Source organism: Quercus lobata, chromosome 3, assembly GCF_001633185.2.
Source record: "Quercus lobata isolate SW786 chromosome 3, ValleyOak3.0 Primary Assembly, whole genome shotgun sequence".
In the NCBI taxonomy this organism is placed as follows: Eukaryota; Viridiplantae; Streptophyta; class Magnoliopsida; order Fagales; family Fagaceae; genus Quercus; species Quercus lobata.
The window spans coordinates 61267268-61382440 of NC_044906.1; the positions used below are offsets into that span (position 1 = coordinate 61267268).

General features: G+C 33.2%; 5 protein-coding genes and 2 long non-coding RNA genes across 14 annotated transcripts; 6 read left to right on the plus strand and 1 right to left on the minus strand.

Moving 5' to 3' along the window:
- The first annotated feature begins 16300 nt into the window (after positions 1 to 16300).
- On the plus strand, positions 16301 to 63325 carry LOC115982642 (deoxynucleoside triphosphate triphosphohydrolase SAMHD1 homolog). 4 transcript variants are annotated; one of them, XM_031105295.1, is made up of 19 exons: positions 16310 to 16606; positions 17704 to 17741; positions 17817 to 17839; positions 18768 to 18874; positions 18958 to 19009; positions 19151 to 19235; positions 20320 to 20410; positions 20828 to 20866; positions 21026 to 21093; positions 21182 to 21244; positions 21415 to 21470; positions 21554 to 21627; positions 21747 to 21839; positions 21916 to 22017; positions 22151 to 22231; positions 22317 to 22408; positions 22528 to 22543; positions 23199 to 23309; positions 23405 to 23803. In XM_031105295.1, exons 1-19 carry the CDS (start codon positions 16514 to 16516, stop codon positions 23507 to 23509), a joined length of 1389 nt encoding a protein of 462 aa, XP_030961155.1. In that variant the 5' UTR covers positions 16310 to 16513; the 3' UTR covers positions 23510 to 23803. The 4 variants fall into 4 exon arrangements, 3 of the variants coding, with proteins under 3 accessions (XP_030961156.1, XP_030961155.1, XP_030961157.1); XR_004089695.1 differs by lacking the exons at positions 22151 to 22231; positions 22317 to 22408; positions 22528 to 22543; positions 23199 to 23309; positions 23405 to 23803 and adding exons at positions 61790 to 61877; positions 61963 to 62054; positions 62175 to 62190; positions 62821 to 62866 and having other exon boundaries at positions 16301 to 16606; XM_031105296.1 differs by lacking the exons at positions 22528 to 22543; positions 23199 to 23309; positions 23405 to 23803 and adding exons at positions 62821 to 62928; positions 63021 to 63325 and having other exon boundaries at positions 16306 to 16606.
- LOC115982644 lies at positions 26250 to 32991 on the plus strand. Its single transcript, XR_004089696.1, has 3 exons — positions 26250 to 26448; positions 30265 to 30516; positions 31699 to 32991. It is a non-coding gene; the product is annotated as an uncharacterized LOC115982644 (long non-coding RNA).
- Positions 49377 to 61629, plus strand: LOC115982641 (TMV resistance protein N). Of its 4 annotated transcripts, XR_004089694.1 has the most exons (6): positions 51621 to 53269; positions 53481 to 53753; positions 53853 to 54605; positions 54717 to 55759; positions 59511 to 59846; positions 61401 to 61629. XR_004089694.1 is itself a non-coding variant. In XM_031105293.1 (3 exons), exons 2-3 carry the CDS (start codon positions 51050 to 51052, stop codon positions 53503 to 53505), a joined length of 519 nt encoding a protein of 172 aa, XP_030961153.1. In that variant the 5' UTR covers positions 49377 to 49773; positions 51020 to 51049; the 3' UTR covers positions 53506 to 53600. The 4 variants fall into 4 exon arrangements, 2 of the variants coding, with proteins under 2 accessions (XP_030961153.1, XP_030961152.1); XR_004089693.1 differs by lacking the exon at positions 61401 to 61629 and having other exon boundaries at positions 59511 to 59966; XM_031105293.1 differs by lacking the exons at positions 51621 to 53269; positions 53853 to 54605; positions 54717 to 55759; positions 59511 to 59846; positions 61401 to 61629 and adding exons at positions 49377 to 49773; positions 51020 to 51543 and having other exon boundaries at positions 53481 to 53600.
- A 1323-nt stretch (positions 63326 to 64648) lies between the features above and the next one.
- On the plus strand, positions 64649 to 67429 carry LOC115982645. Its single transcript, XR_004089697.1, has 2 exons — positions 64649 to 64885; positions 66086 to 67429. It is a non-coding gene; the product is annotated as an uncharacterized LOC115982645 (long non-coding RNA).
- A 3223-nt stretch (positions 67430 to 70652) lies between these two features.
- LOC115982639 (TMV resistance protein N-like) lies at positions 70653 to 81454 on the plus strand. 2 transcript variants are annotated; one of them, XM_031105291.1, is made up of 10 exons: positions 70653 to 71444; positions 72119 to 73229; positions 73426 to 73698; positions 73800 to 74579; positions 74687 to 75711; positions 76681 to 76736; positions 79256 to 79590; positions 80967 to 81059; positions 81136 to 81231; positions 81379 to 81454. In XM_031105291.1, the coding sequence occupies exons 1-5, from the start codon at positions 70951 to 70953 to the stop codon at positions 75425 to 75427; spliced, it is 3399 nt and encodes a 1132-aa protein (XP_030961151.1). In that variant the 5' UTR covers positions 70653 to 70950; the 3' UTR covers positions 75428 to 75711; positions 76681 to 76736; positions 79256 to 79590; positions 80967 to 81059; positions 81136 to 81231; positions 81379 to 81454. The 2 variants fall into 2 exon arrangements, with proteins under 2 accessions (XP_030961151.1, XP_030961150.1); XM_031105290.1 differs by having other exon boundaries at positions 79256 to 81059.
- A 13569-nt stretch (positions 81455 to 95023) lies between these two features.
- Positions 95024 to 96087, minus strand: LOC115981208. The gene is made up of 2 exons (XM_031103375.1): positions 95463 to 96087; positions 95024 to 95130 (listed from the first exon to the last, which is right to left on the minus strand). The coding sequence occupies exons 1-2, from the start codon at positions 96085 to 96087 to the stop codon at positions 95024 to 95026; spliced, it is 732 nt and encodes a 243-aa protein (XP_030959235.1).
- An 11155-nt stretch (positions 96088 to 107242) lies between these two features.
- Positions 107243 to 110730, plus strand: LOC115981209 (TMV resistance protein N-like). The gene is made up of 4 exons (XM_031103376.1): positions 107243 to 108289; positions 108494 to 108766; positions 109037 to 109618; positions 109726 to 110730. The coding sequence occupies exons 1-4, from the start codon at positions 107243 to 107245 to the stop codon at positions 110482 to 110484; spliced, it is 2661 nt and encodes an 886-aa protein (XP_030959236.1). The 3' UTR covers positions 110485 to 110730.
- The last annotated feature ends 4443 nt before the right edge of the window (positions 110731 to 115173 follow it).

A 115173-nucleotide genomic window follows, 5' to 3' on the forward strand; every position in this document is an offset into this window, starting at 1 on the left:
AAAATTTTTTAAATGGCCAAATTGTTTGTTCGGGGTAAAATAGATTGATTGGACTTAATTTTTTTAGTTTTATTATCAGTAATTTTTGTTGTTTGGCTAATTTTTTTGGGCTTGTATATTTTGTTTTAGATTTAATCTATTAATTTTTTATGCCCTTTAAAAGGGGAAAAATGCTAAACTTCAAAAAATTTTACAAATTACTAATATGGTGAGTAGTTATTGATAAGTAAAAAGTGATGTAAGTGTACAAACCAATAAGAATTTGCTACCTCAATAGTTTGTATAAACATTGTAAAAATGTTTGTAGTTATAACATTACTCTCAAAATAATTGATGGCATTATTAAGGGGGGCAAAGTGTAATTTTATTGAACAAAATTGCTCAAATTAGTACCAATTAATATAGTAATATTAAAAAAAAAAAAATAAGGGGGGCATTGCCCCCCCTAGTCCAATTACAGTTCCGTCCCTGCTTTTGCTAAAGAGCCATTGATGGACTATATGAAAGTTATTCACTTTGTAATCCTGTTGGCTGTTGTCCTCAAATATCATGTTATCATATGCTGCCACTTTGTCACTGTCCATCCCTTTTTAATGGCCTGAAATTTTTCCAAAACTAATCAAGAGTCTTGTTTTTGTACATACCTCTTTTACTCTCAAAAGAAAAAAGAGACGCTAGACATATTTATGTTAAAACTCTAGACATATTTATGCTAGTTTCTCATACATTGGATCTGTATGTGTAGCGGCTTCACATGGAGGTAAGCTTGATACGGTTGACCTCTTTGTAGTTTATGTTTTCCTTTTGGTAGTTACAGATTTTTCTTAATTTAAGATCTAGATTTGCACATGCATACACCACATTAATGCCTTGAGAGGGTTGTCACTACCATTAACTCCCCAAATAGAGTTTAGAAGATTCAATTGAAAGAAGTCAGTGGATTGCAATAAAGATTGGATGCTACGTCATTTTACTGTAACTTTGTCACTTGGACCTGCACTGTGGAGTTTGTGTTCATTATTCCTTGATGTCGTAAAAACCATTACTATTTCCACGTTTATTAATTTGGTTTTAAGCTTTTATCTTAAGGTATGGGCCTAGTGTGGACTTGTGCCTTATTTATATCACACGCATCTCATTTCGTCTCAAGCAGTGGGTTTTGATAATTAAGTTCAGTATTCCTTGATCGTAAACCATTACTATTAACCTGTAAGTTTATTTGATATTTGTACTAGAATGGGTAACCTTCTAGTAAGTTCTATGTTGTACCGTTTTTTTTTTTTTTTTTTTAGAGTTTCTTTTTACTGGATGAGGATTAAAATGTATTAGCAGAAAGGTGATTTTTGAAGTATTGTGAGTAGGGGGTTTGCAGCGAATCTGCCAAAATCGACCTAATCCAACTCAATCTGTTGGGTTTGGTCGGTTTTTAGGGGTTGGTGGATTGGGTTGGATGGTGAATTTTTTTTTACAATGGGTTGGGTTGGGTTAGGGTTAAAATATTCACAAATCCTCCTAACCCGACCTAACCCACATATATTAAATATATATATATATATATATATTTAAAAATATATTATACATTTTTGTTATTTATTTTTTTGCCCCTCTTCCTAAATACAATCCAAATCCTAAGTTCTCCTAATATAGTTTGTGTTAGTTTGGTATTATGCTTATAATTATTTGATTATAAATTTACTATTATCTATGATGGTGTTGTTCTAATGTTTAATTTGATAATAATAATAGTAATTTTTTTTAAAAAAAAATTGTCCAACCATGAGTCCAACCCAATTTTCGTGAGTTGGGTTGAACTCCTATGATAAATTAGATTGGGTAGGATTTTTTTAATCCACCATGGTAGGTTTGGTTGAATAAACCCCTTATCCCTAACCCAAGCTGAGTCATTCACACCCATAATTGGAGTGAAATGCTTAAAGCATATCAGCACAAGTGCACATTTATGATGCTCTGAACATGTGCGTTGGGTATTCAAAAAGTGTGTGGATTATCTTAGAATTTTTACGACAATGGTTGAATATATTTTTTCAAGACTTTTGGCCACAAGAAGAAAAGCAATATTTTGTTGATACGTGGGATGAGTTTTCCCTGATAAACTTTTGGATGCTAGTATTAAGTCCTGTCCTTTTTTAATGTTATTTCACGTAGGCCAAGTGGATGAAGATTGTAGCTGTTTGAGGCAGCACTATATATATTTATATTTATTTAAAAATGGAGAGTAAAGATCAAACGTGGAAGCTATGTGTTTCGTAAGCAACTTAAATTGTGCTTTCAGCACAGAATATTCGGTACATATGTTTATTAGCTGTGAACATTCGATATAAGAGGCCATAATTATCCATACTCACTGCCTCACTGCGTGAAACGAAAGAGCATAGACAATTAGACATGAACAGAGATCTTATTTGTTTGAGAAGAAAAATATTGAAGCTGAAACAATTGCGACTTGCAATCATTTGAATCATCTTTCCAAAGTGTTCTCAGTTCGGGTAAAATTGGGTTTGGGCCATTTTGCTCCTATCTTTCACCAAAAAAAAGTAATGTCCATTAATTTGGACTGATCATTCGGATGCCAAAACCAACCAAATAGTCTCATACTTGTTCCGGTGACAATGAGTGACAGGAATTTGAATATGTATTTGTTAAAAGAGATAGGAAGTGTTAATTGAGTTATAACTTTAAGAATATAACTTTATTATGATAATTTTTAAATAACAACTAGTAATTGAAATAATATTATTTTTATGTATTCAAGAGCCTCATAAATTTGTGGCATTGCTCGATCTACTTTATGAAAAGAATCATAGTTTGAATCCCCCTCCCCATTTATTTTAACAACTGAATTATAAAAAACATTATTTTTACATGAACTTACCACTAAATACAATGTAACAGCATAATATATCATGAAAAAAAAAATCTGAAAACTATTGTGTAACTTAATTAATTTATTGAATAACAATTGAGAAGATATTCTAATATTTTAATCGACCAAAAAAAGGAAAAAAAAGAGAAAGAAAACACCTTTGTTAGGCAAGTCATGGTTGACCTTGCATGAGATTACCAGCTAAACTAAGCATCAACAAAGCAACCAACTACTTTTCACGATAAAAGATGTCTACTTTGTTTTTATTTATTTCCACTTTCTATTTTACGACAGGACCCATGGTCTTGCTGCGGATGCCAAACATCAAAACAAAGACAAAGTTTCTTTTTTGTGTCTCGTGTTTATGATTCAAATGATAACTCTTTCTTCCCTATTATTTACTTAATTTAAAAATAAAAATAAAAGAAGTATAGGGCGAATTACTAAAAATTTCAAAAAAGTAAAAAAAAGAAGGTGATTCGAGAACCTAGTTTCCTTTATTATTGTGTATAATAAGCAAAAACAAAGTTTCTTTTTTGGTGTTTGGTGTTTATGATTCGAATCATACCTCCTTCTTCTCTTTTATCTACTTACTCTAAAATAATTTTTTTTTTTTTTTAAAGTAAAAACATCCAACTCTCTCATAAAGGTGATTCGAGAACCTATTTTCCTTATTATATTGTATAATAAGCAATTATTGTGGAATGTTGATGAAATCACATCCCAATTGTTGTGACAACTGACAAGCAGTACGTGTTCTTTCCTCCTCCTCTTAAAAATTGGATTGAGATCTAGATATTTACATCTGATGCAATAGCATTGGATGGTTGAGATTGAGAGTTGAAAAAAGCAATTTTTAATCTCAACCATTGAATAAAACAAGTTAAAGAAAAGTTGAAAAAACTTTAAAAGTTAAAAATATGGGAGTGGTAAAAATTAATGTGAGAGGAAGTGGGGGTAATTGCACTGGATCAAAATTTTAGAAAACCTAACATTGCATAATATTAAAGGGAGAAGTAAAACCTTTTATCAAATGTTATAATACAATTACCATTAGCCTATATCACTTGTTTGGAATTGATACCAATAAATAAATAAATAAAATAAAATAAAAAACTGGATGAAATTGAAGATGGTGAAGACAAGAAAACTCGATCTTTCTTATAGAATCTTGTTTTTAGAAACAAACACACACAATGGAGGAAAATTTTGGTTTTAACACAAAGTCACACTATAAACATTTTATTTAGATACAATGAAATTTCAACCTATAACGTCAATTTTATGATGATTACTCTTTAACATCAAGCCAAGATACCAATTGTTTTTGGTATAAGTGGGGTTCAAATTCCATATCTCTTATTCGACAACAAGAGACTTTATCAATTGAGCTAACTAAAACTCACTTTTTATATATAGCATTTAATGCATAATTTGTTCATATGTAACATTACATATATGATATATCTCCATGCATACATTATAAATTTTTTATAATAGCTTTGCAATGGCATGCCAAAACTTCAAATGAAAAGAAGTATGTTCCTTTCACTTTTCAAAGCAAAAGAAGTCCTACAACAAAAGAAGTGGCCTACAGTAAAAGAAGTTACTTGTGGTGGAAGAATAGGTACTGTATTAAAAGCAAAGGTAAGTCGTTCATATGAGGTAGAAAGGGAAATGTTATGAGTGTATTTCACGCTCTTCTTTATAAAGAGAACTAAAGTTCAAATCTTCTCACCTTCATATATTTATCCAATGTTACCAAGATTTGTAAAATTCTATCTACACAAAATTTAAATGTGGAATTTTCACTCCAAATTTTCAATTTCCTCTTATAAGCCCACCAAACAAAGGAGTATAAATGTATAATACAATTACCATTAGCCTAGATCACTTGCTTGGAATTGATACCCATAAAAAACTAGATGAAATTGAAGATGGTGAAGTTAGGAAAAATCGATCTTTCTTATAGCATTTTGTTTATTATTTTTGGTAAAAAACACAATTGGTTTTTGGTATAGATGAGATTCAAACTCTAGATTTCTTATTTGACAATAAGAGATTTTACTAATTGAGATTTTCTCTCTCCTTTATCTCTCTCTCCTCTAACTCTCTCTTTCCTCTCTCACTTCTTTCTTCTCTCTTCTTTCTTTGTGCTTCGCCAATGTGGTTTTTCGATTAGTGTGTTCCGCCAATGATTATGCTCCGACAATTGTGGGCTGCCGATGGCTGTGATCCGATGGTGACGATGGAGGTTTCTTCTTCTTTTTTTTTCCTTTTTTTCTTTTTTTCTACGTGGTTCTTTTTGGGTCCAATGGCTGTGGTTCATCTTTTTCTACGTGGGTCCGATGGTTGTGGTTCTTCTTTTTCTTTTTTTTCCTGCGTGGTTCTTTTTGGGTTTGATGGCTGTAGTTCATCTTTTTCTGCGTGGGTCCGAAGGTTGTGGTTCTTCTTTTTCTTTGGGTCTTGATTTGGTTTTGGGATTTTGGGTCTTGATTTGATTTACAGTGCGAAGGAGGACGTCAAGCCGAGCCATGGAAGAAGATGACGACGGGGAAGGAAATGGTGTCTGCGTCTTGTGGATTTTTGTTTCGGCGTGATGGGTCTGCTAGTGGCGGCGATGGTGGAGATTTTTTTCTTTTTTTTCTTTTTTTCTGCTGTGGTTTGTGGTGGTGAGTGGATGTGGAGGTTTCTTTTTGCTATGATTTTTCTTTTTCTTTTTTTGTTAGTAGTGGTTGTGGTATGGGTGGTTGGTTTTTAGTGGATGGTTGGGTGATGGGTTTTGTGGTGACTGTTGATAGCGTGGTGTTGGCAGTGCTGAGAATAGTTGGGTTGAAAAAAAGAGAGACAGTGAGAGAGGAAAAATAAAAAATTATTGAAAAATAATAAAGAAACAATATTTAAATGAAGTAGTAAAAAAAAAAAATAGAAGTTTTCATATAGGTAGTATTGTAAAGTAATGTGTTAAATGTTATAAAATTGGTTTTTGAGATCCTAAATGCTAAATGTGGGGACCGTTCGATCAATAGGCCCATAGGGTTTAGAATTGATTCAGGATTGTTGGGCCCGTGGCCCATCCGAGGATGTGTATCCGTCCGAGGACACCATACTCCTCGGCAGTATGCGTCCAAGGATGATCGCGTCCGAGGACGATCGGGACGTGGTCTTATTGCGACCAGATCTCAGAATTAGGTCACCGTAAAGGGTAGAGTAACCGACTAAGGATGAAAGAGATAAGGCAAACAAATATCTGTAACTACAGCTGCCTCCGCATTAATGACCTCTCAACCAACTCTCTGGCCGCATTAATGTGGAGGTGATACCTGAACAGTAAGGAAGCAGCCTTACAGCTGCCCATAGGAAGTTCCAGGAGTGCCAGATGGGACAGAAAGAAATCCTCCGGACCCAACCTACACGTGTGCGGTAAGGATGGAGCGCAAAGAGGAGTATATAAACTAAAAGAAGAACATGAAGAAGGGGGATCGAAAGAGAAAAAGATAGGAGAAAAAGAGATAAACAAAAAAAGAAGAAAGTAAGAGTAGAGAAAAAGCATTGTACTGGTTACTAGAGAAAACGTTCGTTGTACCAACTTTAAACCTGGAACGTGTTTGAAAGTGAATCTTTTTATGAGAGATTACAGTTAACCTAGTTCTCTACACCCACGCTCTACAAATCATATTGTTTGGGCCTTTTTACGTGCGAACCCAATACTGTTTAGGTTCGTTACAAAATCGTGTCCTTACACTAAATTTTTTAGAACTTTTGATGGGAATGCTCTCAAAGATTTTTTTTATATATAGCATTTAATACATAATTTGTTCATATGTAACATTACATATATGATATATCTCCATGCATACATTATAAATTTTTTTATAATAGCTTTGCAATGGCATGCCAAAACTTCAAATGAAAAGAAGTACGTTCCTTTCACTTTTCAAAGCAAAAGAAGTCCTACAACAAAAGAAGTGGCCTATAGCAAAAGAAGTTACTTGTGGTGGAAGAATAGGTACTAGATTAAAAGCAAAGGTAAGTCGTTCATATGAGGTAGAAAGGGAAATGTTATGAGTGAATTTCACGCTCTTCTTTATAAAGAGAACTAAAGTTCAAATCTTCTCACCTTCATATATTTATCCAATGTTACCAAGATTTGTAAAATTCTATCTACACAAAATTTAAATGTGGAATTTTCACTCCAAATTTTCAATTTCCTCTTATAAGCTCACCAAACAAAGGAGTATAAATGTATAACACAATTACCATTAGCCTAGATCACTTGCTTGGAATTGATACCCATAAAAAACTAGATGAAATTGAAGATGGTGAAGTTAGGAAAAATCGATCTTTCTTATAGCATTTTGTTTATTATTTTTGGTAAAAAACACAATTGGTTTTTGGTATAGGCGAGATTCAAACTCTAGATTTCTTATTTGATAATAAGAGATTTTACTAATTGAGCTAATTAGAACCCACTTCTTATGGCATTTAGGGTATATATTTATCCAATCTATCAATCATGAGGAAGGAAAATAAAAGATAGAGCTTAGGTGTTTTCTCTCCGAGCCTATCAAAAAGTTTTTTTTCCAAAATAAAGAAAAAATTAAAAAGAGAAAACTCATGAAATGAGCTTCTAAAAATACCTTTGAAATTTACCTCAAGTCTCCAACATGTTGACTTCTTTTTCTTTTTTTTTTTTTTCTTTGATTTTTTCTTTCTGTTACTAACGTGTGTTGGTTTCCTTCTTTCTTTCTTTTTTTTTTTTTTTTCTTTTTTTTTTCCTTTTTTTTTTGGGTTAATTTCTTATGCTTTTTTTTTTTTTTTATTAACTAAAGTATCCATTTATATACAATTTTTTTTTTAAAGTATAATGTGTTACTTTTTGTTTTATTTAATAGGGACATTATGGTAAATTTATAGAAACTTTATTTTCAACCAAACAAAAAAGTTTTCCATCTCTTCATTTTTTCACCATTTCAACCAACCACAAATAAGGAAAACTAAAATCTTTTATATCTTTTCACTTTTTTATTTTCTCTCCATTTTCTTTTCTCCTATTTTTCTATCCTCCCAACCAAACGGACCCTTAGTGTCGATTTCTAACCGTTAAAAGGGAAACAAAATGTAAATTTATAAAATAAAATTATTAAAATTAGTATATATATATATATATATATATATATATAATAACGTACTAGCATGAAGGTGATTTATGAAGTATCGTGACTTTGTGATCGAAAAGCTTAAAGCATATATATGCAGAAATGCACATTTATGATACTCTGAAGAGTCTGAACATGTGCTTTGGGTATTCAAAAAGTGTGGATTATCTTAGAATTTCACGACAATGGTTGAATATATTTTTTCAAGACTTTTTGCCACAGCAAGAAAAGCGATATTTTGTTGATACGTGGGTTGAGTTTTCCCTTATAAACTTTTGGATGTTATTAATAGTATTAAAAGTTCTGTTCTTTTTTTAATGTTATTTCAGAGAGTCCAGATTGTAGGTGTCCGAGGCAGCACTATATATTTATTTAAAATGGAGAGTAAGATCAAACGTGGAAGCTATGTGTTTCGTAACTAACTTAAATTGTGCTTTCAGCACAGAATATTCGGTACCTGTTTATTAGCTGCGAATATCCGGTATAAGAGGCCATCATTATCCGTACTCACTGTCCCACTGCATGAAACGAAAGACCATAGACAATTAGACATGAACAAATCTTGTTTGTTTGAAAAGAAAAATATTAAGGCCGTTTGGTAGAAAAGCTTAAATAGTATTGTGGGTGAAAAAGTATATGAAAATATATGTAATATTGTTTAAAAATTGAAACAATTACAACTTACAATTAGTTTTTATTTATTTATAGAGTTGTGTCCACTTTTAATGATTATGTCATTTGTAATCAGATTAAGATACTAATTGATTTTTGGTATAAGCAAAGATTGAAACTAGATCTTTTATTCAATTATAAAAAACGTTACCATTTAAATAGAACTCATAACTTGCAATCATTTGAAACATCTTTCCTTAAGGTATGTTTGGTTAGAATGATTTTAGGAAGGATGAAAAAAAAGTGAAAAATAAGAAGAAAAAAAAAAGGATAATTTTTGGATTTTTGGTAAAGAAGAAAAAGGGAATGAATTTTGGTAGGATCTAGATGTTTTCTCCTCAGTCCACCAAAAACCAATCCTCCTAAATCCGAGAGAAAATGAGGAAGAAGAAATCTGGAGGTGTAAAATGACACAATATCCCATTTGTTATTAGGATTTTACTAATATGTGGCTTTAGGGCACACATTAATTTCCATTTATAAAAAAAAATTTCTTGAAAATTGAAAAAATAATGACAGCTTTTTCAATTCCCGAGAAAATATTTCTAAAAATAAAAAACTTAATGTATACCCTAAGGAGACACATTAACCCTTGTTATTAATGCTATTTGGTGCTTACTTGTTTGTCTTAATTTTTTATTCTCATTGTTTGTCCTTTTTAGTTGTTGTTGCTGCCACTTGCTAGAATGTACACAGTTACTCTTTTTTTTTTTTTTTTTTAAATTCAGGCTAAACTTTTTTTTTTTCTTTTTTGGTTCCTTTTAGTTGCTAATTGTTTTTAAAAGAAGGCTGAAAATACTTTTCTGCTTCTATATATATATATATATATATATATTAAATTGATAACATTTTTTTTTCTTATATAATAATAATGAAAAGGAATTATTCATATTCTATTAAAAAAATTGTTTAATGTAATAGGGACATAATTGTAGATTTATACCAATTTCATTTTTCATCATCTTATTTTTCTTCTTAACCATATAAATGAATATTCTATCTCTCCACTTTTTCATCATCTTAACCAAACACAAATAATAATAAAAACTAATTTTTTTTCTATTCTTCAACCGAACGGACCATATAAGTATTCTCAATTCAGGTACACTTGGGTTTGGGCCATTTTGCTCCTATCTTTCACCAAAAATAGTAGTGTCCATTAGTTTGGACTGATCATTTTGGATGCCAAAACCAGCCAAATAGTCTCGTAGAGTGACAAAGATTTGAATATGTATCTGTTACAGCAATAGAAAGTATCAATTGAGATACAAAATCATTGCCAACATCTAAAATATTAGTACTTTTTAGATAGAAATAAATCAATTAATAGTAAAATCTACTACGATATGTTAATGGTCTTCATTTGATACTGACATGACAAAAATTTAGAGATAAACAAAAATTATAGCTCCATTATTTTAGAGTAGAAGAGAGAGGTTAAGAACAAAGTCCTTACCATCATTGGTCAAGGTTCTCATGGACTAAACCGTGCTCTAGAGAAGCAATCAATGAGATTCCTCAAAACAAGCACAATTCAGAGCCAAACTCCAAACAAGAAAAATAAAATTAGAAAAAGGGTAGTGTTAAGAATATAACTTTGTTATTATATTTTTTCATAAAATAACTTGTAATTGAAGTAACATTATTTTTACATATTCAAGAGTTTCGTAACTTTGTGACATTGTCTGATCTTCTTTATTAGAAGAATCATGGTTTGATCCCTCACACCATTGATTTTAACAATTGGATTAAAAAAAAAAAAAACATTTTTTTACATGAACCTACCACTAATATCACAATATAATATATCGTGTAAAAAAAACTTCTAAAAACTATAGTGTAACTTAATTTACTGAATAACAATTAAGAAGATGATATTCTAATATTTTAATCGACCCAAACAAAAAAAAAAAAAAAATCTTTGTTAGGCGAGCGAGTCATGGTTGACCTTGCATGAGATTTCCAACTAAGCAAAGCATCAGATTCTCAAAAAAAAAAAAAAAAAAAAAAAAACTAAGCAAAGCATCAACAAAGCAACCGACTACTATTCAGGATAAAAGATATGCCTATTTTGTTTGTTTTTTTTTGTTTTTTTTTTTTTTTGTTTTTACTTTCCACTTTTTATTTTACGACAGGACACATGGTCTTGCTGCCGATGCCAAATATCAAAGCAAAAACAAAGTTTTTTTTTTGGTCACGTCACTCTCGTGTTTATAATTTTGAATCATACCTCTTTCTTTTCTATTATCTAAAAAAAAAAAATAAGAGAAAAAATTTAGAACGAATTATTAAAAATTTCAAAAAAAGTAAAAAGATCCAGCTCTCTCATAAGAATAATGTTAGAGATACAAATTATTTTACAAAAAATTTTATAAACTGCCGATATAGTGAGTGATTATTAGTAAATGAAAAGTGATATTAACAGTTGGCCTAAATAAAAATCAATGAGAAATTGACCACATCAACATTTTGTAAAAATGTTATAAAATAGTTTGTGGCTGTAACATTACCCATCTCATAAAGTGATTTGAGAACCTTGTTTCCTTTATTATCATGTATAATAAGCAAAACAAAGTTCTTTTTTTGTGTCTCATGTTTATGATTCAAATCATATCTCTTTCTTAATTTCTTATTATCGATTTAATTAAAAAAAATAGGGCTAAATATTAAAATTTTCAAAAAAAGTAAAAAGTTACACCTCTCTCATAAAGATGATTCTAGAACCTAGTTTCCTTTATTATCGTGTATAATAAGTGGTTATTGTGGAATATTGATGGAATCATATCCCAATTGTTGTGACAAGCAGTACATGTCCTTTCCTCTTCCTCTTAGAAAACCTAACATTGTAGAAAAAAGGGAGAAAAAGAACCTTTTATCAAATGTTATAATACAATTACCATTAGCCTATATCACTTGCTTGGAATTGATACCAATAAATGAAACTTGATGAAATTGAAGATGGTGAAGAAAGGAAAACTCAATTTTCTTATGAAATTTTGTTTTTAGAAACAAACACATACAAGAGAGAGAAAATTTGGTTTTAACACAACACAACAAACTTTTTTTCTAGATACAATAAAATTTCAACCTATAATGTCAATTTTATGATGATTGCTCTTTAATATCAAGCTAAGACATCAATCAGTTTTTGGTATAAGCGGAGTTCGAACTCTAGATCTCTTATTTGACAACAAGAAAATTTACCAATTGAGCTAACTTAAACTCACTTCTTATGGCATTTAATGTATAATTTATTCGTATGTAACATTACATATATGATATATCTCCATGCATGCATGATAATTTTTTTATGATAGCTTTACCATGGCATACCAAAACTTCAAATGAAATGAAGTAGGTTCCTTTCACTTTTCAATGCAAAAGAAGTCCTACAACAAAAGAAGTGGCCTATAGCAAAAGAAGTTACTTGTGGTGGAAGAATAGGTACTGTATTAAAAGCAAAGGCAAGTCGTTCATATGAGATAGAAAGGGAAATGTTATGAGTGTATTTCACGCTCTTCTTTATAAAGAGAACTAAAGTTCAAATCTTCTCACCTTCATATATTTATCCAATGTTATCAAAATTTGTAAAATTCTATCTACACAGAATTTAAATGTAGAATTTTCACTCCAAATTTTCAATTTCCTCTTATAAGCCCACCAAACAAAGGAGTATAAATGTATAATACAATTACCATTAGCCTAGATCACTTGCTTGGAATTGATACCCATAAAAAACTAGATGAAATTGAAAATGGTGAAGTTAGGAAAAATCGATCTTTCTTATAGCATTTTGTTTTTTTATTTTTGGTAAAAAACATAATTGGTTTTTGGTATAGGCGACGTTCAAACTCTAGATTTCTTATTCGATAATAAGAAACTTTACTAATTGAGCTAATTAGAACTCACTTCTTATGGCATTTAGGGTATATTTGGTTGAGATGATTTTGCAGGGTAAGAAAAAAGATGAGTGAAAAATAGGAGAGAAAATTGATGGAAGAGGTGTTTGATTGAGAGGGGAGGATGGAGGGGGGGAGAGAAAAATGGTAGGACCCAACCATTTTTTGATCGATCCCATCAAAATTCAATCCTCCCAAAATGGAGGAAAAATAAGATAGAGTAAAGGGGTTGATGGTGTTTATCATTTTGTCCCCTCTCCCTCCCCACTTTTCTCGATCACGTTGTTTATTTTATTTATTTTTTCTACTTTTACATTAATATTTGGCCACACATCAACACTTTTTTCTGTTCTTTTAAATATTTCATTATCTAAACATTTTTTTTTCAACTAACCTAATTTCTTTTTCATAATAATAAATTTAGTTAATCACATTATTTTTGACTAATTTTACCCAATAACTTTTTATATACTATGTAATAGGGTTATAATAGTAAATTTGTATCAATGATATTTTCCATCCCTCCAACCAAACACATATGATGTAAAACTAAATTTTTTCTATCCTCCGACTATTTTCATCTCCCCAACCAAACAGACCCTTAATGTATAATTTGTTCATATGTAACATTATATTTATGATATATCTTCATGCATAACAAATAATAATTTTTTTTTTTTAATTTTTATAATAACTTTACTATGGCATACCAAAACTTCAAAAGAAATGAAGTAGGTTCCTTCAAAAACAAATGTTTCCTTTCACTTTTCAAAGCAAAAGAAAGAATAAGAAGTCCTCCCTTGCCCAATTTTCTCCCATCAAAAAGGAAAATAAAAGAAAGTCCTACAACAAAAGAGCTTACTTGTGCTAGAAGAGTAGGCACATGTGTATTAAAAGCAGAGGCAAGTCGTTCATATGAGGTAGATAGGGTAGTGTTCTGCATGTGTTTCACACTTTTCTTTATAAAGCGAACTAAGGCTCAGATTTTCTCTACTCTATATCTTTATCCGGTGCTACCAAAATTTGGAAAATTCCATTGAAAATTTGCAATTTCCCCTTTTAAGGCCACCAAGCAAATTATAAAAGGGATTAGTGAATTTACAAAGGAATTAGTAAATTATTTCTTCAAATTATGGCTTTTCCGTGAATCAGTGTATGTTTTGAATTAAGGGATTTTGGGGTGTTTTTTTAATTAATTAATTTATTTTGGGTGTAAGAGTGTTATGAAGATTGAGAGATTTCTCCTACAAGTTCGTTTGACCTGATTGCATGTTTGATTTATCCCAATAGTTCTAAACATTGTGTGAGTATGTGTAATGTTAATAATGTTTTTTTTTTTTTTTTTGATTGAGTAATGTTATAATGTTGACTAAGACTAAGACAAATTGGGTAATTATTACATGATAGAAATTTGGTTTAAATTCTAAACTATGTGACAGCCTTACATCACGAATCATTCATTGGCATGGGCTATGGTCCACATCGAGGAAAAAATAACAAAAAACCGCAGTGTACTTCCTACAATAGGGGAATTGGTCACGTCATATTATGGCTAATGCCTCCACTTTTTAGTGCTCTTGTCGTTTTCGAAGATAAATGATCAAACTTTATTAAATTTTCTATTTATTGTGTTTGCTTTGACAAACTTTATTAAAAGTTCTGGTGTTTTATTATAATTTTTTTTTTTCAATTATATTAAATAATTGGCTCACTGTCTCAACTGTTAAGCATAAATCTGATTGCAAACATTTCTAAATTTAGTAATTGGACCTCGCTTAACCCAATTTTGTTAAGTGGCAAATTGGCAATTGGACTGGCAGGGCCTAAAATAGCAAGGGTGATTATACTCCAATAGACATTACAAAGCATCAAACAGTTTGCATCTTTGACACTGTTTCATAATAAAATAGGATATTATATTACTAGTAGTGTTTATTATATAGTTTATTATACAGTTTTACATTCACTCAAAAAAAAAAAAAAAATCTAAAATCATGAAAATATATTTTCAGTTGCCTTTAGGTGCGTGTGTAAAACTATGTTAAACAATTTGTGTGCAACAAATTTAGCCCTCGTATTTATAAAGAAATGTTAATGGATGCTCTTAGTGTATTGGTTTAAAATTTTTTTAGACAAAGTGTAGATACAAAATTGGTTGTAGCTTTAGGCTACAACCTTATTTAATAAAATTAACATTACTACATATTTTAAAAATTTAACTGTTAATTTATATGTTTTTACGCTCTTAATACATATGTCAAATTTTGTGTCAATCAAATATTATTTATTATATGATTTATAAGCTTATATTTTATGCATAATTTTAAACTACTAAAATTTGCAATTTTTTACAATTTATTTATTATTTTCTAGAAATTTTGCAAGTATGGATGATATAAGAAGAAAATGTAATTTAATGGTGAATTTGTCAAAATCTACCTCTAATAAAAAGATATTAAGATGTAATCTAAATTACAACCAATTTTGTAACTAAATTTTGTTTTAAATTTTTTTAGAAATTTTTTATGAAATAAAATTTTGATTTTTTTAACAGTTTTTTTTTTATTTATTTTTATTTTTTTATATTTTTCATTAGTTTACATCATAACTGAGGTAATAGTTGCACACTTGCATCAGAGCATGATCCTTTTCCACTTGCATAGTTGCATATCTTCCATACAATCTTCCCATATTCTTCACCGCATGGATTCATTATCTTCCTATTTAGATAACGTAACTAATTCGATAAATCATAAAAAGAAAAGAAAAAAATAATGAACGTAACGAATTAGAACACCTACGTTACGTTACATGGAGTTGGAAGCAATAGAATTCGTAAGGGTCACACCACACCACTCTTCTTTATTTTCGTAAACGCATACTAGTCTTTTTCATTCCATTCTCGTACGCTTCGATCTACAGCTCAGATTTATTTATTTCCACTCAGATTTTATGGTTCAAAATGAGTAATAGTAGGCCCACACCCCTTGCTATATCCTTTATAAAATAAAACTGATGGTGACTAACTGCTTGTATCACAACCTGCCTTGTTAGAGTCATGATATAAAGTCACAAAATGAAAATAGTGGCTAAAAATAGTGTGATCTATATGTTTTGGGGAGAAAATATTGTGGTGGACTAGTAGTTCCTATAGTTTACTTAGGAAAGTATTATTAGTCCTTAATTTTTTTTTTAAATAGCCTCTTTAATTTAGGAAGTTTCGAAGTTTCAAATGTGCGTTATTGGTCTCTAAAATTTAAAAAAAAGAAAAGAAAAACTACTATTAGTTTAATTTAGGAAGTTTCAAATAAACGTTATTGGTTTCAAATTAATTGCGCCTATTTATGAAGATCAACTATGCTCCGACCATAATATAATCAATATCTTTGCCACAATTTGTCCACGTGACGAATTGTGAGTTGTAGAGTTATAAACCCACATGGTCATATGGATACATCATTTTTTTACTTCACTAATCATAATTTGCCACGTGATCAAGTTGCAGTAAAAATTGATGATTTTGTTGTGAACCAATGGGGCTCAAATGGAAATTTATAGACCCAAAAGTGCATCAAGAGTGTATTTTGACCGACCCAACTGGATAGTGCATGACACGCGCTAGGCCCTCAAGTAGACAAACAGAGAGTACCATTTGGCGGCATTATTTCACCACCACCACCACTCCAAAATTCCTATTCACTCTGCATATATAAACACACACCCACACGCTTCCCTTTCAGTTACCTTTCTCATTCTGCATAGCATTGCTCTCTCTCTCTCTGTGTTCGAGTTCAAAACCCTAGCATCCTCGAGTTTCGTTTTTTCCTTTAGCAAACAGAGCTCCATTTTCTTCGATACTTTCTTTCTCTGAAGTTTCACAGAGTTGTACTGAGAGAACAATGGGACTTTCCACCAACTTTGAAGATTCGACGGACCGGCGTTTGTTGAAGCAAGTCCACGACAACGTTCACGGCAACATCTATCTCGAGCCGGTATAAGCTTCTTCTTCTTCTTCTTCTTGAATCATTGCCTTTGCCTTTGGTTTCTGTGTTTTTGTCATTGTTTTCCGCTTTGAATTGGTTTATGGCTTTGAGAAATGTAGAATTGGTGAATGAATTTCGGATTCGTATCCTTTGGAGCTTTAGTGTAGCGATGGAGTCGATTGAAGTGAAACTAGATTAATTTTTTTATATGTGATTTGTTTTTGTTGCTTTTGCTTTCGTGTTTTCTGCTTTAGAGAAATGCATAGTTCTTGTTTTTGTTTGTGCTTTCTGCTTTGACTTTGTTCATAGCCTAGAGAAATGTGTAATTCTCCAATTATTTTTGCGTAACTAAATTTAAGAGCTATGAAATTGTGTTTTCAGTAATTTTATGCAATATTTTGCTTCTCAAATCCTCATATGTGTTTGAGTTTTCTGTTTTAACTTGGCTTATTTGCGGAACACAGATTTACTTATATGAAATATGCATTGATAACTTTTGGAGCTTCAGAATTGCAATTTACTCACTTGAATTGTTCTGATTTGAGTTGATTCAACCAGAATATGATAGTGAAATTACGAAATAGCTCAGGATTTGGAATTTGATTTTCATGAATGAAAATTTTCTATGAGATTTTGAGCAACTGTTAGATTATTTATTTGAAAATGTAAATTTTTATTTTGAAAATTTGAATATATAAAGAAAGAAATTAAATTCAATCTTATTCAGAACAGAGTAAAACTATTGAATGTTCAATAGGTAAAATGAGTGAATAGTTTATTCCTAATTTGTCTCTGTAATCATGATGATTCTGCTCAACAAAACTATAATCCTTGCACAAAAATACGCTGATTTGAAATATATAAAACAAAATCATTAGAAATTCAGGGTTTTAAATCATACCAAAGTATATGAGAAGTAAGTAAATAAAATAGGTAAGGATGTAGATTTGAGATCATCAACCTAATGGTTTGATGAGGCGTCTTTATTTAGGAAAGTATCTATAATTGGTTTCCTTTTTAATATGCATTACATTATGAATAATTCTGTTGTCATTAACCATTCTTAGTATTGATGGTTGAGTTACCTTTCTCATGTTTTCTTGCAGGTCGCTCTGAAGTTCATAGATACTGAGGAGTTTCAGAGGCAAGTTTGTTGAATGTAATGGTTGTTTTTCTTATTTCATGAACTATTCTTTGACAATTTTGCTACTTATTGCAGGCTTCGTGAGCTAAAGCAGCTTGGTGAGCCAGCCTTTACTAGAATTTTTTTTTTTGGGAACAATTAAGATTGACCTGAATTAACTATCAGGAAATTTAGATTTATAAATAATTAAGTGTACATCTACCGAATATTTATTATTTATTTCACTGGAAAAATATAATAATCTATTTTACCGGGTTCTTGAAGAAATTTAATGTCAAGTATCTTTTTATTGGAATTTAAATGTTAGTTAAATTTTTTGAATTTTAATTCTTACATTTCTTGTCACTTTCTACAGTTTCTATTGTGGTTTTCACACAAAAATTAATCAATGAACCAATCTATGCCACTGATTAAAGATTTCTGATGCAGTTATTGTAGCAATTGAAAGACAAATTTTAAAATATTAATTATTATTAATTTTTTTGTCATAATCGTACGTTTGATTTACTATAATATCATTTTTATGGTTCAGATTGTAGTTAAATCAATGTTAAAGGTAATATCCTTTAATGAGGTGTATTATGAACCATGGGAGGCACTTCACATTATTGGCTGTATATCTTATAATAATTTGAAAGTAAGTCTCATATTAAATCAGTTTTCATAACTTTATTTCCAAAAATTAAAAAGATAAATATATATTTTAATATTGAGCTCAATTTTGGAATTCGGTATCTATGACAACATATTAATAGCGTTTGTGCATCTCTACTTTCAGCTGACTTTGCAGGTTCTAGCTTATGCAAACTTCTTAAGTGCTTAGCATTTTGTCTATTTTTATCATAATTTTTGTTGTGCGGTTTATGTCAAAAAATAAGTCTTATTGACTTCACTCTTAGCATGTTAAATCAAATGCACTTATCAGGCATAAAAATTATGTTGAGTGCAATGCATTTTTTATATTATCTTCAAATGATACTAGTGGGCTTAAACTAGTTACTAATTAAAAATTTCCTTGTATCACAGGTTTATCGAACATGGTCTACCCAGGGGCAGTTCATTCTCGGTTTGAGCATTCACTAGGAGTTTATTGGTTGGCTGGCAAAGCTGTTGATACTATTAAAACTTGTCAAGTGAGAACATGTCCTTATGCTGTAATTTCATTTTGGATGCTCTTAATGAGATTATTATCTTTATCCAAACCTTATCCTTGCAGGGCTTAGAGCTTGGAATTGAGCGTTCAGATATTAAATTAGTAAAACTTGCTGGTGACTAATTTTTACCTATCATAACAAATTCTTTGTTTATATCACTTGATTTAACCTATGTATTCTTCTTGTAGTTTTTCTTTTTCTTTTTTTTTTTTTGTTAATAGACCCTATACATTCTTCTCTTGATTGTCTTTATAGGACTACTGCATGATGTTGGCCATGGGCCATTCAGCCACATGTTTGAGAAGGAGTTTCTTCCTCGGGTTTTTAATGGCTTCCCATGGTGACTTTTACATTCATCCTAAGAAAACAATGACATCAATTTTGAATAGAGAAGATTGTATTGTTCACCATCTATAACCTTTCTATTGGAATCACCATCTTTAGACCAACATACTAAAGAGACATAATAATTTTTTTTTTTTTTTTCTTTTCATAATTTTGGCTTAATCAATTATACATGTTCTGTCATACATGAAATTAATTACAAAAAAAATTTAATTCAAGTCAAGAATTATCAAAAGAATAGGTTTGTCCCCTGTGTGCTCATTTCTACTCTCATCAGTTTCTTTGAGATGAACTTGATGTCTTTTGAATGTCATATCAGCATAGTTCTACCAAAGATTATAAGTGACAAATTATTTTAGTGCCATAACTTCACATGTCAGTTGTAGTTTTAGTTCGCTTATTCAATTTGCTGAAGCACTTTATTAGCATGTCTTTATTAAGGTAAACTGTTAAGTTTGTCATGACATTGTCCACAGTTTTTAAATCTTGAGCTTGTTTAAGGTATTGAATAGTGGATATGCATATGCCAGCACAAAGGAACCAACCTCAAGTTCTCTTACAGTGCCCTATATCTCATCCATCCTCATAATTGCTCTTTCAGGCAGATACTAATTTATATTTTAAAAAGAAGTAAAATTGTTTAGATTGAATAAGAATTCTAATAATTCATTGTATAGGTCAAAGATCTATCAGTGAATTAAGATTGTCAAAGAGGCTTGTAGTTTGATTTTCTTTTTATTGTGATTCACAATTGGTTTTGCTACCTGACCTTAAGACAAGTGCCACCTTGTATCCCTTTTGCATTTGTTCACTATTTACACTCTTAAAGGATGAGTTTATGTAAGAATTAAAGATAATAGACCTTCTGTGCACTGTCTGTTTAGTAGCATATGCTCTTTACCATTTTTTTCAATCTTACTAAATTGTTATCAGATAAGAGTCAAATAATATTTTATTTTCTGTAACAAAGGCTTGTGTAATTTATTACTCCTTAATTTTTATTTGAACTGTAACTGTTAATTACTTTTTCATTCAAGAATTTAATCCTTTTTTTGTGGTTATTACTTGAACATTGTCAGGTCTCATGAGGATATGTCTGTGAAGATGGTAGATCACATTGTTGATGAGCACAATATTGACATTGATTCTGAATCCCTTACGAAAGTGAAGGTTATATGTTATGCATAGATGTGTGTTTCCTTTCTTGTTAACAATCCTTATTCCCAGAATATCACTATTACAGCTAGTGAACTCCCATCATGATTCATGAAGCACGAATTTCAATCTTCTGAGTTGTCATCAACATGTTGGGATATGAAATAGTTGGAGTTGCTACTTTTTCCATTGGCTTTGTTTTGGTTGAATTTCTTTCTGCTGAGACTGTGTCATTGCATACTTCCATTTTTCTTACTATCAATGTCTTTTCTTGTTCACATCTTTTAATTACTGAGATTATTTTGACTCCTGAGACTTTAACTTGGTACTTCTATGTACATGAAGAATGAGGGATACAGGTAGATTAGTAAAATCTAGCAATTACAGACTTGAAATTGTTGGGGGTTTAATGTATGTATGTCCTCCTGGCAGCAAATGATCACTGCAAGCTCTGAACATGATTCAACAGAAGTACGTTATTATAGCCCAAGTTTTTTTTTTTTTTTTTTGGCATTTTCTTTATCTCATAATACCTTTCAGGACTTATTTTGTTATGCCTGTCTCTTTATATTCAACTTTCATAGCATCTTCTATCGTCATTTCTCCTTCTAATGATTCTCTTGAATGTAGAATATGAAGGAAAAGAAGTTCTTGTATGATATTGTTGCAAATGGTCGAAATGGAATAGATGTTGACAAGTAAGTTGAATTCATTTTTTCTTTTCCTAATTTTTCATTTTGGATTCTTTCTGAAATTAAAAAATTTATAACTGTCATTCTTCTGCAGGTTTGACTACATAGTTCGGGACTCTCGGGCTTGTGGTCTTGGCTGCAATTTTCATTTTGAGAGGTATGTATTGGTGAACTCTGTTCAAGTTAAATCAAAGTTTGTGACATTTGCAAATGTACAGCTGTTTGAACTTGGCTTACTTTAAATTGTGCACATACTTTAGGTTATTACCCTATTCTTTTGTCAAGCAATGGCTTTTAAGGGAACCATGTTTTCAATCAAATTTGCAGGTTGATGGAATCTATGCGAGTTATGGGTGACGAGATATGTTACCGTGCTAAGGATTGTTAGTATTTGTTGAAACTTATTTCATCACTTTTAGATTAGAGGTTGTCATATTCTTCATGCGGTATTTGATTTCTTTGTCAGATCTGACAATCCACAAGTTATTTGCCACTCGTGCTGATTTGCATCGAACAGTCTATACACATGCTAAAGTGAAGGTGCCAAATCCCAACTCCATTTGTTAATGTGGAACTTCAAAATAGTAGTTCCAGCATAGATGTCTTTTATCTATATTTGAACACTTAATGCATTAAATTTGACAGTGATCCTTTGTCAGGCAATAGAACTCATGGTTGTTGATGCTCTGTTAAAAGCAAATGATTTTCTTCAAATTGCATCCTCAATTCGTCAACCGGCCGAATTTTGGAAGGTTTGAACTTTACACATTGTCATGAAACTTCTAGGTTTTACTTTACAGCACTGACATAGTCTCTCTAAAAGTGCAGTTAGATGACTCAATCTTAAAAATCATTGAATTTTCTAATGCACAAGAGCTCAAGGAAGCAAGAGACATTATTCAACGCATTCGAAGAAGGGAGCTATATCAGGTATCTTATTACAATTGCAAGATGGGGAAGAGGTAGTAATGTTTGAAATTCTTCATGTCTCAAAATCTTTAACATCTCCTATAATATCAACCATAAAGGCAATATAATTTTATCGAGTTGATATGTTTCTCAGTTTTGCAATGAGTTCTCTGTCCCAAAGGACAAGATGGAGCACTTCAAAAAGATCACTCCCCAAGATATCATTTGCTCCCAGGTCCAAAAAAGATATATGATTTTACCATGGTCTTTGTTTCTCAAAAGTGGACAAATAGTATCCTAAAGTGTAATTTTTCAACCAGAAAACGGGTGGTGTGACGCTAGAAGAAGAAGATATTGTTGTGAGCAATGTTAAGATCGATTTGACACGAGGAAGAAACAACCCTCTTCAAAGGTAAAAACAATGATTATGATGAAGGCAATGTTCATCTTTGCATACTGTTTGATGAATTTCTACTTCTAATCTAATTTGACAAATAATCTTTTTCCTCATGCATGTTTCTCCTCATCCAGCATCAAATTCTTCAAGGTACAGAGATCAATTCTCTACCAGGATTTATTTATTTATTTATTTATTTTTAAAATGTTTTTGCTTATCATTGATCTCTGTAAGCTTCACTAAAGGACTAACAGATGTTATTTTCAATTTATGAAATATTTCAACCATAATGCTGCAGGTTAGCATATGTTGAATTCAAACTCAGTGATATAGAGGGTGGCCCTCAACTTTAGCATAAGATTGAATATCCGGAATCAGGACTATTTATGCTTAGAAAATTCTTTACTTAAACCTGAGTACTTGGTGAATTTAGTGATGTTGTTTGCAAAATCCTTGATGAATTAGGTTACAACCTAAAAACCCTTAATTGAAAAAATTGGTATCATGTTAACTACATGGTCAACTATATTTCCAAGGTAGAAGGTGATAAACCTTATACAAAAAGTGGTTACAATGCAGGTTAACTAAGACTTATAGCTTATGCTTTAGAAATCAACAGTAATTCTGCTAAATGCCACCTGCTTGATGTACTGATAATGAATGCCAACTTAATTAAAGGCACTGCTTTTAAAATTTAATCCTTCTTGAAGCTGAATTGGTTTGACTAATAATTCATGAACAGTTTTTTTTAGAGGACATAATATTACTTGCACATTGTGAGAATTAACTGCTTGACTTTTGTCAGGATTATGACAGTGATGAGGTATTCCCAATCCAAGATGATCGCATCAGCCACTTGCTGCCTGCATTTTACCAAGATATGATAGTGAGGGTGTACTCTAAGAAGCCTGAACTGGTTTGTGGAAAATAAAGACATTGATTTTGCTATGTCATTTATATGGTTAGGATATTTCTTTATGACCATGAATTATATGCAAATGTTACATACAGGTGGAAGCAGTGTCTGAGGCCTTTGAAAACTTTCAGCTGGAGACTTATGGAAAGAAAGCACAGGTTCATTCAACTCCTGACTCAAAAAAGCAGCGCCGGAGATAATTGCTTGCTAGAAGATGTGTATGACCTTTATATTTTTCTTAATTGGAACAGGTTCATAGTCATTGATAAAGAAACATAGTAATGCCATGAGCAAATGTGCAATGTCCATATATAATGAATAATATGAGCAAATGCGTTATCCAAATATCTCAATTCCAGGTATAAATGTATAAAATGAATCTCACTCAATTTGCTTGGATACCCAAGCTTAAAATTTCCATATTGCTCTCATATATACCAGCTATTGGGGCTGTACTATAGTGTTTTGATTGCGATTCTAGTTTGTGTATTCAACAAATGGGATATGCAGAATGTAGGGTAAGAAAATAAGCAGGTGCTGTTTTAGTGGAATTACTTGAAAACTTGTCTCTAGAAAATATTAAATTAATTGGAATTGTAGACATTAATTATATTCAAAATTCATAATTCACAATTTCCTAAGATTAGTTGTGGATACTTTTAATGTTTCTAAGTCAGATCCTTTTGATGGAAATAAGGGCTATTTCCTAAGATGCACACAGACATGACATGGAACACAGTGATACAACAATTCTTCTTGCTCCACTAATGGTAGTTGTTGCTCAAGCCCTTTGCATGACAAATTAACAATGCCTAGCTCAAGTATGAGCGAAGCTCAAAAACCTTCCACTAAGCACTTCTTATCAAGTTTGGGACCAATGAATCCTGTTACCTCACACCTAGACACATTTGAACTTCATGAATTATTATTATTATTATTTTTAATTTTTTGATTTAGAAACTTTATCACCTTACATTGAACTTCAAAAGTCCCGTTTGGATGCATTGAAAAAAAAAAATTAACTAGAAAATTATTTTTGAAATTAGAAAAAAAAATTATAAGTTTTATTGTTAAAAAAAATTTTGGTGCCTTAAATCAAACCAATCTAATATAGGATATAAGGGGTCATTGGTTTTGCTTAATTGGGCATGTAGAAATTTATTTTATTGATATTTAGGTAAGGGAATACCTAGGAAGTACGGACATTTCATTTAGGGTGTCATACTCATATTGTACTCATGTCATATCGATGTCATATTGGTCGTATAATGTTATAACTTTTCAAAAATTTCTCGTGTTACCATGTTGTACTTGTGTCCGTGCTTCCTGGGAGAATACTCAATTTTTGTTGAATGGGAGATTGTTTTTGGAAAAAGAATACCAAACATGCTCTTAGGCTTTTTAAGGTTTTTTTTTTAATTTTTATTTATTTATATATAAACTAATGGCTTATTGTCTTATTGGTGACTATTATAGCATTTTTTTTTTTAAATGCTCCAGAGAATAACGAACAAATTCGATTATTATGTTATTTCATTTTAGGGAAATCTTTTTAGTAATTTTGACGGTCCCAAAATTAATCTTTACTATAACTAAATTGCTGAAGAGAACAAGGAACAAAATCTCACCAAACATGATTTCTAAAATATAGAACTCATTAAGTTAGAAAGATAAAAAAGTAATTAGTAGGTATTCTTAAAATACGATAACATGGTGTTTCTTCTTCTCACATTCATAGTGGGTCCCACCATAAGTGTGAAAGGGACACCACTGTAGGAGTATTTAATAATTTTCTTTAGGTTTGTAAGTTAATTTAACAAAACATGATATTCTTTTCCCAAATATATATATATATATATATATATATATACACACACACTCCAAGAGAAATATGTATCAAAGGAAATTAAGCCATCTAGGCAGGGTGAAGTCTCCTCCAATAACAGAGACTCTGCCATCATTTTACAGCAAATGCTACCAACCATTTTGCAACACTATTACACAACTATAATTGTTTCAGCCAAACATTACATTCCAATTTCCAATCAGAAAAAGAGTGCAGTAAAATCAAAACATCCCTTCCAAATATGACACCTGAGTGAAATAGAATCAAATATTTGATATATACATCAATTTTTTCTTAATAATTTGATAGTTGTAACAGAGATGAAATTTAAATCTTGAATGGTGGGAGGATGGAAAAGTGGGAGGATAGAAAAAATTTTAATTTTCCTCATTTTTGTTTGGTTGAGAGTGAAAAAGTGGAGGATAGAAAAAATGAGTTTGTATAAATTTACTCATATATCCTATGCCCAATTAAAACAAAAAGTGACAAACAACCAAAAAAAATACAATCACCCAAATTTATTAAAAAAAAAAATCATGTCCAAAAAAAAAAATCACGTCTAAAAAAAAAAAAAAAAAAAAAAAAAAAAGAGAAAAGAAAAGAAAAAGAAGAAGGAAGAGGCAACATCCAGTGGAAAGCAAAAGGAAAAAAGAAGAAAAAAAAAAAAAAAAACAATGAGAACAAAAGGCAAACATTTAGAATTGAAAAAAAATTAAAAAAAGAGCAAATACAAGCCCATGTGCAACTTGCTCCTAGGCATTTTTGTCATTAGCCATCAGATTTTTCCCTTTAAGTTTCCCCCCATTTTGGAGAGAAAAATTTTTGGTAGACCCAAGGAAAAAATATTTGAATCCCATCATTATTTTTCCCTCCTCATTTTCTCTCTCTCTCTCTTTTTGTTTTGTTTTTTTGTTTTTTTTTTTTTTTTTTTCATATTCCCTAAAATCTACTCTGCCAAACACACCATAAATGACATGAAAATATAAGATAATATTAATCTATTGAGTTATAAGGCTCATGGCATATTCATAATGTAGTTTTTATTTTTGTTTTTTTTTTTTTAATGTTGAAATATTGTTAAATTGTATGTTTGTATAAATATTTTAGATAGTAAAATACAGTACATGACGTGGTAAATATGTTAGTATATATAAATTGTTGTTTTAAATATAACGGTACACGTCAAACGGCACTCTTCATTCGTTAATCTCTCTGTAACCTGTAGACTCTGTAATTCTCAAGGAGAAGTTGAGTTCGAAGGCGCTTCTTTTCGAATCTTTTTGTGTCTCTCAGGTTTGTTATTTATTTGATATTAGATTTTTGATTTCTTTAGCTGCCCTAATTAGAAATCAATCCTTATCTCTCTCATCCACAACAATCTGTGATCTAAAATTTTTTTTGGTATAAAAAAGGGAATTGAATATGAAATTGATGAGTCCAAACAAGAATTAAAATTATCAGAATAGTTTGAAATTTTGATTTTTCACTCTATTTGGTTAAATGAATTGGATTGGATTGGATTGGATTTTAATTGGTGGGTAGTGTTCAAAATACCAAGTTTCGGCTTAGATTGCTTAGTGTTGAGAAAACTAGACAGGGAAGTGTGAAACTAGAGCTTTGTTTTGGGGGGACAAGTTCTTGACTTATATTGCTGTAATATCTTGAAAATTTATGGTTTTTTAAGCCTTCCATGAGCTTGTTGAAGCCAAAGTCCATAGTTTGACATACATTTTAGCTGTGGCTCTTGGTTGAGATATGAATAACAATGTTGGGAGGCCTAAGGATCCCTTTGATAGTGTTTACTGGTGTCATTATAATCCTTTTAAAGGTGGCCAACAGTGCTCAAAATGGGTTTCTAAGATATTGAAAAATTGGCGGGCCATGATGAAAGCTTGGGAATTTAAAAGAAACTATCTAGTGACTGATTTGTGGAGTATAAAAATGATGTTTAGCGAAAGTCTGGTAATTTTAAGATTATATTTATTGGAGTTCCTAAATATTGGGCTTTAGGCTTAAAAAGGTCTTGTGTTAAGGGCGATATTGGTAAAACAATTCTGTAAATCAAAAGAAGCCATAGAAACCGTATTTGAACTCCTGAAACACACTCTAAGACTTTATTTTGGTGGTCTTTAGGACTGGGGTTAGTGGGGTATGATGGGAGTTTATTTTGGAGACTTAAGGATTGTTTAACTTAATTTGTAAAAGTATGGTTTTGGTGTCATTCAGGGCAACATGTGGTTAAGACATAGATGTTTTTGGTGGACCAAAACTGGAGTTTGTGTACTGCTTTAGATCTCTTTGGGGGTTGTCTTATATGGGTTTGAAGGGTTAAGCACATGTAAGTAAGCATTTATACCTTATACGTATTAGTAGATGCCTTTCTATTTCTAATTGATTTAATTTACTATCAGTAGAGTGAGTTCTAGTCTTGCATCTATTTGATAGGGTTGCACTATTCTTCATTAGATTCAAGTTGACATCGCTTTGAACCTTTTTTTTTCCCCCCCGAATAGACATCGCTTCAAACTTGGTTGGCCTTGCAAGGGTAAGTAGAATTTGCTAAATTGGGATTTCCTAAAGATGTATTAGTTTCTTTTTTTCAAACTTATTGTTTTCTAAGGAAATAAGAGAGCTACTTGTATTATAAAAATTTGTTAATTATCTTGTTATGAGGTTGTAGAATATTTTAATAGACATTTTACCAAGAATGCTTGTGGGACGAGCTAAATTTTAACATGTATGTGAATGTCTTCAATGAGGCATTTCAAGTGTGTAGTTGTTTCTAGAATCTAATTGTTCAAATTGCATTTGATTTTCTATGAGGAATTCATTGCTCATTTTAGTCATGATGTTTTGAGAAATTATCAAAGTTAGTGATTATGAATACTTTGCTCATGATGTTTTGTTTTTGCAGTTTTTTTTTTGGTTCTAACTAATTGAGAAAATAAATATAGATAGTCAATGAGCTCTAGCTCAAATGATACATAAGAAAGGGTGGAGTATAACCCATTGGTGTATGTGTAAACTTACTGAAAAAGAAAAAATGGGGTGAAAAAAAAATTATTCTGTTGGTGATAATGGAAAATTCCAGCTATGATGCAATAAGAGGCTGTCTGGAAGAGGACCTTAAACAATACAATGTCTTCAAGTAAGAGTGATTTGCATGGGCTTGATGATAATGGAGTTGGAAACTAAGCACTGATTTTGTAGACAGGTACTACTTTAATTTAGGTGTGTTCAAAAAGAAGTGTTTCATGCAAATATTCATACACTTGTTTCAGATGGAGACAACCTTACCTATCAATTGGGAAGAATCTAGATGACAATGGAGTGGGGTGAGGCTGGGTTAGGTCTAAGGTTTGGTTATCAATGATGCTGAATCCAGCCTTATTAATTTTGGTTGGGCTGGTTGGGGCTTAGTCCATGAATACTAGCTACTTTTTTTTTTTTTTGGGGTGGGGGGGGGGGGGGGGGGGGGGGGGGGGAAGAGGAGGTTGGTTTGTGCCTCTTGCTCTCAACTGTGTGTGTGGCAAATATGCTTTGAGGCAAGATTAAAAGGTAATTGCTCCTTTCTTTCTTTTTTGATTTGGTGGAATTCTTAAATACTAGCCAAACTAGTTGATACCGTATTGTACCGGCCGGTACTTATCGTACTAGTCAATGAATAGGTATAGAAACACCATTTAAATGTAATGCTTTAAATACTGGCCAATAATGGGTTATACTGGACTTAGCGTAGGAAAACGAACATTTTGGCCAGTAATCAAAACTGGGCTGGTACAAAAAATAAAAAAGCAATCACGTAGCCCTGTCACTGCTACTCACCATCATGTCAGCAGTCATTGCCATGTTGTCAATCGCCTAATCCTCAGCTTCTCACCACCCCCCCCCCTGCCCCCCTGTTTTGTCTGCCCTACATGAGAATATCTTATGCAAAAGTGAAATCTGATGGAAAGTGGAGGCTTTTTTCTTTATCTCCACCCACCCACCCACTGGCCCTTGTGGCCAAGTTTTAATGTTTTGCTATTTTTTTTCTTCTTTATCTAGGTACAATGGTGTGTATATATATATAGATCATTCTTGGTCAGGCTTTGATAGGTGAGACATACCTTTATTATTTTTGTGACTCTTAGCTAATCATATAGGCTTTGACTGATATATATATATATATATATATCATTCCCCTAACCAAACCGGAACGACCTCTAGTACAGTATTGACAACTTGGATATCTCCTTTGAAAAATAAAAAAGGATTGGAAGTTCCTTGAAAAAGTTCATACTTTGACAAATAAAAAACTTTGTGATAATTAAATAAAACTCAAACTAAACTCAGCTGAAATGGGAGTTTACAGAAATCCATTTTCAGCTACCAACTATGAAACTAGACAACCAAACACATATAAAATTACCAAATTATTCTTGGCATTGATATTCAAATAAAGTCCAATGATTAAAAGCTAGTAGCATATTATTGCAAAGGGAATAAGAGTTGTAGACTCGATAATATAAATAAATTTGTGATGAACCCTAAGTGGGTGGTTGCATGGCAAATTTAGTTCATATTTCTAGATATCTTTTGTCTCTAAGGAACTTAGAAATGCATGTTTTTATTTTGGGTTATTGTCTTGGGCAGAATTAGGAAAGTCTTGGCATATCTAGCTTAGAAGAGAAGAGAGCCAAAGGCAAACATGTTAAGTTGGTTGGCATAATATAATTAAAACATTGTGTTAGGCAAAGCTGATATATTGAAGAGAGAGAGAGAGAGAGAGAGCGCAGATATGAATCAAATTTGCTGGGGTGGTTGGTGGTTCACATTTTTTTGTTTGAATAATAGTTTTGTAAACACCCGCCGAGGGGGGGGGGGGGTGGGGGGTTACTGAAACTTTTCAGTATCTTGAATCTTTCCCTCATTTTGCTATTTGAAGATTTTTTCTATCAAAAGGACACTTATAGTCTGCATTAAATTAAAGGAACGTATATATCTGATGGTGATGACATTTAACTTTGTTTTGTATTGGATAAATTTAACCCCCACCAATTGATTAGAAAACAAGTGCATAGTAAATTTCTTCCAGTGCAAATAAATGGCAAAAGGTCTTATATACAGGCAACAGCAGAGGATTTGGCAAGGAATAGAGGACAAGTTCTCTCTATTTATCGCTAGATATTGCGGAGCATCAACTCCCCAAAGCTGCCACTCGCTTTTGAAGCAAGATTGGCTAAGAAAGCAGAGGTTCGTGCTATCTTCATGTTGGCTTCTGAAGAGACATCCCTACATAACATTGATGACCTAATTGACACTACTGAGTACTCTCTTTCCCTTCTAAGAAAAGGTGAAATTCTCAAATACATACAATGAGTAAGTCCTCTCCCTCTCTCTTTGTTCAGTGATTAAAACTTTCTTTATCTCTACAAGATACAAATGGAACAATCTCATTTTGATGAACTAGTTTGATGTGACATCTTGTTTAATAAAATCAAAATATTAGTCCTTTGTGATGCGTGACTGTATGTTTGTCATGTGCCCATCTATGACCATAAGTTAGCCAAATTTTTCTCAAAAGCAGTTCCATTTTTATTAGAGTGAAAAAGTGGATTCATCATACATCTTTGGGAAACAATTGTTGTGTAGTTCTCTTTTCATTTTGTGTGAGGAACATAGCTTATATCATATGGTTTATATTGATTTTCTGATCAACAATAATTGCTCACTGTGAGAAAGTCACTTACTATATGCTATTGATTATCCATTTAAGACAATGACTTACGAATACGAAGAATGAACTAATGCAGTTCAATATGACCCTTGCACTTATGGTAAAGTCAATATATGTCCTCTTGATGCACAATGAAGCTTGTGAGCAAGAATTTCAACCAGAACTTCATTTAATATAAAAATAAGTTACATGATCAGAAGAATTATCATCTCCTTTCAGGTTTTCATATTATTATGTGAAAGATAAGAAAAAATTGCGAGAGATGTGATTGAGAATAATAATATATGACTCTAGGTCAACTAAATAACTTGTGATGATGAGATTGCAACATGAATGTTACCTTAATTTTTCAAGAAAAAAAAAAAAATTTTTTATTATCAAGAAATGGACTTTATTATTCATAATTGTAACATGCAGATATTTGGAGGCAAAATTTAAATATCTTAAAATATCTTTTGGTCAATATATTTCTTTTGTATGCAGAAATTTGTTTTAGATCGTTTTAATTCTTATAAAACATTGATTAAATATTGTTATATATTGCTCTTCACTATTTATGGTCATCACTTTAGGTAAATTCAGTAAATCATTTATACCTCATTTAGGCATTGGGATGCTAGTCACTTTAAATTCATTATAAATATTTTGTGCGAGATCTTTGTTTGGCTATATTTTTTGTCATTTGGAATACTTAATCAAATTGGAAGGGTTAGCTTTTAATTCTTTAGTTTTCAAACCACACCCCCCCTTCCTCTTTTCTCTCTATCCTGATGATTCAGTATTTTCATTGACTTGTTGCTGAGTGCTTGCTCTTTGGGGACCAGGGTAAACTGGTTTGTTGGAGTAAATCATATCTTGAGGGGTCAAGGTATGGTAGAGCAAGACTTGCATCTTATGGTGTGAAGACAATACTGGGGGGCTGATTTGTATTCAATGTCAAAGACTGCGTTTTCTTCATAAGATGCGCTGCAAAGAATTTGTATCTATGAAAAAAATTGGGATATTGTTATTAATAAACCTGATTATGGAAAGGTTTCTGAAAGTTGCGCTTGAACTCTTGAAGCAATTTTTGATCGTGATAATGAAGTTGGAATCAAGTTTTATCAAATTTCTGTTAAATCAGGCTACCATTTGACGCAACAAATTTCCAGAGTTAGTGACAGGACGGAATGATCTACCGGGGTGTTTGGGAGCCGCATCTGGTCAAAGATTTGGAGGCTCCATTTACCCAAAAAAAAAAGGTCAAAGTCTTTATGTGGTGGGCATGTAAGAATATTTTGCCAACCCATGTGAATTCAATAACGCAAAGAGTAATTTCAGAGGACACCTGTGAAGCATGTAAACAATTCCTTAGAAAACTCTTCATCTTCTTTGGGAATGCGGTGTTGCATGGAGTGTATGGGCTGGCTGCTCTGTTCAGCTGCAGAAATGTGTTCAAGGTCAGGAGGATATGATTCACCTTATGGGTGAGATGTTGGATCGACTAGCAGTGGATGAATTTGAGCTTTTTCTGGTGCAAGTATGGTTATTTGGCGTCAAAGAAATGTGGTGGTTTATGGTGGGCAGCTCCAAGAGCTCAGTGCTTTGAATCACTTTGCTAGGGACATCTTAGAGGAGTATCGACAGACCAAATGCAAATGTTGATTGCAAATCCTACAGTATCTGTTGAGGTACGGTGTCCACCTCCATCCTCTTGGTTCAAGCTCAATTTTGATGCTGCATTGTTTGCCGATCTTGATGAGATTGGGATGAGAGCAATAGTTCGGAATGAAAAAGGGGAGGTGATGGCAGTTATATCCAATAGAGGCCCTTCTGTAGTTGATAGCGAGGAAGCGGAAATCATGGGTTGAGAGAGAGCTTTGGAATTTGCAATTGATGCAGGTTTCACAGAGCTGTCCATTGGGTCATATTCTGCACTATATACAATGCTTGTTTTAGGGACTTGGATGGTACATGGTTGGCTTTGTTAGGCCTAGTGCAAACTCAGTGGCCAATTCAGTGGACTTGGATGAATTGACTTGGTTAGAGGATTCTCCTCCACCAGCCATGGAAGCTTTAGTAATTTGATTGTACTCATATTCAGCAATAAATGACAAATGAGTTTGGCTTCAAAAAAAGAGACTTGGATAAAATCAATATGCAAGTGCAAGACTTCACCAATCAAAAGTAATAGAAAACACATTAGATGTTGTAGAGAGAATTCTATTAGGTAGATAAAGGTTTCTATCGAAATTAATCAAGATTCTTATCTCCACAATAATATCTTGGTATTATCTATTGAACATGATCAAGATAATATATAGCCATATTATCTTGAAATTGGAAAAAGAGGGGAATTGATTTGTTTTGCTGGGAGGTCCTGCACATGTTGATAGTTGATTGCGTTGTGTGTTGATGAACTACATTCTCAATCCATATTTGTCCCAAAACAAAAATTGATTTAATGCATATATGACAGTTGTATAAAATAAAAATTGATTGAAGCTTTAGCATTGAGGTTGTGTTTGGCATTGGCTTAAAAAGCCAACTTTTTACAATTTAGCTTATTTTTGGTACTATTCATGGTTTCCATTGCACTTTTTGGTATTATTTATGGATTCTACTGTACTATTTTAACTACTTTTTAACTTTATTTATAGTACTTTTAGCATAAAAAATTTTAGTTTCAGCTAATTAAACTGTTCTCAACACATTTATATCTTTTAATGCATATATGATAGTAAATGGACTTATTTGTGTCCATGTTAGGGTATACAATTTTATCTACAGGTGAAAATAATTCCTTAAAAGGATTAGACTCATATTCACCACCTCTATCGGTTCTAAGTCTTTTAATCCTTTTATTCTTTTGGTTCTCAACTTCACTTTTATACTTTATAAACATCTCCAAAGCTTCATCTTTGGTTCTTAGTAGGTAAAGTTTAGTGAATTTAGAGTGGTCATCAACAAAGATTACATAAAATCTTTTACCACCTCTAGTCATGGTGTGTTTTAAATCACCTAAGTTATTATGTACCAATCTAAGAAGCTCGGTTTCTCTTGTTATGGACTTACAAGGTTTCTTGGTGATTTTAGTTTTGGCACAAATTTCACACTTATCCATATTAGCTTCACTTAGTGAATTAATAATTCCACATTTTTTCATTTTCTTTATATAGCCAAGATTAACATGTCCAAGTTTACCATGCCAAACATCAATGGAATCAACTAAGTACAAGAAGATGAACTATTTTCGTTAATAACTTGATCAACATTAAGTAAAAAAAGACCTTCATCATCATAACCCTTACCAACAAAAACTTCATTCTTAGTTAAAGTAACTATGCCACTATCAAATAAAACTTTAATACCGGCCTTACCAAGCAAATGTTCCGAAATGAGATTGTGTTGAAAGTAAGGTACATGAAGGACATTATTAAGTGAAAAAGTTTTACTGGAAGTTAGCTTCAAGAGTACCTTCCCTTTACCACTCACCGGCACGGACCTATTGTCCCAACATAGACACATTTAGTGTCTTTCGCCATAGGAGTGTAGGAACTAAACTCCTCTTTGAATGCACCAATATGTCTTGTGCAAGTCGAGTCAACTACCTAACCCTTCACTTTTGTCACCAAGTGTGCCTCGCACACCACTGTCGCAATGATTTCTTCAGTTTGCACCACATTTGCCTTATTTGATGTAGAGCCTTTGTTATTGTTCTTATTGTTGTAGAAGTTGCCTCTTGCCCTACATGTTATTGTATAATGACCTATTTTGCCACAAATAAAACAATTAACATTTTTTCTTTTGGATTTGAGGATTTGGGCCATTTTTGTTATGAAATTTTCTTTTTCCCTTGGAATCATGTTTCTTGTTATGTTGTGGAGGTCTAGAGGGTCCTCCTTCTACAACATTAGTCTTGGAAGTAAATTCTTTAGCTCTAGAAACTTTTTCCGACATTCTATTTGTTTCTTCAATTTGAATATCAACGATAGTTTGTTGAAGATTCAAATAGGTTCTATGGTGGTTATACAGGTGTTTGTACTCTTTCCAAGAGTCCGGCAACTTAAACACAAGGCCATGAGTCACAAACCTCTCAGGTAAAACATCACCCTCTTTAGCTAGGTTGATACTAATTTTTGAAAATCTTCAATTTGGCTAGAAACACTTTTTTCCTCAACCATTTAAAAAAACATAAATTTAGCTGTGGCAAACTTTTTAGTAACCTCATCCTCAAACCCATAACGACCATTAAGTTCATCCCATAAATCTTTAGCACAAGTAAAATGACAATAATTATCAAACAACTTGTTAGACAAACCATACTTAATAGTATGAACACATAATTTATTTGTTTTTTCACACTTTTCTATATTTTTAGGGTCATCTTCAGGTTTAGCCTCATCAAGAACCCAATCAATTTTAGTAAATTCCAAGATGGGCAAAACTCTTTCTTTCCAACATTTAAAATTATTTCCATCAAAAGCCTCAAGCTTTGTAATTTCTGAAATGATCTTAAGAGAATCAACAACTTGTTTCTTCATTTTTAAAACACACTAATCAACTTTTAAGATTGTTGGAAAATATGGCTAAATAAACAAGTTTTGATTCAACAATACAAACCCTAAAAAATTAGCAATGACAAAAAATAAATAGATAGAGTTAAAAGGATCTCACAAACTATAGAATCACGCAAAATGCGTTGTCCTTAAAGGTTGATTTGTGCCATCCGGAGTAGAACTCGGTGTGAATGGCTCTCTTGGCTGAACAATCCCCCAACATTAGACTACAGTGATTTTTTCAAGTTGATCACACACTTAAGCAAGAAGAACTAACAACAACCTTAATAGCCTTTCCTTAAACTAAAAATAAAAAGCTGAAATTTTGTGGAGATGAGCAGAAAATTTAGAGCTGAACTGAGGGAGAGTGGCAGCAGAAAGAGGCTAAAAAAAAAAAACTGAAGAGAAAGAAGTGAGAACAAGGGTTTTATATGCCAACTAAGGGCTCATTTGGGAGGAGGGAATGGAATGGAATGAAAATGAATAAAAAGAATAATTTTAGAATATTCTTCCATTTCCTTGTTCGGGAGTTTTATTGGAGAGAATGGAAAGTTCATTCCCTTGTTTGGGAGTTTAAGTGGGAGGTAATGGAATAGGTAGGAGGAAACACTCATTTTTCTCTATTCCCTTAAAACCTCAAATTTTCATGCTCCTCAAAATTGGGAGGAATGGAAGGGAATGAAATTAGATTTAATGATTTTTTTACTGAAACTCCCAAAATACACCTATATATTCAACCCTTTTATTTTAAAATAGAGGTCTAATAGTAATCTATATATATAAATAAAACCGAAACTTTTGAAACTCCCACAATTTTCCACGTCAGCATAATTAAAAAAAAAAAGAAAAAAGAAAAAAAAGAAAAGGTAATTGAATTTTTTAAAACCCGACTCTGCCTTTCACGCTTTCCCTTTCACGATACTATGCCTTCTCTTCCAGCTCCTCCCAACTCCTCCTCAATCAAACCCACGGCAAGCCAATCAGACCCACAGCAGGCCAACAGCAAAGCATCATCGCATCGCATCTGAAAACCCACCATACCCACCAACAGACATCTTCTTTCTCAAAATCGTCTCCTTCCTCAAAACACCCACTATGAACACTATAAAAGCAATACAAATCTCAATATTTTAACATTTGAATTATTCTTTTGACATTCTCACGCTACAATCTCCTTCCCCAAAACCCAAAACTCATATCATTTAAATAATATCCACACGAAAAAAAAAAAAAAACCCATAGAGAAAAACGGAAGTCGATACCAGATAGCTGCTGTCACCTCCATCTTCTTCGCCAAGACTCCTTTCTTTCTTTTTTGCTCAAGCTCCTTTCTTTTTGCTTTGTTTCTTTTTCCTTTCGTTCTTTTGTCTTCTCAACCTTATTTTGTTTTGTGTGCCTTTGCCTGACCAAGCCTGTGAAGCTTTCAAATTCAACTTTATATGCCTCTGCCACACGTCCATCAAGTGTTAACTTTTTGCACTTGCATTATTTATTTTATCATTTATATTATTTTATATTTAATATTGATTGTTTATTTTATTATTTATATTATTTTATATTAAGTATTGATTGTTTATTTTATTAATAGTGCTATCTCTTTTAACTGTTCTTTTGATAGTAGTGATTTTATTTGTAAATAGCTGTGTATATGTTTTGTGGTTTACAACGACCACTATTAATGTTTTATAATTTTATTTTACATTTAGCCTTTTGTTTTGTTTCTCTCTTTGTATTAATATGAGACTTTTTGTTTGTTTGTTTGTTTGTGTTTGGATATAATATAAGCTTATGAGTTGTAGTTTTGTTGTTGGATGGGTTAACATATTTGCTATTGTTGTGGTTCATCATGATTAATTGGAAATATTGAATAATTTGTTCTTTATATTTGTCTTTCATACATTTATTAAATAACTCAGAATGTTAAACCTTCATACCCAATAACTTTCTCGTGCATCGCACGGGTTAGCGACTAGTATTGTTATAAAATGATTCTATTCCATTCCCTCCATGTTACTCCCAAACAAGATTACTTACATTCCATTCATTTTCATTCCTTTCTATTCCTTTATTTAAAACATCCAATCAAGGTTTACTTAATTCTATTCCATTCTATTCTTTTCCATTCATTTCCATTCCCTTATGATCATTTCATTTCATTCTATTCCATTTCCTTATGAACTCCCAAACGAAGCCTAAAGGAAGACTAGTGGCCTAACTAATGGACTAGACCTCTAATGGTAACTGTGCAGATTTGATGCCCAACAAGTTGTTCATTAAATGCCCAACAAGTTGCTCATTAAATGCCCAACAAGTTGCTCTGATACTCATCAACGGACAAATCAAATCAAATTTGGGCCAAAAGAATGAGGAATAAGAAAGATATAACAAACCCAAGTCCAAGCCAACACCCAACCCATTGTATTCCAACTTACCACTTAAGATATGCAAAAACTTATAAACTTATAACAAGGTTTATACCTAACCAATGTGGGACACAAAGCAAAGGTTAAGTGTTTGAAACACACATACTACAACATCCTCTCTCCTCATTTGCTCAAAACTTCACACATCATAAAATGATGATAAAATTTCCTATCCACAATATTGGGTTGATTGTAAAATATGAGCCAGAATGAATTTTACTTTCTTCACTTTTTCATTTTTCTCCTCTCCTAATCAAACAAAGAAAAGCTAATATAGTAATATTTGATATTTGGATTCCGATCCTCTAGATTTCCTAGGTACTCTACTGATAGATTTCCTTAAATTCTAACTACTCTTTTATAATTTAAGGGTCTAGATTTTGTCATGTCAGCATTTTATTAACAATACTCTTAAAATAATAAAATAATGTTGCAAACAAGACAATTATGGGGAACCTGATACAGCAAGAAGACATGAAGCTTGGGCCAAATTAAGAGCTCTAAACTCACAACCTGAGAAGCCTTGGCTTTGTCTTGGAGATTTTAATGAGATTATAAAACAAGAGGAGAAACTAGGAGGAGCTAGAAGACCTTATTATCTGATGCAGCAGTTTAGGGAGGTGATTGATGAATGTGGCTTCATGGATTTGGGTTTTGAGGGACCTAAATTTACATGGAGCAAACACTTTGAAAGCGGGATTTCAATTTGGGAGAGGCTTGATAGGTGTTTGGTTAATAATAGTTGGTTCATGATGTTTGGAGGGTCAAGGGTGTATCACTTGTCTTGCTCTTCATCGGATCATATCCCATTATTCATCTCCCCATCGGGTTTGATTCCTCCAAGCCGGAAAAAAAATTTTAGGTTCGAACAAATGTGGCTTTCAAATTCGGGATGTGAGGAAGTGGTGGTTTCGGCTTGGGGTAGTGGAAGTAATGGAAGTGTAGAGAGTAATATTTTGAATAAAATTGAGAAGTGTGGAAAAGAGTTGGGGATATGGGAGAAAAATGTTTTTGGTAATGTTAGGATGGAGTTGAACCGATTGAAAAAATCCCTAGCCAAAGAAGAAAGGATAGCAATGGTGAGGGGAAATAATTTTAGGGTCAGGCGGATTAAAAAAGAGATTGAGGTGATGCAAGATAGGGACGCCACGATGTGGGCTCAAAGGTCTAGAATCCTATGGGCTAATGAAGGGGACAAAAACTCTAAATATTTCCATTGTTGTGCTTCTAGGAGATTCAGGAAAAATTCATTGCAGGGTATTAGAGATGAGGCCGGAGTATGGAGAACCAGACATGAAGAAATGGGTGAAGTGATGGTCAACTATTTTAAGTCTCTATTTACTGCTTAAGAGGGGATTGTATCCACTGGGATGTTGGATTGTGTGCAACCACTGATTGATGAAGAGATGAATGGTGATTTGTGTCGTGAGTTTGAGGCAAGTGAAGTTGCCATTGCCCTAAAACAAATGGCGCCCCTTAAAGCTCCTGGCCCGGATGGTATGCCCCCGCTCTTCTACCAACATTTTTGGAGCACAGTGAACCAGGATGTTACCTCTTCCATTCTATCTTGGTTAAATTCAGGTACAATACCAACCAATTTGAACCATACTTTTATTACTCTTGTGCCGAAATTACACTCCCCTGAATTTCCCCACCAGTTCCGCCCCATTAGTCTTTGTAATGTCTTGTACAAAATTTACTCTAAAGTTCTTGCAAACCGCCTTAAAAAAATACTTCCATCCATTATCACTGAACACCAATCAGCTTTCACTAAAGGGCGTTTGATTTCTGACAATATTCTAGTGGCCTTTGAAACACTACACAGCTTACAAAACTTTAGGGGAGGTAATTATGGGTATATGGCATTAAAATTGGATATGAGTAAAGCATATGATAGGGTGGAGTGGTCGTATTTGGAGGGGATTATGAGAAAGATGGGTTTTAGGGAGAGGTGGATAAATCTTGTCATGGGTTGTGTGAAAACTGTATCATACTCGGTGTTGGTGAATAGTGATCCATGTGGGACAATTTTTCCTACAAGGGGCATTAGGCAAGGAGACCCACTATCTCCTTTCCTATTTCTTCTTTGTACGGAAGGATTGAATAGCTTAATTAAAAAGGCTGATTTACAAGGTGAAATCCATGGATACTTCCTTTGTAGGAGGGGTCCAAAACTAACGCATCTGCTCTTTGCAGATGATAGTTTGATTTTTTGCAGGGCAACAATGGAGGAATGTGGGAAAGTTTTGAATATCCTTAAGGAGTATGAGGAAGCTTCGGGACAAAAAATGAATAGAAGTAAAACCTCACTGTTCTTTAGTAAGTCTGTACCAGAGGAGGAGAAGCATGGAATCAAAGTGGCCATTGGAGTCCCTGAAATCTTGCACTATGAAAAATACCTTGGGCTGCCCTCCTTGGTTGGCAAAGGTAAAAAGGCAAGTTTTAATTACATAAAAGAGAAAGTACGGCGGAAGCTTCAAGGGTGGGAAGCTAAATTGCTTTCACAAGCTAAGAGAGAGGTACTCCTTAAGGCAGTCATACAAGCCATCCCTACCTACACGATGGGGTGTTTCAAATTGCCAGTGGGTTTGTGTAATGAGATTGAGTCTTTAATCAAGAAATTTTGGTGGGGCCAAAGAGGTGATCGAAGAAAAATCCATTGGATTAAATGGGAGGAAATGACAAAATCGAAAACTATTGGAGGAATGGGCTTCCGAGACCTTGCTATGTTTAACGACTCACTCTTGGCAAAACAAGCTTGGAGGCTATTGAATGATACATCATCACTTTTTTACAAAGTATTTAAGGCTCGTTTCTTCCCAAATTCAACGATTATGGAGGCTACCGACTCTAGGATGGGGTCATATGCTTGGAAAAGTATCCTTAGAGGTAGAGACATCATTCAAAGAGGGGCTCTATGGAGAATAGGTAATGGTGAGAAAATAAACATTTGGCAGCAACGTTGGCTGCCAAGAAAACACCCAACGCAGCTGCCAATCTGTCCCTTGGAGAGCTTTGAGGAGCATACCGTAGCTACTCTCTTTGATCCAATCACAAGAAGGTGGAATGAAGAGTTGGTAGATGGGCTATTTGTGACTGAAGATGCAGACTTGATTAAGCAAATCCCACTCAGCCGTAATGCAGCAGAGGATTCTCTTTATTGGCCGTATTCTCCAACGGGAAATTATACTTGTAAGTCGGGGTATAGATTTCTAAAACAGGAGGAGGAGATGGAATCAAATCTGCCAACACCACCAGCAGATGAGAAGCGGCTGTGGAAAAAAATTTGGGAGATGCGAGCCCCTCCAAAGGTGAAAAATTTTCTGTGGAGAGCTTGCCGCTTTGCTTTGCCAACCAAACAAGCTTTGATGAGAAGAAAAATCCTTGAAGACCCAACATGTGAGAGGTGTAAGAATGCTGTGGAGGACCCGCTTCACGCACTATGGTTATGTCCGGAACTGGATGTAGTGTGGTCAGATCAAAGTATGTGGAGATTCAGGTATGAGGTTGGCTTTGTCACTGTCAAGGAGCTGCTGCTATGGATGGTTGATGAAGGGAAATCACTGGAACTTCTAGCATTTACGGCATGGGGAGTATGGAATCAGAGGAACAAGACTCGCTTAATGCTGCAGTCCAGCCCGCTCCATCAGGTTGCTGCACTTGCACGGACCAGTTTGGTGCAATACCGAACTAACTTGCAGGTTTCAGAGGTTCAAGTGGAGTGCAGCGGCAGGGGAGAAAATAGATGGACGGCACCGCCGAACGGTTTTGTTAAGATTAACTTTGATGGAGCAAATGCTGAATCCTCAAGGATGTCTGGTGTGGGAGTGGTGATTCGAGACTCGGAGGGGGCTGTTTTGGCATCCTGTGCAGAGAAACTAAGCCAACAGTTCAAGGCAGAGGACTTGGAAGCTTTGGCTGCATTGAAGGCTCTATCCTTTGCTCATGAGCTGGGCTTCCAGAATATTATCCTTGAAGGTGATGCGTTGAACTTAATTCAAGCATTGAAGGCACAAGAACAAACCTTACTGCCGTGGGGTCTGCTGGTTGAAGATGTGAAAGAGTATGGAAAAAAATTTAGAAGAGTATTGTATTCTCATGTTATGAGAAATGGCAATAGTGTAGCTCATAATTTGGCCAAATATACTTTACGCATACCAGATTTCCAAGTTTGGATGGAGGATGTTCCATCCCATATTGTTTAGTTTTTACAGTTGGATGTAGCTCATTTACGTTAATGAAATTCATAAGTTCTTTCTCAAAAAAAAAAAAAAAAAGATTAAATTATTGTTAGTAGAATGCTGACATGGCAAAATCTAGACCATTAAATCATTAAAAAATGGTTAAGATTTAGGAAAATCTATTTGATAGAGTACCCTAAGAAATCTAGAGGATCTGAACCATTGATATTTCCCTTCCCTTCCCTCCTCTTTCCACCATCAATGTCATGGAAAAAGAAGGAAAAAGAGGGGAAATCTATAGGAAAAAGAGACTTCACTTTCAAAAACGAGTGCTAGACTAAAGAGCTATACTTTTCCACAAAGTAAAAAATGCGTGCTAGACAATTTTTTGAACTTTGTATGATTGCATGGAAGAGGGATATCTACTTTTATTAGTTATTACCATTCGTTTATGGGTCTATGTTGGGCCTTTGGTTTTTTAATTAAAAATAACATTATCACAATTGTCTGTATGCAGGAGGATTTTTTTTTTCTCTCCAATTTATTCATTTTTTAAAACTTATTTATAATTTTATGGGTGGGTAGAAAAGTAATTTGAGTTATGAATTTAAATTAAAACCAATAACAATTTTTGTGAAAATATTGTGGACACAGCATTCCTCTAATTAATAGATATGTAAATGCTCATTGTGTTCAAAATTTCAAATAAGGGTTTTTTTTTTTTTTTTTTAAGCGAAACTACATTATTAGTCTCTAAAGTTTACTTACTGAGCACTATTGGTCCTTGAAGTTTAAAATGGGCAATATTTGTCCCTAACGTTTTAAAAAAAGCTTTGCTGGTCCCTTCATTAACTTCCGCTAGTTTCTTTGCTTATGTATCTGTTGAAAAAATAAGGTAGCATTTTTTTAAATGACGTGACACATTATTTTGTATTAAAAACTTATACATCAGTAAACTTTTACTTGAACCCATTTTAACTTTTAAGTGATGGGCCAACCTAACATATCCAAATAAAAAACACACCAAACCTGATATTGGAGAGGTAGAACACAATCTGTTAAGGTATGGTGTCCACCTCCATCCTCTTGGTTCAAGCTCAATTTTGATGTTGCATTGTTTGCCGATCTTGATGAGACTGGGATGAGAGCAATAGTTTGAAATGAAAAAGGGGGAGGTGATGGCATTGGATTGGGATCCGATACAATTGTTAATTGCATTGTGCAATTTACCCAAGTCCCTCACAACTTTTTTTTTTTTTTTAAAACTTTTTTACCTTTACTTTTTTGCTATTCCTCATTTTGCAACTTTAAATGTCAACCATCCATATCAATTGCATCAGGTTCAATACCCTAGGTATTGCACTTAATCTCAATCAGATGACATTTACATCAGCGAGAGGCCTTTCTATAGTTGATAGCGAGGAAATGGAAATTATGGCTTGTAGGAAAAGCTTTGGAATTTGCAATTGATGCAGGTTTCACAGAGTTGTCCATTGGGTCACATTCTGCACAATATACAATGCTTGCTTCAGGGACTTGGATGGTACACGGTAGTGCAAATTTTGTGGCCCATTCATTGGCCAAGTACGCTAGATATGTAGATGATGAACTAATTTGGTTAGAGGATTCTCCTCCACCAGCGATGGAAGCTTTGTAATTTGATTGTACTCATACTCAGTAATAAATGACAAATGAGTTTGGCTTCCAAAAAAAAAAAAAGACTTGGATAAAATCGATATGCAAGTGCAAGACTTCACCATTCAAAAGTACTAGAAAACACATAAGCTGTTATAGAGAGAATTTTGTGAGGTAGATAAAGGTTTCTATCGAAATTAATCAATATTCGTATTTCCACAATAATATCTTGGTACTATTTATTGAACATGATCAAGATAATATGGCCATACTATCTTGAAATTGGAAAAAGAGAAGAAGGGGAAATTGAATTTGTTTTTGCTGGGAGGTCTTGCAAATGGTGATGGTTGATTGCGTTGTGTGTTGATGAAATACATTCTCAATCGATATTTGTCCCAAAAAAAAAAATTCATTGAAGTTTTAACATTGAATCTCATGTATTGCACGTTTTTATCTTATAATGCATATATGACAGTAAAGGGACTTATTTGTGTCCATGTTAGGGCATACAATTTATCTACAAGTGAAAAGGATTAATGGTTAATTTTTTTTCTCTTTAGATGACACATTGGTATAAAATAAAGCTATATGCTCTAAATCTTTTAATGGACTTTTCATTTCACACATCCCCTTTTCCCTTTTTAATTGACTTTTTGTAAAAAAATTATTGTGTGGCAAGTGGAATTGATTTTGTGGAATCTCAAGAAAAAAGAGGGGTATTTTGTAGGAAAAAGAAAAACTTAAACTTTACTTGGTATCCAAGAGCAAGTGGTGATAGACTAACTTTTGAAGAATTGTAAAAAATGCAAGCCCACTATTTGTGTTGATTTGCTAGCTAACTCCAGTTACTCTAACCATGTTGTCTCTTCCTTGTAGATGATTGCAGGATATTGGTTTCCTTGCTTCCCTAGGTTCGAATCAACCACTATTTTGTGAAGCCAACAAATGTGCTAACAAATTAGCAAGGACAAGCACTATCCAAACTAGTGATTTTGTGATGTATGATAGTTTGATATTTAAATGGTCTATATGTCAATAAAACTTGTCCTGAAACTCGATTAGCTCTTTAGTTTTAATAAATTTCCATCTTCTACCAAAAAATAAATAAATATAGACAGTGAAGTTTCAAGTTTGGGCAAAAGAGAAAAATTGAAACAGAATTTTAGTTATTCAATTACTGAATCATGTGTTCTATCTTCTACTTTTACAATTCCCTCCTATTTTTACTCTCAATTCAGCAATCCCATTATCAAATTATTTGTCAATTTGACACCCTCATTATTGAAGAACTCCTCTCTCCTCATTCGCCCAAAACTTCACACATCATAAAATGATGATAAACTTTCCCATCCACAATATTGGGCAGATTGTAAAAAATAGACCTGATTGGATTCTATTTTCTTTACTTTTTCCTTTTTCTTCTCTCTTAACCAAATAAAGGAAAGCTAATATAGTAATATTTCCCTTCCCTTCTCTCTTCTTTCCACCATCAGTGTCAAGGAAAAAGAAGGAACCTTCTCTCCTTTCCACCATCAGTGTCAAGGAAAAAGAAAAACTTCACCTAAAGTTGTTTTTGCTGAATTCCATACTTGTGGGTCCCGTGAATAGTGCATGGGACCCACAAAAAAGGCCAAACACAGAGGAAATTCAGTTTTCAGTGCAATCCAAACATACACTAAAGATGATACTTTTCTAGAAAGTCAAACACGTGTGCTAGACTTCTCTTTGAACTTTGTTTATGGGTCTATGTTGGGCCTTTGGTTTTTTAATTTAAAACAACATTATCACAATTGTTGGGAGGGTTTTTTCTTTTTCTCCAATTTATTTGTTTTTCTAAACTTATTTATAATTTGTTTTGAAACTTGGCCGTTCATAGGTATTGTTGTACTCTTGCCTAATTTATTTTTAAAGTAAAATAAGCCCATAAAAATAAACTCTTTCAAGTACATATTAATTAATAGAGAAATGCTATGTTTATAACATTTCCCCAACACTTTCACAACAAATCCTAACTGACAGGTTATAATTGGTTGTAATAGATAGGCAAAAAAATAATTTAAGTTATAGATTTAAATTAGAACCAATAACTATTTACCATCTATGATTTGTTGTGAATTTTTTTTTTTTTTTTTTTTTTTGAGAAACAAATCAATACATATTATTAAGGAAGGCTATTTAAATCAACCTGAGTTAGAGATAAAAGGTTTGGTGGAACATTTTCCATCCAGAAGGCCAATGGGGAGGAGGAGATTGCTCTTCTAGCTAGCGAATGAGCAAACTTATTACATTGTCTTTGGACATGTGTAACACTAAAACAAGTGAAGTGCGAAGCAAGAAAAATAATATCATTCATGATGTGTCCAAAGGGCGCCAATGACTTGCTGCAATTGTTCAAGAGCTTGATTAAGACTTTGGAGTCACCTTCGAGGACAATGTTATCAAATCCCAATTCTAACGCGAACTCCAATGCTCGGCACGCTGCCAAAGTTTCCACTTCGATGACTGTGGGTGGTAGTGGAACGACTTCAAACAATGAAGCCATCACCAATCCATCATGGTTTCGTATGACTACTCCCAAACTAGCTCTGTTTTCTCATTCAAAAAGTGCTCTGTCGAAGTTAACCTTGTAACCATGCAAGGGTGGAGGTTTCCACGCTGCTACTGTCTGCTTCGGTGCTGCTATTGCTAATGTGGGATCGGGTTAAGCAACCCAGTGTGAGGTCACGAGCTTTGTCCAGCACCTGCTCCAACGAGATAGAGGGTTTCCCAAGTTTGATATTGTTTCTTCTACTCCACAACGTCCACGCCATTGATGAGAACAGCTCCGAGTCACTGTTATCTGCGCAAATAACAAACATTATATCCAAAAAACTATTGCATTGTCTGATGGTGCCGTGACTCCATAGAGGTGTGCTTTGCCAGAAATTCTCCAATTTTGGGCAGCGATATAAAGCATGAGCTGAGTCTTCTGTGTGTAGGTTACACAGCTCACACACATCACTAGTAACCATTTGGCGTTTAAGCAAATTCATCTTGGTGGACAGTGAATTCTTACAAGAGTGCCAGACCAGATTTCTTACTTTTCTAGGAACTTTTAAACCCCAAATCTTCTTCCATAAAGGCTGCAATGTGGTAACATCAGAGGAACCAGGTTCACTAGCCATGCACTGATTCTGCAGAAATTTATATCCGGTCTAAACTTTATACTCTCCATCAGGGCTAAAAGGCTAGATCAAAACATCCTCTTGTATAGATCACAAAGAGGTATATTCTTGATGATATCGGCTTCCCATCATGGTTTTAAAAACCAGACCGGACCGACCGTTCCAACCGGGAACTGACTTTCAATCCAATCCGGTTATGGGCAAAAACCGAAAATAGCTTAAAAACTGGGAAAATTTGAAAACCGGCCGGTTCAATTGGACCGGTTGTGATTTTTTGTCTTTTTCCCAACCTAAAACTACGTCGTTTTGGCTAAAAACTAACCCTAGGTCCATTTGTTGGGAGGATGGAAAAGTAGGAGGATAGAAAATACAGAGAGAATAGAAAAGTGGAAGGCTAGAAAAGATTTTAGTTTCTCTCATTTTGTTTAGTTGAGAGGGTGAAAAAGTGGATGAATGAAAAACTTTTTTGTTTTGTTGAAATTAAAGTTTGTATAAATGGACCATCATGTCCCTATTAAATAAAATAAAAGGCGTAAATGTATTTTTAGCCCCTACATTTTCATTTTACTACTTTTAGTCTCTAAACCAAATAACGCGTGACATTTAAGTCTTTACCATCACCCAACTAATAGAAAAAGCTTACGTGGCAAACAGAGTGCACTATTGACACAGTAAATGCTGACGTGACAAATAAAATAATAATTTTATTTATTATTTAATAAATGCCAAGTCAGCATAAAATAATAATAAAAAAGACATTTTCATGTTTTTTTTTTTCTAAATTCTTTTAAAATAAAATAAGATAATTAAATTAAAAAAAATTATTTCTTTCATTATTTTTTTCTGAAGAACATGTTCATGTTCCTTGGGTTCATCTCCATAAATTTTGTTGAGAAACAAACACACAAAAAAACCCAAAAAATTCAGCTCAAAAACGAAATCATAAATCTCAAAGCCCTCATTTTCAACACCAGGAAAATCATCAAATCCCCAAGCCATAAGCCTAGAAAGTTCAAAACTAGAAAATCATCAAATCCCAGAAGCCACAACCCACACTTCTTCAATCACCAAACTCACATTGAAACCCAGAACCCGACCACCACACTTCTTAAATGGTAGACAATGCATCGGGTGCGGCATGAACATCACCGCAACGGCCTAAAGCACCACATCCACACCGCTCATCTGCCCTACCCTCCTTTGATTCGCCGCACTATTTTGCAGCAAAATCCCTCACCTTTATCTTCCCTAGCAACCACTTCAACAACTTCATCCTCTCGCACACCATCTCCACCACCACAGGCTTCACCTCCGCTAGATTCTCAGCCATCGTGAGCGTGCTATACATTGCAGCCATTTCATTGGGATCAGAATCGTTCAACTGTTGCAAATTTTGAACAAGGAGCTCAAGCACATTGTTCTCCACCAGCGTGTCAACCAAAACCCTAGTCGGCTCATCACTCTCCTCATTGTCCTCAAACACATCAAGATCCATCAGATCCTGAAGCAACTGAACCACATCGACTACAATATCGATGTTATTGTGAGCAAGGAGATTCAAAATCGAAGGAATCGCATTAAGATTGACGAGATCCAGATATAGCTTGGGAGCACCTGCGAGGATGCTAAGCTTGTGGAGGTTGATTTCGGAGTCGGCGAATCGGTCGGGTTGGTCAGGGCTCTTTGATTTGGTGACGTTCATTTTTTTTTTTTTTTTTTTTTTTTCTATAGGTTTGATGTTCATGTTCTTTTATTCTGGGTTTGCTCTTTGATTTTGGATTTGATGTCATTGCTGAGTTTATTTCTAGGTTTGATGTTCTTGTTTTTAATTTTTTAATTTAATTAAAATTAATAAATTAATTTTTTAATTTAAATGCTGATGTGGTATTTTTTAATTATTATTTTAATGTGTCATCGGCCATGTCAGCTTTTTCTATTAGTTGAATGACGGTAAGGACTTAAATGTCACGCGTTAATTGGTTTAGGGACTAAAAGTGGTAAAATGAAAATGTATGAACCAAAATAGAAATGACCCTAAAATGTAGGGACTAAAAGTGTATTTATGCCTAAAATAAAAGGTAACATATTATACATTTTTAAAAAAATGATGTATAAATAGACACTAATTAAAGTATAAAAGAAAGCATAACAAAATGTTTAGGAAAAAAAAAAAAAAGAGAGAAAAAAAAACCAACCAAAATTAATGAGAAAATAAACATGTGAGCACAAAAAAGAAAAAGAAAAAAAAAAAAGGAATGCTACACATCCAGAAAAAGTTAAAGAAAATAAAAAGAAGAAAAGAAAAGAAGCTACGTTCAGACAAAAGAAAAGAAAAGAAGAAAAAATGAAAACCATCACGTCAGTAACGAAGAAAACACGTCATAACAAAGGAAGAAAAAAAATCAAGGAAAAAAAAAAACCCAGTCAACACGTCATAACAAAGGAAGAAAAAAAATCAAGGAAAAAAAAAAAACCCAGTCAACACGTCATAACAAAGGAAGAAAAAAAATCAAGGAAAAAAAAAAGTCAACACATTGGAGACTTAAGAGTAAACCAGAATAGAAAGCACCTAGACTCTCATCTCACGGTCTCAAGCTCTCTCAAGCTCTCTGCCTCACTAAACTCAAGCTCATTCTCCCTGAAATCATGAATATCCCTCACTCTCTCTGACTCACTCTCACGGTCTCACCTCACGCACGCCTCTGATTTTTTTCTTTTTCCTTCTCATCCTCTCGGCGTCTGAACTGTGAAGTGTTCTGGGTTTTTTTTTTTTTTCCTTCTCGGTCTCGCCCTCGCCCTCTGAGCTCTGCTCTCTGCTTCTCGGCTTCATCAGGTAATATTCTTTTCTTTTGATTTTGATTACTTGATTTTGATTTTGATCATTTTCTTTTCTCGGTTCTGTTTTTTTTTTTTCCTCTCTCGGCTTCATCTCAGGTTCTCCATTCCGTGACTTCACTGGTAAGTGGTAACTTCTATCGTTAATTCTCCTTATGTTGTGGATTTTGTGTATGTTGTGGATTTGATTTGCAGAGCATTATTGTTTGTGAAATATAGTTTACAGAGTATTATACTATTGTTTGTGTATGTTGTGTTGATGAATTTATTTGTTGATAAAATGGTTGCTGCTAGTCTGAAATTGTTGAGTGAAATGGAGTCCGCCTCTGTACCATCTAATGAACATGCTTTTACAACCGGGTGATGAATTTGATGCTAGTGGTAAAGCATTTGGTTCACATGATGGTATTGATTTCAATTTTCTTCATAACAAATGAGGCTTGGGTCTTAAAACTTAGTAGTTGTTTGTTTGAAACTTTAAAACTTATTTGCAATTTGGATGTAATGTACTTATTTGTTATTTTCCAACCATAAAACTGGTAATTAGCTCCCTTTCCGGTTCTTTCACTGTACCGGTTTTTAAAACCATGCTTCCCACTCAAAGAAATATGACTCAATAAGCTCCCCCTTACACACACGGTTGGTCTGATCAATTAAGGAACTAACCATTGCAGTGTTATCACTAGCAATAGAAGGGGAGATGATTTTATTATTGAACTTCCCTGGCAGCCACCTATCACCCCATATATGAACTGAATTTCCACTCCCAATCCGCCAAACAGCCCTTCTTTTAATGCCATGAATTGAACTTCCACCTCATATATCCATGGTAGCCTTCTTCTTTTTTTTAGTAATATAGTATGCTATCCTTAATTAGGAAAGCCAGGTTCCTATCAATCAGCAAATTATTATTATTTTTTTTAAAGTTTCAAAATGCTAAAATAGAAAATGGTTTTTTTTTCCTCAACTCCAGCAAATGAACTATTATGGAAAGTGGGAAGTGTTTGCTAGATATTACACATCTCACTTTCGATTGACTAATAAGATATGAAATTTCCATTCCGTTTGATCACAAAGAAAGTTCAAAGATTTATTTTAGGTTTCACACAAAAACTTGCATGATATTGCAATGAAAATGAAAAAGGCATCAGTATGGTTTTTGGAAAGTTCAAAGAGTTAATAGTCATACCAAAATCAATGTAAAAAGCATCAATATGGCACTTAAAAGTTCAAAGAGTTGCTGGTCACACCCAAAGCAAGCCACCTTTAAAGGATCCTCTTGCTTGCATTCACCCTCTTCCTAATTTGTCATTCACTTTCTTGAATTATATTGAGAATCCCTTAACAATTTTCTTTCTCCTCCTTTCAGATATTTACAATTGTCTGTTCATAAATCTTGATGGCTCTTGTCACTAGCGAAGGGGCCTCATCTTCTTCTTTCACCCACCAACCCAAGAAGTTTGATGTCTTCTTGAGTTTCAGAGGTGAAGATACTCGTCTTGGTTTTACAGGCCATTTGTATAATGCTTTGTGTCAACAAGGTATTAACACCTTTATTGATGATAACCTTCAAAAAGGGGAAGAAATTTCTGCAAGTCTTCTCAAAATCATTGAAAGCTCAAGGATTTCAATAATTGTATTTTCTGAAAACTATGCATCCTCCACATGGTGCTTGGATGAACTTGCTAAAATTGTCGAGTGTAAGAAGAATGACCAATTAGTGCGACCGGTTTTTTACAACGTGAATCCATCAGAAGTTCGCAACCAAAAAGGAAAGTTTGGAAAAACATTATCTAAACATGAAAAAAAATTAAAGGATAACAAGAAGTTGCAAGGTTGGAGGAAAGCTTTATATGAAGTTGCAAATATATCTGGTTGGCATTACAAGCATGAGTATGTTCCTATATTTAATGACTACTTTTATGCTCTTACAAGTTCTAATGGTTTTCTCATAAAAGAAAAGTTTTAATGGTTTCATAATCGCCAATACATTTTATTGTTAAACAACTTCTACTATTTGATGATTGTCCTTTTCCTTTTTTAAGTTTTTCCAAATTATGATATTTTTTGGTAATACCTTCTACTAAGGCAGTTAAGTATGGGTCAATAGAAAAAATAAAATAACATAATATTATACTATCTTACCAAATAATAAGGAGGTTATCTAATATGTGGTTTAGAATTTTTTTAGAAGAAACTCTTAATAATTTTGTTCAAGTATTAAAAGTGGGATTTCAATAAGTTTGTGCCCCTTGTCTAACTGGATTTTCCATGCGATTTCTTGCCAAAAACCTAAAGCTGATTTCCTAGAAAAACAATAATTAGAAAAAATCCTAATAAAGTTATAGCTCCTAGATCTATAAATTACATTAGGCTTACTTAAAAAAAAAAAAAATCTGCAGTGGTAAATTGTAATGCTCAAATTGAACATGTTGAATTTAGTTTAGGTTCATATTTCAATTTTATAATTTAACTATTTACATGTCCTGTATGCTTTGTGAATGACAGCTGTGCTGAATTTGAATTTATCCAAGAGATTGTTGAAGCGATCTCAAATTTTAAATTAAATCGGATGCCATTATTTGTTGCTCAATACCCTATTGGAATAAATTCTTGTGTAGAGGCCATAATATTGAAATTAGAAATTGGGTCAGATGATGTTCGTATGTTAGGTATGTATGGCCTTGGTGGAGTGGGTAAAACAACCATTGCAAAAGCAGTTTATAACAAAATATTAGATCATTTCGAAGGAAGCATGTTTTTGGAAAATGTTAGAGACAAGTCAGGGACATTTGATGGCATTATTCAACTACAAGAGATACTTTTTCATGAGACCCTAGGGATAAATGGACAACTGAAGATGGGCAGTGAATCGAAAGGAACCACTGCGATAGAGAACATACTTTGCAATAAAAGAATTCTTCTAATTCTTGATGATGTGGATAAATTATACCAAATAGAAAGATTGATTGGAGGATGTGATTGGCTTGCTTCTGGAAGTAGAATAATTATAACAACAAGAAATAAACATTTCTTACAAACTTTAAGAATACATCATTTGACTTACGAGGTTAAGGAATTAGAGGATCATGAAGCTCTTGAACTATTTAGTATGCATGCCTTTCATAAAAACAAACCCGATGAAGATTATTCAAAACTTACTGATCAGGTTATATGTTATGCCAAGGGCCTTCCATTAGCTCTATCAATAATTGGTGCCAATTTGCATGGAAGAAGTGAAATGGAATGGAAAAGTGCATTAGATAAGTACAAAATGATTCCTGACAAAGATATTCAAAAAGTACTCCAAGTAAGTTATCAAGGATTGGATGAAACGGAGCAAGATATTTTTCTCGATCTTGCATGTTTCTTCAAGGGTCTTTACAAGGATTATGTTGTAGATATACTAAATTCTTGCAATCTATACCCAATTATTGGTATTAAAAATCTTATAGATAAGTGTCTCATAATTGTTGATCAATTTAACAAATTATGGATGCATGACTTGCTACAACAAATTGGTAGAGAAATTGTTCGACAAGAATCACCACAAATACCTGGATTACGTAGCAGACTATGGTGTTATAAGGATGCTTTTGAAGTACTAACAGAAAATAAGGTATAATTTTGTTTCATTCACCTTTTTACTTTTTTTTTCATAGGAAAAATTTAATGACTTTGTTTTTTGTTTTTTCCTTGATATAAATTTTTTTTCTTTATTTATGAAAGAAAATTCAAGTTTGTCAACATGGTTAAAATTTAATAGTTATTATATTTTTAGTGAATTCTTTTGTATGATGTGATTCACTAAATTTTTTTTTTCCAATTAGGGATCTGATAATATTCGAGGCATAACGATAATCTCGCCTGAACCAACAAAGTTGCAACTAAAAGCTAACTGTTTTGAGAAGGTGGGAAATCTCAAGTTCCTTTTGGTTAGTAACGTTAATACTTCTGGAGATCTTGAATATCTTCCCAATGGATTAAGGGTGCTTGATTGGTCTAGATTTCCTTCATCTTCCTTACCATCCAATTTTCGTCCTCACAACCTTGTTGTACTTAACATGCCACAAAGTCCCGTTATATTGTACAAGATTTTCGAGGTATAATTATTTTTATTTATTTATAAATTATTATATAACTTCATTAAACTATATTTTAACATTTGTTGAAGTTAAATTTTGATTTTTTTTTCCCTACAGAGTATACAATACAAAAGCTTGACATATATGAATTTCAGTTTTTGTCAATACGTTAGAAAATTACCGAACTTATTGAGTGCCACCCCAAACATAAAGGAATTGAATCTCCGTGAATGTAAAAAATTAGTCAAGGTTCATGACTCTGTTGGATGTCTTGCTAAGCTTGAAAGCTGGGACCTCGGCAATTGCTATAAACTTCGAATTCTTCCAAGCTGCATCTCAATGAAGTCTCTTAAACTTTTATGTCTTTATCTGTGCGAAAGGGTTAAGAGGTTGCCTGATTTTCCACATGAAATGAAAAATTTAAAGTATCTAAGTTTGGCACACACTTCCATTAGAGAGCTTCCTCCATCATTTAGGAATCTCACCGGGCTTGAGCGATTAGATTTTGGTTCCTATTTCAATTTGTGCCATCTTCCAAGAAGCATCGATCAATTGCAACATCTTCGCATACTCAAGCTTTATGAATATGACCATTTGCGACAATATTTATCAAATTATGGTTTTCTAAGGTTGAATTTTCTAAAAAAGTTGACTTCTTGTTTCACCCCCTCAAAGAAATGTTTATTATCGGGGAGAGAAGGTTTGAGCCTCCAAGAAAGCATTGTCAAATTCAATAGATTACAATATCTTCAGATTAGGGATTCCAAGTTCCTTCAAAAAATTCCAAAGCTTCCAGAAAGTATAAGAATAGTACGCGCAATAAATTGCATTTCATTGAGTTCAAAATCAGTAAGAAAATTATTCCTTTAGGTACCCCTCTCTCTCTTAAAAGTAATAAATAGAAACAATTTTGGTTACCTTTGCAAATACATTACTGGATTTGCTAAATTTTAATTTCTCTAATTTCCAAATTGTATGCAGTTTAGAAGAAAGTTAGAGGTTCCACAAAATACAAAATATGAAGACAACATATTAATGGATTCGCGTTCACATCACAAATTATCGCATCAAATTGATTACTCTTCCAAGATTGATTACTCTTCCAGGATTGATTTCTCCCTCTCCCTCTTCAAGCCCTCACGCACTCTACATGCGTTTCTGATGGATTATACGAGGGGCTATGGAGAGTCATATAATATTATAGTAACAGGAAAGAAGATTCCAAAGTGGTTCAACCATCAAAGTATTGAAAGTTCCATATCGTTTTGGATTGGTACTAAATTTCCAACAATTGCGGTTTGTTTAGGTTTTCATCTAGTTCCGTTGAAGGACAGTTATGCTAATAATGATAAGTACGGTTCTGTTCGTGATGATGTAATCAGTTGGCAATGTCATGTCAACATTTTCACCAACGGTCATACGCAACCTTTCACGCTGCGGAGGAACTTTTACCATATTAAGTGTGATCATCTGTGGTCTTACGGTGTTTCTAATAGCAAATTACAACAGTATTTCGGAAACATGATGCAAGGTGATCGGAATCTTGTTGAGGTTTCATGTAAAATCTCTAGGTGGAATAGTATAAAAGGAAAATTCGCTCCTGTGATTGCAAGGATAGGGGCACATGCAGAATGCATTTGTCATCCTCCAAATTCCGTTACATTCGATGACAACTCTCAAAATGTTGATGACAACTCTGACTACTCTGAAAATGATGATGACAGCTCTGATGACAACTAAGACAAAGCTTGCACCTTTACTATCTCCTTTCTCCACTTCTTGTGGGACCATCTTCACTGCATTCAAGCAATGATGGTTGAGATTTGATTTTGTCATCAATTGCCCATATGACTCAAATGGGTCTGACTTGTTTTTGGGATTTGACTCAACTGTTGGAGTTGGGTTTGATTTGGCTTCCTCTACAATGGCCGATCCGTCTACAAACTATGATTCTGGCTTCAACCCATATCCATAGTAGAAGAAAATGAGAACCTCTTGATCAAATTTTGAGGAAACATAGCAAGGTATTGTTATTACATTGAAACTGTTTTTCTTTGCATCATCTTTGTTGAACGCCAAAGTATGTCTCCCTCTTTAGTTGTATTGTTTGATTTGCATCTTTGTCACTTCTCGTTCTCTTTCACTAAATTAATGTGCTTATTAATAAAGGGGTACTAAGTCAATTTGAAAGGATATAGTCATGCAAAGAAAAGAACAGAATTAATAAAAGAAACTGGTAATTTGATCTTTTGCTGAGTTCTATTTCTTTTACGGGCAAAGATGTTTTCGAAATTATTCTAGAAAAAAAAGAAAAAAGCATTAAATTGTTCTCTTTAGTGGACAAGTAAATCCAAGATGAATATTATAATTTATATTGATGAAGATCGACATCTACTTGGTCATAGTATAGAGACTACTTGTACTGAATTTGAATTATTGGTATAATTAGGTGAGCATATTTTTTATGGGATTTTGAAGGTGAAGAGTGGTATTTGGTAGGCAGAAGTAAGCATTTATTTATTAGGAATAAGTGAATAACAGAAAATCTTACTAATAGATTTTGCTCCCTTCAAAAAAGGGGGAAAATAATGGTTCTTTCTTTTTTTAAAAAAAAATACTATTTTATGATTTTAATTGTCGTAACTTGCAGATGAATTGGGTGATTGTGATAATAAAAAAGGGCAACTGAGGCCTTATTGCTATGATCACCTGCCAAGACTTCTGCATGGTTAAAGCCATTTTCCAATGCTGATTTCCCTCCAATTGTTTGTGTGTAGTGTACAAGTATTTATTTTATCTTGGTTGTACTTTCACAAGTAAAACTTGTTGAGACATACTAATAAACATGCAACAATGCTTCTACCAAGTCAAAAATCTTATGCATGGGTCGGTTTTTTACTAGTTGGACATGTTTTTAATACATTTTCTGCATAAGATGTTGCCTTAGAAGTTAGAACTCATGGCTAGCCCTTCTTTTTATTCAAACTTTGCAGACTGTAGACTAACAATTTTGTTTTTATTTATTTTTATTTTTTTAGTTTTTTGCTTCTTGGATTTGTTTTTAGTACATTTTTTGCTTAAGACCTTGGTTAGCCCTTTCTTTTTAGTCAAACTTCAAGACTCCGAACTAAGGATTTTTTTTTAAGGTATACTGTTTTGGTTTCCTCTGTTTTGATGTCTATTCTTCTTCTTACTCTAACCTGCTGCCCAATTTTTTTTTCTTTATAGGAATTTATATGATCCTCTCACTCTTGATTTTTAATGCCAAAATCTCTATATATCTTTACAGGCTAAGGACTTGAACTAAGTGTTTTATTTATTTATTCATTTATTTTAAAGGCTTAAGGCTTAGTGGAGGAGAGTTTTATCAGGTTGAGGACTTGAACTAAGGATTTATTTCTTTTCTCCGCTTAGTGCTGACTCCATTGGTTTTCATACATAGGTGTATGAAGTTGGTTAAATAATCAGCACATAAATGCATATACATTGTCATTTGATGTTATCCTAAACACAATCCATTAATTAAAGTCACAATGAATATGTCTAACATCTCCCCCAAATTCTTTCCTAAAATCCCCAAACAAAACAAGCAACAGAAAAAGTTTTGGAATTTGGAACTAGAACTTTAGACATTATTATAGTCTCTTATGATCTCTAGCACTTAAATGAATTGAAGGTCAACAAAAGAAACACTAGTTTCTTTGTTTAATCTTGAAGCATTTTAGTCTTCCCTAACAATCCCCTTCCCCTCCCCCCCACCCCCTAAAAAATAGTCTAAAATACCGAACGAAACAAGCAACAGAAAAGGTGAAGAAAGAAAATGCTAGCAATTTGGAACTAGAACTATAGACATCATTATGACTTCTATTTTCACTTGGAGATATTATGGAATTCTGTCTTCAAGTTTGGGTTGTTTTATTTTTACAGGAATAAATTGTAAGTAGATTTGTTTAACTGATATGGCCCTAATTTTCTCGTAAATTGCATATGCAGATCTCAAAAGTATGGGAGCATCTTGTCTCGTTTCTGTTAAAACTAACTACCACAATTTCAGAAGGTTGCAGATTGTATGCATAAGCCACACTTTTTATATGCTTGCAACTAATTCATGCCTTTTGATCATCCCATTGTTTTCCTCCTTCCACACACCCATTTCCCTTTCTAGTTCATAGTACTCTTTGGCCAACTCTTTGTTCTTGACTACATAATAGAAAAAGAGCCCCCAAAAGGAGATGTCAACCTGTTGCATGATAGATGCCAACCAGGATTGAATAGATTTCTGTTTGAAAATTGGTAGCTTGAAGCTTGAATTACACTGTGTGGATAATTATTGTAACAACCAACCAAAGGAAAGTGCTAGCCACACTGTGCTTATTACCCAAAACAACTAGTTAAGTTGTAAATAGGGTCCTCATAATCACTTATAAACCCAAGATCTATTTAGTAAACACCTGATGTGGGACTTAATGATATAGGAAATGGGTTATGGAAGAAAATTTAGGAAGCCTACTTTGGAGACAGTGAAAGGACTTGCACATAAGTCATATTCAAGCTGTGAGGGAAGAGGGAGATTTGTATTCATATTTAGAGTTAATGAAATATGAATTGTGTTAGGAAGTCTAAAATTTACTACAGCACATCAACTCATTTACATATGCTTATAGGTCTTATTAGCTTGTTGAAAAATATTATAATGAACATAATTATGGAATAGTCTTTTAAGCATATGACTTAGATTTCTGATGTGCACTCTGCACAAGTATTGCACTTTTATTTTTGATAATCTGCACAAGTCTTACACTGATACTAACAAAATTTAAGCAACATTGGGAACTTCAGAAAATAGATAATTTGTGCAATCCACCAACCTTGGAGTAATGGATCCGCAAAATTTGGTGATAAGTAAGAAATAGTATAGCATCATAAAGTGGTCTAAAACTCTTTTTTTTTTTTTTTTTTTTTTTTGTGTATATAGTAGTATGGATTAGAATCATCCGTCATTTGCTTTAAGGGTCTGTTTGGATTGAACTTATTGTTGCTGAAATTGAAAACTGAAAACACTGTAGCAAAATAATTTTTAAATGTGTAAATAGTACCGTGGGACCCATTTTTAATATATTTTTTCTGAATAAAGTGACTGTGGGTCCCATGAACAGTACATAAACAGTACTGCTACAGTGTATAAACAGTACACTACAGTACTGCTATAGTACTGATTGTCTCTGCTTTTTGCAAAACGCGTGAAAAAAAAAAAAACTGAAACGCGGACGCAGCAACATTCAGCCGAATCCAAACGGCACCTAAATTTGGTCGGGATTATATGTAATTGGAGGAGACTCCACCCTGTGTACAGAGCTTAAATGCCTCCAATGTATAGTTATTTGTAATTATTAATGAATTTCTTTATATATATATTGAGAAGAAGCTTTTGTAATTATATATATATATATATATATATATAATTTCTTTACAAATTACTTCACTACTGTATGAAACTAACTTTTCTTACCTTCGAAAGTTTGGGAGGGAAAAGAATTCTTTCATACGTTAGTCTTTTCTTGATTTATTTTTTAAAAAAAATATCTTTTTCAAAATAAGAACACAATGGTAGCCAGTAAAATGGGTCTATTGAGAAGAACGGCAAATTGGAACTTGTGATACATGAATGTTGATTTGGATTTGGATTTGGATTTGGATTTTGGATGCTCTCTTTTGTTTTTATTTTATGTTTACGGATGGGAAATGTGACATTTGTCAAATTTCTGTGTTTAGCAGATTTGGTTACAGGGCAAGATAGACTTCAGCTTATGTCTCGACTCTCTACTGTGACATTCTCAGTTCTTGTGAACAGGCCCCCAACTGGCATATTCAGCATTATAGGTGTTTGAGTAAAGTGGATTGTAGGAGCAACAGGATTTCTTTTCTGGTTTCCAGGTGGGAAAGGGAATTGAGATTTCACACTTCTTTATAGACGACCATATATCATCTTCTTTTGGAGATGTACAACTGAACTAAGCTATCTTAGTTGTCTGCTTCTTTTCTTTGAGACTCCCAAATTAATAATGAAATGGGTTCTATGGAAGACTATTGGCAGTTGTTTAAGGCTATAAGGTAGGTTCTCTTTTCATGCCAATATAAGTTTGTGGTTGCTGCTAGAAACCATGTTTTAGGCTATTTGGAATACTAATGTTATAATCCAAGGATTGAATCGTAGGGCCATTAAATTTACCACGTTTGAAGTCTTGATTAAGATGATATTATTATTTCATATTTACTTTCCTATTATCATTATCTTCAAATCAAATATGTAAGCAAGTCCCATAAATTAATATAAATATATATATAGAGCTAAAGCCATACATTATTTTATAAAATGCTAATTTAGTGAGTGGTTATTGATAAGTAAAAATGTGACGTTCGTGGACCAAATGAAAACCAGTAAGAATTTGCAACATCAATAGTTTGTAAAAATAGCATTACTCACTTAAAGATTGATTATCTTCTTGATGAAAATTTACTCCGGTCATGGTCAAGCAAAATTATGCTTGCCATGTCAGAATGAGATGTTGGAGTAGATTCTACCATTAGGTGGGCTTTCATTCTTTTTATTCAACAGTTCCAGAATATGAGTTTGTTGGGTAATTTAAGGTATTCTCTTCTTGATTCTCAAAAAAAAGAAAAAGAAAAAAGTATTCCCCTCTTTATTGAGTTTCAAGTAAATCTCGTGCAAGTGCAATATGATTCTTTTACTCAAATTATAGGTCTTCCACACGTAAATATTTTTGTGAGAAGATACAATATATATTGAAATTTTTTCATTTTAAACACTATAGTTTAAAGATATAACAAATTAAACCGTGGGCTGAGTTTCAAAAAAAAAAAATAATAACAAATTAAATTATTAACTTATATTAAAGCTCAAATATAATATCATTCTATTTACATAGTTGAGAGGTTTAATTTGTTATATTTTATTTTTACCTCACTCTGATTTTATGAATATAATTTTGAGCATCTCGATATGCTAAATGCTTGCCTTCAAGCGAAGTCCAAATAATATATTTATTAACAAAAATGTTTTACTATATGCTCCATGAGTTAGTGTAAAAATCACAAAATATTCAAAATGACGTACGTCAAAATTACTCCGACCAAATCTGGTCGGAGTTTGATAATCTTGGTCGGAGTTTGATAATCTCATTGCAGCATCATGCTCAAAATTTCATACCCATACGCAATCTCTCACTTGGTCAAACTTTTAACAATCCTTTTATTTATTAATTTATTTATTTTTTGAGTCTTTGACTTACGCTCTAGGAAATACTTGTTACACACATCTTGTTGTACGGCTGCAAAAATTGCATTGAAAATGTGACTTGAAATTGTTACTTTCAGACTTTGAAATATACTTGTTACATATTTTGTTGCACACGTGAAAATTGTACTGAAAACATAACTTGAAGCTGTACTCTTAGACTTTGATTTCGCCTCAATTGGAGTATTGTGCTTGCAGACTTGCCATCAGTGTTCAGATATGTTGAACAACCATGTACCAAATTCAATTATGTGTCACATGCAAATCTTCATAATAAGAGTTCCAGCATAGATGTCTTTAATCTGTATTGAACACTTAATGCATTAAATTTGACAGTGATCTTTTGTCAGGCAATAGAACTCATGGTTGTTGATGCTCTGTTAAAAACAAATGATTAGCTTGACATTGCATCCTCAATTCATCAACCGGCAGGATTTTGAAACTTCTAGGTTTTACTTTACAGCACTGGCATAGTCTCTCTGAAGTGCAGTTAGATGACTCAATCTTAAAAATCATTGAAATTTCTGATGTACAAACTCTAGAGGAAGCAAGAGACATTATCCCACGCATTCGAAGAAGGGAGCTATATCAGCTATCTTATTACAATTGCAAGATGGGGAAGAGGTAGTAATGTGTGAAATTCTTCATATCTCAAAATCTTAAACTTCTCCTAGAGTAAATCTTGGATAGTATCAACTGTAAAGGCAATATAATTTTATCAACTTGATATGTTTCTCAGTTCTGCAATGAGTTCTCTGTCCCAACGGACAAGATGAAGCACTTCAAAACGATCACTATTCACTCCCCAAGATATCATTTGCTCCCAGGTCCAAAAAAGATGTATGATTTTACCATGGTCTTTGTTTCTCAAAAGTGGACAAACAGTATCCTGAAGTGTAATTTTTCAACCAGAAAACGGGTGGTGTGACGCTAGAAGAAGAAGATATTGTTGTGAGCAATGATAAGATTGGTTTGACACAAGGAAGAAACAACCCTCTTCTAAGGTGAAAACAATGATTATGATGAAGGCAATGTTCATCTTTGCATACTGTTAGATAAATTTTCTACTTGTAATCTAATTTGACAAATGACCTTTTTCCTCATGCATGTTTCTCCTCATCCAGCATCAAATTCTTCAAGGTACTGAGATCACGTCTCTACCAGGATTTTTTTTTTTTTAAATGTTTTTGCTTATCATTGATATATATATATATATATATATTTTACCCATTTTTATGGAATATTTCAATCATAATGCTGCAGGTTAGCATATGTTGAATTCAAACTCAGTGGTATAGAGGGTAGCCTTCAACTTTAGCATAAGATTGAATATCCGGAATCAGGACTATTTATGCTTAGAAAATTATTTACTTAAACCAGAGTACATGGTGAATTTAGTGATGTTGTTTGCAAAATCCTTGATGAATTAAATTACAACCTAAAAACCGTTAATTGAATAAATCGGTATCATGTTAACTACATGGTCAACTATATTTCCAAGGTAGAAGGCAGTAAACCTCGTACAAAAAGTGCTTACAATGCATGTTAACTAAGACTTGCAGCTTATGCTTTAGAAATCAACAGTAATTCTGCTAAATGCCACCTGCTTGATGTACTGACAATGAATCCCAACTTAATTAAAGGCACTGCTTTTAAATTTTAATCCTTCTTGAAGCTGAATTGGTTTAACTAATAATTCAAGAACAGTTTTTTTTAGTGGACATAATATTACTTACACATTGTGAGAATTAACAGCTTGACTTTTTCCAGGATTATGACAGCAATGAGATGTTCTCAATCCAAGATCGCATCAGCCACTTGCTGCCTGCATTTGACCAAGATATGATAGTGAGGGTGTACTCTAAGAAGCCTGAACTGGTTTGTGGAAAATAAGACATTGATTTTGCTAAGTCATTGATACGGTTAGGATATTTCTTTGACCATGAATTATATGCAAATGTTACACACAGGTGGAAGCAGTGTCTGAGGCCTTCGAAAACTTTCAACTGAAGAATTATGGAATGAAAGCACAAGTTCATTCAACTCCTGACTCAAAAAAGCAGCGTCGGAGATAATTGCTTGCTAGAAGATGTGTATGACCTTTATATTTCTCTTAATTGGAATAGGTACATAGTCATTGATGAAGAAACATAGTAATGCCATGAGCAAATGTGCAATGTCCATATATAATGAATAATATGAGCAAATGCGTATATCCAAATATCTCAATTCCAGGTATAAATGTATAAAATGAATTTCACTCAATTTGCTTGGATACCCAAATTGGGGCTGTTCTATAATGTGTTGATTGAGATTCTGGTTTGTGTATTCAACAAATGGGATATGCAGAATATAGGGTAAGAAAATAAGCAGGTGCTGATTTAGTGGAACTACTTGAAAACTTGTCTCTAGAAAATATTAAATTAATTGGAATTGTAGACCTTAATTATATTCAAAATTAATAATTCACAATTTCCTAAGATTAGTTGTGGATACTTTTAATGTTTCTAAGTCGGATCCTTTTGAAGGAAATAAGGGCTATTTCCTAAGAACCATGGACACAAACATGACATAGAACATGGTGATACAACAATTCTTCTTGCTCCGCTAATGGTAGTTGCTGTTCAAGCCCTTTCCATGACAATGCCTAGTTCAAGTATGAGCAAAGCTCAAAAACTTTCCACTAAGTACTTCCCGTCAAGTTTGGGACCAATCAATCCTGTTACCTCACCTTGACACATTTGAACTTCCCGTTTAAAAAAAAAAAAAAAAAAAAAAAAAAAAAAAAAAAAAAAAAAAAAACTTTATCACCTTACGTTGAACTTCAAAAGTCCCATTTGGATAAATTGAAAAAAAATTAAAATAGAAAATTATTTTTGAAATTATAAAAAAAATTATAAGTTTTATTGTTAAAAAAACTTTTGGTGCCTTAAATCAAACCAGTCTAATATAGGATATAATTTGAAAGGGGTCATTGGTTTTGCTTAGTTGGGCATGTAGAAATTATATTTTATTGATATTCATGTAAGGGAATACCTAGGAAGTATGGACACTTCATTTAGGGTGTTGTACCGTATATGTGTCATACCGGTGTTGTATCGTATATTTTATATTATAATTTTTTAAAAATTTCTTGTGTTACCTTGTCGTACTCGTGTCTGTACTTCTTAGGGGAATACTCAATTTTTATTACATGTTAAGTTGGTTGGCATAATATAATTAAAACATTGTGTTAGGCAAAGCTGATATATTGAAGAGAGAGAGAGAGCGCAGATATGAATCAAATTTGCTGGGGCGGTTGGTGGTTCGCATTTTTTTGTTTGAATGATAGTTTTGTAAACACCTGCCGAAAGAGGGCCGGGGGGGGGGGGTGGTTACTGAAACTTTTCAGTATCTTGAATCTTTCCCTCATTTTGCTATGTGAAAATTTTTTCTATCAAAAGGACACTTATAGTCTGTATTAAATTAAAGGAATGTATATATCTGATGGTGATGACATTTAACTTTGTTTTGTATTGGATAAATTTAACCCCACCAATTGATTAGAAAACAAGTTCATGGTAAATTTCTTCTAGTGCAAATAAATGGCAAAAGGGAACAGCAGAGGATTTGGCAAGGAATAGAGGACAAGTTCTCTCTCTTTATTGCCAGATATTGCGGAGCATCAACTCCCCAAAGCTGCCACTCGCTTTTGAAGCAAGATTGGCTAAGAAAGCAGCGGTTCGAGCTACTTCATGTTGGCTTCTGAAGAGACATCCCTACATAATATTGATGACCTGTTGAGTACTCTCTTTCCCTTCTAAGAAAAGGTGAAATTCTCAAATACATACAATGAGTAAGTCATCTCTCTCTCTCTCTTTGTTCAGCGTTTAAAACTTTCTTTATCTCTACAAGATACAAATGGAACAATCTCATTTTGATGAACTAGTTTGATGTGACATCTTGTTTAATAAAATCAAAATATTAGTCCTTTGTGATGCATGACTGTATGTTTATCATGCGCCCATCTATGACCATAAGTTAGCCAAATAATTCTCAAAAGCAGTTCCATATTTATTAGAGTGAAAAAAGTGGATTCATCACACATCTTTGGGAAACAATTGTTGTGTGGTTCACTTTTCATTTTGTGTGAGGAACATAGCTTATATCATATGGTTTATATTGATTTTCTGATCAACAATAATTGATCACTGTGAGAAAGTCACTTACTATATGCTTTTGATTATCCGTTTAAGACAATGACTTACGAATACGAAGATTGAACTAATGCAGTTCAATATGACCCTTGCATTTATGGTAATGCCAACATATGTCCTCTTGATGCACAATGAAGCTTGTGAGCAAGAATTTCAACCAGAACTTCATTTAATATAAAAATAAGTTACATAATCAGAAGAATTATCATCTCCTTTCAGGTTTTCCTATTATTATGTGGAAGATAAGAAAAAATTGCGTGAGATGTGATTGGGAATAATAATATATGACTGTAGGTCAACTAAATAACTTGTGATGATGAGATTGCAACATGAATGTTACCTTAATTTTTCAAGAAAAAAAAAAATTATTATCAAGAAATGTACTTTATTATTCATAATTGTAACATGCAGATATTTGGATAATTGTAACATGCAGATATTTGGAGGCAAAATTTAAATATCTTAAATTATCTTTTGGTCAATATATTTCTTTTGTATGCAGAAATTTGTTTTAGATCGATTTAATTCTTATAAAACATTGATTAAATATTGTTATATATTGCTCTTCACTATTTATGTGTCACTTTAGGTAAATTCAGTAAGTCATTTGTACCTCATTTAGGTGTTAGGATGCTAGTCACTTTAAATTCATTATAAATATTTTGTGCGAGATCTTTGTTTGGCTATATTTTTTGTCATTTGGAATACTTAATCAAATTGGAAGGGTTAGCTTTTAATTCTTTATTTTTCCAACCCCCCTCCCCTCCACTTTTCTCTCTATCCTGACGATTCAGTATGTTCATTGACTTGTTGCTGAGTGCTTGCTCTTTGGGGACCAGGGTCAACTGGTTTGTTGGAGTAAATCATATCTTGAGGGGTCAAGGTATGGTAGAGCAAGACTTGCATCTTATGGTGTGAAGACAATACTGGGGGGCCGATTTGTATTCAACGTCAAAGACTGCGTTTTCTTCATAAGATGCGCTGCAAAGAATTTGTATCTATGAAAAAAAATTGGGATATTGTTATTAATAAACCTGATTATGGAAAGGTTTCTGAAAGTTGCGCTTGAACTCTTGAAGCAATTTTTGATTGCGATAATGAAGTTGGAATCAAGTTTTGTCAAATTTCTGTTAAATCAGGCTACCATTTGGCGCAATAAATTTCCAGAGTTAGTGACAGGACAGAATGATCTACTAGGGTATTTGGGAGCTGCATCTGGTCAAAGATTTGGAGGCTCCATTTAAAAAAAAAAAAAAAAAAAAAATCAAAGTCTTTATGTGGCGGGTATGTAGTAATATTTTGCCAACCCATGTGAATTCAATAAAGTGAAGAGTAATTTCAGAGGGCACCTGTGAAGCATGTAAACAATTCCTTAGACAAGTCCTCATCTTCTTTGGGAATGCGGTGTTGCACAGGATGTGTGGGCTGGCTGCTTTGTTCGGCTGCAGAAATGTGTTCAAGGTCTGGAGGATATGATTCACCTTATGGGTGAGTTGTTGGATAGACTAGCAGTGGATGAGTTTGAGCTTTTTCTGGTGCAAGCATGGTTATTTGGCATCAAAGAAATGTGGTGGTTCATGTTAGGCAGCTCCAAGAGTCCAGTGCTTTGAATCACTGTGCTAGGGACGTCTTAGAGGAGTATTGACAGACCCAAATGCAAATGTTGATTCCAAATCCTGCAGTATCTGTTGAGGTATGGTGTCCACCACCATCCTCTCGGTTCAAGCTCAATTTTGATGCTGCATTGTTTGCCGATCTTGATGAGATTGGGATGAGAGCAATAGTTCGGAATGATAAAGGGGAGGTGATGGCAGTTATATTGGCCGGAATCCCTTCTGTAGTTGATAGTGAGGAAAATCATGGCTTGAGAGAAAGCTTTGGCCCTTCTGTAGTTGATAGCAAGGAAACGAAAATCATGGCCTGAGAGAAAGCCTTGGAATTTGCAATTGATGCAGGTTTCACTGAGCTGTCCATTGGGTCACATTCTGCACTATATACAATGCTTGTTTCAGGGACTTGGATGGTACACGGTCAGCTTTGTTAGGCCTAGTGCAAACTCAGTGGCCCATTCAATGGATTTGGATGAACTGATTTGGTTAGAGGATTCTCCTCCACCAGCCATGGAAGCTTTGTAATTTGATTGTACTCATATTCAGCAATAAATGACAAATGAGTTTGGCTTCAAAAAAAAGACTTGGATAAAATCGATATGCAAGTGCAAGACTTCACCATTCAAAAGTACTAGAAAACACATAAGATGTTGTAGAGAGAATTTTATGAGGTAGATAAAGGTTTCTATGGAAATTAATCAGGATTCTTATCTCCACAATAATATCTTGGTATTATCTATTGAACATGATCAAGATAATATAGCCGTATTATCTTGAAATTGGAAAAAAAGGGGAATTGATTTGTTTTTGCTTGGAGGTCCTGCACATATTGATGGTTGATTGCGTTGTGTGTTGATGAAATACATTCTCAATCAATATTTGTCCCAAAACAAAATTTGATTTAATGCATATGTGACAGTTGTACGTTTTGTTATATGTTGATTGCACACTAATATTACTATTTTTGTGTGTATTCTACTATTTATTAAAAAAATGCCATGTGTTGTACGTGTATATCTTTTAATGCATAGATGACAGTAAATGGACTTATTTGTGTCCATGTTAGGGCATACAATTTTATCTACAGGTGAAAATAATTAAAGGCTAGTTTTTTGTTCTTTTTTTGGCATATTGATATACAATAAAGCTGTATACACTAAATCTTTTAATGGACTTTTGACACATCTCCTTTTCCTATTTTGAGTGACTTTTTGTTAAAAAATTATTGTGTGGCAGGTAGAATTGATTTTGGGGAATCTCAAGGAAAAAGAGAATGCAACCCCACTATTTGTGTTGATTTGCTAGCTAACTCCAATTACTCTAACCATGTTGTCTCTTCCTTGTAGATGATTGCAGGATATTGGTTTCCTTGCTTTCCTAGGTTCAAATCATCCACTGTTTCGTGAGCGTAACAAATTGCTAACGGATTATAAAAGATGAGCACTATCCAAACTAGTGATTTTGTGATGTATGATAGTTCGATATTTGAATGGTCTGTATGTCAATTAGACTTGTCCTGGAACTCAGCTCGCTCCTTTGTTTTAATGAATTTTTAGCTTCTACCAAAAAATTAATAAAAAAAGATAGTGGGGTTTTTAAGTTTGCGCAGGAGAAAAAATTTGACACTGAATTCAGTTATTCCATTGCCAAATCATGTGTTCTATCTTTTATTTTACAGTTCCTTCCTATTTTTACTCTCAATTCGGCAATCCCATTATCAGATTATTTATCAATTTGACACCCTCATTATTGAATAATTCCTCTCTCCTCATTTGCCCAAAACTTCACACATCATAAAATGATGATAAACTTTCCTATCCATAATATTTGGGCTGATTGTAAAATATGCGCGACAGTGGATAATACTTTCTTCACTTTTTCTTTTTTTCTCCACTCCTAATCAAATAAAGAAAAGCTAATATAATAATACGGGGAAGGTTAACAAGCACCGCTTGGTGCTTGTTAAGTGCAAAAAAGACAAAAAAAATTGTTAGAAAAAGTTAAAAAAGACACTTACAAAACTGAAAAAATGACATAAAAAAAAAAAAAAAAAAAAAAAAGAAGAGGGGAATCTATAGGAAAAGAGAAACTTTACTTTCAAAAACGAGTGCTGGACGAAAGAGCTATACTTTTCCATAAAGTCAAAAACGCGTGCTTGACTTCCCTTTGAACTTTGTGAGATTGCGTGGTAAAGGGATATCTACTTTTATTATTACCACTGGTTTATGGTAAAGGAAAGCTAATATAGTAAGCATCCGGTTAATATGTGACTTAGTAAATTCATTTTTAGAAAAGTTTGATTGAGAGTGGAAAAAATTGTCAAAACTTTTGTAATTTCTAATAAATTTTTTTCAAAATTGGTTTACTAATGTGTGCTGCCTTTAAGGGCACACATTAGTAAAATCCATATAGTAATATGTCCCTTCCCTGCTCTCTTCTTTCCACCATCAGTGTCAAGGAAAAAGAGGGAAAATTAAAGAAAAAGAGAAACTTTGGAGATGTTTGATATATGCCCTTAAAAATATGTGTTTTATTATTTAAAAATATATAGAAAAATACATGTGAGTGAAAATACGTATAATTTTATTTAAAAACTGAAAATTATTGTATGAAATAGTATACCAACACCCCTTTACTTTCAAAAAATGCATGCCAAAAAAGACAAATTTTGTCATCAAAAAAAAAAAAAAAAAAAAAAGGGAAGACAAATTTCGTCAGAAAAAAAAGTAAAAAAAAGAAGAGGGGAATCTATAGTAAAAAGAGAAACTTTAATTTTAAAAACGAGTGCTAGACTAAAGAGCTATACTTTTCCATAAAGTCAAAAACGCGTGCTAGACTTCTCTTTGAACTTTGTGAGATTGCGTGGTAAAGGGATATCTACATTTATTAATATGGTAAAGGAAAGCTAATATAGTAATATGTCCCTTCCTGCTCTCTTCTTTACACCATCAATGTCAAGGAAAAGAGAAACTTTGAGAGTGTTTAATATATGCATTTAAAAATATATATTTTATTGTTTAAAAATATATATAAATAAAAAAATATAATATTATTTAAAAATTAAAAATTGTTGTTTGAAATAGTACACCATATACCCTCCTTTACTTTCAAAAAAAATGCGTGCTAGACTTAAAGGAAAAAGAAGGAACCTTCTCTCTTATTTCCAGCATCGGTGTCAAGGAAAAAGAACGAAAAAGAAAAAGTTCACTTTCAAAAACGTGTACCAGACTTCTCTTTGAACTTTGTTTATGGGTCTATGTTGGACCTTTGGTTTTTTTATTAAAAACAACATTATCACAATTGTCGGGAGGTTTTTTTTTCCTCCCCAATTTATTCGTTTTTTTAAAACTTATTTATAATTTGTTTTGAAACTTGCCCGTTTATAGATATTGTTGTACTTTTGCCTAGTTTATTTTTAAAGTAAAGTAAGCCTATAAAAATAAACTCTTTCAAATACATATTAATTAATAGAAAAATGTTATATTCACAATATTTTCACAACATTTTTGCAATAAATCATAAGTGATAAGTTGTAATTGATTGTAATGGATAGGCAAAAAAATAATTTAAGTTATAGATTTAAATTAGAACCAATAATTATTTACTATCTATGATTTGTTGTGAAAATATAATAGATGCAGCCCTCTTTTTTAAGTAATAGTATGCTATCCTTAATTTAGGAAAGCCAGGTTCCTCTCAATCATCAAATTATTACATCTCACTTTCGATTGACTCATAAGATACGAAATTTCCATTCCGTTTGACCACAAAGAAAATTCAAAGATTTATTTTAGGTTTCACACGGAAACTTGCATGATATTGCAATGAAAATGAAAAAGGCATCCGTATAGTTCTTGGAAAGTTCAAAGAGTTACTAGTCACACCAAAAGCAATGTAAAAAGCATCAATATGACACTTCAAAGCTCAAAGGGTTGCTGGTCACACCCAAAGCAAGCCACCTTTAAAGGATCCCCTTGCTTGCATTCACTCTCTTCCTAATTTGTCATTCACTTTCTTGAATTATATTGACAACCCCTTCATAATTTTCTTTCTCCTCCTTTCAAATCTTTACAATTGTCTCTTCATAAATCTTGATGGCTCTTGTCACTAGCGAAGGAGCCTCGTCTTCTTCTTTCACCCACCAACCCAAGAAGTTTGATGTTTTCTTAAGTTTTAGAGGTGAGGATACCCGTCTTGGTTTTATAGGCTTTTTGTATAAAGCTTTGTGTGAACGGGGTATTAACACCTTTATTGATGATAGCCTTCAAAGAGGGGAAGAAATTTCTACAAGTCTACTCAAAATTATTGAAAGCTCAAGGATTTCGATAATTGTATTCTCTGAAAACTATGCATCCTCCACATGGTGCTTGGATGAACTTGCTAAAATTGTTGAGTGTAAGAATAATGACCAATTAGTGCGACCGGTTTTTTACAACGTAGATCCATCAGAAGTTCGCAACCAAAAAGGAAAGTATGGAAAAGCATTATCTAAACATGAAAAAAAATTAAAGGATAACAAGAAGTTGCAGAGCTGGAGGAAAGCTTTACGTGAAGCTGCCAATATATCTGGTTGGCATTACAAGCATGAGTATGTTCCTATATTTAATGACTACTTTTATGCTCTTACAAGTTCTAATGGTTTTCTCATAAAAGAAAAGTTTTAATGGTTTTGTAATGACCAATAGATTTTATTGTTAAACAACATCTATTTGATGGCTGTCCATTTCCTTTTTTAAGTTTTCCAAATTATGGATTTTTGTTTTTTTTGGGTCATATCCTCTACTAAGGCAGTTAGCTATGGGTCAATAGTTAGCGGCCAATAGTAAAAAATAAAATAACATAATATTAGATTTTACCTCAAAAAAATTATTAAAAAAAAAAAAACTTAATATTAGATTATCTTACCAAATAATAAGGAGTTTCTCTAATATGTGGTTTAAAATTTTTTTAGAAGAAATTGTTAGTAATTTTGTTCAAGTATTATAAGTGAGATTTCAATAAGTTTGTGCCACTCATCTAACTGGATTTACCATGCGAATTCTTGCCAAAAACCTAAAGCTAATTTTCTAGAAAACAATAATTAGAAAAAATCCTAATAAAGTTATAGTTCTTAGATCTATAAATTACATTAGGCTTACTTTAAAAAAAAATTGTAAATGTAAATTGTAATGCTCAAATTGAACATCTTGAATTTAGTTTAGGTTCATACTTCAATTTTATAATTTAACTATTTATATGTTTTGTATGCTTTGTGAATGACAGCTGTACTGAATTTGAATTTATCCAAGAAATTGTTGAAGATATCTTAAATTTTAAATTAAATCGGATGCCATTATTTGTTGCCCAATTCCCTATTGGAATAAATTCTCGCGTAGAGGCCATAATATTGCAATTAGAAATTGGGTCAAATGATGTTCGTATGTTAGGTATGTATGGCCTCGGTGGAGTGGGTAAAACAACCATTGCAAAAGCTGTTTATAACAAAATATTTGATCATTTCGAAGGAAGCAGCTTTTTGGAAAATGTTAAAGATAAGTCAGGGACATTTGATGGCACTATCCAACTGCAAGAGATACTTCTTCGTGAGACCCTAGGGATGAATGGACAACTGAAGGTGTGTAGTGAATCGAAAGGAACCATTGCAATAGAGAACATACTTCGCAATAAAAGAATTCTTCTAATTCTTGATGATGTGGATAAATTAGACCAAATAGAAAGATTGATTGGAGGATGTGATTGGTTTGCTTCTGGAAGTCGAATAATTGTAACAACAAGAAATAAACATTTGTTACAAACTTTAAGAATACGTCATTCGACTTACAAGGTTAAGGGATTAGATGATCATGAAGCTCTTGAACTATTTAGTATGCATGCCTTTCATAAAAACAAACCCGAGGAAGATTATTCAAAACTTTCTGATCAAGTTATATGTTATGCAAAGGGCCTTCCATTAGCTCTAACAATAATTGGTGCCAATTTGTGTGGAAGAAGTGAAATGGAATGGAATAGTGAATTAGATAAATACAAAATGATTCCTGACAAAGATATTCAAAAAGTACTCCAAGTAAGTTATGAAGGATTGCATGAAACAGAGCAAGATATTTTTCTCGATCTTGCATGTTTCTTCAAGGGTCTTTACAAGGATTATGTTGTAGATATACTAAATTCTTGCAATCTATACCTAGTTATTGGTATTAAAAATCTTATAGATAAGTGTCTCATAACTGTTGATCAATTTAACAAATTATGGATGCACGACTTGCTACAACAAATGGGTAGAGAGATTGTTCGACAGGAGTCACCACAAATACCTGGATTACGTAGCAGACTATGGTGTTATAAGGATGCTTTTGAAGTACTAACAGAAAATAAGGTACGACTTTGTTTCATTCACCTTTTTACTTTTTTTCATAAGGAAAATTTAATGACTTTGTTTTTTGGTTTTTTCCTAGATATAATTTTTTTTCTTTATTTATGAAAGAAAATTCAAGTTAGTCAACATGGTTAAAATTTGATAGTTAGTGAATTCTTTTGTATGATGTGATTCACTAAATGTTTTGTCCAATTAGGGATCTGATAACATTCGAGGCATAACGATAATCTCGCCTGAACCAACAAAGTTGCAATTAAAAGCTAATTGTTTTGAAAAGATGGGAAATCTCAAGTTCCTTTTGGTTGGTAATGTTGATACTTGTGGAGATCTTGAATATCTTCCCAATGGATTAAGGGTGCTTGATTGGTCTAGATTTCCGTCATCTTCCCTACCATCCAATTTTCGTCCTCACAACCTTGTTGTACTTAACATGCCACAAAGTCCTGTTATATTGGACAAGATTTTCAAGGTATAATTATTTTTATTTATTTATAAATTATTATATAACTTCATTAAACTATATTTTAACATTTGTTGAAGTTAAATTTTGATTTTTTTTTTTCCCTACAGAGTATACAATACAAAAGCTTGACATATATGAATTTCAGTTCTTGTCAATACATTACAAAATTACCGAACTTATTGAGTGCCGCCCCAAACATAAAGGAATTGAATCTCAGTAAATGTCAAAAATTAGTCAAGGTTCATGACTCTATTGGATGTCTTGCTAAGCTTGAAAGTTGGGACCTCGGTGGTTGCTTTAAACTTCGAATTCTTCCAAGCTGCATCTCAATGAAGTCTCTTAAACTTTTAAATCTTTGTGGGTGCGAAAGGGTTAAGAGGTTGCCCGACTTTCCACAAGAAATGGAAAATTTGATGTATTTGAGTCTGGCAGACACTTCCATTAGAGAGCTTCCTCCATCATTCAGGAATCTCACTGGGCTTGAGCGATTAGATTTAGGTTACTATTTCAATTTGTGCCATCTTCCAAGAAGCATCTATCAATTGCAACATCTTCGCATACTCGTGCATCATGGTTATGACCAATTTTCAGCGGGTGTGGGGACCTATAATTTGCAGCAATATTTGTCAAATTCTGGTTTTCCGAGGTTGAATTTTCTTAAAAAGTTGACTTCTTGTTTCACCCTTCCAAAGAAATGTTTATTACCAAGGAGTGAAGATTTGAGCCTCCAAGAAAGCATTGTCAAATTCAATAGATTACAATTTCTTCATATTAGGGATTCCAAGTTCCTTCAAAAAATTCCTAAGCTTCCAGAAAGTATAAGAGAAGTACGCGCAATAAATTGCTTCTCGTTGAATTCAGAATCAGTAAGAGAATTATTCCTTCAGGTACCCCTCTCTCTTAAAGTAATAATAGAAACAATTTTGGTTACCTTTGCAAATACATTACTGGATTCGCTAAATTTCAATTTCTCTAATTTCCAAATTGTATGCAGTTTAGAAGAAAGTTAGAGCTTCCACAAAATACAAAATATGGAGACAACATTTTAATGGATTCTCATTCACAGCGCAAATTACCGCATCAGGTTGATTACTCTACCAAGATTGATTACTCTCTCTTCCACTACAAGCCCCCACACACTGTACATGAGTTTCTGATGGATTCTACGAGGGATTATGGAGAGTCATATGATATTATAGTAACAGGAAAGAAGATTCCAAAGTGGTTTAACCATCAAAGTACTGAAAGTTCCATATCATTTTGGATTGGTCCTGAATTTCCAACAATTGCAGTTTGTTTAGGTTTTCATCTAGTTCCGTTGAAGGACAGTTATGCTAATAATGACAAGTACGGTTCTGTTTGTGATGATGAAATCAATTGGAGTTGTGATGTCAACGTTTTCACCAACGGTCATACGCAACCTTTCACGCAGTGGGGGAAATTTTATAGTATGAAGTGTGATCATCTGTGGTTTTACAGCGATTCTCATAGCCAATTACAGCAATATTTTAGAAACATAATGCAAGGTGATCGGAATCTTGTTGAGGTTTCATGTAAAATCTCTTTGTGGAGTAGTAGAAACGGAAAATTCGCTCCTGTGATTGCAAGGATGGGGGTACATGTAGAATGCATTTGTCATCCTCCAAATTCTGTTATCATCGATGACAACTCTCAAAATGTTGATGACAACTCTGACTACTCTAAAAATGTTGATGACAGTTCTGATGACAACTGAGACAGAGCTTGCACCTTTACTATCTCCTTTCTCCACTTCTAGTGGGACCATCTTCAGTGCATTCAAGCAATGATGGCTGAGATTTGGTTTTGTCATCAATTTCCCATATGATTCAAATCGGTCTGACTTGGTTTTGGGATTTGACTCAACTGTTGGAGTTGGGTTTGATTTGGCTTCCTCTAGAATGGCTGAACCGTCTGCAAACTATGATTCTGGCTTCAACCCATATCCATAGTAGAAGAAAATGAGAAGCTCTTGATCAAATTTTGAGGAAACATGTCAAGGTATTGTTATTACATTAAAACTGTTTCTATGCATCATCTTTGTTGAATGCCAGAGTATGTCTCCCTCTTTAGTTGTATTGTTTGATTTGCATCTTTGTAACTTCTCGTTCTCTTTCACTAAATTAATGTGCTCATTAATAAAGGGGTACTAAGCCAATTTGAAAGGATATAGTTATGCAAAGAAAAGAACAGAATTAATAAAAGAAACTAGTAATTTGATCTGTTGCATTTATGGGCAAAGAAGTTTTCGAAATTATTCTAGAAAAAAAATAAGCATTAAATTGTTCTGTTTAGTGGACAAGTAAATCCAAGATGAATATTATAATTTATATTGATGAAGATCGACATCTACTTGGTAATAGTATAGAGATTACTTGTACTGAATTTGAATTATTGGTATAATTAGAGCATATTTTTTATGGGATTTTGAAGGTGAAGAGTGGTATTTGGCAGCTGAGGCCTGCCCAATTTGGCAGAAGTAAGCATTTATTTATTAGGAATAATAGAAAATCTTACTAATAGATTTGCCCCCTTCAAAAAAGGGGGAAAATAATGGTTTTTTTAAAAAAATTAAAAAAAAAAAAAACTATTTTATGATTTTAATTGTCTTAACATTAGAAAATCTTACTAATAGATTTGCCCCCTTCAAAAAAGGGGGAAAATAATGGTTTTTTTTTTTTTTTAAATTGAAAAAAAACTATTTTATGATTTTAATTGTCTTAACATGCAGATGAATTGGGTGATTGTGATAATAAAAAAAAGGGCTATTGAGGCCTTAATGCTATGATCACTTGCCTAGACTTCTGCATGGTTAGAGCCATTCTCCAAAGTTGATTTCCCTCCAATTGTTTGTGTGTGGTGCACTAGTATTTATTTTGTTTGAAGAAAATTCTATATCATGTTCGGTTAGAAGATTCATGTTCTCTTATTTGCACAATATATATAATCACACGGTTTATTGCTTTGCAGGGTATTCAAATAAATGTGCAACAATGCTTCTACCAAGTGAGAAATCATATGCATAGGTCAGTTTTTTACTAGTTGGACATGTTTTTAATACATTTTCTGCTTAAGATGTTGCCTTAGAAGTTAGAATTCATGGCTAGCTAGCCCTTTCTTCTTATTCAAACTTCAAGACTCCGAACTAAGGATTTTTTTTTTTTTTTTAAAGGTATACTGTTTTGGTTTCCTCTGTTTTGATGTCTATTCTTCTTCTTACTCTAACCTGCTGCCCAAATTTTTTTTTTTCTTTATAGGCATTTATATGATCCTCTCACTCTTGATTTTTAATGCCAAAGTTTTTATATATCTTTACAGGCTGAGGACTTGAACTTAGTGTTTTATTTATTTATTTATTTATTTTAAAGGTTTAAGGCTTAGTGAAGGAGAGTTTTATTAGGCTGAGGACTTGAACTAACTACTAAGGATTTATTTTCTTTTCTCCGCTTAATGCTGACTCCATTGGTTTTCATACATTGGTGTATGAAGTAGGTTAAATAATCAGTCTATAAATGCATATACATTTTCATTGATGTAATCCTAAATACAATCCATTAAATAAAGCCACTATGAATATGTCTAACATCTCCCCCCAAATTCTTTCCTAAAATGCCCAAACAAAACAAGCAACAGAAAAAGTTCTGCAATTTGGAACTAGAACTTTAGAAATTATTATAGCCTCTTATGATCTCTAGCACTTAAATGAATTGAAGGTCAACAAAAGAAACACTAGTTTCTTTTGTTTAATCTTGAAGCATTTTAGTCTTCTCTAACAATCCCCTTCCCCTACCTCCCACCCCCTAAAAAAAAGTCTAAAATACTGAATGAAACAAGCAACAGAAAAGGTGATGAAAGAAAATGCTAGCTATTTGGAACTAGAACCACAGACATCATTATGACTTCTATTTTCACTTGGAGATATTATGGAATTCTATCTTCAGGTTTGGGTTGTTTTATTTTTACAGGAACAAATCGCAAGTAGATTTGTTTAACTGATATGGCCCTAATTTTCTCTTAAATTGCATATGCAAATCTCAAAAGTATGGGAGCTTCCTGTCTCGTTTCTTTTAAAACTAACTACCGCAATTTCAGAATGTTGCAGATTGTATGCAAAAGCCACACTTTTTATATGCTTGCAACTAATTCATGCAGATTGTTTTCCTCCTTCCACACACCCATTTCCCTTTTTGGTTTATAGTACTCTTTGGCCAACTCCTCTGTTCTTGACCAAATAATAGAAAAAGAGCCCCCAAAAGGAGATGTCAACCTGTTGCATGATAGATGCCAACTAGGATTGAATAGATTTCTGTCAGCTGGTTCAATTTGTTGCATGATAGATGCCAATTAGGATTGAATAGATTTTTGTTTGAAAATTGGTAGCTTGAAGCTTGAATTACACTGTGTGGATAATTATTGTAACAACCAAAGGAAAGTATTAGCCATATCTGCGCTTATTAGCCAAAACGACTAGTCAAGTTGTAAATAGGGTCCTCATGATCACTTATAAACCCAAGATCCATGTAGTAAACACTCAATGTGGGACTCAATGAGATAGGAAATGGGTTATGGAAGAAAATCTAGGAAGCCTACTTTAGAGACAGTGAAAGGACTTGCACATAAGTCATTTTCAAGCTTAAGAGGGAAGAGGGAGATTTGTATTTGTATTTAGAGTTAATGAAACATGAATTGTGTTAGGAAGTTTAAAATTTACTGCAGCACATCAACTCATTTACATATGCTTATAGGTCTTATTAGCTTGTTGAAAAATATTATAATGAACATAATTATGGAAGTGTTTTAAGCATATGACTTAGATTTCTGATGTGCACTTTGCACAAGTATTGCACTTTTATTTTTGATAATCTGCACAAGTCTTACGCTGATACTAACAAAATTTAAGCAACATTGGGAACTTCAGAAAATAGATAATTTGTGCAATCCACCAACCTAGGAGTAATGGATCCGCAAAATTTGGTGATAAGTAAGAAATAGTATAGCATCATAAAATGGTCTAAAACTTTTTTTTTTTTTTCTGAATATAATAGTATGGATTAGAATCATCTGTCATTTGCTTTAAATTTGGTGGGGATTATATGCAAGTGGAGGAGACTCCACCCTGTGTACAAAGCATAAATGCCTCCAATGTACAGTTATTTGTAATTATTAATGAATTTCTTTATATATATATATATATATATATATATTGAGAAGAAGCTTTTGTAAAATTTCAAACATATACAATTACTTCACTACTGTGTGAAACTAACTTTTCTTACCTTTGAAAGTTTGGGAGGGAAAAAAATTCTTTCATATGTTAGCCTTTTTCTTGATTTATTTATTTATTTTATTTATTTTTTTTTTAAATCTTTTTCAAAATAAGAACACAATGGTAGCCAATAAAATGGGTCTATTGAGAAGAACGGCAAATTGGAACTTGTGATACATGAATGTTGATTTGGATTTGGATTTTGGATGCTCTCTTTTGTTTTTATTTTATGTTTATGGATGGGAGATGTGACATTTGTCAAATTTCTGTGTTTAACAGATTTGGTTACAGGGCAAGATGGACTTCAGCTTATGTCTCGTCTCTCCACTGTGACATTCTCAGTTCTTGTGAACAGACCCCAACTGGCATCTTCAGCATTATAGGGGTTTGAGTAATGTGGATTGTAGGAGCAACAGGATTTATTTTTTGGTTTCCAGGTGGGAAACGGAAATGAGATGTCACACTTCTTTATAGATGACCATATATCATCTTCTTCTGGAGATGTACAACTGAACTAAGCTATCTGAGTTGTCTGCTTCTTTTCTTTGAGACTCCCGAATTAAAAATGAAATGGGTTCTATGGGAGAGTATTGGCAGTTGTTTAAGGCTATAAGGTAGGTTCTCTTTTCATGCCAATATAAGTTTGTGGTTGCTGCTAGAAACCATGTTTTAGGCTGTTTGGAATACTAATGTTATAAGTCATATTTAATTTCCCATTATCATTATCTTCAAAACAAGCAAGTCCCATAAATTATATATATATATATATATATATAGAGAGAGAGAGAGAGAGAGAGAGAGAGAGAGCTAAAGTCATACAATATTTTATAAAAAGCTAATTTAGTGAGTGGTTATTGGTAAGTAAAAAATTTATGTTCGTGGACCAAATGAAAACCAGTAAGAATTTGCGACATCAATAGTTTGTAAAAATAACATTACTCACTTAAAGATTGATTATCTTCTTGATGAAAATTTACTCCTGTCATGGTCAAGCAAAATTATGCTTGCCATGTTAGAATGAGATGTTGGAGTAGATTCTACCATTAGGTAGACTTTCATTCTTTTTATTCAACAGTCCCAGAATATGAGTTTGTTGGGTAATTTAAGGTATTCTCTTCTTGATTCTCGAAAAAAAAAAAAAGGTATTCCCCTCTTTACTGAGATTCAGGTAAATCCTCACGTTAGTGCAATATTATTCATTTACTCAAATTATAGGTCTTCCACAGGTAAATATTTTTGTGAGAGGATACAATATATATTGAAATTTTTTCATTTTAAACACTATAGTTCAAAGATACAACAAATTAAACCCTGGGCTGAGTTTCAAAAAAAAAATAATAATAACAACAAAGTAAATTATTAACTTATATTAAAGCTCAAATATAATATCATTCTATTTACATAGTTGAGAGGTTTAATTTGTTATATTTTATTTTTACCTCACTCTGATTTTATGAATATAATTTTGAGCATCTCATATTATACGTACACCCACCAAATCTGGTCGGAGTTTGATAATCTCATTGCAGCATCATGCTCAAAATTTCATACCCATACGCAATCTCTCACTTGGTCAAACTTTTAACAATCCTTTTATTTATTAATTTATTTATTTTTTGAGTCTTTGACTTACGCTTTAGGAAATACTTGTTACACACATCTTGTTGTACAGATGCGAAAATTGCATTGAAAACGTGACTTGAAATTGTTACTTTCAGACTTTGAAATATACTTGTTACATATTTTGTTGCACACACGTGAAAATTGTACTGAAAACATAACTTGAAGCTGTTCTCTTAGACTTTGATTTCGCCTCAGTTGGAGTATTGTGCTTGCAGACGTGCCATCAGTGTTCAGATATGTTGAACAACCATGCACCAAATTCACTTATGTGTCACATGCAAATCTTCATAATAAGAGTTCCAGCATCGATGTCTTTAATCTGTATTGAACACTTAATGCATTAAATTTGACAGTGATCTTTTGTCAGGCAATAGAACTCATGGTTGTTGATGCCCTGTTAAAATCAAATGATTAGCTTGACATTGCATCCTCAATTCATTAACCGGCAGGATTTTGGAAGGTTTGAACTTTACACATTATCATGAAACTTCTAGGTTTTACTTTACAGCACTGACATAGTCTCTCTGAAAGTGCAGTTAGATGACACAAAAATCATTGAAATTTCTAATACCCAAGAGCTCAAGGAAGCAAGAGACATTATCCAACGCATTCAAAGAAGGGAGCCATATCAGGTATCATATTACAATTGCAAGATGGGGAAGAAGTAGTAATGTTTGAAATTCTTCATGTCTCAAAATCTTTAACTTCTTCTAGAGTAAATTTTGGATAATATCAACCATAAAGGCAATACAATTTTATCGCCTTGATATGTTTCTCAGTTCTGCAATGAGTTCTCTGTCCCAAAGGACAAGATGGGACACTTCAAAAAGATCACTCCCCAAGATATCATTCGCTCCCAGGTCCAAAAAAGCTGTATGATTTTACCATGATTTTTGTTTCTCAAAAGTGGACAAACAGCATCCTAAAGTGTCAAATCAGAAAATGGGTGGTGTGACGCTAGAAGAAGAAGATATTGTTGTGAGCAATGTTAAGATCGATTTAACACAAGGAAGAAACAACCCTCTTCAAAGGTAAAAACAATGATTATGATGAAGACAATGTTCATCTTTGCATACTGTTTGATGAATTTTCTACTTCTAATCTAATTTGACAAATAATCTTTTTCCTCATGCATGTTTCTCCTCATCCAGCATCAAATTCTTCAGGGTACTGAGATCAATTCTATACCAGGATTTTTTTAATGTTTTTGCTTATCATTGATCTCTGTAAGCTTCACTAAGGACTAATAGATGTTATTTTCAATTTTTATGGAATATTTCAAACATAATGCTTCAGGTTAGCATATGTTGAATTCAAACTCAGTGATATAGAGTGTAGCCTTCAACTTTAGCATAAGATTGAATATCTGGAATCAGTACTATTTATGCTTAGAAAATTCTTTACTTAGGAGTACACGGTGAATATAGTGATGTTGTTTTCAAAATCCTTGATGAATTAGATTACAACCTAAAAACCCTTAATTGAATAAATCGGTATCATGTTAACTACATGGTCAACTATATTTCCAAGGTAGAAGGTAGTAAACCTCATACAAAAGGTGCTTACAATGCAGGTTAACTAAGACTTATAGCTTATGCTTTAGAAATCAAGAGTAATTCTGCTAAATGCCAATGAATCCCAACTTAATTAAAGGCACTGCTTTTAAATTTTAATCCTTCTTGAAGCTGAATTGGTTTAACTAATAATTTATGAACAGTTTTTTTTTTTTTTGGTGGACATAATATTACTTGCACATTGTGAGAATTAACAGCTTGACTTTTGTCAGGATTATGACAGCAAAGAGATGTTCTCAATCCAAGATGATCGCATCAGCCACTTGCTGCCTGCATTTTACCAAGATATGATAGTGAGGGTGTACTCTAAGAAGCCTGAACTGGTTTGTGGAAAATAAAGACATTGATTTTGCAAAGTCATTTATATGGTTAGGATATTTCTTTATGACCTATGCAAATGTTACATACAGGTGGAAGCAGTGTCTGAGGCCTTCGAAAACTTTCAGCTGAAGACTTATGGAATGAAAGCGCAGGTTCATGCAACTCCTGACTCAAAGAAGCAGCGCCGGAGATAATTGCTTGCTAGAAGATGTGTGACCTTTATATTTCTCTTAATTGGAATAGGTACATAGTCATTGATAAAGAAACATAGTAATGCCATGAGCAAATGTGCAATGTCCATATATAATGAATAATATGAGCAGATGTGTATATCCAAATATCTCAATTCCAGGTAAAAATGTATAAAATGAATCTCACTCAATTTGCTTGGATACCCAAGCTTAAAATTTCCTTGTTGCTCTCATATATACTAGCTATTGGGGCTGTACTATATAGTGTTGATTGTGATTCTGGTTTGTGTATTCAACAAATGGGATATGCAGAATATAGGGTAAGAAAATAAGCAGGTGCTGATTTAGTGGTTCAACTACTTGAAAATTTGTCTCTAGAAAATATTAAATTAATTGGAATTGTAGACCTTAATTATATTCAAAATTCATAAATCACAATTTACTAAGATTAGTTGTGAAACTTTCAATGTTTCTAAGTTGGATCCTTTTGATGGAAATAAGAGCTATTCCTAAGAAGCATGGACACAGACATGACATGGAAGTGATGGAACACGGTAATACAACATTTCTTCTTGCTCCACTATGGGAGTTACTGCTCAAGCCCTTTGCATAACAATGCCTAGCTTAAGTATGAGCAGAGCTCAAAAACCTTCCACTAAGTACTTCCCATCAAGTTTGGGACCAATGCATCCTGTTACCTCACACCTTGACACATTCGAACTTCCCATTTAAAAAAAAAAAAAAAAAAAACTTTATTACCTTACGTTGAACTTCAAAAGTCCGTTTGGATGCATTGAAAAAAAAAAAAAAAAACTTGAAAATTATTTTTGAAATTAGAAAAAAAAGTTTAGAAGTGTTCCTGTTAAAAAAACTTTTGATGCCTTAAATCAAACCAATCTAATATAGGATATAATTTGAAAGTGGTCATTGGTTTTGCTTAATTAGGCATATAGAAATTATATTTTATTGATATTTAGGTAAGGGAATACTTAGGAAGTACAAACACTTCATTTAGGGTGCTGTACTCCTATTTTACATGTGTCGTATCGACCATTTCATGCTATAATTTTTCAAAAATTACTCATAAATGCCCTAGAGAATAATGAACGAATTCAATTATTATGTTATTTCATTTTAAGGAAATCTTTTTAGTAATTTTGATGGTCCCAAAACTAATCCTCACTATAACTAAATTGCTCAAGAGAATAAGGAACAAAATCACACCAAACTTGATTTCTAAAATATAGAACTCATTAAGATACTAAGATAAATAGTAATTAGTAAGTACTCTTAGAATACGGTAACATGGTATTCTTTCTTCACACATTCAAAGTGAGTCCAACCACACACACACATATATATATATACACTCCAAGAGAAATATGCATCAAAGGAAATTAAGCCATCTAGGCAGGGTGAAGTCTCCTCCAATGACAGAGACTCTGCCATCATTTTACACCAAATGCTGCCAAACATTTTGCCACACCGTTACACAACTATAATTGTTTGAGACACCTGAGTGAAATAAGATCAAATATTTGATATATACGTCAGTTTTTTAGAGATGAAATTTAAATCCTAAATCTTTTTTTTTTTTGAGAAACAGGTAAGTCAATTTTATTGAGGTAAATCAGCCTGAAATACATGAATTAAATCTTGTGGAAGTTCTTCTATCCACACATCTGTATCAGCAGATAAAACTGCTCTCTTAGCAAGGGAGTGGCATATGGCATATGATTTTAATCAATTGAGTTATAAGGCTTATGGCATATACATAATTTACGTGCAAAGTAGTTTTAATTTTTAATCTATTTTCTTTTTAATGTTGGAAATATTGTTAAATGGTACGTATAATAAATATTTTAGATAGCAAAATACAGTGCATGACGTGGTTAATATGTTAGTATGTATAAATATTTGAAGATAAACCTTGTTGTTTTAAATATAACGGTACACGTCAAACGGCACTCTTCAATTGGGAATTGTAATTCTCAAGGAGTAGTTGAGTTCGAAGGCGCGACTTTTCGAATCTTTCTCTGTCTCTCTCAGGTTTGTTATTTATTTGCTATTAGCTTTTCGATTTATTTAGCTGACTAATTAGAAATCAATCCTTATCTCTCTCATCATCTACAACAATCTATGATCTAAAATTTTTTGGTATAAAAAAGGAAATTGAATACGAAATTAATGAGTCTAAACAAGAATTAAAATTAATAGAATAGTTTGAAAATTTGATTTTTCACCCTAATTGGTTAATTGGATTGGATTTTGGTTCTTGAGGCTTGAGTATGAAGAGTTTGGGTTAGTTAAAAAAAAAGGGTTGTGGAGTGGGTTTCAAAATACCAAATTTCGGTGTTGAGAAAAAACCAGACAGGGGAGTATGAAACTAGAGCTTTTGTTTGGGGACAAGTTCTTGAGTTATATTGCTGTAATGTCTCTGAAAATTTATGGTTTTTTCAGCATTGAAGCCAAAGTCCATAGTTTGACATACATTTTAGCTTTAGCTCTTGGTTGAGATATGAGTAATTTTCTGATGTTGGGAGGCCTAAGGGTCCCTATGATAGTCTTTATTGGTGTGATGTAAAAACAAGGTTTTTATAATCCTTTTAAAGGTGGCCAACAATGCTCAAAATGGGTCTCTAAGATATCGAAAAATTGGTGTGTCATAATGAAAGCTTGAAATTAAAAAAAAAAAAAAAAAATCTACTTATCAAAAAAAATAAAAATAAAAAATCTACTTATCCAAAAAAAAAAAAAAACTATCTAGTGACTGATTTGTGGAGTATAAAAATGATGTTTAATGAAATTATGGTAATTTTAGATTATATTTATTGGAGTTCTTAAAATCTGGCTTTAGGCTTAAAAATGTATTGTGTTAAGGGCAATATTGGTAAAACAATTTTGCAAAATCAAAAGAAGCCATGGAAACTGTATTTGAATTCCTAAGACTTCATTTGGGTGGTCTTTAGGGCTGGGGTTAGTGGGGTATGACGGGATCTTATTTTGGAGATCTAAGGATCGTTTAACTGAATATGTAAAAATTGGGTTTTGGTGTCATTCAGGGAAACATGTGGTTAAGACATAGAGGTTTTTGGTGGACTAAAACTGGAGTTTTTGTACTGCCTTAGATCTCTTTGGGGGTTGTCTTAAATCAGTTTGAAGGGTTAAGCACATGTAAGTAAGCATTTATACCTTATACATATTAATAGATGCCTTTCTACTTCTAATTGATTTAATGTCCTATTAGTATGAGGCATTTCAAGCATGTACATGTTTCTAGAATCTAATTGTTCAAATTGCATTTGATTTTCTATGAGGAATTCATTGCTCATTTTAGTCATGATGTTTTGAGAAATTATTAGAGTTGGTGATTATGAATACTTTGCTCATGATGTTTTGTTTTTACATTTTTTTTTTTTTTTTTGGTTCTAATTAGTTGAGAAAATAAAATATAGAAAGTCAATGAGCTCTTGCTCAAATGATACATAATAAAGGGTGGAGTATAACACATTTGTGCATGTGTAAACTTAACAAAAAAGAAAAAAAATGATTCTGTTGGTGATAATGCAAAATTCCAGCTATGATGCAATGAGAGGTTGTCTGGAAGAGGACCTTAAACGCTACAATGACTTCAAGTAAGAGTGCTTTGCATGGACCTTAGGCACTGATTTTGTAGACAGTTACTACTTTGAATTAGGTGTGTTCAAAAAGAAGTGTTTCATGCAAATATTCATGCACTTGTTTCAGATGGAGCAACCTTACCTATCAATTGGGCAGAATCTAGATGACAATGGAGTGGGGTGAGGTTGGGTTAGCTTAGGTCTAAGGTTTGGTTATCAGTGATGCTGAATCTAGCCTTATTAATTTTGGTTGGGCTGGTTGGGGCTTAGTCCATGAATACTAGCTACTTTGTTTTGGGGGGAGGAGGGTGGTTGGTGCCTCTTGCTTTCAACTGTGTGTATGGAAAATGTGCTTTGAGGCAAGATTAACAGGTAATCGCTCCTTTCTTTCTTTTTTGATTTGGTGGAATTCTTAAATACTGTCCAAACTAGTTGATACCGTATTGTACCGGCCGATACTTATCGTACTAGTCAATGAATAGGTATAGAAACACCCTTTAAAATGTAATGCTTTAAATACCGGCCATTACTAGGTTATACTGGACTTAGCGGAGAAAAATAGACATTTTGGCCAGTAATCAAAACTAGGCCGGTTCAAAAAATAAAAATCCAATCACATAGCCCAGTCACTGCTACTCACTACCACATTAGTGGTCATTGCCATGTCTTCGATCGCCTAATCCTCAGCTTCTTGCCCTCCTATCGTCTCCTCTCCTCGTTCTTCTTCTTCTCTTCTTTTTTCCCCCCCTGTTTTGTCTGCCCTACGTATGAATATCTTATGCAACAGTGAAATCTGATGGAAAGTGAAGGTTTTTTTCTTTATCTCCACCCACCCACTGGGCCATGTGGCCAAGTTTTAATGTTTTGCAATTTTTCTTCTTTATCTAGGTACAATGGTGTATATATATAGATCATTCTTGTTTAGGCTTTGATAGGTGAGGCATACATTTATTATATTAATGACTCTTAGCTAATCATATAGGCTTGACCGATATATATATGTATGTATATGTGTGTATGTATGTATATATATATATATATATATATAAACTAGCAGTTCACCATTTTTAACCAGTACCAAAATATTTCATTCTCCCTGACCAAACCAAAATGACCTCTAGTACAGTATTGACAACTTTGATACCGCCTTTGAAAAATAACAAAAGATTGGAAGTTTCTTGAAAAATTTCATACTTAGACAAATAAAAAACTTTGTGATAATTAAATAATACTCGAACTAAACTCAGTTGAAATGGGAGTTTACAGAAATCCATTTTCAGCTACTAACTCTGAAATTAGACAACCAAAACACATAAGATTACCAAATTACTCTAGGCATTGATATTCAAATAAAGTCCAATGATTAAAAGCTAGTAGCATATTATTGCAAATTGCAAAGGGAATCAAGAGTTGACTCGATAATACAAACAAATTATTGACGAACCCTAAGTGGGTGGTTGCATGGCAAATTTAGCTCGTATTTCTAGATCTCTTTTGTCTCTAAGGAACTTAGAAATGCATGTTATGAATTATAATGGATCATTGTCTTGGGTGGAGTTAGGAAAGTCTTGGCATATCTAGCTTAGAAGAGAAGAGAGCCAAAGGCGAACATGTTAAGTTGGTTGGCATAATATTATTAAAACATTGTGCTACACAAAGCCAATATATTGAAGAGAGAGAAAGGGATAGAGAGTGCAGATATGAATCAAATTTTCTGGGGTGGTTGTAGATATTTAGCAGCTGTTCTTTCTGTTTATGGCTCTTGGTGTTACTTTTCAATATCTTGAATCTTTCCCTCATTTTGCTATGTGAAGATTTTTTCTGTCAAAAGGACACTTGTAATCTGCACTAGATTAAAAGAATGTATATATCTAATGGTGAAAACATTTAGCTCTGTTTTGTATTGGATGAATTTAACCCCACCAATTGATTATAAAACAAGTGCATAGTTAATTTTTTCCTGTGCAGACAAATGGCAAAAGCCCTTATATGGGCAACAGCAGAGGATTTGGCAAGGAATAGAGGACAAGTTCTCTCTCTTTATCGCCAAATATTGCGGAGCATCAACTCCCCAAAGCTGCCACTCGCATTTGCAGCAAGATTGGCTAAGAAAGCAGAGGTTCGTGCTATCTTCATGTTGGCTTCTAAAGAGTCATCCCTGCATAACATTGATGGCCTTGTTGACACTGCTGAGTACTCTCTTTCCCTTTTAAGGAAAGGTGAAATTCCCAAATCTATATATATCTAAAAGCTGAAGCGTAGCATTTATTATTGCTACGCTCCAATTAAGCCACGTCAATGTCATGTTATCATTTATTCTCCTTCTTTCTTTTTTATTTTTTGTTTTACTGATTGCTATTTATGGATTTTCTTCTTAAATTCAAGTGTTACTTTGTCTCCAAATCTATAGGTGTCTCTCCATTAACCCAGACTCTTGAGATGCCACTATCATATGGAATTCCTATAGTCACGGATAGATTGCAACCTCCTCACCTCTCATTTTTTTTCCTATAAATTTTCAATTGTTCTCTCTTTACAAATTGATTGGTATGACCTTCAATGGGATAGTTTCTTGAGTGTTTTTTCCGTTTTTTCAATCATGACTCAAGTCTGTCTACCAAAACCCAATCAAATGAGTGCAAGAGACAGATAGTGACTCTAAAGGTTGCAGACTAAATTGAAGCAGATGAGATGGGAGGTGAACATTAGTACCCTAGGTCCAAAGGGTATAAACTCAAATTGAGTTCCGCTATTTGTATTATTCTTATTCTTTTTTTTATTTATTCCCATCTTATTACTAGAAAAAAAAAATGTAGTTCAATTTTAGGATTTCATGATGAAAGAGATTGAGTTTTCATGGTCTCAACACTATTAAAATATATATTTTTTTCTTTTTCAAAATTGATTTGAGTTGGGCATTTGATCATGTTTGTTATAAATTGTTTTATGGTTGCCTTTCTCTAGATTGTAGGAATGATACTCTCAATATGTTTGCTATAATGTATGATAATTAACTTCAATGTGATATTTTTATTTTGGTCTTTGTTTTATAGTAAGAGTGTTATTCGTTTTTGTCAAAGAGATATTGCTATTGTTCTCTTTTTCCAGTCATCTTATATGCTAAACTAAATTTCATTTTTATCTTTGTTTTGTTTGTCAATTCCTTGACAGATGTCAATGATCAAGACTCGTAATCTCTGGAGACTTTTTAATCTATTGAAGGTCATGCTAATCAATTGGTAACCATTCTTTTCTTAGAACCTTTCGAAGGAAAGAGGAATAAATTTGTTGCTTTTCTTGGGTGGTGCTTGATATTTGCTTTTTATGGTTTAATACACATCAGCTATATTAGATTTTCATTTCCGTATACTAATAATTTGTTGTTTATTCTTTAATTTGATTGTTTGGTGTCCCAGAAATTGTGGGAAAATGGAAGAGAAAGAAAGTAGAGTTTGAATATTAAATTTTTTGTGTATGGAATTTGAGATGTAACAGTTTAAATTTTTTTATCATGATTTTTTAAAGGAAACTCTAATTCTTCAAAGTACATCAACTTAAGTAGATTGTTGTGTTGTGGCTAGAATTTTTGTGTTTGGGACCTTAGTTTGTCTGTTTGGTTGATGAATAACTTTGGAGATTGTTTAGCTTATGAGAAATTTTTTGGTATTTTAGGAGTAAGGAAATTCAAAGAATTGAATTATTTTTAAATTCCATTAGTACCTAGCTTTATGCTAATTGTTGTGTGGATAGAAAAACTAATTGGTTCTTGATTTTCGAATGCCTATCTATAATACTGTGTTCATGAACAATAATTGGGTTTTTAGTTTTAGATTTTGAATTATGCTATTTTTTCAACAACTTGATTTTCTTTTTAGAATTTTCTCTTCTTGAATATCTAGAATACTATGTACATGAGTTTTAAACAAAACTTAATAATACTATTTCTTTTGGATTTTACTATTAAACATAATATGATATAGCTGATGTGTTCTAATGAAGGCAGAAGCAATTGCTATTTTTGGGGTATAGCAATTGATACAATCTGATAACTTCCCATAGCCATTTGAAAGTCATAACCTAGAATGCTAATAGACATCTTCTCCAAGGCAAGAACAATTGGCCGAGTTTAGCAAGTTTGCCACCAACTTTGACCATGTTATGGCAATACAAGTGACATGGGTGGAATCAATGGCACGTTACTATTTGACAATTTGGTCTTTGATGGAAATTGATATAAGTGAGGGTCTATTAAATTTGAACCTTTTGTTGAAGTAAGGTTTGTTTAATATGTATTTTATTTATTTACCTTATTGTAAATAAGTTTTTATACATGATGATTCTAACCTATAAAACTTCACTTTAATTTACTCTCTTTTTTATCTTTTTTTTTTTTTTTTTGTGGTCTTATTTGTTTCTGTTGGCAACTAACTAGACATCACTTTTAGGAATTAAGGATTTAGCAACTGGCACAAAAGTTGCATCTCAAAATTTATAAGAATTAAAATATGATAAAGTCTCATTATGGGAAGAAAAATAGGAAATCTAATGTTGTGTTGGTTTGTCCCTCCATTATTAGGTTACAAATATCATATCTAAAAAAAACCCAAAATAATATAATGATATATTTGTAGAGATAGAGAGTTGAAAAATACTTTTAGAAATAATTTAATTTTTTAGGAGAAAACCATCTTCAATAAATTTTAGCAAATAAATTATGGATTATATCATATTACAAAATACTTATCTATTTCCACGCATCGTGTGGGTTTGCGACTAGTACATATAATGAGTAAGTCATCTCTCCCTCTCTCTCTCTCTCTCTCTCTCTCTCTCTCTCTTTGTTCAGTGTTTAAAACTTTCTTTATCTCTACAAGATACAAATGGAACAATCTGAGTTTGATGTGACATCTTGTTTACTAAAATCAAAATTTTAGTCCTTTGTGATGCATGGATGTATGTTTATTATGCACCCATCTATGACCATAAGTTGGCCAGATAATTCTCAAAAGCAGTTCCATTTTTATTGAACTGAAAAAGTGGATTCATCATATATCTTTGGGAAAAAAATTGTTGTCTGGTTGTCTTTTCATTTTGTCCATGTGTGAGGAATATTCCTTATATAATATGGTTTATATTGATTCTGAGGTCAACAATAATAGCTCACCGTGAGAAAGTCACTTACTATATGCTATTGATTATATATTTAAGACAATGATTTACGAATACAAAGAATGAACTAATGCAGTGCATTATGACCCTTGCATTTATGGTAATGCCAACATGCACAATGAAGCTCGTGAGCAAGAATTTCAACCAATACTTCATTTAATATAAAAATAAGTTACATGATCAGAAGAATTATCATCTCCTTTCAGGTTTTCATATTATTATGCAGAAGACAAGTAAATATTGTGTGAGATGTGATTGGGAATAATAATATATGACCTAGGTCAACTAAATAACTTGTGATGATGAGATTGCAACATGAATGTCATCTTCATTTTTCTAGTAAAATAAAAGATTTTTTTTTATCAAGATATGGATGACTTCATTATTCATATCTGTAACATGCAGATATTTGGAGGCAGAATTTAAATATCTTAAAACATCTTTTGGTCAATATATTTTCTTTTGTATTCAGAAATTTGTTCTCAATCGATTTAGTTCTTATAAAACATTGATTGAATATTTTTATATATTGCTCTTCACCATTTATGCTTGTCACTTCAGGTATATTCAGCAAATCATTTATACCTCATTTAGGCATTAGGATGCTAGTCACTTTAAATTCATTATAAATATTCTGTGTGAGATCTTTGTTTGGCTATATTTTTTGTCATTTGGAATACTTAATCAAATTGGAAGGGTTAGCTTTTAATTCTTTAGTTTTCCAAATCTTCTCCTCACTCTCCCCCCCCCCCCCCCACCCCCTCTTTCTCTCTCTCCTGATGATTCAGTATGTTCATTGATTTGTTGCTGAGTGCCTGCTCTTTGGGGACTAGGGTCAACTGGTTTGTGTGAGTAAATCATATCTTGAGGGGTCAAGGTATGGTAGAGCAAGACTTGCTTCTTATGTGTGAAGACAATACTGCGGAGCTGATTTGTATTCAATGTCAAAGAATACGTTTTCTTCATAAGATGTGTTGCAAATAATTTGTATCTATGAAAAAAATTTGAGATATTGCTATTAATAAACCTGATTATGGAAAGGTTTCTGAAAGTTGCACTTGAACTCTTGAAGGAATTTTTGTTCGTGATAATGAAATTGGAATCAAGCTTTATCAAATTTCTGTTAAATCAGGCTACCATTTGGCACAAAAAAATTTCCAGAGATTGTGACAGGACGGAATGCTCTACTGGGGTATTTGGGAGCCGCATCTTATTAAAGATTTGGAGGCTCCATTTACCAAAAAAAAAAATCAAAGTCTTTATGTGGCGGGCATGTAAGAATATATTGCCAACCCATGTGAATTCAATGAAGCGAAGAGTAATTTCAGAGGAAACCTGTGAAGCATGTAAACAATTCCCTGATACAAGTCTTCATCTTCTTTGGGTATGCAATGTTGCACAGGATGTATGGGCTAGCTACTCTGTTTGGCTGCGGAAATGTGTTCAAGGTCAGTAGGATATATTCAGCTTATGGGTGAGTTGTTGGATCGACTAGAAGAGGATGAGTTTGAGCTTCTTTTGGTGCAAGCATGGTTATTTGGCATCAAAGAAATGTGGTGGTTCATGGTGGGCAGCTCCAAGAGCCCAGTGCTTTGAATCACTGTGATAGGGATGTCTTAGAGGAGTATCGACAGACCCAAACACAAATGTTGATTCCAAATCCTGCAGTATCTGTTGAGGTATGATGTCCACCTCCGTCCTCTCGGTTTAAGCTCAATTTTGATGCTGCATTGTTTGCTGATCTTGATGAGATTAGGATGAGAGCAATAGTTCAAAATGAAAAAGGGGGAGATGATGGCATTTATATCAGCCAGAGGCCCTTCTATAGTTGATAGTGTAACGCTCCAAAATCATATATAATAAAAGTCTATTCAATCTAAAATAATCCATAAAAATATTAAATAAATGTAACTAGCAACCTAAAATCTCATCACAAACGTCAGAGTTCTAATCCACCAAAGATAAAACATTCTCAAAATAATTTTTCAGTAAAATGTTTAATGTCATAAAAATAATTATAAAAATCCTCAGTTTTACAAAATAAATTGTCTTCCAAGAATCTCTACTCCAATAATCCCTCTAATATATCTGTAAGGGGGAAATAGAGAGGGGGGGGAGGGGGTGAGATAACTCAATAAGTGGAATCCACTAACATTGAGGTATGGGAACAAACCTTTTAAATAAATAATTCTTATAACAAATTCATAACTTGAAATTCATTAATATTTTGTCATCAAATATTTCACATAAAAAAAATATCTTTATATTGTGAGCCATAATATATATATATATATATATATATCAATACCATCATTTAAACAATTTCCTAGATTTTTCTCGTGGTTAACATTTACGTCTCGTTGACAGGGTTGTGTTGTCCCCTTTTTGGGATTGGAACCTCATTTTCGTACATTTTCTTAGGGATGACTCATTTGGAACCTAAAGGTGCACTTCTTTACTAAAGAGCTTCCTTTTTTGATCCTCAATAGTATACTCCCTAACTAAGGAGCTATCAAATGTGCACTGTCCCATTTTCTCGGATCGTCCCTTATTAAGTATTAACTGCAGTATGATTGTCTCTTTTTAAGGACTAAATACAATATTGAGCTTTTAATCACGACTTGCTATAGGTTTTCAAAACATATTTAATATGCTCACAAAAATAATTCATTCATAATTCTCAAAAATATAAGGATATATTCACACATATAAGTTTAAATAAATTCAGGTTGTCCCACAAGTTTTTCATAAAACGAATAGTCAATGTGTACATCAAACATTTATAAAATATTAATTTATATATAGGATATCAACATATTTCTTGATATGAGAATAATTTGATAATCAATACTATTTTGGGATAACTCCCAAAATTAGTAAATACCACTTACCTCTTATTTGTAAAAATATGAAATTAACAACCCTTGAGTCACACTAAATTAGTAGAATTAGAACCTAGCAACACCAAAAATAGATTCATCAATACTCGAATTTCCCACTTAAAATAAGTTTTCACACTTAAATAGTTTAATCTATCAATATTAAAGCCTATAGAGATGTTAGATTCTCTGTGCCACTTTGATTGAAGTACTGAGGCTGCCTTATAATTCAAACTATATGTAGGGTCTAGTTTTGCTCAAATTTCTTTTCCCTCTCTACTGCCCAATTTCATTCCTAGTTAGTGGATGTTTTCTTTGCTAATATAGAAAGACAATGAAAGTATTATTTTAATGTCATTGGGAAGGGTATAAGAAATATCTAGATATTTTCTTTGTTGAAAATTTCTTGTTTTAAGAAGGCATCTCAACTTGCTAGTGGCTGAAAGGTCAAGACTATATTTGACGAGGAAAATAGGGGAAAACAAAAAGGCTATATGCATCATTCTTACTCCAATATAATAACAATTATAAGTCATCTTCTCCATTAATATAAGGATAGGTGGAGATTGACAGGTCAAACACATGCCTAGAAGTCTTTTTTCTTTTAATATATTGATAGGTTAGGTTTTATAAAGTGATGCATATTATCCTATTAGCTACTAAAGTAATTTCAAGCATTCTCTTTCCTGCAAACATGGGACAAGTCTAGCCATTGAATATTCAACTCCCTAAATTTAGAGCTAAAGGAAACCATATCTGCTGAAGTCTCACGTTCAACTGCAAAGCAGAAAAAAATAAATTGTTCAACCGTGTGTTGCGGCTAAAACAAAAGAAAATCTTTTATATATATACACGTGTATCTTAAGAGGTAAAAGGCTAGGGTTTTTAAAAGCTTATCAATGTCTATATATTTACTTATGCCACCTCACTTAGACTTCATATTCCATAGTATTTATCTTATCTTTAATATCTTAGGCTCAAATAAATTAAATCCATTTAATTGTAGGCCTCATTTTTAATTTACGTATAATAATTAAATTAATATCAAAATTATGGGGTGTTACATCCTTCCCCCCTTAAAAAAATTTCGTCCTTGAAATTGTACATACCTTCGTTAATGAACAACTCTGGATAATTTGATTTCATCTCATCTTCTCGCTCCCAAGATGCCTCCTCCACTGTGTGATTCTTCCAAATGACCTTAACTAATGATATGGTCTTGGTGCATAGCACTTGATCCTTGCAGTCAAGAATTTGGATTGAAACTTCCTCATAAGTCAAGTTGTCTTTGATCTTGAGTGGCTCATAGTTCAAAATATGTGAAGGATTCGGGATGTACTTCCTCAACATGGAAACATGAAACACATTATGCACTCTTGCAAGTGTAGGCAGTAAGGCCAACTCGTAGGCAACTTTACCAATGCGTTTTAGGATCTCAAATGGACCAACAAATCTGGGACTCAACTTCCCCTTCTTCCCAAATCTCATCACACCCTTCATTAGGGCGACTTTCAAAAATACCATATCTCCAACTTCAAATTCTACTTTCCTTCTCAAGTTGTCATAATAACTCTTTTGTCGACTTTGTGCTGTTTGCAACCTTTCATGAATCAGATTAATCTTCTCAAATGTCATCTGAATGATTTCTGATCCCAACAATTTTCTCTCACCAACCTCTTTCCAACACAATGGGGACCTGCATTTTCTACCATATAAAGCCTCATAAGGAGCCATATCAATACTAGAGTGGTAACTATTATTATAGGAAAATTCCACTAAAGACAAGTATTTTTCCCAACTTCCTTTGAAATCTAATACACAAGCCCTTAAAATATCCTCCAAAGTCCAAATAATCCTTTCTGATAGTCCATCTATTTGTGGGTGGAAGGCTATACTAGAGCTAAGATTAGTACCCAAAGCTTAATATAGGCTTTCCCAAAACTTTGAGGTGAATCTTGGATCTCAATCAAACACAATTGATGCTAGAACTCCATAAAGACTCACAATCTCATCAATATATATCTGTGCTAGCTGATCAAGTGAGTAATTCATCTTAACCGGAATAAAATGTGCTGTTTTTGTCATCCTGTCCGCAATTACCCAAATGGCCTCATGTCCCTTAGGAGATCTTGGCAAACTAGTCACAAAATCCATACATATATACTCCCACTTCCATTCGGGAATGGGAAGTGGTTGCAGCAATCCTGAACGTTTCTGATGTAGTGCCTTAATTTGTTGGCAAGTCAAGCATTGCTCTACAAATTGAGCTATCTCTCTCTTCATGTTATTCCACCAATAAGTTTCTCGAATGTCACGATAAATTTTAATGCTACTAGGGTGCACTGAGTATGGGGTACGATGTGCTTCTTCAATAATCTCCTTCTTTAATGCAAAATCATTTGGCACACAAAGTCTATTTCCATACCTCAAAACACCATCATTAGACACATTAAATCCTGGTCTCTTCCCTTCTTGTGCTTCTCCTATGATCTTTACAATTTATGCATCATCAACCTGTGAAATTTTAATCTTTTCAATCAAAGTGGGTTGTATTGTCAGACTGGCCATAAAGGCTTGGGAATCACCCATACCAATTTCAATTCCCATCCTCTCCAAGTCATTAATAATCTCCTTTTGAGTAGTTAACAAGGCAGCTGAGAAACCAGAGGACTTCCAACTAAGTGCATCAGTTACCACATTAGCCTTGCTTGGATGGTAATTGATTGAGCAATTATAATCTTTAATCAACTCAAGCCACCTTCATTGTCTCATATTCAACTCTTTCTGAGTAAAGAAGTATTTCAAGCTCTTATGATCTGTATAAATCTCACACTTTTCACCATACAAATAATGTCTCCAAATCTTCAATGCAAAGACCACTGTAGCTAACTCCAAGTCATGAGTGGGATAATTTTGTTCATAACTCTTTAATTGACGGGAAGCATAAGTTATGAATTTACCATGCTGCATCAACACACAACCAAGCCCTTTTCTTGAAGCATCACTATAAATGACAAAGCCTCCCAAGTTGCTAGGGATGGTTAGTATTGGTGTAGTGATCAACTTTTGCTTAAGTTCTTGAAAACTCTTTTCACATTCTTCTGTCCACACAAACTTAGCATTCTTACGAGTTAGTTGAGTCAATGGGACTGCAATATGGGAAAATCCCTCTACAAACCTCCTATAATAGCCAGCAAGGCCTAAATAGCTTCTAACCTCACTCACATTCATCGGTCTTGCCCAATTAATCACAGCAGCTTCAACCTTACTAGGGTCTACAGAATCCCTGCCTCAGATATCACATGCCCTAGGAACACCACTTGATCAAGCCAAAATTCACACTTTTTAAACTTCGCATATAGCTTCTTCTCCCTCAAAATTTGAAAAACAATTTTCAAGTGCTCTTCATGTTATTCCATACTTTTGGAGAAAATTAGAATATCATCAATAAAAACAATAACAAAGTGGTCTAGGTACTTATGAAACACCCTATTCATCAAGTCCATAAATGTAGCAGGAGTATTGGTCAATCCAAAAGGCATTGCCAAGAATTCATAGTGCCCATACCTAGTCCTAAAAGCTGTCTCAGGTATGTCTTCACTCTCGATTTTCAACCAGTGATACCCAGAACGAAGGTCAATCTTAGAGAAGACTTGTACCCCTTGCAATTGATCAAATAGGTCACCAATACGAGGGAAAGGGTATTTGTTTCTCACAGTAACCCGGTTTAACTCACAGTAGTCAATATACAACCTCATAGTCCCATCCTTCTTTTTCGCAAATAAAACTGGTGCACCCCAAGGAGATGCACTTGGTCTGATGAACCCTTTATCAAGGAGTTCTTGTAATTGTTCCTTGAGTTCCTTAGTTCAATTGGTGTCATCCTATATGGTGCTTTCGATATAGGAGAAGTTCCAGGGAGCAAATCAATGGAGAATTCAATCTCCCTATTTATAGGTATCCCTCGTAGGTCTTCACGAAAGACATCAGGAAACTCCCTCACAATAGGGATATCATCTGATAGAGAAGTAGAAAATAATCCATCTCCAGCTCGTCCAAATGGATCGTCCAGAGCCTATAGTGCAGGTTGATCGAAGAGTCAACCCAGAAGAAGGAAAAACGTTCATAGACAATAGCACCACTCTATAATTTAAGTCTCCCATGGACGACATGCTCGTCCATGACGGTCGTCCATGAACAATCATCAGCTATCCTTGGACGACCAAACCGTCCTACACCAGACGGACGAAAGCGCAACACTTAGAACTTTCGACTAAACCCGCAATTATCTCAACAGATCCTTCAAATAAGTTAACTTCCGTTAGCGGTTACAGTTTTGTAGCCATTGAGGAAGTTAACTCCGGACTTGTTGGCTTCCACAAATCCTGGGGAGGTTATTGGACAAATAACCGTCCCAGGCTCCCTATATAAAGGACCGGTCTGAACCCGACAGCGGTAAGATTTTTCTGAGACAATTTTCCCAAATACTTGGAACTTCCTTCTCTGCGAGACTAACTTCTCCATCAGAGGGGGTTCGATCGGTCTTCTCCGGTCTCCTCTTTGATTGTGTTTTGTTCCTTGTAGGCCTTCAACCGTTTCGATAGCCCACCGAAGCCAGGCCATCCACCTTACTAATTCGGAGCGATATCATCATCCAATTTCAATACCTCTTTCCTAGTGTCCACCACATGAGCTAGGTACCCTTGGCATCCTTTCCATAATAAACGCTTAGCTCGAAGGGTTGATATCACCCTAGGTAAAGCATGCATCCTAGAGCCCTTAAACCGAAATTCGGGTTCTCCTAGAGGCCGAAACACCACTTCTTTTCTAAAACAATCTACACTAGCATGATAAGCCGCCAACCAGTCCATTCCCAAAATTACATCATAGTCATACATGTCCATCAAAATTAAGTCTACTAAAATTTCCCTATCCTCAATTTGGATGACACAAGACTTAAGCATAGAATCACACACCAAAGAATCACCCATAGGTGTGGCCACAGAAAAGTCATAATCCATAAGTCCAGGTTTCTTATCACATAACTTAGCATATCGAGAGGAGATAAAAGAGTGTGTAGATCCAGAATCAAATAGAGTTTTATTAAAGTTTGAGAATAATGGGAGGATACCTGTAACCACAGTATCTGAAACTTGAACGTCTTGTGGTGTGAGTGCAAACACTCTCCCTTGTGCCTTCCTCCTCTGGTCATCCTTTCTAGGTTGTGCTATTGAGTTTTGTTAAGGAGATGTACAGTTTCTAGCTAAGTGTCCTATCTTCCCACAATTATAGCAAGCCTTTCCTTCAAAGAAACATGTCTTATCTCCACGAAACTTTCCACACATAAGGTAAGCATTCAAACTTCTACCTTGAGCATTCTGGGGTGGATTCTTATTTTCTGGCTTATTTGATGATGAATTACTCCCAGACCTCCCAACAGATCCTTTCTTGTTCCAATGACCTTAAGCATTGTCTTGTCGAAAGCCTGTTTGTCCAGTGTTTCTAGGTGGGTTCTCATTCCTAACATTGTTCTTGAAATCTTCCTCCAGACTCATAGCTCTCTTAACTGACTCTGCATAATTATCAACCCTTGATGCAATCAGATGGTGTCAAAGTCTCTCATTCAACCCCTTTTGAAATTTGCTTGCTTTCTTCGCCTCAGTAAGGATTAAGTGGGGTCCAAAGCGAGATAACTCGATGAATTTAGCTACATATTGCTCAACAATTGTACTTGCACCAAATCAGCAAATTCCCTCTCTTTTCGTTCCCGAACCACCTCAAGGAAGTAGTTATCATAGAAAACCCCTTTAAATTTCTCCCAAGTGATGGGGTTTTTCTCAGTGTCCATTCCCTCCAAAATGGCTTTAGTTGATCTCCACCAACGCTCAGCTTCTCCAATCAACTTGAAAGTTGCAAACCGCACCTTTTAAGAGTCAGTGCAATCTAAAGCTTCTAACAACTTCTCCATCTGCAAGAACTAGTTCTCAACTTCTGTGGGATTTGGCTTCCCATCAAAAGAATGGGGGATTTTGCTTCATAAAAGTCTCAAAAGAGCAACTAGCCCTTGCCTCTACTCTATCTGCGCCTCTACTAGCAGCTTGGGTCAACCTGTCCAACAATCAGGCAGCAACTTCATCCAAAAGATTAGTGCGTGTCACCCTAGGATGTTTATTATCTCTCAAGTTTTGAGTGACTTCAGCCTCAGTATCAACCTTTGCTTTGGTTGACCTTCGCAAATTAACAATAGGTTCCTCATTATTAGAATTAGCTACTCTCTTCTTTTTGGGTGGTATGATACCTAGTTAACAAAGAAATCGAGAAATTTTTTGGTGCAATATTTATTACTACTAAACATAAGAAGTAACATTACCAAAATTATTTAAAATATCTCATCAAACATAACCTAGATACCAATTGCTCTATCAAAAAAATTAAGATCATAACCTAGTTTCAAGTGTCTATAGGATCATAACCTAGTTTTCAAGTGTCTACAGAATCATATCCTAAGCTCTGATACCACAATTGTAACGCCCCAAAATCATAAACAATAATAGTCTATTCAACTTGAGAAGGATGTTGGCTACAAAGTTTTTTTGTTCATCACATGATGAAGATCATGAAGTTGTTTGGTCACAAAACCCTACGGTGTACAAACACAACAGCTTCTTGAAGAGAAAGAAGAACTAGGGCAAACTAGGTTTCCAGTCACACCTTTCTTCATACTTGTGGAACTGTGCTCTTGTGCAACTTCTATAACCTTTTACAACCCTCAAAATAATCCTTATATATATTTAGGGTTGTGAGAAAAGAAAACCCAAATATACATTCACGGATTGGATTGAAATCAACTCTAAAAAACTAGATTTCATAAACCTCAATAGATAGCCATCTATCGAGCTAGCTATCGAGCCACAAGCTTCAGTAGCTTTTTAAACCTCGATAGATGCTAGTTGTCGAGCTATCTATCGAGATTTAAAATCTTGCACTTTCTCACTTGATTCTTGGACAAACTTGCATGGCTTTAACGCTTGAATTTGAAACCTTGTTTCTTGAAGCATTAAACACATCCTAAATTTATCCAAGTACAAGTAAAGTGTGTTTTGTCAAAGGATTAACCAATTACATAAAATGTTGACATATGTTCCTAACATTGAATCACATATGTCCTAACATTTTGTTATCAAATATTTCACATAAAAAATTATCTTATATTGTGAGCCATCATAATATATATATATATATATATATATATATATATAATTTCCTAGGTTTTTCTCGTAGTCAACGTTTATGCCCCGTTGACAGGGTTGTGATGTCCCATTTTTGGGACTAGAATCTCCTTTTCATACCTCTTCTTAGGGGTGGCTTCTTTGGAACCTAAAGGTGCACTCTCTTGCTAAGGAGCTTCCTTTTTTGATCCTCAATAGTATACTCCCTTGCTAAGGAACTATCAAATGTGCACTGTCCCTTTTTCTGAGACCGTCCCTTGCTAAGGACTAGCTGCAATATGATTATCCCTTGCTAAGAACTAAATACAATACTAAGCTTTTAATCACAACTTGCCATAGGTTTTCAAAACATATTCAATATGTTCACAAAAATAATCCATTCATAATTCTCAAAAATATAAATATATATTCACACATACAAGATTAAATAAATTCAGGTTGTCTCACAAGTTTTTCATAAAACAAATAGTCAATGTGCACATCAAACATTTATAAAATATCAATTTATATATAGAATATTAACATATTTCTTGATATGAGAATAGTTTGATAATCAACACTATTTTGGGAAAACCCCCAAAATTAGTAAACACCACTTACCTCTTATTTGCAAAAATATGAAATCAACCACCCTTGAGTCACACTAAATTAGTAGAATTAGAACCTAGCAACACCAAAAATAGGTTCATCAATACACGAATTTCCCACTTAAAATCAGTTTTCACATTTAAATAGTTTAATCTATCAATATTAAAGCCTACCACTCTGATTGCGGTACTGAGGCTGCCTTATAATTCAAACTTTATGTAGGGCCTAGTTTTGCTCAAATTTCTTTCCCTTTCTACTGCCCAATTTCATTCCTAGTTAGTGGACATTTTCTTTGCTAATATAGAAAGACAATGAAAGCATTATTTTGATGTCATTGGAAAGGGTATAAGAAATATCTAGATATTTTCTTTGTTGGAAATTTCTTGTTTTAAGAAGGCATTTCAACCTGCTAGTGGCTGAAAGGTCAATACCATATTTGACAAGGAGAATAGGGGAAAACAAAAAGGCTATATGCATCATTCTTACTCCAATATAATAACAATTATAAGTCATCTTCTCCATTAATATAAGGATAGGTGGAGATTGATAGGTCAAACACATGCCTAGAAGTCCTTTTTCTTTTAATATATTGATAGGTTAGGTTTTATAAAGTGATGCCTATTATCCTATTAGATACTAAAGTAACTTCAAGCACAGCTCTTTCTTGCAAACGTGGGACAAGTCTAGCTATTGAATATTCAACTCCCTAAATTTAGAGCAAAAGGAAACCATACCTGCTGCAATCTCACATTCAGCCGCAAAGCAGGAAAAAATAAGTTGTTCAATCGTGTGTTGCAGCTAAAACAAAATAAAATCTTTTATATATATACGTGTATCTTAAGAGATAAAAGGCTAGGATTTTTAAAAGCTTATAAAGGCCCATATATTTACTTATGCCACCTCACTTGGGCTTCATATTCCATAGTATTTATCTTATCTTTAATATCTTAGGTCCAAATCAATTAAATCCATTTAATTGTAGGCCTCCTTTTTAATTTACGTATAATAATTAAATTGATATCAAAATTATGGGTGTTATAGATAGCGAGGAAGCAGAAATCATGGCTTGTAGGAAAGCTTTGGAATTTGCAATTGATGCAGGTTTCACAGAGTTGTCCATTGGGTCACATTCTGAACAATATACAATGCTAGCTTCAGGGACTTGGATGGTACACGGTTGGCTTTCTCAAGCGTAGTGCAAATTCAGTGGCCCAGTACGTTAGATATGTAGACGATGAACTGATTTGGTTAGAGGATTCTCCTCCATTTGAGCCATGGAAGCTTTGTAATTTGATTGTACTCATATTCAGCAATAAATGACAAATGAGTTTGGCTTCAAAAAAAAGACTTGGATAAAATCGATATGCAAGAGCTAGACTTAACCATTCAAAAGTACTAGAAAACACATAAGATGTTATAGAGAGAATTCTATGAGGTAGATAAAAGTTTCTATCAAAATTAATCAAGATTCGTATTTCCACAATAATATCTTGGTACTATTTATTGAAAATGATCAAGATAATATGGCCATATTTTCTTGAAATTGGAAAAAGGGGGGGGGGGGGGGAGGGAATTGAATTTGTTTTTGCTAGGAGGTCCTGCACATGGTTATGGTTGATTGCGTTGTGTGTTAATGAAATACATTCTCAATTGATAATTGTCCCAAAACAAAAATTCATTGAAGCTTTAACATCGAATCTCATGTGTTGCACGTTTTTATCTTATAATGCATATATGATAGTAAAGGGACTTCTTTGTGTTCATGTTAGGGCATACAATTTTATCTACAGGTGAAAAGGATTAATGGTTAATATTTTTGCTCTTTAGATGGCACATTGGTATAAAATAAAGCTCTATGCACTAAATCTTTTAATGGACTTTTCAGTTCACACATCCCCTTTTCCCTTTTTAAGTGACTTTTTGTAAAAAAATTATTGTGTGGCAGGTGGAATTGATTTTGTGGAATCTCAAGGAAAAAGAGGGGTATTTTGTAGGAAAAAGAAAAACTTCACTTGGTATCCAAGAGCAAGTGATGGTAGACTAACTTATGAAGAACTGTACAAAATGCAAGCCCACTATTTGTGTTGATTTGCTAGCTAATTCCAATTACTCTAACCATGTTGTCTCTTCCTTGTAGATGATTGCAGGATATTGGTTTCCCTTCCCTAGGTTCGGATCAACCACTATTTCGTGAAGCCAACAAATGTGGGAACAAATTAGCTAGGATGAGCACTATCCAAACTAGTGATTTTGTGATGTATGATAGTCCAATATTTAAATGGTCTACATGTCAATAAAACTTGTCCTGAAACTCAGATTAGCTCTTTAGTTTTAATAAATTTCCATCTTCTACCAAAAAATAAATAAATAAAGACAGTGAGGTTTCAAGTTTGGGCAAGAGAGAAAAATTGAAACAGAATTTTAGTTATTCCATTACTGAATCATGTGTTCTATCTTCTACTTTTACAATTCCCTCCTATTTTTACTCTCAATTCAGCAATCCCATTATCAAATTATTTGTCAATTTGACACCCTCATTATTGAATAACTCCTCTCTACTCAGTCGCCCTAAACTTCACACATCATAAAATATTTTATGATAAACATTCCTATCCATAATATTGGGCAAATTGTAAAAATATAGGCCTGGTTGGATTCCACTTTCTTCACTTTTTCATTTTTCTTCTCTCTTAACCAAATAAAGGAAAGCTAATATAGTAATATTTCCCTTCCCTTCTCTCTTCTTTCCACCATCAGTGTCAAGGAAAAAGAAAAACTCTACTTAAAAAAAACGCGTGCTAGACTAAAGAGGTTACTTTTCCAGAAAGTCAAACACGTGTGCTAGACTTCCCTTTGAACTTTGTTTATGGGTCTATGTTGGGCCTTTGGTTTTTTAATTAAAAACAACATTATCACAATTGTCGGGAGGGTTTTTTCTTTTTCTCCAATTTATTCGTTTTTTGCCTAATTTATTTTCAAAGTAAAATAAGCCTATAAAAATAAACTCTTTCAAATACATATTAACTAATAGAAAAATGCTATGTTCATAACATTTTCATAATAAATTCTAAGTGACATGTTGTAATTGGTTGTAATAGATAGGCAAAAAAATAATTTAAGTTATAGATTTAAATTAGAACCAATAACTACTTACCATCTATGATTTGTTGTGAAAATATTGTGAATGTAACCCTCTTTTTTTTAGTAATATAGTATGCTATCCTTAATTAGGAGAGCCAGGTTCCTCTCTCAATCATCAAAAAATTATAAATAAATTAAAAAAAAAAAAAAAAAAAAAAAAAAAAAAAACAGTTTCAAGATGCTAAAATAGAAAATGGTTTTTTTTTTTTTTTTTTCAACTCCAGAAAATGAACAATTATGGAAAGTGGGAAGTGTTTGATAGATATTACATCTCACTTTCGATTGACTAATAAGATACGAAATTTCCATTCCGTTTGACCACAAAGAAAGTTCAAAGATTTATTTTAGGTTTCACACGGAAACTTGCATGATATTTCAATGAAAATGAAAAAGGCGTCAGTATGGTTGTTGGAAAGTTCAAAGAGTTTAAGGGGTGTTTGGTACATGTTTTCAAATAACAATTTTTAGTTTTTAAATAACATTACACGTATTTTCACATATTTTTTCACCCACACGTATTTCCACATATGTTTTCAAACAACAATTTTCAGTTTTTAAATGCATGTACCAAACACCGCCTAGTCATAACATAAGCAATGTAAAAGTATCAATATGGCACTTAAAAGTTCAAAGAGTTGGTGGTCACACCCAAAGCAAGCCACCTTTAAAGGATCCTCTTGCTTGCATTCACCCTCTTCCTAATTTGTCATTCACTTTCTTGAATTATATTGACAACCCCTTCACAGTTTTCTTTCTCCTCCTTTCAGATCTTTACAATTGTCTGTTCATAAATCTTGATGGCTCTTGTCACTAGCGAAGGAGCCTCATCTTCTTCTTTCACCCACCAACCCAAGAAGTTTGATGTCTTCTTGAGTTTCAAAGGTGAAGATACCCGTCTTGGTTTTACAGGCCATTTGTATAATGTTTTGTGTCAACAAGGTATTAACACCTTTATTGATGATAACCTTCAAAGGGGGGAACAAATTTCTACAAGTCTTCTCCAAATCATTGAAAGCTCAAGGATTTCAATAATTGTATTCTCTGAAAACTATGCCTCCTCCACATGGTGCTTGGATGAACTCGCTAAAATTATCGAGTGTAAGAATAATGACCAATTAGTGCGACCGGTTTTTTACAACGTAAGTCCATCAAAACTTCGCAACCAAAAAGGAAAGTATGGAAAAGCATTATCTAAACATGAAAAAAAATTAAAGGATAACAAGAAGTTGCAGAGATGGAGAAAAGCTTTATATGAAGTTGCAAATATATCTGGTTGGCATTACAAGCATGAGTATGTTCCTATATCTAATGACTACTTTTATATTTTACAAGTTCTAATGGTTTTCTCATTAAAGAAAAGTTTTAATGGTTTTGTAATTAGCAGTAGATTTTATTGTTAAACAACTTCTACTATATGATGATTGTCCTTTTCCTTTTTTAAGTTTTTCCAAATTAAGAATTTTTTTTATCATACCTTCTACTAAGGCAGTTAGTTATGGGTCAATAGAAAAAATAAAATAACATAATATTAGATTATCTTACCAAATAATAAGGAGTTTATCTAATATGTGTTTTAAAATTTTTTTAGAAGAAATTCTTAATAATTTTGTTCAAGAATTAAAAGTGGGATTTCAATAACTTGTGCCTCTTGTCTAACTGGATTTTCCATGCGACTTCTTGCCAAAACTTAAAGCTAATTTCCTAGAAAACCAATAATTAGAAAATTCCCAATAAAGATATAGTTCTTAGAAAAATCTGTGGTGGTAAATTGTAATGCTCAAATTGAACATCTTGAATTTAGTTTAGGTTCATATTTGAATTTTATAATTTAATTGTTTACATGTCTTGTATGCTTTGTGAATGACAGTCGTGCTGAATTTGAATTTATCCAAGAAATTGTTGAAGAGATCTCAAATTTTAAATTAAATCGGATGCCATTATTTGTTGCTCAATACCCTGTTGGAATAAATACTCGCGCAGAGGCCATAATATTGCAATTAGAAATTGGGTCAAATGATGTTCGTATGTTAGGTATGTATGGCCCCGGTGGAGTGGGTAAAACAACCATTGCAAAAGCTGTTTATAACAAAATATTAGATCATTTCGAAGGAAGCAGCTTTTTGGAAAATGTTAGAGACAAGTCAGGGACATTTGATGGCATTATCCAACTACAAGAGATACTTCTTCGTGAGAGCCTACGGATGAATGGACAACTAAAGGTGTGCAATGAATCGAAAGGAACCATTGCGATAAAGAACATACATCACAATAAAAGAATTCTTCTAATTCTTGATGATGTGGATAAATTTTACCAAATAGAAAGATTGATTGGAGGATTTGATTGGCTTGGTTCTGGAAGTCGAATAATTATAACAACAAGAAATAAACATTTCTTACAAACTTTAAGAATACATCATTCGACTTATGAGCTTAAGGAATTAGATGATCATGAAGCTCTTGAACTATTTAGTATGCATGCCTTTCATAAAAACAAACCCGAGGAAGATTATATAAAACTTACTGATCAAGTTATATGTTATGCCAAGGGCCTTCCATTAGCTCTATCAATAATTGGTGCAAATTTGCATGGAAGAAGTGAAATGGAATGGAAAAGTGCATTAGATAAGTATAAAATGATTCCTGACAGAGATATTCAAAAAGTACTCCAAGTAAGTTATCAAGGATTGGATGAAACGGAGCAAGATATTTTTCTCGATCTTGCATGTTTCTTCAAGGGTCTTTACAAGGATTATGTTATAGATATACTAAATTCTTGCAATCTATATCCAATTATTGGTATTAAAAATCTTATAGATAAGTGTCTCGTAACTGTTGATCAATTTAAAAAATTATGGATGCATGACTTGCTACAACAAATGGGTAGAGAGATTGTTCGACAAGAATCACCACAAATACTTGGATTGCGTAGCAGACTATGGTGTTATAAGGATGCTTTTGAAGTACTAATGGAAAATAAGGTATAACTTCGTTTGATTCACCTTTTTACTTTTTTTCATAGGGAAAATTTATTGACTTTGTTTTTTGGTTTTTCCTTGATATAATTTTTTCTTTATTTATGAAAGAAAATTCAAGTTTGTCAACATGGTTAAAATTTAATAGTTATTATATTTTTAGTGAATTCTTTTGTATGATGTGATTCACTAAATGTTTTGTTCAATTAGGGATCTGATAACATTCGAGGCATAACAATAATCTCGCCTGAACCAACAGAGTTGCAACTAAAAGCTAACTGTTTTGAGAAGATGGGAAATCTCAAGTTCCTTTTGGTTAGTAATGTTGATACTTGTGGAGATCTTGAATATCTTCCCAGTGGATTAAGGGTGCTTGATTGGTCTAGATTTCCTTCATCTTCCCTACCATCCAATTTTCGTCCTCACAACCTTGTTGTACTTAACATGCCACAAAGTCCCGTTATATTGGACAAGATTTTCGAGGTATAATTATTTTTATTTATTTATAAATTATTACATAACTTCATTAAACTATATTTTAACATTCGCTGAAGTTAAATTTTGATTTATTTTTTTCCCTACAGAGGTTACAATGTAAAAGCTTGACATATATGAATTTCAGATCTTGTCAATACATTAGAAAATTACTGAACTTATTGAGTGCCACCCCCAACATAAAGGAATTGGATCTCCGTGAATGTAAAAAATTAGTCAAGCTTCATGACTCTATTGGATGTTTTGCTAAGCTTGAAGGCTTGGATCTCGGGGGGTTGCTTTAAACTTCGAATTCTTCCAAGCTGCATCTCAATGAAGTCTCTTAAACTTTTAAGTCTTTTTCGGTGCGAAAGGGTTAACAGGTTGCCCGATATTCCACAAGAAATGAAAAATTTAAAGTATCTATGTTTGGCACACACTTCCATTAGAGAGCTTCCTCCATCATTTAGGAATCTCACTGGGCTTGAGCAATTAGATTTTGGTTCTTTCAATTTGTGCCATCTTCCAAGAAGCCTCGATCAATTGCAACAGCTTCGCATACTCAGGCTTCATGATTATGACCATTTGCAACAATATTTGTCAAATTATGGTTTTCTAAGGTTGAATTTTCTACAAAAGTTGACTTCTTGTTATACCCCCTCAAAGAATTGTTCATTATTGGGGAGTGAAGATTTGAGCCTCCAAGAAAGCATTGTCAAATTCAATAGATTACAATTGCTTCAGATTAGGGATTCCAAGTTACTTCAGAAAATTCCAAAGCTTCTAGAAAGTATAAGAGAAGTATGGGCAATAAATTGCATCTCATTGAATTCAGAATCAGTAAGAGAATTATTCCTTCAGGTACCCTTCTCTCTTAAAGTAATAATAGAAACAATTTTGGTTACCTTTGCAAATACATTACTGGATTTGCTAAATTTCAATTTCTTTAATTTCCAAATTGCATGCAGCTTAGAAGAAAGTTAGAGCTTCCACAAAATACAAAATATGGAGACAACATATTAATGGATTCTTATTCACGTTGCAAATTATCGCATCAGATTGATTACTCTTCCAAGATTGGTTGCTCTTCCAAGATTGATTACTCCCTCTCCCTCTTCAAGCCCTCACGCACTCTACATGAGTTTCTGATGAATTCTATAAGGGATTATAGAGAGTCATATAATATTATAGTAACAGGAAAGAAGATTCCAAAGTGGTTCAACCATCAAAGTATTGAAAGTTCCATATCATTTTGGATTGGTCCTAAATTTCCAACCATTGCGGTTTGTTTGGCTTTTCATCTAGTTCCATTGAAGGATAGTTATGCTAATAATGATAAGTATGGTTCTATTCGTGATGATGTAATCTGTTGGGATTGTGATGTCAACGTTTTCACCAACGGTCATACGCAACCTTTCACGATGGGGGTGGACTTTTATGATCTGAAGTGTGATCATTTGTGGTTTTGCAGTGTTTCTCATAGCCAATTACAACAGTATTTCAGAAACATGATGCAAGGTGATCAGAATCTTGTTGAGGTTTCATGTAAAATCTCTTGGTGGAGTAGTAGAAATGGAAAATTCGCTCCTGTGATTGCAAGGATGGGGGTACATGCAGAATGCATTTGTCATCCTCCAAATTCTGTTATCATTGATGACAACTCTCAAAATGTTGATGACAACTCTAACTACTCTGAAAATGTTGATGATAGCTCTGATGACAATTGACACAGAGCTTGCACCTTTACTATCTTCTTTCTCCACTTCTAGTGGGACCATCTTCAGTGCATTCAAGCAATGATGGCTGTGATTTGGTTTTGTCATCAATTGCCCATATGATTCAAATGGGTCTGACTTGGTTTTGGGATTTGACTCAACTGTTGGAGTTGGGTTTGATTTGGCTTCCGCTACAATGGCCAATCAATCTGCAAACTATGATTTTGGCTTTAACCCATATCCATAGTAGAAGAAAATGAGAACCTCTTGATCAAATTAACCTATGATTCTGTTTTCCTTTGCATCACCTTTTTTGAATACCAGAGTATGTCTCCCTCTTTAGTTGTATTCTTTGATTTACATCTTTGTCACTTCTTGTTCTCTTTCTCTAAATTAACGTGCTAATTAATAAAGGGGTACTAAGCCAATTTGGAAGGATATAGTTATGCAAAGAAAAGAACAGAATTAATAAAAGAAACTAGTAATTTGATCTGTTGCTGAGTTCTATTCCTTTTATGGGCAAAGAAGTTTTTGAAATTATTCTAGGAAAAAAAAAGCATTAAATTGTTCTGTTTAGTGGACAAGTAAATCCAAGATGGATATTATAATTTTATATTGATGAAGATTGACATCTACTTGATCATAGTATAGAGATTACTTGTACTGAATTTGAATTATTGGTATAATTAGGTGAGCATATTTTTTATGGGATTTTGGAGGTGAAGAGTGGTCTTTGGCAGCTGAGGCCTATTCAATTTGGCAGAAGTAAGCATTTATTTGTTAGGAAGAATAGAAATCTTACTAATAGATTTTGCTCCCTTCAAAAATGGGGAAAATAATGGTTCTTTTTTTTTTTTTTTAATACTGTTTTATGATTTTAATTGTCTTAAAATGTAGATGAATTGGGTGATTGTGATAATAAAAAAAAGGGCAATTGAGGCCTTAATGCTATGATCACCTGCCTAGACTTTTGCATGGTTAAAGCCATTTTCCAATGCTGATTTCCCTCCAATTGTTTGTGTGTAGTGTATTGGTATTTATTTTGTCCTGGTTGTACTTTCACAAGTACAACTTGTTGAGACATACTAATTCTGTATCATCATTTGTTTGAAGAAAATTCTATATCATGTTCTGTTAGAAGATTCATGTTCTCGTATTTGCACAATATATATAATCACACATTTTATTCTTTTGCAGGGTATTCAAATAAACATGTAGCAATGCTTCTACCAAGTGAGAAATCTTATGTCTGGGTTGGTTTTTTACTAGTTGGACATGTTTTTAATAAATTTTCTGCTTAAGATGTTGTGTAAAAGTTAGAACTCATGGCTAGCCCTTCTTTTTATTCAAACTTTGCTGACTCCAGACTAACAATTTTGTTTTTAGTTTGTTTTTTTTTTTAGTTTTTTGCTCCTTGGATTTGCTTTTAGTTCATTTTCTGCATAAGATCTTGGTTAGTCCTTTCTTTTTATTCAAACTTCAAGACTCCGAACTAAGGATTTTTTTTTTTTTTAAGGTATACTATTTTGGTTTCCTTTGTTTTGATGTCTATTCTTCTTCTTACTCTAACCCACTGCCCATTTTTTTTCCTTATAGGCATTTATGTGATCCTCTCACTCTTGATTTTTAATGCCAAAGTCTCTATTCATCTTTACAGGCTGAGGACTTGAACTAAGTGTTTTATTTATTTATTTTAAAGGTTTAAGGCTTAGTGGAGGAGAGTTTTATCAGGCTGAGGAGTTGAACTAAGGATTTATTTTCTTTTCTCCGCTTAGTGTTGACGCCCTTGGTTTTCATACAAAGGTGTATGAAGTTGGTTAAATAATCGGTCTATAAATGAATAAACATTGTCATTTGATGTTATCCTAAATACAATCCACTAATTAAAGCGACTATGAATATGTCTAAGATCTCCCCCAAATTCTTTCCTAAAATCCCCAAACAAAACAAGCAATAGAAAATGTTCTGCAATTTGGAACTAGAACTTTAGAAATTATTATAGTCTCTTATGATCTCTAGCACTTAAATGAATTTAAGGTCAACAAAAGAAACACTAGTTTCTTTGTTTAATCTTGAAGCATTTTAGTCTTCTCTAACAATCCCCTTCCCCTCCCCCCCCCCCCCCCCCCCCCCCAACCCCCCAAAAAAAAAGTCTAAAATAGCGTATGAAACAAGCAACAGAAAATGTGATGAAAGAAAACGCTAGCAATTTGGAACTAGAACTATAGACATCATTATGACTTCTATTTTCACTTGGAGATATTACGGAATTCTATCTTCAGGTTTGGGTTGTTTTATTTTTACAGGAATAAATTGTAAGTAGATTTGTTTAACTGATATGGCCCTAATTTTCTCTTAAATTGCATATGCAGATCTCATAAGTATGAGAGCTTCCTATCTCGTTTCTTTTAAAACTAACTACCACAATTTCAGAATGTTGCAGATTGTATGTATAAGCCACACTTTTTATAGGCTAGCAACTAATTCATGCCTTTTGATCATCCCATTGTTTTCCTCCTTCCACACACCCATTTCCCTTTTTGGTTTATAGTACTCTTTGGCATATAATAGAAAAAGAGCCCCCAAAAGGAGATGTCAACCTGTTGAATGATAGATGCCAACTAGGATTGAATAGATTTCTGTTTCAAAATTGGTAGCTTGAAGCTTGAATTACACGTGTGGATAATTATTGTAACAACCAAAGGAAAGTGCTAGCCACATCTGCGCTTATTAGCCAAAACGACTAGTCAAGTTGTAAATAGGGTCCTCATAATCACTTATAAACCCAAGATCCATTTAGTAAACATCTGATGTGGGAGTCAATGAGATAGGAAATGGGTTATGGAAGAAAATTTAGGAAGCCTACTTTGGAGACCGTGAAAGGACTTGCACATAAGTCATTTTCAAGTTTAATGAGGGAAGAGGGAGATTTGTATTTGTATTTGGAGTTGATGAAACATGAATTGTGTTGGGAAGTCTAAAATTTACTGCAGCACATCAACTCATTTACATATGCTTATAGGTCTTATTAGCTTGTTGAAAAATATTATAATAAACATAATTATGGAATGGTCTTTTAAGCATATGACTTAGATTTCTGGTGTGCACTCTGCACAAGTATTGCACTTTTATTTTTGATAATCTGTACAAGTCTTACATTGATAATAACAAAATTTAAGCAACATTAGGAACTTCAGAAAATAGATAATTTGTGCAATCCACCAACCTAAGAGTAATGGATCCACAAAATTTGGTGATAAGTAAGAAATAGTATAGCATCATAAAATGGTCTAAAACTTCTTCTTTTTTCCTTAATATAATAGTATGGATTAGAATCATTTGTCATTTGCTTTAAATTTGGTGGGAATTATATGTAATTGGAGGAGACTCCACCTTGTGCACAAAGCTTAAATGCCTCCAATGTACAGTTATTTGTAATTATTAATGAATTTCTTTATATATATATATATATATATATACAAAAGCTTCTTCTCAATTTATATATATATATATATATATATATATATAAATTGAGAAGAAGCTTTTGTAAAATTTCAAACATATACAAATTACTTCACTATTGTGTGAAACTAACTTTTCTTACCTTTGAAAGTTTGGGAGGGAAAAAAACTCTTTCATATGTTAGCCTTTTTCTTGATTTTTTTTATTTTTTTAAATATCTTTTTCAAAATAAGTACACAATGGTAGCCAGTAAAATGGGTCTATTGAGAAGAACGGCAAATTGAAACTCGTGATACATGAATGTTGATTTGGATTTGGATTTTGGATGATCTCTTTTGTTTTTTTGTTTTTTTTTATGTTTACGAATGGGAGAAGTGACATTTGTCAAATTTCTGTGTGTTTTAACGGATTTGGTTACAGGGCAAGATAGACTTCAGCTTATGTCTCGACTCTCCACTGTGACATTCTCAGTTCTTGTCAACAGACCCCCAACTGGCATCTTCAGCATTATAGGGGTTTGAGTAAAGTGGATTGTAGGAGCAACAGGATTTCTTTTTTGGTTTCCAGGTGGGAAAGGGAATTGAGATTTCATACTTCTTTATAGATGACCATATATCAGCTTCTTGTGGAGATGTACAACTGAGCTAAGCTATCTTAGTTGTCTGCTTCTTTTCTTTGAGACTCCCGAATTAAAAATGAAATGGGTTCTATGGGAGAGTATTGGCAGTTGTTTAAGGCTATAAGGTAGGTTCTATTTTCATGCCAATATAAGTTTGTGGTTGCTACTAGAAACCATGTTTTAGGCTGTTTGGAATACTAATGTTATAATCCAAGGATTGAATCGTAGGGCCATTAAATTTACCATTTTTGTTGTCTTGATTAAGATGATATTATTAGTCGTGTCTACTTTCCCAATCATTATCTTCAAATCAAATATATAAGCAAGCTGACATGGCAATCTGTTAGGTTCTAAATGTTTAGAACAATTGGCAAATCGTGAACATAAACTTGTCTAGATATAGATCTTAGAGTCTATAGGTTTTATTAGACAATGCTCAATGTGATTCAAGTCAAGATTCAAGAACATACAAGCTGCAGGAAGAAGATTTCATAATCTGTCTAGTTCGATCGATCGAAAGACAAGCTCAATCGATCGAAAGTCGTATCTGCAGAATTTTAATTAAGCCCAAACAGCAGTTCAAGCCCATTTAGGATTAGGGTTTCTAATCTACTTCTCCT

Excerpts from the sequence above, each read along its gene's own strand:
- LOC115982642 (XM_031105295.1), top strand. The coding sequence starts at position 16,514 with ATGGGACTTTCCACCAACTTTGAAGATTCGACGGACCGGCGTTTGTTG. Across the intron at positions 21,245-21,414 it reads TGCAATTTTCATTTTGAGAG|GTTGATGGAATCTATGCGAG; the intron begins GTATGTATTGGT and ends TCAAATTTGCAG. Across the intron at positions 22,018-22,150 it reads GAAGAAGGGAGCTATATCAG|TTTTGCAATGAGTTCTCTGT; the intron begins GTATCTTATTAC and ends TATGTTTCTCAG.
- LOC115982641 (XM_031105292.1), top strand. The coding sequence starts at position 52,223 with ATGCCATTATTTGTTGCTCAATACCCTATTGGAATAAATTCTTGTGTA. Across the intron at positions 53,270-53,480 it reads AAGTACTAACAGAAAATAAG|GGATCTGATAATATTCGAGG; the intron begins GTATAATTTTGT and ends TTTTCCAATTAG. Across the intron at positions 53,754-53,852 it reads TATTGTACAAGATTTTCGAG|AGTATACAATACAAAAGCTT; the intron begins GTATAATTATTT and ends TTTTCCCTACAG.
- LOC115982639 (XM_031105290.1), top strand. The coding sequence starts at position 70,951 with ATGGCTCTTGTCACTAGCGAAGGAGCCTCGTCTTCTTCTTTCACCCAC. Across the intron at positions 71,445-72,118 it reads GGTTGGCATTACAAGCATGA|CTGTACTGAATTTGAATTTA; the intron begins GTATGTTCCTAT and ends TGTGAATGACAG. Across the intron at positions 74,580-74,686 it reads TAAGAGAATTATTCCTTCAG|TTTAGAAGAAAGTTAGAGCT; the intron begins GTACCCCTCTCT and ends AATTGTATGCAG.
- LOC115981208 (XM_031103375.1), bottom strand. The coding sequence starts at position 96,087 with ATGGCTCCTTATGAGGCTTTATATGGTAGAAAATGCAGGTCCCCATTG. Across the intron at positions 95,131-95,462 it reads AGAGTTGTTCATTAACGAAG|TTGAACGTGAGACTTCAGCA; the intron begins GTATGTACAATT and ends TCTGCTTTGCAG.
- LOC115981209 (XM_031103376.1), top strand. The coding sequence starts at position 107,243 with ATGCCATTATTTGTTGCTCAATACCCTGTTGGAATAAATACTCGCGCA. Across the intron at positions 108,290-108,493 it reads AAGTACTAATGGAAAATAAG|GGATCTGATAACATTCGAGG; the intron begins GTATAACTTCGT and ends TTGTTCAATTAG. Across the intron at positions 108,767-109,036 it reads TATTGGACAAGATTTTCGAG|GCTTGGATCTCGGGGGGTTG; the intron begins GTATAATTATTT and ends CTAAGCTTGAAG.